Source organism: Cornus florida, unplaced genomic scaffold (genome assembly GCF_030987335.1).
Source record: "Cornus florida cultivar Cherokee Brave unplaced genomic scaffold, ASM3098733v1 CherokeeBrave_3.0.0_Hap2_Chr11, whole genome shotgun sequence".
In the NCBI taxonomy this organism is placed as follows: Eukaryota; Viridiplantae; Streptophyta; class Magnoliopsida; order Cornales; family Cornaceae; genus Cornus; species Cornus florida.
Window position 1 is genome coordinate 21,084,018 of NW_026775581.1, and position 144,179 is coordinate 21,228,196.

General features: G+C 36.3%; 6 protein-coding genes across 11 annotated transcripts; 3 read left to right on the forward strand and 3 right to left on the reverse strand.

Moving 5' to 3' along the window:
* Window positions 1-10,668: 10,668 nt before the first annotated feature.
* On the reverse strand, window positions 10,669-11,046 carry LOC132280869 (uncharacterized). Its single transcript, XM_059782626.1, has one exon. It carries the CDS (start codon window positions 11,044-11,046, stop codon window positions 10,669-10,671), a length of 378 nt encoding a protein of 125 aa, XP_059638609.1.
* An 8,279-nt stretch (window positions 11,047-19,325) lies between these two features.
* On the forward strand, window positions 19,326-54,084 carry LOC132285984 (alpha-N-acetylglucosaminidase-like). The gene is made up of 19 exons (XM_059788229.1): window positions 19,326-19,793; window positions 20,981-21,057; window positions 28,291-28,502; window positions 29,063-29,184; window positions 30,127-30,212; window positions 34,661-34,755; window positions 35,334-35,415; window positions 36,676-36,782; window positions 36,957-36,987; window positions 37,474-37,591; window positions 37,873-37,920; window positions 38,783-38,891; window positions 39,631-39,734; window positions 40,436-40,534; window positions 52,098-52,208; window positions 52,637-52,881; window positions 53,049-53,286; window positions 53,384-53,462; window positions 53,696-54,084. The coding sequence occupies exons 1-19, from the start codon at window positions 19,554-19,556 to the stop codon at window positions 53,947-53,949; spliced, it is 2,457 nt and encodes an 818-aa protein (XP_059644212.1). The 5' UTR covers window positions 19,326-19,553; the 3' UTR covers window positions 53,950-54,084.
* A 20,593-nt stretch (window positions 54,085-74,677) lies between these two features.
* Window positions 74,678-82,785, forward strand: LOC132282485 (uncharacterized). Its single transcript, XM_059784187.1, has 15 exons — window positions 74,678-75,261; window positions 75,751-75,848; window positions 76,118-76,218; window positions 76,316-76,394; window positions 76,792-76,852; window positions 77,034-77,080; window positions 77,200-77,292; window positions 77,407-77,497; window positions 78,487-78,535; window positions 80,484-80,600; window positions 80,682-80,829; window positions 81,606-81,698; window positions 81,780-81,848; window positions 82,415-82,457; window positions 82,542-82,785. The coding sequence occupies exons 1-15, from the start codon at window positions 75,204-75,206 to the stop codon at window positions 82,640-82,642; spliced, it is 1,248 nt and encodes a 415-aa protein (XP_059640170.1). The 5' UTR covers window positions 74,678-75,203; the 3' UTR covers window positions 82,643-82,785.
* Window positions 82,786-84,768: 1,983 nt separating this feature from the next.
* On the reverse strand, window positions 84,769-88,877 carry LOC132286513 (E2F transcription factor-like E2FE). 2 transcript variants are annotated; one of them, XM_059788866.1, is made up of 11 exons: window positions 88,434-88,877; window positions 88,272-88,339; window positions 88,083-88,135; window positions 87,913-87,990; window positions 87,753-87,806; window positions 87,538-87,652; window positions 87,287-87,354; window positions 87,124-87,196; window positions 86,959-87,020; window positions 86,423-86,834; window positions 84,769-85,171 (listed from the first exon to the last, which is right to left on the reverse strand). In XM_059788866.1, the coding sequence occupies exons 1-11, from the start codon at window positions 88,523-88,525 to the stop codon at window positions 85,080-85,082; spliced, it is 1,167 nt and encodes a 388-aa protein (XP_059644849.1). In that variant the 5' UTR covers window positions 88,526-88,877; the 3' UTR covers window positions 84,769-85,079. The 2 variants fall into 2 exon arrangements, with proteins under 2 accessions (XP_059644849.1, XP_059644848.1); XM_059788865.1 differs by having other exon boundaries at window positions 86,959-87,032.
* A 1,187-nt stretch (window positions 88,878-90,064) lies between these two features.
* Window positions 90,065-102,159, reverse strand: LOC132283664 (pentatricopeptide repeat-containing protein At1g74900, mitochondrial). 4 transcript variants are annotated; one of them, XM_059785663.1, is made up of 4 exons: window positions 99,832-102,159; window positions 97,780-97,996; window positions 90,702-90,861; window positions 90,065-90,519 (listed from the first exon to the last, which is right to left on the reverse strand). In XM_059785663.1, exon 1 carries the CDS (start codon window positions 101,947-101,949, stop codon window positions 100,474-100,476), a length of 1,476 nt encoding a protein of 491 aa, XP_059641646.1. In that variant the 5' UTR covers window positions 101,950-102,159; the 3' UTR covers window positions 90,065-90,519; window positions 90,702-90,861; window positions 97,780-97,996; window positions 99,832-100,473. The 4 variants fall into 4 exon arrangements, with proteins under 4 accessions (XP_059641646.1, XP_059641645.1, XP_059641644.1 ...); XM_059785662.1 differs by having other exon boundaries at window positions 97,765-97,996; XM_059785661.1 differs by lacking the exon at window positions 97,780-97,996.
* Window positions 102,160-122,432: 20,273 nt separating this feature from the next.
* Window positions 122,433-130,946, forward strand: LOC132283987 (anaphase-promoting complex subunit 8). Of its 2 annotated transcripts, none has more exons than XM_059786051.1 (4): window positions 122,433-122,661; window positions 123,094-123,403; window positions 129,092-130,342; window positions 130,446-130,946. In XM_059786051.1, exons 1-4 carry the CDS (start codon window positions 122,576-122,578, stop codon window positions 130,533-130,535), a joined length of 1,737 nt encoding a protein of 578 aa, XP_059642034.1. In that variant the 5' UTR covers window positions 122,433-122,575; the 3' UTR covers window positions 130,536-130,946. The 2 variants fall into 2 exon arrangements, with proteins under 2 accessions (XP_059642034.1, XP_059642035.1); XM_059786052.1 differs by having other exon boundaries at window positions 123,099-123,403.
* Window positions 130,947-144,179: the final 13,233 nt, after the last annotated feature.

Below are 144,179 nucleotides of genomic sequence, written 5' to 3' on the forward strand. Positions count from 1 at the left end.
GTGAGGGTTTCCAGAAATGGTACCCACAAACATTAAGCTCATTCTTTCAAAAGAGGCACCAATATTGCAAACAAGCATTGGGAGAAAACTACCTCAAGTATGCAATTTTTCAACCGTTTCTAAGCAATCTCCCAAAATTTCAATATCAAGCAAGCAAGTATGGTCCTCCACATATCAAGAAAATGATCATGAAAATCGAAACAAGTCTAGAATCCATGTGATAGGTCCGGCATCAAGTGTGTTGCTATCTTAGCCAACTAGAGAAGTAATCACATCCTTACCCTCAAACTAGCACACAAATCTAGTACCGATCATCAAGATAAGAGAGTGGACCTTTTATTAAAGCTTTATTGTTCTAGGTGCGCTTATTCTTTTCACTCATTTTCTTCTTCTTTTTTTTTTATTTTTTTTTATTGAGCATCAAAGATGGAAATATTGTGCAATGTGTTGATCTCCTAAGCTTTCTAGAAGATTCATATAGCGAGCTTTAGGTCAATGACTCCCAAACCAGATGTCTTTAGGGCATTAGGTGTTAAGACACCCCTACGGACTTACAAACTTAAATCAACTAGGCTACAAATCAAAACAACAACCATCTAATCATTTTCTACTTCTCACCTTTTGGAAGAAGTCCTCACTTTTATTGCTTTTTGCAACTTCTTCTTTTTTTTTTTTTCAATTATTAACCTAGAGTTTGGGCCCTCCACCTTTCGGCGCGAGAAGTTCACTGCTTAATGAGGCAAGAATCCCGGCTACTCAATGAAAAGGGATTGTTATCCACCTTTATCAAGAATGAAAGCTTTCAATGCACTACTAGCCCAATTGGGATATAACCAATTCAATAATCAACAAAGCATGTACCCCACAATTGAATGCTAGCGTGCGCCGGTGCTAGTGTAGAATCCTAGAATGAATCTTAAAACAATCACAGAATGAAGATGATGTGGACCACAAGTGCAAGCATGATATTAATTTTTTTTTTTTTTTTTTTTTTTTGAAAAATTTACTCCTAAATGGCATTCAAAAGGCATACAAGGAGTATTGGACTCTCAAGTCAAGCAATTTTTAAATTTTAAGCAATATAGTCCTCAAAAGATCAAAATCATAGCTAGAAATGGACCAAGTATAGAAATATCCCTCAAATACACAAGACATGCTCAAAATTTGAATTTTAAAGCAACATTGAAACATACACCAATACCCCCAAACTTAAACTGCACATTGTCCTCAATGTGTGAAGAGAACAAAGGAAAGAGTATACCAGTGCTTTAAACATGAATGATCGGGATAGAAGTATCCAAAGTGGGTGGCATGGCCCCCCCAAACTTGGAATAAACTGTGGTCCTAAAAAGTTTGCACCCGGATAAACTCATTAGATAACAAGATAGGATAATCAGTGCACAGTGGACATGCAAGTGTAAAATGGGATAAATAGAGAATAAAGAGAGAGGTGTAAGAGTGGTCCTGAAAAATTGGGCAGCACTCTCTCACTGAAGTCACTGTGGTGTACCTGATGGAGTTAAACATACAAATATGAGATACTAAGAGACATCCATAATCAAAAAGCAATATATAGAGAATATAAAGTGCAGGTACATCAATAAAATAATAAAGCCGACAGACCGGCAGCAAAGTATAATACAGTAACAGTGACAGTATAATACAGATCCAGAATAAAAGAAATGAAAGCATAGAACAACTGGAAGTGGAGTCTCAGGAGGCCTGATCATGAAGATCTGCAGTGGCTGGAGATGTAGGTGCGGGTGCGGGTGCAGGTGCGGGGAGTCGGCTGGAGAGATCGGCAAAGCAAGCCATGACATCCGCCCTGAAAGAGGTGAACTCAGCTCAGTGGGCAATGATGTCGGCTCGCATAGCTGCTACGTCCTCCTCCAGTGTCTGCAAGCGTGCCCCGAATCCGGGAGTGGGAACTGGAGACTCAGGCAGAGATGCCTCTGAAGAAGACTCCCGAACTCGCTCCTGAGCAGCGGCTCGATCACTGGTATCATCGGCATCAGCATCATCTGCAGCATCGGCATACTCCTCCGCAGGTCGCTCCAGGTCAATGTCCATGCGATCAGTAGCCAGACCGACTGGTGCGTCGTCCACTGCGATATCTGCTGCTGCTGGAGGTGCCGGCTGTGCCTGGGCTGCCTCCTCCTCCTCTAGTTCAGTTGCTGCCTCTACAGCTGGCTCCTGAAGACTCCGAATAAGAACATTGTAGCTCTTCTTCCAGTCGCTCCTCCCATAGAAGCTGGACCGTGCAAGGAGCTCCTCATCTGGGGGCACTCTGTAGCGCTGGTCAAGAAGGATCTGCGTGATGAGGTGTCCGAAGGGCAAGACCTTGGACCACTTAGGGTCCTCCCTGGAAATGAAAGAATCATACAGCAACCTCATCACGCTCCAGATGAGGACTGGGATAGATACCCAGCAGCCCGTGTAAAAAGCGTAAAGAGCTGTCAAGTAGTCATGACGCCTCTGGATCTTGTGGCCCGCCATGTAAATGTTCTGGAAGAGAACTGTGTCGATGAACCAGAGGTCGTCGGCAAGAAAGTCCTGGTGGCGAATGTCTGATCACTGGCATGATGGCCTGTCAAGGAGACAGCCATGTTAGAAAATGAAGGCCTATGCAGCCTCGGGTATGTCTCTGCAAGCTCAGGTGGACACCAGTGTGGGCACCGGCAAGCACGAGCCAGAGTGTCAACTGTGATGACAATCTCGTGGCCGTCCACTGTAGTGATCATCTCCGCGGTAGATCGTGGCGAGGGCCGGAGATGCAGAAAGAATAACGGCACCAGTCGCGGGTATACAAGGCCGATGACTGGGGCAAGGATGGCTGAGAGGCCCCGCTGCATGATATCCTGATAGCCAGACCGGGTCAGGATAGACTGGGAGAAGTACTCAGTATCGAAGTACGACTCCTGAGCCACGGTCATGGCTGCATATCTCAACAGCAACTGGTCACGGCGCTGAGCCGGTAGAGGTGGCTGCGGTGATGGCATGGCGGCTGTAGGAGAAGGTGATAGTGTGAAGGCTGGAGGAGCCTGGGATGTAGATGGCACGTGGTCAGCTCCCTCCTCAACCTCGTGGGATGGGGACTGAGGGGGAGTAGCCTGTGCGGGCTCCTCCTGAGCATGAGATGGCTCTGCAACCATCTCTATCCTGGGCCGTATATGTCTGCGGGGTCGCTGTGGCCCAGAAGATCGCCTGGCTACTGTCTTGAACCGCGGAGGCATGATCTGTAAAAAGACAAGAAAATTTCAATATGTAAGTCAGTGCCAGATATATAAGAATTTAAATGCATAATAGAAACATGTATGTCAAATAAGATAGACAAAATATGGATGACATGAATCTATGATAATGATGAAATGTGAGTCATGCTAAGCAATGTAGGTATGAAATGCATCCAATGTGGAATATCACAGGCATTGTGCATATAAAGATAGCATGAAGATGACACAAGATGAATGGAGTGTGTATGTGTGATCTTTGAAAGCTTGATAGATCGAACTTTAAGTTCGATCGATCACCGAAAATTTTCGATCGAAGCATGAAAGTGCACAAGATTGGATCGATCGAAGGTAGTGAAATGAAGTTCACTACTTCGATCGATCGAAGCACAAGTTCGATCGATCGAACTGTGCGAATGCCGAATTTGAAAAGTTGCAGATCTGTGAGATCTAGAGTACGGGGCCCACACAAACGTGTTTGTGGGCCCATCTACACACCATTCATACAATCAACAACACCCAAACACTCCCCAACTTCAAATCAAATCAAAAACCCCCAATTTTGGTTTGGCCGAATGCATGTGTGTATGTATAGCATGTAATCATGAAATTGAAGCTTCAACAATGAATGATTCATACATATTGAACAGGATTTAACATAAACAATCAATAACATGCATCAATTTAAGCTTGGAATCAAGAAAATTGCATTCGGTTTACCTCTAAACCGAGAGAGATGAGATGAGAGAGAAGGGGCAAAGCCGCGATGAAAATGGAGCTTATCCTTGGCGGAATTGGCTCGCCAGAGATAGGGAAGATGATTGGGATGGAGGTTGACCGGATTGAGCTTGAGATTGAGAGAAAGGGAGACTTAGGGTTAGGGTTTGTTTCGAGGTTGGATCGATCCAAGTGTATCGATCCAACTCGGTTTTATTTTAAAAACACGATATGCGGAGTTCGATCGATCGAACATTAAGTTCGATCGATCGAACCTAGGTCTCCACTCTAAATTTTTTTTTTTTTTTTTTTTTGAATTTTGAATTTTGAAAAATCAAAGGAAATTAAATTAATGAGATGCAAATTTCGATCGATCGAAGAAAGATTTCGATCGATCGAAGAGGATAAAGAATGTACAAGTTTAAGGGCTCAAGAGTTGACACGTGTTGGAATCTTGGATCGATCGAACTTGGAATTCGATCGATCGAACATGAAAAATTTTGAAAAGTCCCGAGAGCATACATTTTTGAAAAATGGATAAGGCCTGAAAATTTTTCTAAGTGTTGGGACTCATGATCGATCGAACCACATGTTGGATCGATCGAAAGGTAGTTCGATCGATCGAAATGGTTTACGATCGATCGAACTTTCAAAAATTTGGAGATCCCGAGAGCATGCATTTTGGAATTTGGATGCAGGTCCAAAATTTTTCTAAGTGTTAGGTGCAAAATGAGAACTGGATCGATCGAGTCCATAGTTGGATCGATCGAACCAATGTTCGATCGATCGAACCAAAACTTGGATCGATCGAAATTATGCCTAAATGCTTAAAATGACTTGAATGCTCATGTAATCCCTTACTCAGTTCCTTCCAATGTATATGAACCACAAAAATAGTATCTAGACTTCGCAAGAATCAAAATGCAAAATAGAAATGAGGGAGGAATAGGGTTTTGACATCCTACGAATTTCGGTGCTAGTCTTTAACATCTCTAGCAAGACCTAGGGTTCTTTTAACCCTAATCAAAGATCTTGCAATGCATCCCCTCCTTTTTGGGATGAGAGATGTTTTGAGTCACTCCCAACAAATGGTTCTTAGAAGAACTTGTTGGGGTAAACTCAAAAGAAGTCTTGAGTTCCTTGTCAAAACTTTCCTTAGGCTTCCACGCCCTTTCACAACAAGAGTTCGAAATCACTTTTCTTGCATGCAATGCTGAAAATGAAGATGAAGGCTTTGAAACATTGTTCATACACAAAAGCTCATTCCTTTCACAAGCAAGATCATGATATTCCTCTACCACATTAACCTCTTCCTCATATTTGTCAAATGGATTGGGTGTGGGGTTAAAGATGTTCAACTTTACTCTCATGTGCCCAAAAGAAATCTTCATTATCCCCGTCCTACAATTTATGTTGGCATTTGAGGTTGCTAAGAAAGGACGGCCAAGGATAACCGGAATTTGGTTCTTTGGATTGGGCACCGGTTCCGTGTCAATGACGAAAAAGTCAACCGGGAAGAAGAACTTATCACTCTTAATCAACACATCCTCAATTATCCCCCTAGGCTTTTTAATGGATCGGTCGGCAAGTTGTAAAACCACCGACGTCGGTTTCAATTCACTTAGGCCCAATTTGACATAAACTGAATAGGGAAGAAGGTTAACACTAGCCCCTAAGTCAAGAAGTGCCCAGTTGATGACATGTTCACCAATGATACAAGATGTTGTAGGTGCACCGGGGTCCTTAAACTTTGGCAAAGTGTTATATTGTAGAATGGAACTCACTTGTTCGGTTAAGACCACTTTCTTTGATGTTTGGCTCTTGTTCTTCCGCTTTTGGGTGCATAAGTCCTTCAAGAATTTGGCATAAGCCGGAATTTGCTTAATTGCATCCAAAAGTGGAAGATTGACTTTGACTTGCCTAAACATATCCATTATCTCATTGTTCTTTGTCTTTTGCCTTTCTTTTGAAATGGACCCTTTCAAGGCGTCCGGAAATGGAGTTTTTTCAAAAACTCTTTCAGCATTTTCTTTCAAAAAATTCTCAGCATTGGACTTGTTCAATTCATTGGATTTCAAATCACTTTTCAAAGAAGAATTATGAATAACATTTTTCAAAGAACTTTTCTCAAACACATTTTTCAACACTGTTTTCAATGAATCTCTTTGGAAATCATCTTTCAACTCACAGTTTGAGGGCTTCTCATTCTCAAGATCATGCACATGCAATGAAGGAGGAATAGTGTGTGGAACGGGACGGGTGACAACTTGAGGTTGTACCGATTCACTCTCTTCATTAGGCATTCTAACTTGATTGTCTACTACCCTACCACTTCTCAAGGTTGTTACCGCATTGACATGCTCAACATTATGCCCTTCCAATGCGGATTTGGTTTCTACAACACATTGTTGTTTGATTGGGGCATTCATGTGCATCTTTCCCTTCTCTCTAGCATTAAGTGTTTCAGCTATTTGCCCTACTTGGGTTTCTAGCTTGGCAATTGATTGAGAATGAGAATGCAACAATTAAGTATTTGCTTCTAGAGTGCCCAAAGCATTTAAAACCTTTTCCACAAAAGCGGAACCTCTAGAATTTCCTTGAGAATATGATTGGTTAGGAAAATGAGAATTAACAAATTAATTTCCTTGTGAGTTATATGGTCTTGAACCTTGGGATCCTTGGTTTTGAAGTGGAGGTGGAATGTATTTCCCTTGAAAACCGCCTTGGGAAGAGTTCGAGCCCTCCCCTTGGTTTTTCCAAGAAAAATTAGGATGATTCCTCCAACCGGGATTGTAATGGTTACCATAAGGATTGTTCCCTTGGTTCACAAATGTTGCATTAACTTGCTCAATGGGTTCATTTTAAATTTCTCCATGAGGACAATTAGAAGTAGAATGAAGAACACTAGAACAAGTCATACATGATTCATTTTGAGCTCTAGGAGAATGGTTAGGAAAGGAAGACACTTGATTCGCCAAGTTTTGATTGATCAATTGATCAAACTTTTGAGATAAAGACTTCATCTTGGCGGTTATATCATTTGAGTGGTCAACTTGATGCAAGCCAACACTCTTCCTACCTTGAGAATTTCTACCATTCCTAGATGACAATGTTTTATGCAAAGAGTTTTCACTCATGCTCTCATAAAGGCGCCACACGTCTTCCTTTTGCCGGTCTATATAAGAACCTCCCATTGAAGCATCAACCATGCCTTTATAATTGTCTAATAAGCTTTCAAAGAAGAATTGGACCAATTGCCATTTAGGCATGTCATGGTGAGGACACTTCCTAAGCAATTCATTGAAGCGTTCCCATGCCTCGTGGAAAGTTTCTCCCTCCCCATGTGTGAATTCTCTAATGGCGGTTCTCATAGCATTGGTCTTAGAAACCGGATAGTACTTTTTCAGAAATTCTTATTGCATTTCTGCCCAAGAAGTTATAGAAAAAGGCCTAAGGTTGTTAAACCAATACTTCGCCTTATCTTTAAGGGTGAATGGAAAAAGTTTCAGCCTTAAAACTTCTTTCGGCATGTCCGTGTATCGAACGGTAGAACAAACTTCAAGAAACTCATCCAAATGCTTGTAAGGTTCTTCACTAGGAAGTCCATGAAAGTTAGGTAGCATTTGGATAGTTTGTGCTTTAATCTCATAATGGTGTGCTCTAAATAGTGGCAATTGAATGCATGTGGGTGCATTATACTCATTAGGCACATAGTGATCTCTCAATGCGAGTGGTGGATTAGCAACTTGAGGTGCAACATGGACACCTTGGTTATATTGAGCTTGATTAATGATGGGGGGTTGTGGTGCATACATTGGCCTTGGAATTCCCATTGGAATTGGCCTTGTTGTTGAGGAGGTTGATGAATGTATGGCCTAGGCATGCCTAATGGAACTTACATATTATCATTCTGCACATTAGGATGAAGGATGCCTTGTTGGTCTATGTGACCAAGGTCTTCAACATGATCATCATTGAGAGCGTCCATTGGTAGATTGGTTCTATGTGAACTTCCTCTTCCCCTTGGATTCCTAATAGTGGATTCTAAATGCAAATCAAGAAGGACAAGAGTAGGTCTCAATGAACGACGACCATGCATGCACAATGCAACACGAATAAGCAACTTTCTCAACAATGCAATTAAACTTCACAACCACAATTTTTAAATGCAATGTATGTCAAATAAATGCCTCCACGTGGGCCCCCGATTTATCTAATGATGCTATGCAATGCCTCCACGTGGGCCCCCGATTTAACTAAAGAGATTGAGTAAGAAGGTCTCACAATAGTCCTTTAGCACTTCAACTCCAAAATTAAAAGCTTAGCTTAGCAATTTTACTTAACAATTTTTCATTTTAAGCATTTTTCCTTTGCTTTGCTTTGCTCCTTAGCTTGGAATTACTTTGCTAGCTCCTTGCTCAATACACCTAGTCAATGGAGAACAAACTTAATAAGTAATAAAAAAAAAATAGGAAATAAAAAGAAAGTAAAGACACGATCAAAAGAGTACTAATCCTAATTGAATTTCACAATTCGACGTTGCCAATTTAAAATCCCCGGCAACGGCGCCAAAAACTGACCGGTCCTTTACAAGGGTCACGATACCAAGTCAAGCTTGAAGAGTTGTGAATTTAGGAGGTGGCCAAGTTTTACATTTATAGAAAGCCACTACTACCTTTCTCTATATAAAATATAGATAGGGCGAGTAGGGATCGTCCCAAGGGATTAGATGGTGTATTGAATTGTAAAACTATGGTAATTAGGGTTAGTAGGTCGAGTGATCACACAATTGATTAGTTGGTTGATTAAGCTAAATTGAATTCAACTAAATAAAATAATATGAAGTAAACAAGAGAGAGAGAGGTCTTGGGGTGTAGAGATCACCGCTAAGCAATACTTTTCTATACTACTAACAAGTGATCAATTGAGGGTAATGGATGTGTTGCAATATGATAAGGGTGTGTGTGCATTAGGTTGATTCAATTGGCAAGGATGACAAATCAAGCAAATATTGTCTAAACATCATGTGAAGAGCACAATATATCTAAACAATAGAGCATATATTGTCTAGACAACATGGGGATAGCACAATAGATCAAAACAAGTCATTAATCCTTCATTAAGCTCACAATCCACATACAACACAATATTAGAGGAATATGTCATTTGGACTCACAAGCATGGAACATCAAACATCAAGAGTAGATTGTCCTCCCATCTAACATTACACTACCACTACACTAAATCTACACTACTAGCATGAAAATAAAGCTATCTAGACTAGGAGAGAGGCACAAACCATTAAGAATAGGCATAAACCATCAAATGAACCAAAATAGCATTCATTAAGCATATCATCTTGATAATATCTAGATCTATAGCATCAATACACATAGACATGCATCAAAAACACTAAATCTAGGGATAAGCACATGAATATCCTACTCTAGCATACATAGACATATGGATAGAATAGAATAGTCAATTGGAAGCATTAAACCATACAAACCATGAAATAATCAAGATTTATATATACATGAATATCAAGATGTATCATACAACACTAATCCCTCAATAATACACAAGATTAGAGTATAGAAAGCATGCTTGGGGCTAACTCTAGCCCCAAGAGGATGTCTAGCCACTCATGGTAGTGATGATCCAACCCTCAAGGGCTAACTCCATGGCTGCTCCTTGTTGGTGAAGATCTCCTCCAATGGTGCTCTAGCTTCCCTCCTTCCTCCTCTTCAAGAAGAGCCTCTAAGATCAATTTTCAATGTGTAACAAGAGACTCCCTCAAAAAGTGTATCATATTCCTTATATAGGTAGGTCAAATACACCCCATGATGAGCTGTGGTCGTGCAAGGCATATTCTCCAATCATTTGATGAAGGACGGAATAAATGAGCTGGACTTTAACTTTTTCTCGCTGGAGGAAGTTTGATCGATCGAACCTTAACTTGGATCGATCGAAAATGGGTTCGATCGATTGAAGTGGTCTGACTCCTCCGGATAATGACAAGGCTGGGATATTTTCAAGATATTTATGGGGAAAAAGACAAAAGTGGTTGGTAGGCGTACAGCTGTGGATAAGATAAATCATTTGAATAGGACAAAATAGGGTTCGATCGATCGAAGGTGATGTTCGATCGATCGAACTTGGAATTTCAGCAAAGGCCAAGGTTGGATCTATCGAGAAGTACTGTGATCGATCATAGATGTTCGATCAATCGAACTCTAAGTTGGATCGATCGAACTTTTCAGCTGCACAACTTGATTCCTTTTTGCTCCTTTCTTTCTCCGCTTTGCTCCCTCCTTTGGTTTATCTCAGGATTGCTTCAATTAAGCTCTTATTTGGCTGAGTTAGCTAAATTTTGGGATTAGTGTCTGAAAATATAAATAACATGTAATAAGTCTAAAACGGCAAAGTAAGATAGATAAAGGTACTAGAATGCTTAAGCTTAACGGGTTTAAATGCGCACTTTTCAGTGCTCATCAACTTTATGTGGCTATATGGTATGGAGGGACTTGGTTGATAGTGGGTGGTCTAGTGGAAGGATGCACATGCGCACCTGTAGCATACGTGTCTCCATAGATGGTGGTCATCTAGTCAAAATGCTTACATCCCTTCCTTCGAAACTTTTTTGCACCCCTATTCACCTACAAATTATTATCCTATTATTAATATGAAGTAAAACCTACATTTGTATATACCAGATAGATTAACTTTCACTACTAACCTTTATCAACCTATCCCATCTTTCAGGTTCAAGTATAACCATGCATGTCTTAGCATTGTATCCAACACCTATTTTTGATAACAATTTTGCCAAGTCTTTGTAGTCTGCCCTCAACTGGTTGAATTTATTCCTAAGTTGGTTCTTTGTAAAGTTCTTCCCTGTTTGAAGCCTCATGCCTTCTACTAAATTCTTCCAACCAATAGTGTTAAAAGTTCCAGAAGTATGATTACCTAGCCTCACTTTTTCCTCTATAAGGATAATGAAATTTTCAATATGAGAGTCATCCCATACTACTTTTCCATCATCGGTAATGTCTGTAAGGTCGTCTAATGGAACCATATTCTCATCATTCACATCCATCTAATTGATCATCTTAATTTAAAGTTAGATTTTAGTATAACTTTTGGTACGAATATACTCTTCACTAATGTGACGTTCCGAATTTTCACAAACCCGGATGTGTCAATGTGACCCGAAAGTTGACCCGATAACGGATCCGGAATGCAGAAGTGAAAACAATGGAAACAAAGTTCCTAGAGGTAAACGGCATCCCAAGAACGCTATAGTGACTTTCCACTAAGTCGCGGAGTTTAAAAGAAAACAAAATACGGAAGCAAAATTTAAAAAAAAAAAAAAAAAAAAAGGGATAATTTTAGCCCTAGGGGCAAAATGGTAATTTATAAAATGTTATTGGTGCTACCGAGCACACCATTGGATAGAAAATGAAAAATTAATGAAATTAGCTCAAGAATCACGTGATTCGGAGTTCGGACGAAAGAGAACGGTCAAAAAAAAAAATGGGCGTCGCCGCAGCCAAGGGGCACCAGGGCCAAGCCCCCTGCGAGCGCGCTCCCATGCGCTTGCAGCACGTGTGGACTTGGCCCTGGTGCTCCTTGGCTGCGGCGACGCCCATTTTTGTTTTTGACCGTTCTCTTCCGTTCGGACTCCGAATTACGTGATTCTTGAGTCTAAATTCATTAATTTTTCATTTTCTATCCAATGGTGTGCTCGGTAGCACCCATAACTTTCTAGAAATTACCATTTTCCCCTATGGCTAAAATTATCCCTTTTTTAAAATTTCGCTTCTGCATTTTGTTTTCTTTTAAACTCTGTGACTTCATGGAAAGTCACTATAATGTTCTTGGGATGCCATTTACCCCTAAGAACCTTGTTTTCTTTGTTTTCGCTTCCGCATTCCGAATCCGTTATCGGGTCAACTTTCGGGTCACATTGACACATCCAGGTTTGTGAAAATTCGGAACGTCACAGGTGGTATCAGAGCATCTCATGTTCTGATCGTCACAGGTGGTATCAGAGCATCTCATGTTCTGATCGTCATAACTAATATACGACACTGTGTGTGGGTGCATTTTTAACAATCTCAAATATATAACTACTCATGTGTGTGTGTAAAAAAAATTATTCACTACCCATTAGTACTAGTAATGTGTAAAGTATCATGGCAGCATAGTTAAACAAATGACTTCACATTTTTGTAGAATGAACTTTTATACAGAAGCTAAAACTATACAAAAGTAACATGTATGCAGAAGCTAAAACTAATGAAAGTAATATGTATACAGAAGTTAAAACTAATAAAAGTAATATGTATACAGAAGTTAAAACTATACAAAATTAACATGTATACAGAAGCTGGAACTAATGAAAGTAACATGCATACAGAAGCTAAAAGTATACAAAATTAACATGTATACAGAAGCTAAAACTAATGAAAGTAACATGCATATAGAAGCTAAAAGTATACAAAATTAACGTGTATACAGAAGCTGAAACTAATGAAAGTAACATGCATATAGAAGCTAAAAGTATACAAAATTAATGTGTATACAGAAGTTGAAACTAATGAAAGTAACATGCATGTAGAAGCTAAAAGTATACAAAATTAACATGTATACAGAAGCTGAAAATAATGAAAGTAACATGTATGTAGAAGCTAAAACTATACAAATTAACATGCATACAGAAGCTAAAACTAAAGAAAGTAACATGTATACAGAAGCTAAATCTGTAAAAAAAAAAATTAAAACTGCATACAGAAGCTAAAACTAAATCAAATTCCTCTGTTAATTTGCCTTATACTGTGAATGGCCTTTGAAAACTAATAAATATGAAATTACATCAATCATGTTCCAGTATGATTTTCCAAGATTTTGGGCTTAAGATTGCCACTCATGATTTGGAATATTTAGAGCAACAATCTGTCACATGCAATATGTCACAGCAATCTGTCATGTCTCAACAATGTATGATCTGCAAAAAAATTACGCCCTATAACATATTATACAAAATTAACATATATTCCTCAATTCCATCGATTTTGAACATAATATTGCAAGCAATCTGTCATACACACAAGTACAGTACGCAAAAAAATTATTTCAGTAAACAAAATCATTCATAGTATACTAATTTGCCCTTGGTTGATTTCCATTTTCTATATATATATATATCAATATAAAATACTGTAGATTGTATATATAAATAAAAAGTCATAAAATTGTGTTTCAACTAATATTAGTATGAGTCACAGACAGTTAAAACTATTTATATATCAGTATAATCTTGCTTCCATTTCTGACTAATTCTTGATAACCTATATATCACTTCTAACTACCCCATTTAAATATATATATATATATATATATATATATATATATATATATATATATCAGTATAATCTTGCTTCCACTTCAACTAAAACTGTGTTTCAACTAATATTAGTATGAGTCATAGGCAGTTGGATCACAGAAATTGAAAGTTTAAGCTTCCAAAAGATTTCTTGTCTTAGTATGGGTTTTACTAGTTTAGTTAATATAAAATTATTGTCGTAAGATAAAAAATAAATGGATTAGGGTATTTACGCTTTTCGTTAAATAAAAATCAAAAATAACATAGACCGAGTTGATTTTTTTTAGAATTTAATGGATTTCATTATGATCAATACTAAAATTTTGTAGAATACGATTGTGAAGAAAAATAGTTGTATTTATTAAACAAAAAGGCTTTCAGTTTAAATAATCAGTCATAGTATACTAAAATGAAAGTTGAAGAAAGCAGAGGGTAACAGTGATTTAGGGTTTCAAAAACTTCGAACTTGCAATCAAACTCCAAATTAGAACTCCATGTATGGATTTTCAACCGCAAAACAAACAAACAAACAAACAAACAAAAACTCAAATAATAACTCAAACAGACCAAGAATTTGCAAATATTCAAAGAAAGTAGTCAAACCTGTCGAGATCGTTGAAGATAACAGCAAAGGAATGCAGATCGTTGAAGGTTTCGGCCGAAAACAGTAGTGGAACCTTGGATTTAGTGTTCCACCATAGCAGTCACTAAAAATTGCCAGAGAAGAGAGAACAAACGTGAACCTTAGAAAATGCTAACATTTTCCTTTTATATGTCCTTCAGTTGTTGCCTCCGTTACAGTAAAATGATGGGCCATGTTTGCTCCGCTATAGTAACTGTTATAGGCTAAACAGTGTAAAAACAAGCAAAAACACCTAAATGGTGTTTCAGATTTTGGGCCACTTTTGCAAAATGGTTTGCAACTGTTTAAAATATAACAAGCCAGCCAAACATGTTTTGGGTTGGAATTAGGCTACTGTAGCAAGCCTAAAACATAAACACCAAAAACAAAACACAAACCAAACAGGGACTTAAACATTCTCATCCTCTTTGTATAGACATTATTCAAGACATTGAGCATTTGTAGTAGAGTAATCTACGTTTCAAGCTTTTGTGGACTTCTAGATCTTACAATATTGTTGCTCGAGTAAGTGGACTCTTGAACAAGGGGATGGGGATTTGCAGTGGTGAGTTTGGCCTTTAGGGTTGTTGAATGTAATTCATAGAGATATATCATATTCTTTATTAGGGGTTAAAAAAAAATTAATACAAAAACATTGAAAATGTATTATACACTTTACACACAATAAAGACCCTTATTAATGTTAATTCTCCAATTCAATTCGTTCAACATCATTTAGCTCCAACCAATAATAATAATAGAACAAGCTTGGACACGCTTGCGTCAAATTCAAGTTACCGAACCCATATAGTATTGTTGTTGTGACGGCCCAAGTTTTTCAACCCGGTGCGTCATTGATGAACCGAAAGTTTACCCGATAACGGATCCGAAATGCGGAAGCAAAAGATAAATCCAAAGTCTATAGAGATGTAAACCATCCCCAAGACACCAATGTGACCTTCCATGAAGTCATGGAGCTCAAGCAAATAACCGGAAGCGACAACCAACATGAAAAGGGTTAAATGGTACCCTATGGCACCAATGACAACCAAAGGGACAAAATGTAGTTCAAACTAAACCAAGAACACCAGGAAATGGCTTACACAAGATTAATAAAATCTAGTAGGAAGGAATAAAGCAATAAAAGCCTGAAGAAACAATTAACCAAACAAAACCTACAAAGCAGCTCCATTTTGGTCGACCGAAATAGAGCTTCGGTCTGCCGAAATGAGCCAGGAAAAAGAAGGAAAAGAGCCTCCATTTCGGTCGACCGAAATGACAAATTGGTCGACCGGTTTGTGGCTCGAAATTGAAAAAGGCTACTAGAATTGGACTATTACTGTTCAATTGAAATTCAAAGGCCATCGGTCAACCGAAGCAAGCTACCGGTCGACCGAAACAGGTTGAAAATGCAAAAATGAACCTATTATGCACCAAAAATGAAAAGAAGTCCTTAAGGCTCAATCGGATCCCCCATTGCATAATCAAATTGAATTGTATGCAAGTGTGTGATGATGTGAACATACACGCAAGTGTAAAATAACATTTTTAAACACGCTGAAATGGCCTATGGCCTTATTACAATTCATTTACAACATTTGACATGTCAAACCTCCAAGTTAGAAAAATTACATTTCATAGGCAAAACTTAAACATGCAAACACTTGCATGTGAACAAGAATGCTTCTAAAGAAACTTCCATTCTGCAATTCACCCAAAGCAAGTGCAAATCTCCAATCTTGTATCCTGTACCTGAAATATGCCCCAGTAACTTTGGGGTGAGCAACATAAAGCTACTCGTAGGAAATGAGCATGCATCGACCTAACGTTTTACATGTTTGCATGATTTAAACATCATGGTTCATTCCACCTAGCGTCTATGTCAAAGGTGAGACTCAGGGAGCATCCTAAGCTACCTAAAACACATCATTCATGCAATTCAAACAACATAGGAGCATGTTATACAAAGCGGCAAAATATAGACTCTCAAAGTCATCAACTTGAAATCTAAGATGTAAGAACAACCAAAGTGGGTCATGCCACCTAACGTCTATGTTCCAAATGAACATATAGGATTATTCCTAAGTCACATTTGAACAGTAAAGCATGAATCACAATATCTATGCCATTTAACCAACATAGAAGCATGCTATACAAAGAAACAAGATATAGATTCTCAAAGTTATTAACTTAAAATCTAAAAGTGTGAAATCAACTAAAGATAGCAATTCAGTATAATTAGAATTTCTAATACCACACATCAAGACATAGATTCTCTAGGTTATCAACTAAAAACTAAAAGTGCGAAATCAAATAGTAAAATACTTGGACATCTAAGCTCAGAATTCTGCTGAGACCTCAACGGCTATTACGGGCACTAACCCGCTAGTAATACCACCCCTAGTGTGCACTATCTCGACGAGAAAAACTCATACCTCCCGCACTAGAGCCAAACTCTAGCCATGTTATAGTAACCATGTCCCAAGTGACTCCAAAATAAATAAGTTAACAACTTATATACAAAAAAATATATATACAGCACGAAACCACATTCCATGCACAAGTAGGTCGAAACCACACAATACATGCTCTAAATCTACAATTACTATAGGATGACAATGTCGAATCTTCAGAGCGCGATTCGTTACGCGCTATAATAACATCACATGTCGAATCTTCAGTGTGCGATTTGTTACACGCTATAACAATATAATTCAATATTGAAACATAATCGCATAAATCCATTACAAGTCTAAAATCATGCTTCAAACATAATATCAATGTTAAACACATGATTTAATCAATAATGCAATAGAAACAGAAATTAATTATATAACCTAATTAATTTCTCTAAGTTTCACATCTCAATCAAATGAACCCTAATTAACACATATTAAACAACATAACTTATTCATTACATGAATCAAATCAAAAGCTTACTTAGGTCATTGGATCAATAGGATAGAATTTAATTAAAACATGATAATTAAATCCCTAAATTCTAAAACAACATCAAATGGTCCCAAATTAATATGTGCTAGTATACAAGCCCTAGTTATCAGAGATATTAAGTTAAAAACTTAATCAGGCCAATGGAACCATTAAATGGATTTTAATTAATCATTTTAATTAAAATCTCTAGATTTTTATACTTATCCAAATGCTCTCAAATTAGAGTATATTAAGGAACATGCCAAGACTTAATTTAAAAAAATATTACAAGTTTATTTCATGTAAGGTATGACCATGGGAATTAATCTTTCACAAAAGAAAAATATTAAATAAAAAATGCAATTCTTATTCAATTAATTTCAATTTAATATATGTTAACAAACATATTAAATCCAAATTTTCTAGCATGCCACAATTTAATTCTAAGTTATACATCATCATGAGAATTAAATTCTAACCATAGAAATTAATTAAATTAAATTTTAGGACTTAAACAAAAGCATGCATACAAGTTGTATAATCATGGAAAACACTCCATACAACACATATAAAATCCTAAAACATCCCCTACCCCAATTTGAGATGAAAATCTTAAAAGCCCACCGAAATAAAAGTGCTCCGAATCCGACGATACCGAAAGGTTTTGTCGGGGACAACACGATGAACAAGAATCCGAAGGAAGCCCCATGAAAATCACAACTTGACTTCAAACCCGAACTCAAGAAATGGTTAGAAATGGATTCTAATAAGAGGGAAAGATATAGCTCGTCGAGGGGAACAATAAACGTGAAGGCCGAAGACTTTTCACTTAGGAAATCAAGTGGAGGAGAAAAAGAAAAGGTGGCAGCCCAAGGAGCTCCCATGGCTGCCGGCCAAGAGGGGGAGGAAGATGATCAAAATCTAACTTTTCTTCTTTAAGTCCCCTATTTATAGAAAATCTCAAAAAGTGCCCCGAAAGGGCCCCGCCGGGTCTAGAAAAGTGGATTTTGAGCAGACGCACTCAAACGGTGAAACTCTGTGAACGAAAAAGATTCAAAATGAGAAAACATGAATAACGGAAGAAACGGCGTCAAAAACTGAGTCCCGAGCAAAGAGATATGCCCCGAACAAGTTCAATGGCAACTTGGTTTAGAAACTCTGAAACTGGAGAAAAACGACCAGAACGGAATTCTAAGAGTACATGATTCAACGAAATGTGAAAATGAATCCCATACGAGAATCCAGGCTCCAGACGAGGTATTTTTGCAATAACTTTCGTTAATTGCACAATGGCCCCTCTAAAAAGTGAAAACTGCACTAATGCCCCAGAATGAAAATATCTTCCGAAAATATTTTCTTAAAAATCCCTGAAATAAAATATCTTCAAAAGATATTAATAAAAAACACCCCAGGAAAAGAAAAAAATTCTGAAAAACTATGCATCGATGCCCATATGGTTACCAGGAGCAACCAGAGTACTTTCTTACAAAAGTAAAGATACATATTTCGTGAAAACCACTTAGAATGAAGATTTGTGAAGTCAAAAACTAACTCCGAACACAAGAAGTGAGGTTTATGCCAACAAAGTGACAAACGGGGAAAGGACGAAATAGGGAACAGGACGAAAGGTGAATAGTGTCGAAAAACGAAAAAAATGTGGAAATGACTCGGTCCTCAAAGGAAATTGTCAATTCAAAGAAAAGAGTCTCGAAAATCATTCCAGAGCACTCGAGACGACACTAAGCAACGAGAAACTGAACTCAGAAAGAAAAAGACCAACGGAAAAAAAAAATATACGTAAAAATCTGAGAAAAAGAAAGGAAGGAAAAAGATCGGGTCATTATAGTTGTTGTAATGGTAAAAAAAACATGCTATGCTCTTGGTGATGCATTATATAAAGTATTTTTTATTTTTTATTTTTTATTTTTATGCTTATAAATTCATTTGGTAACAATATTGTTTAAAATACTTTTATTACTAATTTTGCTATATTACGTACGTAGTAATAAACATGTTCATTATTCAACTATTAATTATTATGAAAATTCATTGGTTTCAATAATTATATAAATATCAAGTTGTTTTAAATTTCTTCTTTATTATTATATTTTTCTCTTATATAATATTTATAATTTTGTATTTAACACTAAAATATAAATATATTTAATAATCATTAATTTATAATTGATGTAAAAAATATTAATAATAGAAAACGCATGAAATCAATTGGAGAATATGGTTTCTTTTAAGTTTTTGAATTCAATTCTTATATTTTATTATTAGGGGTCCTAAAAGGAAATTACTCCGGTCTTTATGGGACATTTTCGATATAAAAGAAACCACAGGGCAGCCAATGCTAATATCCGAAAATATCAAAAACTTGTCCGGTCTTTTAGGTGGTGGTTAAAATTTGTCGTCGTCTTCTTCCAAAATTTTAAAGACGGAAACAAGGTTTTTTAAAAAACCCCTCCGCTTTCTTTACACTCTCTGCCGGCCATCGCAATTTGTCTCCTCTTACTCATTCTACCTAACTCTTTCTCTCTCCTCTCTTTCTCTCTCTATACATGCGCATATATAATAGTATTATATCTACAATGCCTATCTCCAATTTAAGCCTCTTCAAGACGACCAGTGTTGTTGCTCCCAACTCATCGAATCTTCAACCATGGATTCTCCATTTCCCGCCAAATTTTCTACATTCTTCTTCTTCATCATTGTCCTCGGTCTCTGTATGTTCTCGGCGGCTCAATCGTCGACCACCGGAGTCGGCTACATTTCGCGCCTCCTCGAAATTCAGGATCGGGAGAGAGCTCCTCCTACAGTCCAATTAGCCGCTGCTCGGGCCGTCCTTAATCGGCTCATGCCTTCGCATTCGTTCAGCTTCGAGTTTCAAATCGTCTCCAAGGTTTGCCATATCATTAAATTCGTTTTCCTTTTTTAATTAGTGCGTTTTTCTTATTTATTTATTTGAATGTTATTGACATGTGTGAGGACTGTGAATTGAACTCTTCTGTCGGCACTTGAGTGATCTAAGGTTTTGTATGAGGCCATGGGCCTGTTTGGTTCAGTTTTTAGAAGTGTATTGAGTACTGAATATTAGAAAACTTTTTTGGTTGTCAGTTTTTTGAAAATTGTTTTTCTGAAAACGATTTTTTGTTTTCTGGGTTCTTGAGAAATATTTTCTTTAACTAAACAGGCCCCATGTCTCCAACTTATCTACTTTGTAGAAACAGAAACCAGTACTCTTTGATTAGTGGCTCTAAAAAATGCGGAGATTTGAATCAGCATTGGCACATTGCTACGATTTTGTAAGTGTTAAATATATTGAATCAATTATAACTTGTCAGATCTGAATTGAACTCATTGATTTGGTTTTTCTGACAGTTTGTGTTCTAATTTAGTTATCAAGGGTGGAATTCTACAAGCAGTGATTTTTTCGAGTCAATTGATGTGTAAATTACTCTTTAATAAACTTCTTTCCAAATCACCCCTTACAAAGTGAAATTTAACTACTAATATCTGAAATAAATCACAATAATTGATTTTGTAGCTCCTAAAGATTGAAATTTAAAAGTGATGAAACTTTATATAGCTGTGTTGTCTTCATTACTGTTTATTGTGCCTATAAGTTTGAATGGGATTCTAAGGTATATAATGTTTTTTGGATTTCTGTAGTTGATCTCTTTAGAAATAAAAGTTAGCAGTAGAGATGGTGTGGATGTGAATTGAATCCTTCAGTTCGGTAGTTTGTTGAGTTTATGGAAATTTCATCTACTCATTTAGTTAATCAAGTTTGTTAAAAAATTAAGGTCACTGAAGCGGAGACAGTACTTTGTTTTAACTCACATTGTCTTCATGTCAATATGATTTTGTTTTGATCTCATATAAAAGGGGCCAACCCAGTGCACGAGGCTCCCGCCATTGCTGGGTTTGCGGAAGGATAGATGTACGCAACCTTTACTCTGCATGGAGAAGTTGTTATAATCCCGTGACCTCTAGGTCACAAATCACAATGGAGCAACCTTACCATTGGCAAAGGCCCACTCTCGTTCTTTGTATACAAAATGACCCTTTAAACTTCTTTCTTTGCAGGAGCATTGTGGTGGAGAATATTGCTTTATTTTAAGCAACCATCATTCTTCCAATGAGAGTGGTGCTACAGAAATATTGTATGTTGATACTCTTCCTTTATTACACATTGATCATCTCTAAAGTATTTGTTGTTAATTAGTGATAAATTAAATTAATAAATTTTGAGTTTGTATACAATGATTTTTTATGAAGATATCAACATTCCTTATTCCCTGAGGCTAGTGTTTGACGTGGCAGATTATTGTCACTGACCACTTTGTGCGTTAAATTTGACTGTTTGGTGTGAATGCAGATGTCATGACAGGATCATTAACACAAAATTACATTTCTCACTCCACTAAGAGATATGACATGTATTTCGATATTTGATTACACTTGGTGCTTACTGTTACTATTATACTGCAGTTCTTGTGTCTTTCATGAAACCCGTGGTTTATGCATATCACTGAATTGGACTTGTGATAATTGAAGTATAAATTCTGTCTAGAACATAAATATGAATGGGCAAAACAAATAATTTAAGGATTAGGTCATTCAATAAATAAAAAATGTCATATATGGTCTATAACAAAATTATGTTATATACTGTATGTGTTCTGATGTGAAGTTTTTCATCCAAATCATGAGAGAGAGAGAGGAGAAGCCGTTTCATAAGCAGACTTTTAATTGTTTTCTAGTATTGAAATTAGATTAGATGAATAAGTATATTTGCAAATGCAATAATTAAAATTTTTTTTTTGCCCCCAAAAGAATGGCTGAAACGTTCTATTTCTCGGTGTTGATAACCATCTACTCTAAAAGCTTAAGCTGTTAGAGATGGTGATCATGGTGTAACTTTAATATTTAAATTCTCTAACACGCCCCCTCACATGTGGCCTTCTTTTTGGTCCAACATGTTTAAGTTTGAACTCAAGACCTGCATGCTTTGATACCATGTTGACAAATGACTACCATCTAATCTAAAAGCTTAAGTTGTTAGAGATGGTGAAACTTTAATATTTAAATTCTCTAACACTCAACAAATTGAATCAGACTAGTGGTCAAAAATTGAAAACCACTTGTTTCCATGAAAGAAATGAAGTTTTCTATGTTTGAAGTATACTAAAAAATGTTCAAAACATATTGAAATATGCAAAAATTTTATTTTGCGTGGACAATAATCCCAAAAGACTAATAAAAAGTAATATTATTTATTATTATTATTTTTTTCATGAGAAGTGGGAAATTGGAGGACTAAAAGGATTAAAAAATAATAATAATAATTAAAAAAAAAGATTGAAAGAAGACATCTCCAACCCTTGACAATAAGGAGAATGAGTAGAATAAGGGGAAAAGATGAGGTTGGCAAAGATTTTATTGTGATACTTAGTTGTAGTTGTTAACTGTGATAGCCTAGTCTTCTAATTGTTCACTTAGGTTATAACTCGTAACCTTCTTTTGGAAAAGATTAGGTTGTGATTAATTTTTTTTTTTTTTCTTTCTTAAGCTTGTGATTTTAATTTCTACTTCATGTACATTATATAGTACATGCTTATTATCGTATTTATTGAAGGTTTAATGGAGGAATCAGTAGAGGAAAATCTTTCAGTAATTGATGTTGTTTCCTATTATTGAAGATTTGGTGTTACTGGATGAATCAGTGGAGAAAATTCCTCCTTACTTCCTATTTTCTAATTCTTTACATTCTCATAATTTCTTCTCCTATATAAAGGAGCCTCCATCATTGTATTGTATATGAATTGAGAGAGTATTGTAAAAGTGATGTAGCCCTTTGGGCTTTTTGTGCCGTGGATGTAGGCCCTATTGGCTGAACCACGTAATATCTTTGTGTTCTACTTGTTTTATTTATCTCTTTGCTTCCGTTTTATGGTTTACAACATGGTATCAGAGCCTAATTTCTCTTCCTAGGTTCTGACCCCTATTTTGGGGTATTCCCTTAGCATCTGAAATGTCGCTAAGGGTTTCTTGGTGCTATTTGTGACTTGCTTGGACTGCCGTTGTGTTCAGTAGTACTATTCTTCGCCTTTTCCGTGTCTCCAGCAGTTTGTATTGATTTGTTTGGGCTGCCGGTTTGTTCAGTAGAATTGTCTTCGCCTTTGCCGTGTCTCCGGCAAATTTTGTTTGACTTGTTTGGGCTGCTAGTGTGTTCGGTAGCATTGTCTTCGCCTTTGCCGTGTAACGACTCAAACCAGGGGTCCGGATCGCTAACCGGGTCCTTAACCAAACTCGAGGACACATTAGGGATAAAAATGTTATTTTACAATATGAGAGGGTAATCCATCTTTAACTAATCAAATGAGGTTTAAAATAATCATTCTAGTCATTTCATGATACTCGGTGAAGTTCTACGGCCATCGGTTATAAATTCCCAAAAGTACCCTTACCCGGTTCAAGGGAAATTCCGACACTATCCCACTAAAATGACCATAACTCTCAACATGAATGGAATTTGAGGATGCGGTTGGTCCCATTGGAAAGCTAACTCAAAATCCTTGAAAATAGACTCAAGAACCCTATTTGGGTTTGGAACGAAGAAGTTATGGCCGAACGAAGTCAGGTGATCAAAGCTGATAAGCTGACAAGCAAAATGTGCACACTGGGGGACTTGAACCGGTTCAATGTGCCCATTCTCAAACCAAAGATCCCCCCTTGAACCGGTTCAATGGGGCTGAACCGGTTTAAGATGCCCAGAACCTCAAAATTGTCCCAAACAGCCTAAAATTGTGATCTTGTGCACTTTGGCATTACTTTGGTCTCTTGGTGGCCTTACTCAAAGCCCAAACCTGTCCTAAATCTTCCATATAATGATGAAACTAACACTACTAAGTGGTACTAAAATCGAATAAGGCCATACACGAGTCCGTTACACCATTAAAATTAAGCAAATCAGTCATACATCAAAAATATGGCCTTAAGGCCTTACATGGATATTAAAATCATAATGAGACCACCAAATACAAAAGAATGGTCTCAAGACCATTTCCAACCATGTGATATATATAAAATGACCCATAATACTATTTACAACAAAAAGGGGTAAAATAAACATTAAGCACTAAAGAGTCCAAGTCCGTCAACCCGTCTACACTGGTGGTGGATTATCGTCCGCCACTTCTTTGCCGTGCCCTGAAAAATGTTAATAATAAAAGGGTGAGCAAATTGCTCAGTAGGAGGTGCCTAAGACACACCTCTTGTGACCCCGTGAATCCAAACAAGGAATAGGAAAAAGAACAGGGATCATGCTATATTCGGGAAAAAATATAACCACAACTTCAACTACAACAATCCAAGTCATAAACGAGTCATGCCATGCTATGGAATGCAATGTCATGTAATGTCGCTCCCCATTTACAAAACCTTTTCCGTCATCATTTCCAAACCGTTAATGCAACCCATCCCATGCCAGCTCTATGGCGGCACGAGAGAAGGATTGACTAACTGTCCCTGACCACAAGGCAAACTCCAAGGCGTCATTTGAGGCCAGTTAACTCAACCACGCTAGGGGGTTTCCCTAGTTCCCTCTAGGTCACATTAACGCCACGGGCCCATAGGCAATCTCTTAGGCAACCGGGTTTCACAAACCTTTCGTCAAAAACCTTTTTCCCAAAATCATTTTCTTTCATTTTTAAATCATTTTTCTCATTTCTTCCCAATGCTTATGCATGGATGTATCATGCCTTTTCGTACCATGTCAATATTCATCATCATGCTTCCATATCACAATATCTAGCATTTTCCACACCATAGGCAAGTACTATCATCAATTAAGCATGTTTTTTCATATAATTTTAACTAACACATAATCACATGCTTTACAAAACTTCTATGGCATAATTCATACTTTCAAGTCGTGAAATTTAGCACCAAAGGTACAAAGAGCACAAATTAATCATCAATTAGGCATGTTTCATCATCATATATACCAAGCAACACATAGTCACAACTTTGGCACAACATATATACAATATAGCATGAAATTTCTACAAATCAAGCATGCTAGCCACAACTTAAGAAGATTAATTCACAAAAAGCCCAAGAAAATGTGAATTAGAAACCCCTACCTCAATGGAGCAAGCTAAACAAGCCCTAAGCTTCCCAAAATTTCGAAATCCTTCAAAACCCTAGCAATATAGGCCTCAATTTGAAGCTCATACCAAGCTCTCCAACCTCCCTTCTTCCTCTTCTTCAAAATCCCACTTTAAACTCTCCAAATCAAAGCCTTTTCTTTAGGAGACATAAATGTGCTTGTGCATGAATATAGAGAGAGATAGAGAAAGTGATAGAGAGAAAGAAAAGGTGCCTGAAATGAGAAGGAGAAATGGATAAAGTGGTGGTCTTGCATCTTCCATGGCCAAGGTTGTGCCAAGTGTCAACTTTTGGTTGATTTCTAATTCAAGCCAAGTTACTATAATGCCCCTCCTTTTTCAATGAAATGCCATTCTTACCCCACAAATAGCTACCTCTAATATATAGATATAGATGTATACATATATGCGAGAAAAGTCCATTATGCCCCTTTCTTAAAAATGACAAAACCGGGAGAAATTCCCGAGTCCGGAAATCGTCCCTGCTTTTGAAAAATTCTATAAATAATACCGTCACTTCTAATTGACTTAAAATGATTAAAAATATACTTCTAAATCCCTCGGCTCAAAAAAATGACCAAAACGCCCCTCGGGACTGCGTGGCACGCAAAACAAGGAAAGACGTAAATACCCTCGAGAAAATAAAAAAATTCTAGAAATTGGAAAATGGTAAAAATTGGAAACATTGCATGCCGTGTCTTCGATAATTTTTGTTTGACTTGTTTAAGCTGCCGGTGTGTTCGGAATCATTGTCTTCGCCTTTACCGTGTGTTCGGCAATTTTTGTTTGACTTGTTTGTGCTGTCGGTGTGTTCTGTAGCATTGTTATTTGCCTTCCCTCATCTCTCTTCATCATTCACACGTGTTGTCACTTGTCATCTCAATGGCAAGTTAGGCATTCATGCTCCAACTTGAGGGGGAGTATTGAAGATTTAATGGAGGAATCAATGGAGGATAATCTTTTAGTAATTGATGTTGTTTCCTCTTATTGAAGATTTGGTGTTACTAGATGAATTAGTGGAGAAAAAATCCTCCTTGTTTCCTATTTTCTAATTCTTTACATTCTCATAATTTATTCTCCTATATAAAGGAGCCTCCACCATTGTATTGTATATGAATTGAGAGAGTATTATAAAAGTGATTTAGTCTTTTGGGCTCTTTGTGCCATGGATGTAGGCCCTAGTGGCTGAACCACTTAATATCTTTGTATTCAACTTGTTTTATTTATCTCTTTGCTTCCGTTTTATGGTTTACAACAAATTTTTTTACCCTTGATTATGGTATTTCAATATTATGTGAGATAAAAAAGAAAAAACTCCAAAACTTTGTATATTTATTTTATCTTAGTAAAGAATTGTATGACATTAGTTGATGATTAGTTCACATTTACTTTACTTAGTTTCACCACCTCGTAGATGAATGTGCATGCCTGAAATATCTTCAATTAGTCAATTATAGCTTATTATCACTCTTTAATATGGTTTACTTTATGATTGCATGGGTTTCTATTTTTTTTTTTTTTTTTTTTTTTTTGACTTTTCCCATTTCATTTAATAAATGTTTATATTTCCAAGCTAATTGAAAGACACTCTAAAATGAAATTTTGATCCTTGCGTACATGACAGATAATGCATAATATTTTCCCTCCTTTTTCTTTCTTTCCTACCCATTTTTTTATAAGTAAAGATGTATTGAAAAACGTTCAAAAGGGGAACGCATCCGTCAAAAAATAAAAAAGGCCAAATCGGGCCTCTAAACTCTCAACGAGTCCAAAAATTCAATTATCTCATCCATGTATTTACGATATCTCCCAAGAATCCAACAAAAAAGAGAGTAATGTTGAACTTAAGCGCGCCAATAGGAGTCCCCTTTTCTTCAAAAGATTGCCTATTTCTTTCAAGCCATAAACACCACCAAACGCATAAATGTGTGGCCCTCCAGAAATCACGAGCTTGGGCCCCCACTACACACCCTCATGGGCCTCACCAAGCCTCTACCATGCCTCTAGATGACCTGGGCATAACCCACTGAACCCCGAACAAAGACAACATCAGAACCCAGCAGTCCCAAGCAACTGGGCAATACAAAAGAAGATGATCAATTGTTTCCTCATTTCTCAAACACATACAACAACAATTGACCACAATCTGTCTCCTCCTTTCAAGATTATCCTGAGTCAAAATCTTCCCCAAAACAGATGTCCAAGCAAAGAAGGCCACTTTGAGAGGAGCTTTAGAACGCCAAATAGCCTTCCATGGAAATGCAGCCCCTGGGTCATCCGTAAGTCACCTGAAGAAAGACCGAATCTCAAAGCGACCCTGGGGGGATGGAACCCAAACCACAGAATCAGGAACACCATCCACAATCTCCTGATGGTACAACATCTCTAGAAAACCAATGGCCTCCTCAATCTCCAAGTCCTGAAAGTTCCTCGAAAAACGCACATCCCAGAACGTTCTTCCACTATCAAAGTGATGGCAGTCAAACACCAAGGCGTGTCTGTCCGTTGCAATCCTGAAAAGGCTGGGAAAAGAGAAGGCAAGAGGACAATCACCACACCATATGTCTTCCCAAACACGAATTCTGCTTCCATCCCAAATTTTGAACCTTATATGTTTAGAAAATTCAACCCATCCCTTCTGAATGAATTTCCATATCCCAATTCCGTCTGGGCTACCCACCTCAATAGAACACCATCCACCAATATCCTCCCCAAATCGACTCACACTTTTCCTCCCCCATATCTATGTCTACTCACATCGATCCTCTTCACAGATAAGGGAAACTAGTTATTAGGAAAATAATGCATCTTTTGATATTTTTTGACAATCTCAAATTTAAGTAAAACTTTTGCCACTCCAGGATTGACAGAGGGCATTTTTGTTATTGAGTATATCCAGGTTAAATGGACAAACTTTTTTTGACTCATATAAACTTCAGTATTGACTTCAAAAGTTTTCATGTGTTTTACTTGAAGATGTAGAAAACTCATCGGTTTTGGCTTATTGGGCATTGGGTTTTATCAGCAAGGTGGAGGTGGACTGAGATGAATGCCCCCTGTAAACCATTTAACAATCTTATAAAAACTTTCCAGGCCATGATATTTGTTGTCATTTGATACAATATACTACCAAAGGCATATAAATTACCATTGCCATTATCATGAGCGTATAATCCCTTTGCTATTTTTTTTTAACGAACACAATTGTGTTTAATTTCTAATTAGAATAAGTGGGGTTACTGGAGTGGAGCTCTTGGCTGGTCTACACTGGTACTTGAAGTATTGGTGTGGTGCTCATATATCATGGGATAAGACTGGTGGTGTACAACTAGTTTCAGTTCCTAAGGCAGGTTCTCTCCCTCGTGTTCAAGATGCTGGAATTTTTATTCAAAGACCTGTTCCTTGGAACTATTACCAGAATGCTGTTACATCTAGCTGTAAGCTTTAATTTCAGTTTATTTTTCTTTTCAATCTTTTAGGGTCTGTTTGGCAACTGGAAACGTTTTGCGTCAAAATTTTCATACGAAACAGAAACAATGTTTTTGTTGTGGAGTGTGTTCGATAGTGATTGGAAACATGTTTGGTAACATAGAATTTGTTGCAAGATTTTTGAAAGCAAAAACATGAAAACATGTTTGGTAAAAAAAGTGTTGCAAGTTTGAAAAATAAAATGGTTAGTTTAAAAAGGTTGGGTACTGTTCATCGCTACAGTGCGGAAACAACCGAAAACATCAATTTTATGTTTCTGGTTTTGGCCTCTTTTTCAAAAACACACATGCTACTATTCAAATCGCAACAAACGTTACCAAACACGTGTCTGTGTTTTGCTTCGCTACAGTACATCCACAACAAAAAACACGAATCAAAAGTGGTTGACAAACAGAGCCTTAGAAACTTGGAGCTGCTAAAACCCAATTCAGTTGCTTTTGGCTTTGGAATCTTGTAGATATATTTTGACGAAGTTTGTCTTTCTCCTTCTTTTATATGCTATTCATAGACACTTTTGCTTGGTGGGACTGGGAAAGATGGGAGAAGGAGATTGATTGGATGGCTATCCAAGGTATTAATTTGCCTCTAGCATTCACTGGGCAAGAGGCTATTTGGCAAAAAGTTTTCCAGGTATTTACCTTTTGGTATCCTGTTTCTGTCCCATTTAGCTTGATTGTCTTAGAGATACTCTCAACAAACTTCTATATTGATCATCTTCCGTTTCTTGCCAAAAATATATGGTTAAGAAAACATTAATATATTATCTTGATTTCATGAAATAAAATATTTTCAGCAGACTGGCAAACTGGTATGGGGTTTACCCTTTTTCCTACTTAATTATAAAGGGATTGAATAACTAGGCAGTTATTATAATATTGAAATGATGGAGATGTTACTAACTCTAGTTTATAAAAAGGAGGGAAATTCTATCTACAATTATATACATGGAAGATGAGTGCCGAAAGCATACATTCTTCTTTCTTGGAATCTGAACTATAAGGCGGTGTACATATCGTAAGTTTTTGACTTATCTAAGATCACCAAATAAAAAATGAGGAAATGAAAAATCTAAACTTAAAAACTAAAAATTCTTACCCCAAATACCAGGTTCAGCAATGAAAAGTTTCTGTTTGCTCAATCTAGGGCCATAACAGTTATAAAGCAAAACAATGAGTACACTAACAAGGTTTTTCCGTTGGTTTTATTTAAGGAGACAATATTAGCCGTTATTTTATGTTAATATTATTTTAGAAAGATACCAAAGGGCCTCTAGCCGAATTCTATAACCTCGTATTCCCAAAGAGGGAGTGGTTCGCACCCCGGCGTGGACATAGTGTGTGTGAATACTTACCTGGTCAAATAATAAATAAATAAATTATTATTTCAGATGATTATTCTTAAATTCGATTTTGGCTTCTGATCATTTTTTTTTATTTTTCCTGTCAATTCATTATGTTCAGATGATTGTAGTAGCAACTAAAGATTCATATGTTATGCTAAAGTTTGTTTAATTTAAATAATTTGGTGTCTATAAATTTGTGTTCGTTTAGTGAATTATTCATCCTTTCGCAGAATTTCAACATCAGCAGTTCAGATTTGAACGATTTCTTTGGAGGCCCAGCATTTCTTGCATGGTCACGAATGGGAAATTTACATGGGTGAGCTTCTAATCCTTCTATTAATATTTAGTATAAACTTTCAGCCTCTGACTTGAGCAACTTTGCTTTCCACCTTTTTACCCACCTTTGTAGTTTAAATGCAACAAATTGATGTGCCGATTTTCGAAGTCATGTTATATTCTGGCAAACTTATTCTTTCAAGCTTACTAAGAACAGCTGGTGGGCTCGTCGTCAACACTCCAAATTTGTGCAAAATAGTGTGGCCAAGTTTTAAATTTGTAAAAAGCCACTACTAACTCTAACTACTTAATATAGCTAGGGTGAGTAGGGATCGTCCCAAGGGATTGTGGGCGTATTTGCAATGGAAACAATATATAGGGTTAGTAGGTCAAATGATCAAAAGATTGTTTGGTTGATTAAACTACTGGCAAAAACTAAGCAAGTTCAATGTAAAACAAATAATAACAAATGAATGATAAAGGGAACAAGAGAGAGAGGTCTTGGAACTTAGAGGTCACCACTAAACATCAGCTTTCTAGACACTTAATGTATAATTAATGAGGGGAAACATGTGTTGCAACAATAGTGTGTGTGATTGATTGTTTCAACAAGCATGGATGACCAATTAAGTATATATTGTTTAAGCAACCTAGTGAATAGCACAATATATCAAACTAAGCCATTATTCCTTCCTTTAAGCTCACAATCTAAACACATCACATGGTTAGAAAAATATATTACTTGCATTCATAAGCATGGAACATCAAACAACAAGTATGGATTGTCCTCCCATCTAAGAAACTAAGGCAACTACACTACAACTAAGCTAGGAACACGAAAATTAAACTAATTAAACTAAGGGAGAGGCACAATCCATCAAGAAATGAGCATGAACCATCAAATATACCACAAGAGTATTCTATTAAGCACTATGCCTTGACAATCTCTAGATCCATAGCATCAACACACATAGACATGCATTAACAACACAAAAAGTAGAGATAAACACATGAACATCTATTCTAGCATACATAGATATATGGATAGAATGAAATGATCAATAGGAAGTATTAAACCACACAAATCATTATATAAACAAGATTCATATATAAATCAAGTGTCAAGACAAGAATCACAATACAAATCCCCTCAAAATACAAAGCATCAAGGTCTAGAAGGCATGCTTAGGGCTAACTTTAGCCCCAAGAAGATGTTTAGCCACTCATTGATGTAGTCATCCAACCCTTAAGGGCCATCTCCATGGTAGAAATGCTCTTCTCCTTGGTTGAAACCCTAGATAAATGGAAGAACTCCCAAAATGGTGTGTCTCTAGTCTCTAGCCTCTCCTCCTCTCCTTTCTTAGTCTCTAAGTATCTATCTCCAAAAAAATGTTTTGATGATATGAAGATATATGTAAAAATGGCTCAAAATCCTTTTATAGGTAGCTCAAGTGTCACACCCAATGGTCTAGACTCGTGTACTAGGGTCCCTTCAATGATTGCACCATGAGCCATCTTTTAATGAGCTGGACTTTGTTTTAATTCGGACTTGAGAAGGTTCGATCAATCGAGTTCAGATGAGATCGATCGAACTGTGGCTAGATCCATCGTATTTAGGCCAGATCGATCAATCCTTGGCGACGCCTTTTTGGAATAAGACAAATCTGAGATATTTTTGGGATATTTTGGGAAAAGGACAAAAGTGGTAGGTGGGGATAAGATCAAAGGATTTCGATCGATCTGAGGAAAGTTGGATCGATCGAAGATGGTGGAATCTTTTGGATAAGGACAAAGGCTTGGATCCATCTTGAAATGGCTAGATCGATCACCTCCAGATCGATCGAAGAATTGTTAAGATCGATCGAAGATACTGCTTTTCCACCACTTTGCTTCCACTATGCTCCTTTCTTCCATTCAGCTCAAGATTGCTTCTTTTATGCTCTAATTGGGCTGAATTGACTTATTTTGGGGATAAACACCTGAAAAGGGCAATAACATGAAATTAGTCTAAAAGGGGAAAGTAAGATAGATAAAGGTCCTAGAATACTCGAGCTTAAGGAGTTTAAATGCGCACTTTTCAGCGCTCATCACAAGCAATATACTTATATACCATATCTAAATGGTTGGCATACTATTGTTTCAATGCATGCTTCATCACAATGGACCTCTCAGTCGTGTTCCTATCTTGGCACATTCAAGCTTTTTGACAATGTACTTGTAATCTATTAGGGAAAACTAGAAAATACCTGTAAAGAACTGGTTAATAAAGGAGAAATTGTGTTCCACTAAGCAAAACCCTGCTTATGCAAGAGAGAGAATTCTATCATGAAGTTTGTTCATGCATCATATTGTGCAAAGGTACCACGAAATGTAAAAGTAAACGTGACAGTAACTAGCTCAAGTTCCTGAACTTACGACAGCAACTTGTAGGTGACAATTAATTTAATTAATGTGGCATTCTTGGCAAAGATTGGATTCTTTTATAACTCTGTTTATGTGTAAGGTTCTTGGATCGAGGTAAGGGACGTAGGAACATGAAACTTGATGGCTGGATTCGGGTGAGAGTGGGTGGTCTGGTAGGAGTAGAGAGTTTCTGGTTTTGGCAGTGGCTCACCCAATGACATTTATCATTTTGTTTGGAGCTTGAACTGGTTTAGGCATGGCCATCATTATGGAGTACTTGACCTTTATATTGCACCCCAACATGTGTTGGAAAACTGGCTACGATTATGTAGCCAATCATGACACAAATCATTGCACGCTAAAACTTATTTATTAGTTAGTTCCTTTGTTTAATACAAGTATGTTGCACAGAAATAGTATGTTGAAAAGAGGATGTTAGGTATGTGTTGGCATATTCCTACTCGAGTCTTTCAAGCACATTTGTATAATAAATGGCAGACAAGAGTTGCGAAGAACAAGGCATGAAATCTATCCTTATTCACACATCTAGGGCGCAGGTAAAATGACCTTAGAAAGACCTAATTTGACCTAGTTTGTTCTTGGTTGGGCTCATAAAATTGTTTTTGACAAAAATGGTTTTTCAAAATTGAAGTCTTAGACATGTTTCGAAATTTGACTTTCAATTCGAAAACAGTAGCCATTAGTCAAATGGAAAGCATTCCAGTCGTTCGAGTTTTTAACTGAAAAATATATTCTAATCCAATTAGCCTCGATTGAAGGGTTGATCAATCGAGAGGTGTCCAGTGAAGCTTGAATTTGATCATAACCAACGGACATAACTTTTTGGTAACTCTCTCAATAAATTTTTACAAGGATTTAACTTCCTAAAACGTATGAGACTCCTATATTGGCTATAAATGTAAGGTTATAGTCAGTATTGGTATGAGTTGAATGTCTCTAATCATCCAAAGAGATTTTCCTTGTGAGAGGTGGATTCCCAAAACTACGCAATCTAGGGTTTCAAAAAATCCATCGTCTGTGATTAAGTGTTCGTCATGGACGAGTTCAACAAACCGTGCCAATTAAACCATTCAACTGTAAGAGTAAAGAGGGAGAGCAATCATAGCAGAAGCAGATTCGTGGGAGCAATGTCAGTAGACGAGCGGATGAAAGATCTTGAGACTTTCGGGAGAAAGTTTGGCCTCATCTGTGTCTTGGTAACTAGGGATTATAGGTTGAGGTAACTGCTAACCTGGTTGTAATGTCTTTTTCACATAGCGAATTGTGTTTGATTGGACTAGCTCTTGTGGTTTTTTCCCTTTTGGGTTTTCCGTGTAAAAATTCTTGCATCTCCACTTTACTCCACTTCACTTTCTGTTTGTTACTTGATTGTGAGTATGATTAATGAAAATTGAAAATTAACCAGAATTTATATATCAATAACAGAACTTTGAAAAGTTAGTTAAAAGCAAAATAATATCCATAACATCTATTCATCTTCTTCCCAACCTCCTCCCCCCTCCCCCTCCCCTGCCCGTTAGGTCAAAGCACCGTTACTCTGATGTACCAAAGCCATAGGTTCTGGTCCTACGACTATCAGAGGACCAAACCAGCTGTTGCCTTGAAACTTTGAAGTAACAGGATTCATGTTCAGATTAAAATATTACGCTAGCTGTCAAGTTACCTAATGCAACACTCCTCCTTTTCCAGGCTCAGGACCAGCTGAAACCATGAATTTTTATTGTAATATCAACAAAATTCATTTCTGGACAAGCAACAGGATAGGATCTGCATGCAGCTTTGTCCAAGTTGGTCATAATTTCCAATACTAAGTTTAACTTGCCATCTCTTTCCCTGTACTGAGTTACATTTGATGGTCCATTGTGATTTATGCAACCAACGAGAGCTTTCGTCTTATCAGCAATTATGATGTAGTCTGTGAAGATACATGCCATCTTTAGAGCAACTATGTTGTCATTTTTTTGTAAAATCATTGCAGGGTCCTTTTTATTTATTTATTTATTTATTCTTTATTTATTTTTTTCTTTTGGTCCATTACATTTAAACATAAGTTTTGAATTACAGATGGGGTGGACCACTTCCGCAAAGTTGGTTAGATCAACAACTGATCCTGCAGAAGAAAATTCTTGGCAGAATGTATGAACTTGGAATGACACCAGGTACTATTTATTGTTTAAAATCCACTCTATTTAATTTTTAAACTACTACTTTAGCTGCAATTGTAACTGCAGTACATAAGGAGAAACTAGAACGGAAAAAGGTTGGCATAATAAACAGGAATTATTTCTACACCTTCATCTCAGCATGTTGTATTATATAGAACTTGAGAACCTTGGAAGTTCCAGTTGAAGTGGGAACATGCTACAGCATTATGGTTAGTAAAGGCCATTATCCAGTGAATTCTTGGAGGGTTGGAATGGATACAATCCAATCCATCTGATATTATTAAAACAATGTTGCTTCTTTGATACCCGAGCACCAGCTTTTGCACTTTGCAGCCTAAGCGTCATCTTAAACTATGCTTTTCTTCGTCATCATATTTGATCAGATATGACATTGTTTTAGTTATTCATTTTTTGTGCCCATGTAAGATGAAGTAGAATCTCTGTCTTCAATAGGAGAAGCAAAACTTTTTATGAAGTACAAAAATTGTACCAGAAAATTATAATTTTTACTTTAAATTTGTCCTTCCTTACGTGGATAAATTATTCTTAATGCTTTTCTATGTGTGTTTCAGTCCTTCCAGCCTTTTCTGGAAATGTTCCAGCAGCACTGAAATGTATGTTTCCATCTGCCAGAATAACACGCCTAGGAAATTGGTAAGTACTACTATTTACTAACTAGGCATTTTAAAGTTACGGAATTATTTATTATAATCCAATAATTCTTTGCTTCCTGAAATGATTTACTTTGAAGAATTTTTTTACGAGTTTCCAACTTTATTGCCATGGGGTGGTTATTTTGTTTTGGAGGGCCTAAACCAAATTAAAATAACCAAAATAACTGGCATTTAAAGTCCCATGCATTATTTATGTTTTGTAAATAATAAAATTTTAGCAAGTTTTACATTACTTTTGTAAATAGAAAAAGAAAATTAAAAATCTAGATGGAATGGCCTTATATATCCAATAATTTAATTACAAAAATCACACTGCACTTTCAAAGTGCGCTTGGTTTTCAAACACGGCATGATGATTTTACATTTCACCACAAATTCAAGAGAAAAGTGTGATTACATGATTTACAACCATCCCAATTTATTTTCAATTATTTAGCAAATTGGTTTTAATTTTCTGTATAAAAATAAAAAATAAAAATAGTGCACCAGTGCTTGAGCATCTTTAAGATAGTCAACTTATAGTTGATGTTTGGTGTAGATGAATTTTCACATTTTTATATGTACATCCAAAAATATATAGACAGTAAGATGATTTTAAACTAAAGTTTTTTTTTTTTTTTTTTTCCTTTCTTTCTTTCTTTCTTTCTTTCTTTCTTTCTTTCTTTCTGTTTCACTGGTTCTAATTGATCATTGTATGCGATCTTTCTGGGAACAACATCATGGAGATGGACCAAGTTGATGTTGGGTCAGGGTCTTTTATTTGAAGGGCACTAGCAAATTGGAAAACATGGTTCTTCTGAAATTTCACACACACACACACACACGTGCATTAGAAAAATAAGGGCAAATGTTTCCTCCATTTTCATCTTCTTTTTTTTTTTTTGTTCCATCCATCCTAGCACTAGCCAACTTTTATTATATCAACAAAGCCATTTTCCAAGTATAAAACAAGGTCTAGTTTTGCCATGATGCCCTATTTAAGGCCATAGTTTTGCCATTATGCCCATTTTAAGGCCATAATGTAAAATCATATGCCAACATCTTTTTTCTGCTTCTCTAATCCCGCAGATTTTAAAATTTATTATATAATGGTGACTTTAGAATAATGGTGCTCAGCCATTGTTTTCCTTAACGATGTGAGTCGTAATAATCATAAATTCAATACCAATTGGATAATATAATGATTTCTTTCATTTTTTTATTAGTAAAAAAGTGCTAACTTTCTCCATCCTGCTTTTAGGTTTACTGTTGGGGATGATCCTAGATGGTGCTGCACTTATCTTCTTGATGCAACTGATCCATTGTTCACTGAAATCGGGAAGGCATTCATTGAGCAACAACTTAAAGGTGTGCACATTAAATTTCTTGCTCTCCTTTTCCTCCTCCCTTTTCATCCAAGTTGTGTTTGTGTATAAATTTTTAGTTGGGTACTTGGGTGGTTATGATGTATTTATGTCTTTATGCTCAAGTATTTGAAAGTGTCTGTTGTTTGTAATAATTGGATTTTACCTCCTTGGTCAGAATACGGCAGGAGTGGCCACATATACAACTGGTAAGATTTTTTCCAATTTCGTACTCTCACAATTATTTTTTAGTTCCTTGATTTTTTAAAAAGGTCATATTTAGGTTATTGACATTTTGTTCATAAAATCACTGTTTAAGCAAGGAAAAATTAATTATTAATAATCTGATTTCATACATGTAACTATTGTGGAGTGTGTTATACTATTGATTGTTCTTTCAAGTTCATCTTTCATTCTTCATCTATTTTTCATTGCTCACCCATATTTGTCATGTCAGTTTATAAATGGTTATATAACTTTGATCCCCTCTTCCCATTCTCTTTATCTGGGGCTCCCCCTCATGTGCTAGCATGGGAATGTATCAGTTTGAGCACTATCATCTTTTCTTCATGTCATCTAAGTGTTTTTTTCTTTAATAACTTCTTGTTTAAATAATAAAATGAAACTACACACACACACACACATACATGTATATATTTTTCAACATTATGTAACCACTAGATGAATCCATGCAGCGATACTTTTGATGAGAACACTCCGCCTGCAGACGACCCAGGATATATCTCTTCATTAGGTTCTGCAATTTTTAAGGGGATGCAAAGTGGCGATAGTGATGCTGTTTGGCTTATGCAGGTGCAATTATAGCAAGCCAAATTTCTGGCAATTTATTTTCATTTATGTTTCAATTATTGCATACAATGTGGCTTAAAAAGAGAAAACAGAAAAAGAAAAAAAAGAACAGAAGTTTCTGTACCTAGGTTTATGTATATTTGCAAGTGAAATTGGAACTTAGATCTGCTTTTTGGCACTGCTTCACTGTGCAATTGACATTTTTGTCTCATTTCTCCACTAATGTTTTGTTTTCAGTCACTGTAGCCTTTTGTTGTGTTAACTGTCCTACTTCCATTTTGTAGGGATGGCTTTTTTCATATGATCCATTTTGGAGGCCTCCACAAATGAAGGTCATATCTATAATTCATTGGTTTTCTTTTGTGGATTACTAGTTGGACTGTTGGACCTTATGCACGTGTGCATGTAACTGATAGATGGGAAAAAGTGATCTAATAAAGTACAATTCTGAAAGTTCATTATGACCCTCCCCTGCATTCATATTTGTAAAGGTACATGGGACAGGGTTCTTTTTAAAAAGACATGATACTCAAAATGTTCCCCCGGTTCAAACTTAAAACTTTATTTTCACAGGTTAACAAAATTATGTTTGCACCCACCTTTTGGAACTTAAGATATTATCTTATTTTTAACTTTTTATTTGTTTCAATTAACACACAGTTTATGGATGGTTGGTTTGAAACTTTTTTTGTTTTTCCTAGTTGATACCTTCCCCCTTCCCTTCAAAGAATTGTTTGCACCCAAGAGAAGTCAAACCGTAGACCTGATGCTTAATGAGGCACCAGGGCCAAGTGATTTACCCCACTTGAGCCAACCCCTTGGGGTTGGTTGGTTTGATTAATGTTGAAGTAATGCAGTAACTAACATGTGAACTGTAGCTTCCCAACTTTCTGCACCCATAATCAAAATCCAAATTTCGTCAATGGCATTCCATGCCTTTTTTCTTCTATTATATTTTGAAACATGAGTAATTTTCTGTGTGCATGCACAAGCCTCTTTTATTTATTTATTTAATTTTTTTGTCACTGTATATTTATACATGCACTAGTGTGTTATACATCAATATACATTTTGGTCATTGATTCACCAAAAATGTTTTTCAATCTTGAATCTTTGACATGGTTCTGTTCCAGTAACTTCACTGTTATGCATTTGTTGTGCTTCTGGTTTGCAATGACTCGTGCTATTTTTCAGGCACTTCTACATTCTGTTCCAGTGGGAAGACTTGTTGTCCTTGATCTGTTTGCCGAAGTGAAACCCTTATGGAGTACTTCAGAGCAGTTCTATGGTGTTCCTTACATCTGGAAAGTGATAGTCCTTTTTTGTTCTTTTTCATGATACGTTGGTCACTTGTCACACAACACCTGCTCCACAAAAGATTTAATAGTTTTATTGTTACTAATAAATGTGCCTTGATTACTGATTAAAATTTGAGTACAACAGCAATATGTGCATTTTCACCATAAAACTGGTTATAAATTTTCTATTTCTTGAGTGTGATAATTTATGTTGCATCTATGTGAAAAGCTGGCAATTACGATACGTTGATACATTTTTTAATATCAGAATGAGGTTTATTTATCTTAAGCACGTATCAAGTTATTAAAAACTAAAAAAATGCATTTAGTTGAATATAGTGAATAAGAATGAATCTGGAGAGAATTGGGTCTAGGTTAAGCACCTAAATTCTTGCACATTTAGGTTTAGCAGTTTCACACTGGGTGGCAGGATTATCATGACCACTCTATTGTTCTTCCAGATTGACATATGCACTTCTTAATGTATATCCCTTGTTCTAACTCAGTCAATTCTGTGTCTAAGAGAGTAAGACCATGTATTCCATGTCAATGTATAGCATTTGTCCACGTTCACAAATCATAGCTAGTTATGGAATTGCTCGTGTACATGGAATATTGCAGGAAGCCATAAATCTAAAGAAATTATGTTCATTAACTCCTTGGAAATTTGTTTCTTTTATTTTTCTGGTACATTGCCTTTTTACATTTATTTTATAGCATATTCTGGTGATGTACTTCTTTACAGGTGTATGCTGCACAATTTCGCTGGGAATGTTGAGATGTATGGGATTTTAGATGCGATAGCATCTGGACCTGTTGAAGCTCGTACAAGTAAAAACTCAACTATGGTAAATTTACCGATTCAACTCTTGCTGAGCTTCATGACATATTCAATTGTTTGTTAAAGTAATTCAAGGTTTTTGCAGCCATGATATATAAAATGTGAAGTATCTGATAAACAAACATTATTGTGGCTTTAATTCTTACTGCAAGTTATTGTCTAGTTTTAGCTTCCTGGATTCTGTCGCTGGTTGAAAATGCTTCAATGATCATCATCTTTTACTTATTAAATTTTAAAGTCTTAGTTCCTTGCTGATTGATTAAGCATTTTGTAACTTCTGAATATTCTTCCTGCAGTTGTCTATCTTGTGATACCACACTGCAACATTTAGACCCATTTTCTGTGACCTGTAATATATTTTTCTTCGTAGGTGATGAGTGAACATATGGATAACGTAATATACTCAATACTGTATTTGATCTACAAAAATACATGTACTCTGTTTAGAGGATGTAATTTGTAACCATTGGTCTTGTATTGGTCTCCTTTGTGATCCTTTTCTTGATTGATACACTCGAACAATACAATAAGTTTTTTCCTCTCTCTCTCTCACGCGCGTGCGCGCGCACACACCAGAACACACACATCTGTTCAACTTGTAGAATTGAAGTCGTTAGTTATGTCATAACACTTCTATTGTTTTTTACCAATATCCTTACAATCTTATTAGATTCGTGTCTCTTACTTTTCACTGTTTTCTTGTCTAAGGTTGGTGTTGGAATGTCAATGGAGGGTATTGAACAGAATCCGATTGTTTATGATCTTATGTCAGAAATGGCATTTCAACATAACAACATTGATGTGAAGGTAACAATAACATTTTCTTCTTTCTCCAAATCTTTACATATATATATTTCCAATTTTAAGCTTTTGGAGAATTAATTTATCACTTGCACCCCAAGCAGAATTATGTTGATGGATCTTACATCCTGGCTCTGTTATGGCGGGGTGTGGATCCCTTGTCAGCTTTCTGCCTGTACATCCTTGAGCAGGCAAAATCGTACATCCTGGCTCTGTTATGGCAACAGTTCCTATGGTTTGACCACCTCAAAATGTTGCCAAAAAATATATAGATTGTTGAGTTCTCCTTTCTGATGGTGAATTGGTATTTATATTTCTTTCAGAAAAGTCTGAGATTGTTACCCTGGGCTTTAATGTGTCAGAATATGAGCAATGAAAGACCTTTTCGTGTTTTTTTGTTTTGGGCCGGGGGGGGTGGTGGCGTGGCGGAAGAGTAAACTGGTCTTACGAATATTGCAACTAAGTAACTTTTTGGATTTACCTTTAAATCCCTGTTTAAAATTCACTCATTCAGTTAGTCAGTTATGATGATTATGATTTGAATCATACTTTATATATGCTAATTTTCAATTTGCATTTATCTTGTCCACAATGAGGGTGGGCCTTGACACAACGGTAAGATTGCTCTATTTGACCTGGAAGTCACAGGTTTGAAACGAGAAACAGCATCTTTGCATGCAGAGGTAAGACTCATGCACTGGCTAGCCCATAAATCATGTCCACAATCATGCATTAATGGTAACTATAGACAAGTAGAGCAGTGGCACACAAATTTTTATGTGAAAATCCAACCGTAAAAAACTACGGGACCTAGTCCAGATAAACACAATTCACTGTATGAAAAAAGGAGTTATATTTGACAGTTCCCACACCCTAGAGCCCTTAATTACCTCTTGACACAAACTAACGCCAAACTCTCCACACAAGTCTTAAGGTTGTTCGTCCGCTCATCAACAGACTTCACTCCTCACAAATCCACTTCTCTAGTAATTGTTCCCTTTCTGCTACGAAATTTGATTGGTTGATTTAAATCGGTTTGTCGAATTCCTCCTTGATGAACATTCAATCACATATAATGCTGTCTATGACCCTATGGAAACCCTAGACTAAGTAATTGGGAATTCTACGCTCTCAAGGATTTTCTCTCTAAATAATTAGAAACTTCAAAATTCATACCTAGACTAACCATACCCATATTTATAACCACTATAGGTAGCCCAGATGTTTTTTTAAGTTGAATCCTTGTAAAATCTATTTTGAAAGAGTCTCCAAAAATACAGGTCTGAAGGGTTTGATCAATCAACCCTTCATTCGACACCCTCAGAAGTTGCTTTGACCTATCGGCCATTGAATCGATGCTCTCAGTAATTCAACCCTTCAATTTCAGAAAGTTCATCGAGCGATCAGCCTATCAATGGAAAAAAACAAAAATAAAATTCCTATCGATGGATGGCCTTGATCTATCGACTGATGTACTACTGTTCAGTTCAAAATGCAGTTTTGAAGAATGATTAAATCCTATAACTTTGAAATGCCATTTTTCAAAAACACATTTAGAATAAAATTGTAAGCCCCACCGCGATCAATCTAGGTCATATAAGGTTTTCTATGGTCAATTTACCTGCACCCTAGATATTTGATTGAGGATGTGGATTTATTGTCAGGTTCTTTGCGAAACTGTTTCTGCCTCGTCTTCAACAGCTATACTCGAATGACTCAAGGCATTTTGACACATTACAACCAAAGTTTTTGGTAGGAGATCTCCAACACATGACTCAAATATGTAACACTACATTATTTTTGAGTGGAAATGGAAAATAGAAACAACAGAAAACCAGTATAGCAAGCAAAAATAATCAAACCTCTAAACCTGGGATCCAAGGGATTTTTCTGCGCAAGATAGCTTCCAGGACAAGCTGGGAGAATTGAACTATCCAAGAACCCAGACAAATTGTTCCAAGAAGTAAAGCCCATTCAGCCATATTGTGAGCTTCTCGCTTTGAAGCCCACTGAACTTAATCCATTTGTGTATGATCTTATGTCTGAAATGACATTTCAATGCAACAACATTGATATTAAGGTAAGTGTAACTTCTTTTCTTTTTTTTCTAAATGAAGGAAAGTATTATAAATATAAACAATATAGTACAATAGAGAAATGAGGGCATACCTTAAACCACCCCAAAGACCCCTACAAGAGGGACAAAAGAAAGCCAAGGACAAACCCTTGGAAAGCATAAACAAAATCCGAAAACAGAAATGATATCTTGAAGGCATACCCTCAAGATATCCATAACCTCCCACAGAATACATTTCACCAAATCTTTTGGAGCTCTTTGTCTCTCATTATGAACTCTTATCTATTCTCTCCATCCATATGAAATACAAAGAAGCAGTGAAACACATCCGAAACAGTTTGTGCTTGAAAGTCCTAGTTGCATACTGCTGATAGAAGACCTGGGCAAAGTCCAGAATTGAATCACACCTATGAATGTCCCACTGGCAATTATCCGACATACCAGACCACACCTGCCAAGTATAGTCACAGCTGCAAAACAGATGGTCACCAGTCTACACTCTGCCTACACGAAAAACAGACTGAAGCAAGATAAATTCCTCTTTTCTGAAGATAGGAACTGGTCAGAATAGCATTTTGAAGGACCAGAACAGCATGTATAGACCACCTAGGCCTTCCACCATTCCAACATAACTCAGACCAGAATATCTCTGGTTTCTTCTCTCTGCAAGCCTCCCAAAACTGTTTGAAAGAAACCTGTGAAGACCGCCACATTAATTGATCTGCACCCCAATGAATCTTGTACCCCTGAAAATAGGTCAACACATCTTGAGTATCATCATCAAACTTAGAATCATACCAATGCTGATCCACAATAAACTCACTCAAAGACACCACTTTTTTTCTATGTATACATCTCAGCCTTCTTTGAGGAAATATCTCTGTAAGAAGTTTGCCCTCACACCATGGATCCAAGAACAAATGGACATTCTAACCATTTCCAATTCTGTACCTGCAATTCAGTTTCACAATATCTCTGACAGCAGCAATACTCTTCCAAATTGAGGAATAAGAATCCCTAGGTACCACATGCCAGTAGGATGCCTTATTTAGATAGCAATTCTTAAACCAAGCTACCCATAATCTGTCCTTGGACATAAGAAAGTCCCAGGCCAGAGAGCATTTTGAAGCTGTATCCACATCAACAATTCTCCTCAAACCAAAACCACCTTCAGCTCTAGGAGCAGCCAATTTCTTCTAGTTCAAACCATGGAGCTTATGATTGTTATCATCATGACCCCAAATGTAATGACCCGGTCATTTTCCTTCCTTTTCTTTTTCCTGAAATTTTACGGATGAATTTTTTCCGTTTAGCTTTCTTTTCCGAGTTCTGTTTCTTGTCATTTAGTGTCATCTCGAGTGCTTGGAATTGGTTTTTGAGACTCTTTCGTTCGGATTGACAACTTCCTTTGAGGACCGAGTCATTTCCGCATTTTTCGTTTTTCGACACTTCACTTTTCGTCCTTTTCCCTCTTTCGTCTTTTTCCCTATTTCGTCTTTTCCCCGTTTGTCACTTTGTTGGCATAGCCTCACTTTTCATGCTCGAAGTTGGTTTTTGACTTCACGTGCCTTCATTTTAAGTAGTTTCCAGGAAATACGTATCTTTACTTTTGCGGTAAAGTACTTCGGTTGCTCCTGGTGTCCATAGGGGCATGGATGCACAGTTCTTCAAAATCTTTTTATTTTCTTGGGGTGTTTTTCGTAAATATCTTTTGAAGATATTTTATTTCAGGGGTTTTTAAGAAAATATTTTTGGAAGATATTTTCATTCTGGGTCATTAGTGCAGTTTTTACTTTTTGGAAGGGCCATTGTGCAATTAATGAAAGTTATTGCAAAATACCTCGTCTGGAGCCTAGATCCTCGTACGGGATTCATTTTCACATTTCGTCGAGTCGTGTACTCTTAGAATTTCCTTCTGGTCGTTTTTCTTCAATTTCAGGGTTTCTGGTCCCGGTTGCCGCCGAACTTGTTCGGGGCATAACTTTCTGTTCGGGACTCGGTTTTCGACGCCGTTTTTTCCGTTGTTCATATTTTCTCATTTTGAACCTTTTTCGTTCACGGATTTTTTCCGTTTGAGCGCGTTTGCTCAAATTTCACTTTTCCGGACCTGGCGGGGCTCTTTCGGGACGCTTTTAGGGTTTTCCTATAAATAGAAAGTCTTAAAGTGAAAAATCACTTTTCTCTTCATCTTCCTCCCTCTTTAGCCGGCAGCCATGGGAGCTCCTTGGGCTGCCACCCTTTCTTCTCCTCCTCCACTTGATTTCCTTGGTAGAAAGTCTTCGGCCTTAACATTTATCGTAGGCCTCGACGTGCTCTACCTTTTCCCCTTATTAGAACCCATTTTTGGCCAAATTTTGAGTTCGGATTTGAAGTCAAGTTGTGATTTTCATGGGGCTTTCTTGGGATTCTTGTTCATCGTGTTGTCCCCGACAAAACCCCGAAGTCTCATCGAATTCGGAGCACTTTTCTTTCGGTGGGCTTTTGAGATTTTCATCTCAAATTGAGGTAGGGGGTGTCTTAGGTTTATATTAATGTTGTATTGATGATTTTAGAAGTTTATACAACTTGTATGCATGCTTTGGTTTAAGTTCTAGAATTTAATTTAATAAATTTCTATAGTTAAAATTTAATTCTCATGATGATGTATAACTTAGAATTAAATTGTGGCATGCTAGAAAATTAAGCTTTGATATGGTTGTTCACATATATTAAATTGGGATAATTTGAATGAGAATTGCAACTTTTAATTAATATTTATCTTTGGTGAAAGTTTAATTTACATAGATGTAACTTGCATGAAATAAGCTTGTGATGTGAGATTTCAGTAGGCCTTGACATGTTCCCCTAACATATGTGAATTTGAAAGCATTTGGACAAGTTTAAAAATTTAGAGATTTTAATTAAAAGAATTAATTAAAATCTATTTAATGGCTCCATTGGCCTAATTAAGTTTTTAACTTTATATTTGTAATGACTAGGACTTGTATGCTAGTATATATTAAATTGGGACCGTTTGACGTTGTTTTAGAATTTAGGGAATTGATTATTAAGATTTAATTAAATTCCATTTTTATGATTCCAATGGCCTCATTTAGTTTTTGAATTGAGATATGTGATGATCAAGTTATATTGTATAACATGTATTAATTTTGGACCATTTGGTTGAGACTTGAAACCTAGAGAAATTAATTAGTTTATTTAATTAATTTCCGTTTCTATTGCAATAAGGATTTAATCATGTATCTGACATTAGTTGTATGTTTAAACCATGATTTTGGACTTGTATTAGATTCATGAATGTATGTTTTCAATAATGAATTATATTGTCATAGCGTGTAACGAATCGCACACTAAAGATTCGACATGTTATGCTATAGTAGTTGTGGACTTAGAGCATGTATTGTATGTATTTCCAAATTCGGTTGTGCATGGTAGATAGTTGATTATCTAGTATATACATGTTGATATATACGTTGTTGCATAACTTGTTGATTTTGGAAACTTAGGGACGTCGTTGTCTGACTACGGCTAGGACATGGTTCTAGTACGGGAGTTGTCCCTCTACAGTCAAGTGCGCACATAGGGAGGTTATCCGTGGGCTAGTAACCCTAAAGTAACCAAGGTGTCGGCCTGATCCGACTGATGTCCGAGTATCCACCTTATTTGATTTCGCTTTTCATTTCAAGTTGATAACTAGATGATGTTGTACCCTGTTGGTTCTTAATTGATTTCCCGTTTTAAGTTTCAAGATGTTGACTTTGAGAAATCATGCTTTGATGCGTTGTATTAGAAATCCCAATGTTGGTTAAATTGCATCGATATTGTGATTTGTGTTTTGATATTCAAATGTAACTTAGGAATGATCCAATAAATTGATTAGAACGTAGACGTTAGGTGGCATGACCCATTTTAGTTGTTTTCGTGTTTCAGATTTCAAGCTGAAGACTTTGAGAGTCTATATTTTGATATTTTGTATAATATGTGATCATGCTAGAAACGACCTAAGGTAGCTTAGGATGATTCCTTAGATTCATTAAAACATAGACGCTAGGTGGCATGACCCACTTTAGTTGTTTTCATATCTTAAGTTGCAAGTTGATACTTATGAGAACCTATATCTTGTTGCTTTGTATAACATGCTTCCACATTGTTTAAATTGCATGGATGATGTGATTTATGCTAGAAATGATCTAAGGTAGCTTAGGATGCTCCCTGAGTCTCATCTTGACTTAGATGTTAGGTGGCATGAGCCCCTTTTCTCCCACGAGTAGCTTTATGTTACTCACCCACGTTGTGGGGACATTTTTCAGGTACAGGGACCTTGATTTGGGATGCACACTAAGCCATGGAAGTTTCATAGACTGGAAGTATCTTTTTCATGCAAATGTTAGCATGAATTGCCATTTTCATAGCTTTGTATGTCTAAACTAGTATTCTTTGATTCCATATATATAAAGTGCGCATATGTACACTCTTTTCATTGTATTTAACATGTATAAGATGAGGCCGGAGGCCAATGACATGTATTATGTATTCTATGCACTTTTACCTTCAACGTTTACTATGAAAATGTTGGAAAATCACTGGTCATTGTTTCATAACTTTTGCATCGGGCGTGGGAATTCCATTCTTTTTCTTTCGTAGAGTCTCTATGATCATGCATGAGGTATGGCCAAGGGCCAAACACCATTTTGTTCTACGTTTCACATTTTGGTTTCATTTATTTGCATTTTTAGCCATTTTTGGCCTTTGAGAGGTCATATTTTGCATTTAGGACATTTTGAGGCCGCGGACCATTGGGACGCACCTTAACTGTCTTTTTACGCATGCGTGCATGTCCACATTTCACAAAACTCTTAAGTTTCAACTTTTAACCTATTTTTGGGCGATTTTAAGAATTTTCATGAAAATTCATGCCTTGGGGCATCATTTTAGGTTCCTCCTTGTTTCGGCATGTTTTGGATGCTTGAATGAGGCTAGGAAGCATTTTGAAACTTGTTCGGTTCAGGTAGAAAGCATATAGATCCTTAGAAATGGACCAAGCACCTCACACACACATTGCAGCAGCTTTTTCTGCTGCAGTAGATGTGTCGGCCGGCTGATAAGGATCCATCAGCCTGCTGACAAGCCTCGAGGGTCCATTCCAGTAGCCTTTTAGTGAAAAATGGCGTTTCGGCCGGCTGATCCTTGGGGTTCGGTCGGCTGATGATTGAGCTTCAGCCGGCTGACCCTTGCCGTCGGTCGACCGATCCTCCCTGGAACCATCTTCCTCATCTTTTCCTTGGACAGCTTTGTTGTTCCAACTTTGGGGAATCATATCTCATTCATTTTAAATCCAAAATGGGTCATTCTTGAATCTAAGTTCAAGAGCTAGAAGTTAGCTTTCCAATGGTACCAATCACTCATCAAAACTCTACCTATAGTGAGAGTTATTCCAGTTCTAGTAAGATAGTGTCGTGGTATCTCTTAAACGGGAAAGGCCACTTTGTTTTAAATTCATAACTTTTCCGTCCGGACTCCGAATCAGGTGATTCTTGAGTCAAACTTTGTTCATTTTTCATTGTCTTTCCAATGGCGTGCTCGATAGCGCCCACTTTCATTTTGGAAATGACCATTTTGCCCTTTGGTTCATTCTTGTCCGTTTGTGAACTGTTGCTTCCACACTTGTTTTCTTTGAGTTCCATGACCTCAATGGGGGTCACATTGGTGTCTTAGGGACATGTGGTGTCTCTTGAGACCATTGTTTCATCTTTTGCTTCCGCATTCTGGATCCAGTTCGAGTCATCACAGGACATACTGGGTTGAAAAATCCAGGGTCGCCACACCAAATAAAATTCCTCATTCTCCTCTCAATGATGTTAACCACTGAGGCAGGGATAGTATAGACAGATGACCAATATTGGACCAGAGAAAATGACCACAGCCCTTACTATTTCCACCCTCCCAACCATTGAAATATAAATACCACTCTACCTAGTTGTAGTAGCCACAACTTTGTCAATAAGGCCCAAAAAATCATCTCTCTTCAAATTTTTATCAGAAATAGGTAAGCCCAAATAAGTAAATGGAAGTTTACCCATATTACAACCCAGAATTCTCATAATAGAAGCTTTCCTCTTCACAGGCCTGGTTAAGAAAATTTCGGATTTTTCCTTGCTCACAGAGAGACCAGAAACGGCCTCAAAATGTTTCATGATCTTCTTGAGAGTGAAAACAGTTGCCAGGTTAGCCCTCACCATAACTAATAAATCATCAGCAAAAAACTTGTGGGATAAAGAAATACCAGCTCTTGTAGCAGCTTCAGAGATTACCATATTACCTTTGTTCGCCTCAGCTTCAAAAACCCCTGAGAGATACTAAGTAACAAGGGTGAAAAGAAGAGGAGACAGAGGACATCCCTGCCTAATCCCTTTCTCAGGTTGAAAGAAGCCATAGGGGCTGCCATTAATCATAATAGAAAACCAGACTGATATGATACATTCTGTCACCCACCTAATCCAGACACTGCCAAAGCCAAACAATTTCATCAGATGTACCAAAAAAGACCAATGAACAGAATCATAAGCCTTTCTCAAATCCACTTTCCAAGCCAAGGTAGGTTTGGCATTTTTGGCACCAAAGCCTCTCATCAATTCATGAGCAATAATAATATTGTCCTTAATTTGCCTCTCTTTAATAAAGGCATTCTGTTCTTTCCCTACAATATTCCACAAGACCATATTCAATCTATTGGCTAAGATTTTAGTGATAACTTTGTAAATTACATTACACAAACATATAGGCCTGAAATCAGTTACCTTGACAACCTCTTTCTTCTTAGGAATTAGGGTTATAAAAGAGCTATTGATACCTTTTCCCATCACTGGATAATGGAAAAAATCATTCCCCACTGTATTCCAGTATTGTTGAAAAAATCTCACTGTGAAACCATCTGGCCAAGGTGCTTTGTCAGCCCCCATGCCAAAATGTTACATTTCTTCTTGGTCAAATGTTACATACTTAAACCATCTAATCTAATAAGAATTTGGGAAGTTCAATGTCCAGTGTATGTCCCACCTAGTCGAGGTGCCACGTCCCTCACAGTTAAAAATGCAGGATGTGGATTTGTTTTGCAGGGCTACTAAATTACTAATCCCCTTTCAGCTGTCTTTCTACCTGAACTGCCTTGAGCAGGCGAGCAGCTCCTGCGGTTTCGATGACCCCAAGGAGTTGGCAAAAAATATATAGATTGCTGAGTTTTGCTTTATTTTAGGAATATTGTTTTAGGATTTGGTTATTTGAGACGGAAAGGGAAAATAAACTAAATAAGTTGGAACAGAAGAAACAGCAATAATTCAGGCGAAAACCATCAAACCTTTGAACCTGGATTGCCAAGGATTTCCTCTGTGCTCCATCACTGGAAATTTCTGGAAGAGCTGAATTGAAGAGCATTGCCTGAATGCCAACTATGTTTATACCTTGAGTATTTTTGCAATTAAGTTGAAATTATATTGGAAATGTCATCTTGTTCTTCTTTGCTTATTAAAACTGTGTTAACTCACTCTTATAAGAACAGATAAACACAATTCACTATATGAAAAAAGAAGTTATATTTGACAGTTCCCACACCCTAGAGCCCTTAATTACCTCTTGACAGAAACTAATGCCAAACTCTCCACACAAGTCTTAAGGTTGTTCATCCACTCATCAACAGACTTCACTCCTCACAAATCCGCTTCTCTAGTAATTGTTCACCCTTCTGCTACGAAATTTGATCGGTTGATTTATATTGGTTTGTCAAATTCCTCCTTGATGAACATTAAATCACATATAATGGTGTCTATGACTCTATGGAAACCCTAGATTGAGTAATTGGCATTTCTACTCTCTCAAGGATTTTCTCTCTAAATAATTAGAAACTTCAAAATTCATACCTAGACTAACCATAACCCATATTTATAACCAATATAGGTAACCCAGATGTTTTATTAAGTTGAATCCTTATAAAATCTATTTTGAAAGAGTCTCCGTTCTCCAAAAATACAGGTCTGAAGGGTTTGATCAATAAACCCTTCATTCGACACCCTCAGAAGTTGCTTTGACCGATCGGCCATTCAATCGATGCTCTCAGTAATTCAACCCTTCAATTTGAGACAGTTCATCGAGCGATCAACTCATCAATGGATTTTTTTTTTTTTTAACCTCTCGATGGATGACCTTTGGAACCTGCCCAGTTAATTGACCTATTGATTGATGTACTCTACTGTTCAGTTCAAAATGCAGTTTTGAAGAATGTTTAAATCCTGTAACTTTGAAATGCCATTTTTCAAAAACACATTTAGAATAAAATTGTAAGCCCCACCATGATCAATCTAGGTCATATAAGGTTTTCTACGGTCAATTTACCTGCGCCATAGATATTTGATTGAGGATGTGGATTTATTGTCATGTTCTTTGTGAAACTGTGTCTGCCTTGTCTTCAACAGCTATACTCGAATGACTCAAGACATTTTGACACATTACAACCAAAGTTATTGGTAGGAGATCTCCAACACATGACTCATATACTTAACACCACTTCATTTTTTTTGAGTGGAAATGGAAAATAGAAAACCTGTATAGCAAGCAAAAACAATCAAACCTCTAAACCTGGAATCCAAGGGATTTTTCTGTACATGATAGCTTCCAGGACAAGCTGGGAGAACTGACTATCCAAGAACCTAGACAAGTTGTTCCAAGAAGTAAAGCCCATTCAGCCATATTGTGAGCTTCTCGCTTTGAAGCCCACTGAACTTAATCCATTTGTGTATGATCTTATGTCTGAAATGACATTTCAATGCAACAACATTGATATTAAGGTAAGTGGAATTTTATTACCTTTTGGCCAAAATATTACATTTCTTCTTGGTCAAATGTTACATACTTAAGCCATCTAATCTCATAAGCATTCGGGAAGTTCAATGTCCAGTGTATGTCCCACCTAGTCGAGTCGCACACGTCCCTCACAGTTAAAAATGCAGGGTGTGGATTTGTTTTGCAGGGCTACTAAATTACTAATCCCTCCTCAGCTGTCTTTCTACCTGAACCGCCTTGAGCAGGCGAGCAGCTCATGTGGTTTCGATGACCCCAAGGAGTTGGCAAGAAATATATAGATTGCCGAGTTTTTCTTTATTTTAGGAATATTGTTTTAGGATTTGGTTATTTGAGACAGAAAGGGAAAACAAACTAAATAAGTTGGAACAGAAGAAACAGCAATAATTCAAGCGAAAACAATCAAACCCATGAACCTGGATTGCCAAGGATTTCCTGTGTGTTCCATCACTGGAAATTTCTGGAAGAGCTGAATTGAAGTGCATTGCCTGAATGCCAACTATGTTTATACCTTGAGTATTTTTGCAATTAAGTTGAAATTATATTGGAAATGTCATCTTGTTCTTCTGTGCTTGTTAAAACTGTGTTAACTCACTCTTATAAGACCAGTGTATTCAATGAACCATCTCATTCCTCTTTCAGACATGGCTTGATCAATATTCAGGAAGACGCTACGGGAGATCTGTTAGAACAGTGCAAGATGCCTGGAGTATATTATATCACACGGTTTACAATTGCACAGATGGTTCCTATGTAAGTGAACCAACTAGTTAATTTCTGTATTTTTTACTGTATTAATAATATGTCAATGATTATTATAATGTATACTACAGTTAAATAGAGCAATTTTCTATTATTTCATTGACTGATATAAAATTGTTGATCTGTGAAACACTAAATCCACTATTTTCTTCTATAGACCTTTGAAATTTTCCTAAAAACTCTCATGCTGGTTGGATGAGGTATAAGATGATATAGTACCCAATAGTTGGTCAATAACTGAATTTGTAGTGGTTATGGAAGAATATGTAGAATTATTAAGACTTGTGTTTCCAAGCAACATTAGGTTTCTATTAACCAAGAAAAGTTACAAAGGAAGAACAAGTAGATGTAATCAGCCCTGCGATATGCCAAGTGCATCTGTTTCATTTGAATATGTACCTGTGATTATATTGGAACAGGATAAAAACAGGGACGTAATTGTGGCATTCCCAGATGTTGATCCATCTTTTGTTTGGATTCCGCAAGTTTCCATAAATGCAAGATATCACCACCATAGAAATCCTGTATCAAGGAGGGTTTTCCTAAAAGAAACTACTGACTCCTTCGATCAACCTCATCTCTGGTATTCAACTTCAGAAGTGATACGTGCCCTGGAGCTTTTCATTGCAAGTGGAGATGAACTATCAGGAAGTAGCACTTACAGGTTAGCCATGAAGGTCTCAGATCACATGATGTATATTTTAGCAGCTTTTTTATTTCTCATATTCTATGTAATTCTAAACCAATGCCAGTTTTTTCTACTGTCTCCTTTTCTTCATAAAGTATGATGTTACTAATGTATCCATTTGCCTTTTCCTATTGTTTCCTCAGGTATGACCTTGTTGACCTGACAAGACAAGCTCTAGCAAAATTCGCAAACCAATTGTTTTTAGATGTTGTAGAAGCCTACAAGTTAGGTGATATCCGTGGAGTTGCTCGCCACAGCCATAGGTTTCTAGACCTTGTGGAAGACATGGACACACTTTTAGCTTGCCATGATGGATTTCTTCTAGGACCTTGGTTAGAAAGTGCAAAGCAACTTGCTCAAGATGAAGAACAGAAAAAACAGGTGTGTCATCCTTTAGAGTAATTAGGTAATGTCTGATTAACTTATATGTAACTTGGCATATTGTTTGAATTGATGTGTATGTGATCCACATTTACAGTTTGAGTGGAATGCAAGAACTCAAATAACCATGTGGTTTGACAACACGGAGGAGGAGGCGAGTCTGCTTCGTGACTATGGTACGAGAACTGCTTTAGTCTCTTAAATATTACACTCATTACAAGTTCTACATGAATTCCTCTGCCCTTCAACTTTCAATGCTTTGTAGGATTAGGCCGTTTGTACTTTCTTTGTTATATTGATCCTTGAATTTTTAACCAAATATGATACTGTTACAAGAATTTTGCAGTATATTCATGTAGTTTTTTCTCCTCCCCCCCCCCCCCCCCCCCCCCCCCCCCCAACCCAACAGGAAACAAGTACTGGAGTGGGCTTTTACGAGATTACTATGGCCCCCGAGCAGCTATATACTTCAAATTTCTAATGGAAAGTCTAGAGAAGGGTGATGGTTTTCGATTGAAAGATTGGAGGAGGGAGTGGATTAAGCTTACAAATGACTGGCAAAATAGTAGGAATGTCTTCCCAGTGGAGAGCAATGGAGATGCTCTTTACACGTCCCAGTGGCTTTACAACAAATACTTGCGATCTGATACATACGATCACTAAATGAAGCTTCCGTTGTGCAGATGAAGTCTCAGACTCCCAGGTATGCAATCATATGAATTTCTCAGCAGAATGAGAAATCTGTAAAGCTGGTTTTCAAAGCTAAAACAAGTTTCGTATTACGAATTGTGTTCTCTCCCTGCCTCACTTTGTGTTCTTAGCTTTCATTTCTTCCTACTTTTATCTCACGAAACCCAAAAATTGCTTGTACATAAGCGAGTTTCGTGGAAATTTCCGGAGACAGACACGTCCAAGTGTGGGATTTTATTCAACTACTCTGAATAGAGGTTGATTATGAAGATGTTATTCATCCAACAAGCTAAAATTTATTAATGAATAGAGTTTGATTTAGCTATCTTAAGAAATTGCTACTCGCTAGAGGCCATAACCCACAGATTAACAATGATAGATGATGTACGAGTGATATCACTTGACTTCCTGTAAAAAACTATCCATTAGTTTGATAGAGCTATTTATGAAGAATTAATAATTGAAAATTTTTAGAGGAAAATGGTGAAACAGAATTTATGTAACTAACTCTAAATGATTGAAAATAGTAGAGTTAATTATTGAAATTGCTTTGACATGTGATTTTTACTTTTTAAAACTTTTATTTTTTATTTGAAATGAAGGAAATTTGCCCTCTCCCTTCTTTTATTTGGTAGAGTGGAAGGGAAGAAAATGATTGTTGAAATGGAGGACTTTAATCATTATTTTATTATTATTATCCTCACTGTATATAATGCATATATGAGATATATAAAGTTTAGGATAAATTACATTAACTTTCCCTCAAGTTTGGGCAAATTACACATTGATAAATTGTTAACATTTATTATTTTCACCTCCCCTAAATCGATTCGCCAGCAATTGGAATGGGACTTTGAGTGTGAAAAGTCAGTGATTGCATGATTTTCATACAAGAGAAAGGTAAATTTGTCATTTTATAAAAATTTGGTCTTGCCAGAAGGAAAACGTTAAGGTGTTGTTGAGAACGTACTAAATTTCAGAAAAGGTCAAGTAATAAACCGAGTAATTTATCCAAATTGAATAGGTGATGATGGTAGGAATATGATTTCTTGTCTCCTACCATGCATTGTGTAAAGAATGATGTTGAGAAGGAAATTTCGTCTCCCCAACTCATGTCCTTGTTTGATGAAGGGTTGTCCTTTCTTGACCAGATCCCATACTTGAATGTGAAGTAGCAGTATGGCCCCTATGTATGACAGCTATATCACCACCATACATTGTCTTAAAAAGGCTGGGTCTTTCATCACAAGTACCAACTCTTTCCATCATTGATTCACATGCCCTCAGAGGGAGACACGGAGAGAGAGAGATGGCCAAAGTTTAAATCATCAGTGTTGTAGTTAGTACAATAACTACTGAACTACCCCCCACCTATCTGCTGGAAAATTTTAGTCTGTTCAATTTTAAAAATTATGAAAAAATTACTTCACGTGGACAACTAATTTTTCATTATTAATCATAGTTAACAGAAAAAATCGTTCAAGATTTTCCAATCTTAAGCTTTTAATTTGGTTATCAATTAGCAAGACAGCATAGTGAAAAACTAGAAATTGGTCATTCTTAATTTATATAAATATATATTATTTTATTTATTTTTGTTTACAAAATGTTGATCAGATTCCATTTCCAAATTTGAGACAGATACTGAATATTGATATTTTGGCCCTCATTTTTTTTTTTTTTTTATAACGGGTGTCCGGGGCTTTGCCCCGACTAATTCACGGACCTGTGTAAGGCGTCCTCCCTCCTTATATGAATCGGATAAAACTCGGACTACGTATATGGGCGTGGTCCCTAAAGAATTATTTACACTTAGGAATAATCGATCTCGAGACTTGATATTTCATTAAATAAAACTCAGACTATGTTCGTGGGCGTGACTCTTAAGGAATTATTTGCACAAAAGATGAATCAATCCTGAACTTGATATTTCATGAGGCATCAGACTCAAATCTTTTCCAAGGTTCTAACTTGTCAATCCTTTGGGTTTCGGTCTTTTTGGGTTGAAAATTTTCAACTTGAGCAAATTCAATTTGCTTGGAGTTCCTAATCTGCAATAGAATTTGCCTTGGAGAAAGTGAATAAAATCTCTTTTAGAGTTATGAATATTATTTGAAAATATAATAAATTAATTATAAATTTACCCCAAAATATTATGTTAGTGTAGCAATAGATCTACTTAGGAATTTATGGCTCTCTCTTATTTCTGTATGGCTTGTGCTTTAAGAAATTAACAGCTAAGGTAAGGTAAGGTTTTATTTTATTTATTCTCACATGGTTTTAGACTGATCTAAAGAAGCGCCATAATCTTTGAGAAACTTTTGGAATTTCCTCTCCTTTTTCTCTTTTTAGTTTCTAAGCAAGTTCATAAATGATATAATTATCAAAAATAAAGTTCATAAATGATATATATATATATATATATAAGATGGCCCGTTCAGAGATTGGACATGTATATAAATGGGCATTGTCCCTCAATCAACTGCATGCACGTTGTTGGTTGGAGAAAAGAACCACTAGTGTTACTTCTTCGCGTTTTTTAAAAAAAGATCGACAGTTTAAGTTTTTTAAAAGTTAAGTGACTTGCGTGTTATTTGTCAGATTAAATAAATGAATAAAAATTGAGAAGATGAGGAAACAATGGAAAATGAAAATTAAAATAAAGATAAAAGATGATCGAGGATAAGGGAAGACTGGTTTTCATAAAGGGTTTGATTAAGTTTTAAAAAAGTTAAGTGACTTGCGTGTTATTTGTCAGATTAAATAAATGATAAAAATGTATAAAAATTGAGAAGATGAGGAAGCAATGGAAAATGAAAAACAAAAAAATAATAATAATAAAGAAAAAAGATGATCGAGGATAAGGGAAGACTAGTTTTCATAAAGGTTTGATTATGTAGAGAAAGACTCTCATCTCATATTCTCTGGAGGTTGAGAGTTCAAATCTTCTTGGAGTATTTTTATGGAATTTTTTTTAGTAATTGTCTGGTGCATGTGAGATGAAGGGAACTATATGTGTTCAGTAGTAATTGTCCGATGCATGTGAGATGAAGTGGATTACATGTGTTCAGAAGTAAATTATTGAGTGTTCTAAGAGATCTGACACGACTGTTGTTGAGAATATATATATATATATATATATATATATATATATATATATATTATGGAGAGAAAATTGGAAACATTGAAGGGAAGCAATCAGAAGGATTAAATTAACTCTTAATTTTTGTTATAATATAATGTATCTGTACCTTGTATCAAGATAATGAACTTCTTTTCAAATCACCTCATCTTTAGGTGATACATGGACCATTATATGACTTAACAATCTTCGTACATTTTCTACGAACTAGTTTGTAAACCATGATAGAAATGTTTGAAATGCAAAAATAAAAAATAAAAATAAAAATAAAATCAGCAACCAAGAAAATGAAATATAAAAAGTCACAGGTTTGCAAATGATTATCTTATCCTAGTCATGGATTGGTCTCAGCATAAGTTGGGTAGCAGTTACAAAACCACTATGTTGATTCACAATGATGAGAGAACGCTTTCAAATTTATGACTAATTAGGTTCATGTTGTTGTCCCAACCACTAGACAATGATTTTCTAAGTACTTTTACCACTTTACATTTTTTCGAAGCATTTTTCCTACCTTATTCATTATTTAATTTTAATCAAAAAGAGATATTTGTTTGACATTTTTGGAGTAATTGTCTAATTTTCTTGATTGTAATCGAGATATCTCATAAAGTAACTATTTTGATAGCATGGGAAAGTGGAATTCATCCGTTGCTTTTTTCTTTCCATTTACTCGGATCTCTTCCGTTTCATCGATTTTGTCTGGATACATTTGGGACAACATGATTGGATGTGAAGCCCATGCCCGGAGGGAGTTAAGGGCCGGGGGACTCCCACTGGTGGACCCAAAAAAAAAAACTCCGGTATTATGGTACCCGGTATTATTCTATATATTTTTCTCAAAAATAACAATCTCTTTCTGAATATATCCAACTATATATATATATACATACTCTCCTATAAACGCTGATCGATATGCGTTGTGTGGCCCCTAAAAAAAAATCTGGCTTTGTCCTGCATGAAGGTCCACAAAAAAAAAGAATAATGTTAATAAGAAATCTCTCATGTGCAGAGTTACGAGCACTCTTAAGCTTTTTAACTTACATATATTAAATAATGATTTAATTTTTTACATATTTTTAAAAATAATTTCATTCAATGATAAAATAAGGAAAGCTCGTGGCACTCCTAATAAGAGATATGAGCATTACTCAAATATATATATATTATATATCCAAGCATTTTTTTGCTAGGTATTTAGAATATTCCAAGTGTGATTCGTTTAACATTGTCTCGCGAGTCTCAAGTATAAAAAAAAGTGTAAGCATATCCCATGGTATAAATGATATATGAGCCAAAGAAATAAACCGACCGCACGCATATCAAACCACAATTCAACCAGTTGGTTATATTTGCATTTATGTGGACTCCATGTGAGCTATCATTTTTTTTTTCTTTTTCTCGGGTCCACTTCATTTACAGCTAATTCTTAATTCCTTTAAGATAAGTTTAACTTAAATGACAAACATATCTCTAATTCTTGATTTTTCTACTTATGAGTTTAAAAAAAAAAAAAAAATTACTCGTATGTTATTTCATTTTAAGAGTGGAATGTATTTGGTTAAATGAGAGTACTGCTCTTTTGTGTAATGTCTCTTTTTATGATCTCATGAACTCAATTAAGTGCGATCCGTCATAATTTTAATGATAAAAAGGGCATTTAACTCAACTCATTGAAACCTTATTCTAATTATGATATTGAAATATAACCGAAAAAATTTAAGACCTTATCCAAATAATTAATGGAGAGGTAGAGAGTTTTAGTAATACTAAGGAGCAAAGGATCAGCTCCCCAAGTCTACAATATTAATTGGCTCATTTTTATGGACAAGAATCCTCTTCAGCGCAGGAGAGGTCCAGCACAGAATTCAATGGTTGAGATTAAACTGATAAATGCGACAAGTAGTGATGATGCAATCTCAACCACTGGATTATGTGTTGGATCTCTCTTACAGTAGAGAAGATCCTTGTCCCATTTTTATATCCCATCGAGTGGATAAAAGTCATCTTTAGTTATGTTATTAGGAGGAAATGTCCTGAATGGTGTATTTTATTTTACGCAAAAGTGTAAAAAATCCTGAACTATTAAGAAAGTGAAAAATAACTTTTTAGACTATTTAGGGTTGCAAATCAAACTCTCAACTATGCATAAGGTTGCAAATAAGTCTCTCTTGATCACCTAACCACATTTTTCTACGCCCAGGTCAAAATTACCAAAATACCCCCGCTTATTAATTTATATAAAAGTTATAAAATATAAAAAATGTACAATACTCAAAATACCCTTTAGGGGTCATCTTGCAACTAACCAATAGCTCGGGATTTTTTTTTTTTTTTTTTTTTTGCAATTTTTCCTAATAATAATAAACAATAGCAATAATAATAATATTATTATCATTAATATTAATAATAACTAATAATAATATTACTAGTAGTAGTAGTAATAATAATAATAATAATAATAATAGTAGTAGTAGCATTAATAATAATAATAATTTAAAAAATAACAAAAATGAATTACTTGATTAGTTGCTCGATGGATTCATATGCCTACAAATAGTTTTCGCAAGCTCATAAATTATTAAAAAATATTTCATATAATAATAATAAATAAATAAATAGTAGTAGTAATAGTAATTATTAAATAACAAAAATAAATTGCTTAGTTGCAAGATATGTGAATCACTTTTAGAACCTTGCGAATTAATAATAATAATAATAAGAATAATAAGAATAAAAATAAAAAATATCTAATAATAATAGTAATAGTACTAGTACTAGTAGCGATAGTAGTAATAATAATAATAATTTAAAGTAATTACAAAAATAAATTGCTTGATTAGTTGCTTGATGGATCCATATACCTATAAACAATTTTTGCAAGCTCATAAATTATCAAAAGATAAATAATAATAATAACTATTAAAATTAAAATTATTATTATTTAAAATAATAACAAAAATAAATTGCTTAATTAGTTGCTTGATGGATTTATATACCTACAAACAGTTTATAGAAGCTCAAAAATTATTTAAAAATTGTTCTAATAATAATAATAATAAGATCTAATAATAGTAGTAGTGGTGGTGGTGGTGGTGGTAGTAATAATAATAATAGTTAATAACAAAAATAAATTGCAAAAGTGAAAGGAAAAAAAAAAAAAAACCATATTATTATTATTAGGCAAAAGTGAAAAAAAAAAAAAAAACCCTGAACTATCAAGATAGTGAAAAATAACTCCTTGGACTATCTGCAAATGGGGGTATAATCATTCAAAAGGGAAATTTGGGCATTACATGAAAAAACACAGGCGCGTGAATCAATAAACGCCGATAAATGCGGTACAGTGATCGGGAGGGGCTTATTTGCAACATCTTGTATAGTAAAGGGTTTGATTTGCAATCTGAGATAGTTAGGGAGTTATTTTTCACTTTCTTGATAGTTTAGGTTTTTTTGTTTTTTTCACTTTTTCCTTTTTTATATTAAAACATTTTAATGACAAAAGGAATCGCCAAACAATGACTAAAAAAATAATAGGAAAGACAAATAAAAAATGAACCAAAAAAATAATAATAATCAAAGTATTTGACTCTTTTTTAAAGGGAAAAACTACCAAGGGCCTTGTTGCCTAGTGATATTCTTATACCTTCGAAAATAGATGGCAAGGGTTGGAGTCTCCAAATGGACAAAGTGGATGTGTGAGGTTTTTGCTTGTATTTTTATTGCCATTGACCAAAAAAAAAAAAATCACTACCCTCCGTCCCATATTAGATGTCCAAGTTTAGAAATTAGAGTTTTTAAGGAGACATACAATTAATACATTGTCCCCTTTTAAAATTACCAACTTGTCCTTTTTAGTTTAGATATATATAATTATCAAGTTTGAAATTTTTTGAAAATATAAAGGATAATGATGGAAAGATAAGACTTATTTACTTTGACTTTTCAAAGTGAACAACTAATTTGGGACATCTAAAAATGAGATAGTAGACTATTAATATGGGACATAGGTAGTATATATTATTTTGACGGCATAGTGCTCCAAGTTAAAACTTAAAACTACAATTTGATGTCATCTAAAATGTGTTAGTGATTTTGAGGTTAAATTAATAAAAATTGTATTCATAAACAAATTGTATTCTTATAAAATATTCTTAATAATTCATTCTAAAATAATGATGGACTTTTCACTAGTTGTTATTTTCTTCACTGTTCTAGTTATCAAAAGTATAAATAATATGTTTGTTGACCTAAAGGTTTTGACCTAAGGATAATATAGTAATTTTGATAATTACAATTGAGGACTCTCTAGTCTATATAAACTTTCTTTCTCTTTTAATTAATTAGGGTTTTAAAGATAAAAATATTTTTGTTATTGAGAGTTCTTTTGACAAAAAATCATCCTTGATTTTTCTTTATAATTTCATATACTTAAGATCTTACACTATTACATGAGAGTGATCTTAGGGTGGTGTTCTCTATCATATCAGAGTTCAAGTATACTGAAGATTTAGAAATTCCGTTCAGAAAAACAAAGTTTCTATTTTCCCTTCACCAATTCAAAATTTGGAAGAAGGAGGAATCAATCACACTACAAAAGGGTCAAAGCATTTGTGGAGTTTTCATGATTTACCAAAACTCTTCTACAAGGATTGAGGAGTAAGCCTAAATTCTGCAGCAATCAGACAGAGAGTCGCGAGAGTTATCTTGGAATGTTCATCAACTAGTTCTTGGTAGAACGGAGTGAGTGTGAGCTTGAGTCAGAGTTCATTGTACTTTGCTTCTAAGATTAGTGGATTGTTTCACCCAAGACTCTGAAAGTCTCTTTGGTTATTATCCCGGTTGGTCGGATTTCTTCCAACAAGGGTTTCCATGCACAAGAACCCATGTGTATCTTTTAAACTTTATTTACTTTACTTGTACTTTATTTTTATTTTGTAGGTTATTTTTTTTTTTTTTTGATATAATTAAAATAATTTAAAATTTAGATAAAGGAGCAAGTAAAACCTATTCACCCTCTATACATTATTTTTACATTAAACTTCCACATTTATTCCATATTGTGCAACTCACACATGAAAGTGACTTGAAGTTGTAAAAGGTCAAAGCTAGAAACATTCAAAGTTGACTCGGACCTCAATGATCAAGAATATAATTCAATGATTAAGGATGCAACTCAATAAGCAAGGAAGAAATCTCAAAGATTAATGCCAAAACATGAAGAATGGGGTAGATAGGTTAGTGAATATTTAGATTCAATGTCAAAGTATTTTTGAATCTCTTTTTGAAACTCACTTTTGTGAGATCATGTATATGTATTCAAACTTCATATTTGATCCTTAAACGACCAAGAAGTAGGTTTTGAACATCATTGATATACATATAAAGGACCTAAATCATTTCCAAGGCTTAAGACACATCCAAAAGTGTTTAAATTTAATGTCTAAAGTGAACTAGCCGACTAGTTAAACCTAAGGAGCCTGCTGATTCATCCAGAGAGTTGAGAATTGATTTGCGTAGCTTTTCAGCTAACGTATATACTGTATCATCTAACTGGTTTGAGAACTAGGCGTCTGGTGCTTTAAATCGGCCAACTGATTCATGGTAGATTTGAATTCAAACGACTATATCTGCATTTAATGCACCCCCAACTACCTCCAACAACTTTTTTAAGTAAAAAATCTCTGTATATATGGCTAGGGCATTATGTATGATATGTACAAATTGTGAGGAACATTTATGAGATATTAAGAGATATTATTTGGACATTCATGTGATGCCCCAAATCACATAATTCGGTACATCAACTAAGTAACACCAAACCCGACCCGAAGACCCAGGCAATAAAATGCAGAAGCTAAGGTTAAAATAGACATAATATGAATCTAGGGATAAAATGGTCAAAAGAACTCAATTTGTGTTTCAGCTGAAAATGCTACCATGTCAAAAATTGCTACGTTCAAAAGAACACTTTTTATGCCACTAAAAGCACTTCTAACTTGTTCAACTTTGATGCCAAGGACCATGTTTTTCCATATCATAATATTTGATTTTGGGACGAATATAAGAGAAATATACAATATTCAGGGGTAACATTACTGAATACCTTGACCAATCAAAACATCTCATTGGATGAGAGTGTTCAGTAACCGTTGTCCCCGCTGCCTAATAACTTCTCAAAAAATTTATGCCCATCATAATTTTTTTTTTTTTTTTTTTTTTGTAATACGCATCACAAGAAATTATTCTGCTTAATAGTATTTTACTGCGTAGACCATTTGGATTGAAAGGAGACTTATTCAATTAAGGTTTCACCCGTTCCCATTTTTATATAATTTTAAAATGTTTTTCCATGTGATTTGTGCACTTGAATTCTAATGACACCATTGAATTGCAAAAAACCCAGGACATCGATGTAGAGGTCTCTTCATAACAATCTATAAAAATTTAGGCAAAAATAGAAATATATATATCCCTGAGGTTTCACCAAATTAGCACAATACTCCCCTATGGTATAAAAATGAACGAGTTAGTCATTGTAGTTTCAAAAGTAAGCAATTTGTCCCCCTTGCATTTCACTTTCGACCACTTTTCGTTCATATTGGATGCACATGATTGATACTTTTTTTTATTAATCCCTAAAGTATCCACCAATACGATGTTATACCCCATCTTCCTGTAAAAAAAAGTTTTTGTATTCCTTTGATTTTTTTTTTTCCCTCTTTCATTCTATTTTCTTTTTCTTAACTAAATTTGCTAACCAAACATAATTCATTTAGACCTACGTATTCAAATATTCCATTCCTAGTTGTATTTTCTTCACTTTGCGTTAGACATAACATCTATTATTATAAACCAAACTCAAGATAAAATATATAGAGAGAAAGAGAGTTGGTGAAGATATAATATGATTTATTTTATCCCAGAATATTTGAGTTATGTTCACACTAATTTCAACATGCAGTTGCCCTCCTTTAACGTTTGTGTATTTTATTTTTATTTTTTTTTCAAAACTATTCCCTAAGCCATGATGTTAACTCGTTATTTAACATATTATACTTGTTAAATTTTATTTTAACTTTGAATCTATACACGTCTCATTGCACATTTGAGTTATTTATTTATTTATTATTATTATTATTATTATTATTATCCAATAGAAAATTATGAAGATAAATGAAAGTAAAAGGCAAAGTCAATTACTTTGCAAGCTAGCAAAAAGAAGTAAAATAAAACTAAAATGAAATAATTAACTAAAAATAAGTATAAAAAAAAAAAAATGAACACGTGACGACTCAATATTTTATGACATTTCATTTTAATGGAGAGAGGAGCTATCACTAGGTTAAAACTTAGGATAAATTTTTGTAACGACCCGAACCCGTGGGTTCGGACTGTTAACTAGGTCCTTGCCCTGACCCGAGGTCAGTTAGGTCATACATTCATTTCTAATGTCCAAAACCGTCATAAGGCTCACTCCGGGTTTCAAAATACCATATATCACAATCTTACAATGATGGTCAAACATTACAGGTCAAAGGGGATGATCAGCCGGCTGATGGGCCCTCATCGGCCGACTGTGAAAGCAGGGTCAGTCAGCTGACCTACAGGGTCGGTCGGCTGAAATGATGGGAAAAATGAATGCTCTTGGGACTTGCACTGTATGCTTGTCGGTTGGCTGGTGGAGGAGGTTCGGTCGGCCGAACCTGGGGTTTCGGTTGGCTGATGGTGAGGGTCAGCCAGCCGAAACAAGGCCTCACACCCCTGAACCCTCTGGAATGGACTCTAATTGTGTTAATTGTGAGCCAAATCTCTACTGGACCTGTTTTGCCATCAATTTCTGAATTCATAGCAATAGAACATGATATAATACAGTTAAAAGATATCTATAATTGGTCGAAATACAACTTCATTACCCTTTCATCATGAAATAATTATATAGTCTCATTTTACTTCAAAATACCACCAAGTGTTATAATTACAGTAGATGACTACGGTTCACAAAATGAATACACTTTACTAAGGTTTGAGACTTTACAAAAAAATGGCAAATATACAAAAGATGACAGAAAAATGGATTTCTAGTCCTCCTTAGCCTTGTGATGGGTCTACATCAACTATTTCATTCCCGAGCCCTAAAAAATGTTAAATGTAATGAGGTGAGCAAGTTGCTCAGTAGGTGGTGCCTAAAACACACCTCTTGTGACCCCGTGAATCCAAACAATGAATAGAACAATATGGAACGGGATCATACTGAGCCGGGGAACTTACAGCATCAATTTTCAAGTTCAAAACAAGCAAATGTCGTGTCATGGATGCAATGTCATGTATGTCACTCCCCATTTTCAAAATCATCCATCACTTTTCAAACTGTTAATATAACCCGTCCGTTAGTGACTCCACAACGATATGAGAGAAGGATTGGTTACTGTCCCTGACCCTTGGTACCTTCGCGGCGTCATTTGGGGCCCAGATAGGTCAACCACGCTAGGGCAATCTCCATAGCTCTCTCTATGTTATATTAACACATTGGCCTTTTGGTGACTCCGCGGCGACCGGGTTTTCTCAAAACTATTTAATAAAATTTCTTCCCAAAACCCCGTTCTTTTTCCAATTCAAATAACTTTGCCCATTTCTTTCATGCCCAATGTCATGAGTGCATCTTACATACTTTTCCAATAATGTGAAAATAAAGGAAATTTACACTACACAATTTAACATGCTTCTTCATAGCAATTTCTAGGAAATTAATAAGCACCATAGGTATGGAAATTAACATTTAGGCATGCTTATCACATAATTCCATCAATACACATGATCAAAAACTTCAAATACAACAATTACATCATTTTAAGGGCAATCAACTCAAATTAAGCATGCTTGACATCAAATTTTGAAAGAAAATTTACACGGAAACAAGAAATTGGGAATTAGGAACCCCTACCTCAAGACGAGCAAAAATCCCCAATTTGAGCACTAGATCATGAATTCCCTAAAGTGCTTCAAACAAGAAATTGCTCCGATCAAATCCTAGATCTCGGCGAGCTCTTTAATTTGCCGCAAACAGCACTTAAAAATACCAAGTATTGAGGAAGAAATCAAGTTTTATAGCTTTGATAAAAAAAAAAAAAAAAAAAAAAAAAAAAAAAAAAAAGGGTGGGGAAGAGAGACCAGCGGGAGAGAGAGAGTGAGGAAGAGAGATGTGAGATCAAAGGGATCTCTCTTGGCCATAAATTGTATGGGTGGTAGGGTCCCACCACCAAAATTTTTTTATTTTTTATTTTTTTTCTCTTTTTTTTTTAATTTCCTTCCACTACAATAATATAGATATACACATATAAAAATTCATAATCACATAAAATATATCAAATAAAAATAAATGCGATGCAAATGAACTCAACCAACGCCCCCGTACGCGACATTTCCGGTAGTAGGTCCCACACGGGATCGTCCGGCCTGAAAAACAGAAAAAGTACGAAAATGGTTACACTTGCATTTCAAAGAGTCCTGGACTCAATGAAATACTCCAAACAACTCTCGGACACAACCGGCACACTCCGCATTGCCTGATACGCAAAATGGTAAAAGACGAAAATGCCCTTACAACAACAAAAATTCCAGAAAAAAATGAAAAATGGAATATTACAATTTACCCTCCTTAAAAAGATTTCGTCCTCGAAACCTACCCTCCTTATGAAGAAGGCCAGAACCATACACTTTCCAAGAATACCTCACATAACCCCGAGACCATGAAGTCACCGACATTATTGCCTCTGACTCTAGACGTCACCAGACAATCACCCACCACTGCCACTAAAACCCAATACGGGTACTCTTCTCTCACCTCATCATAACATAAGACCAACTAGGCTCTACGCCTGACTCAAAACGAACATCAATCTACTCCACACAGCCATAAAAGGCTCCAAAGCCCGAAAGGAAAACGGTTACAAGACCCCGGAACGTAACAACATCCAACCTCATTCATCCTTCAAAGGACACACACACTATCCATCACACTCTACACATCTCTGTCAACCAATACTCGTCATCTAACACATAGCTACACCGTCACATATCGGTACAAAGCGACCACTAACCGCAACATACGACAATCATCGTACCAGACAACTTTAAAAAGACAAAACGATAGATCCCCCAACGATGACATAATTATAAGTCACCAAAATAATAAAACATATTTCTTGTATCCTGGACACAAATCCTCAAAACAAGATCTTCAATAATCGATGATCGTACCACAAACCTTTCATCGGACACTTGATCCTACCTAACACACCTCGTTATCCGTGACAACCACCTGAATCCACACTGTCACACCAACACAATCCACAATTTCAAGCTCTCATTATTTCTGACAAACTAAAACAATTGTGTCGTGCTAAAGACGGACTGACTCAGGAGAAATGATTGGCCAGGCCATTCTCATCATCAATCCAATCTCAACACAAACGTCGTTCCTATCCTCAGGTCTAAACATTAAACACAACCCCACATAGTTCTCAAAACAACCACGAGATCCACTCTCTAATCAATCTGTCACTCTTTATAACCTCAACAACTATACAGTCACATACCAGCTCTAAAAACCCTAATCATGCCTCAATCATAATAAGCTAAAGTAACACAGCGCCAATACCACAATCATCACTCAACCTAAAAGCTTTTCAGTCACTTCATATTACCTACAATAGGTAATCAACATCATAACATCATTCAATTCGATTCTTATTTCTTCAAAACACACAATACGACCGTCTCATGTCTGAAACCTTAAAACCAAAGTCAATCGTCCCTATTATTCCTCAATAGAATCACTCTCTAACCGCTTAACACTCAAATAATACCAACACTTGCCCTCAAAACACTGCTTAAATCAGACATCAATAAAAATATCCGTTTACATAACTCGCATCATATCACCTAACCATCCTCAAGCTTATGATTCATGACACACCCCTAGCCATCTCCAATAGCACCTTACATCGGAAACAAAATCCCTATTCGGCAACCCGTGCCTCACATTCCACCAGTCAAAACCATTCTCAGAACAAGCACTACAAAACCCAAGACTCCACCTTCCCCCATGGGAGTGAGTCTACCTATACAATCAAACCTTACCGGTGAACTCTAACAACATAACAAACCACACACAGGTGCGTCCACCCACGGACGCGCACAACTCCTTAACGGAGAACAAGACTCACAATAAACGACGTCCTTGCCAGGGCTAGAACAACTAAAAAGATAACAAACTCCATTCTCACAAAGGACTGACTACTTTCACCGGAATACACCTTATACCCTGTCACACACCACACCACTCACCAATCGTCCAACGGACATCCAATCTCACTTGAGATAAAATGAACTCCTTATACACAAAGAGGAAAACTAATTGGAAACACATATGGGGCTACAACTTCAATACTAGGTGACCTCGCCACAAACGGACTATCAAACACTACCACACAGAAACCTCGCATACGATACACCGCGACACCCATGCTAACCAAAACCAATCAGGCAAAAGCACCAACACTCACAGCACACAAACATAAGAATTAATCACAGTACGTTGGACACCGCGTCCCATTCTACCTAGAATGAGTCACTTCCAAATGGCAACCTCTACATCATAAAATGATATTTTACCACCTAATACATCTCTACCTCCCCAAGTAACACTGCCTCGATCATCGTGCACACAAGACCTGTGACCTCAAGCACAATGATCCACTAATTCATCAAAAGAAAAAGATGCCTCTATGCAACACCGCTCTCACTGGTTCTAAAGACTAAACTATCCACCATCACCTTGACTAATGCATAACCCCCATTACCTTTCTGATAACATACAATAAACAACTCATAATCCCCAAACCAAATTCGGATCATGCCTCAAATTGTTCCGCTCATCAGCACTAATTATCACACCATAACACCTTTACTGCCACTCATTCCAACCACAGTTCTATCCTGTCATCCCACCGGACCATCAAGCCACTACTAAAAGATTTTTCCTCGAACATCCTTAAGATAATATCATCGCAACAAAAGAACAAGCATAACTCTCGATACTCCCCACAACAACCACTATTTACCACTAGAAAAGAACCTCCATACGGCAATGCCATGCCGACAAATTCTCGAAATAAAATGGGCACAATCTCATAATGCTCAAAACCACCAACAATGCACTCAATCATTAATACTTAACCAACTACTTAAATCACTCTTTCTAAGGCGATCTACGTGCCTAAATGAGAAAACCTCACACTCCAGGTTCAACATCACTACCTTTTTTCTTCACTATTCCTTAGAACACTCTTGGCCTCGACAAAAATCAAATGGGGCTACCAACTAACCTACAAAATCAACCTCGTCTCAATCACTCCAATCGTTAGTCTATCTCTTCGAATCCTCAAACAACAAGCACTAACTCCTGGTACGCCTGACGCAATCTGAAATACAACCCAAATCCACAGCTTTTAAATTCTAGAACACAATTCATTTGATAACACGGTACTCACCAGCTATCACTTCATCCATAAACAATCAAGCACTCCAAGGACCCCGTACTACTTGCCTTATCGCACAATCCTGCACTACACAGCTAAAACTGACCACTATACCTCACCTCGAGACCTTCTAGACAACCGTGCCAACCCAAAACGCCGCTCATCGACTGAGCCATGCAACCGATTCACCAAGGGTTGATTACCCGTAACACGCTCCTGTAACTATCCTAAATAAGAATCACTCCTCGACAAACCAGTCTCCAAAATAGATTCCTTTAAGACCATGAAATGATCTACATCCGACAACCGGTCCTAAATCACCATAGACCTGCAAGATCCAACAAGTTCCCATGACAGTCAAAACTAATACACTTCCTTAAGTCGTTCCAAAATGCTCGAGATACACCTTTACAATCCATAAACTACACTCGTGACTCAAACAACCCTCGTCACACCTACCACGACTGGTTCGAAAAGAACCTCCACACCAAACCGTGACCTGAGTCGTAAACATCGACCTCCTAAAGTCATATTGAAACCCTTACTCGTACACTTGACCTCCACGGTTACCAGAACCATACACAAATACATGAAACTCGCACACAACAAGGGCACCTTTTAATGAAATATGAATCCGTTCTAAAGTCGTGCTCTAAACATCGCACAAAATGCAACTAAAAAGATCAGGATGACTATATGCCAAATAGCTCAATCCACGAGCTAGAAGCCTACGCCATTAGTCCGACAAGAACCAGCACCCAAATAACCCTGGAGCAACCGAGCTCCTCGCCTACTCAAGTTAAAACTTACACAACCCTCAATGCCGTGACAATTACCCAACCGTACTAGCAACCATCCCAATGCTTAACTGTATAACCACATAAGAACAAGGCCATATACGTATACAAAATGAATAAAACCCATAATACTACATGAAACACGTTGGCATATACCATGCTCATTACTTGTCACATTAGCATTTAAATTAAAACTGCACACCCCGTGCTTACCACTTCCGTTACCATACTCCTCATACACAATCAACATATTTTTCTTTTCTTTCACATTTCATTTACACGGTTAGAACATCTAACTATTCCTCGTACATAGCCATGTAACACAAATTTTAGCATTTAAATACGTGAACATTTAGCAATTAGGCATGCCCTCAAAACTATAAACAGATAAGCATGTGATTACGTAAGTAAATAAACAGGTAAGCAAGTAAACAAGTTGGTATGTTTCTCAAGCATTTAAGCACTTTAACACATAGGCACCTAAACGATGCAAGTCAACCCTCTACCCCTTCTAGGTAAGCCACTACCCATCGTCCGAAAGGTATTCGAACCTAAAGCTTTGATACCAATTTTGTAACGACCCGAACCCGTGGGTCCGGACCGTTAATTGGGTCCTTGCCCTGACACGAGGTCAGCTAGGTCATACATTCATTTCTAATGTCCAAAACCGTCATAAGGCTCACTTCAGGTTTCAAAATACCCTACATCACAATCTTACAGTAATGGTCAAACATTACAGGTCAAAAGGGATGATCAGCCGGCTGATGGGCCTTCATCGGCTGACTGTTAAAGCAGGGTCGGTCGGCTGAAACAATGGGAAAAATGAATACTCTTGGGACTTACATTGTAAGCTTGTCGGTCGACTGGTGGAGGGGGTTCGGTCAGCCGAACCTGGGGTTTCGGTCTGCTGATGGTGAGGGTCAGCCGGCCGAAACAAGACCTCACACCCCTGAACCCTCGGGAATGGACTCCAACTATGTTAATTGTGAGCCAAATCTCTACTGGACCTATTTTGCCATTAATTTCCAAATTCACGGCAATAGAACATGATATAATACAGTTGAAAGATATTTATAATTGGTCGAAATACAACTTCATTACCCTTTCATCAAGAAATAATTTTATAGTCTCATTTTACTTCAAAATACCACCAAGTGTTATATTTACAATATATGACTACAGTTCACAAAATGAATACACTTTACTATGGTTTGAGACTTGACAAAAAAATGGCAAATATATAAAAGATGACAGAAAAATGGATTTCTAGTCCTCCTTAGCCTTGTGATGGATCTGCATGCCATGGATGCAATGCCATGTATGTCACTCCCCATTTTCAAAATCATCCATCACTTTTCAAATTGTTAATATAACCCATCCGTTGGTGACCCCGCAGCGACAAGAGAGAATGATTGACTACTGTCCCTGACCCTTAGTACCTCTGCAGCGTCATTTGGGGCCCAGATAGCTCAACCACGCTGGGCAATCTCCCTAATTCCCTCTAGATTATATTAACACACCGGCCCTTTGGTGACTTCGCGACGAAAGAGTTTTCTCAAAACCATTTAATCAAATTTCTTCCCAAAACCCCTTTCTTTTTCCAATTCAAATAACTTTGCCCATTTCTTTCATGCCCAATGTCATGAGTGCATGTTACATGCTTTTCCAATAATGTGAAAATAAAGGAAATTTACACTGCACAATTTAACATGCTTCTTTATAGCAATTTCTAGGAAATTAATAAACACCATAGGCATGGAAATTAACATTTAAGCATGCTTATTACATAATTCCATCAATACACATGATCACAAACTTCAAATACAACAATTACATCATTTTAAGGGTAATCAACTCAAATTAAGCATGCTTGACATCAAATTTTGAAAGAAAATTTACACGGAAACAAGAAATTGGGAATTAGGAACCCCTACCTCAAGACAAGCAAAAATCCCCAATTTGAGCCCTAGCTCACGAATTTCCTAAAGTGCTTCAAATAAGAAATTGCTCCGATCAAATCGTAGATCTCGATGAGCTTTTTAATTTGCCGCAAACGGCACTCAAAAATACCAAGTATTGAGGGAGAAATCAAATTTTATAACTTTGATAGAAAAGTGGGGAAAAAAGACCAGCGAGAGAGAGAGATGTGAGATCAAAGGGATCTCTCTTGGCCATAAATTGTGTGGGTGGTGGGTCCCACCACCAATTTTTTTTTTTTCTCTTTTCTTTTAATTTCCTTCCACCACAATAATATAGATATACACATATAAAAATTCGTAACCACATAAAATATATCAAAAATAAATAAATGCGATGCAAATGAACTCAACCAACGCCCCCGTACGCGATATTTCCGGTAGCGCTTGCAAAAATGGTTACCCTTGCATTTCAAAGAGTCCTGGACTCAATGAAATGCTCCAAACAACTCTCGGACACAACCGACACACTCCACAGTGCCCGGTACACAAAACGGTAAAAAACGAAAATGCCTTTGTAACAACAAAAATTCCGGAAAAAAATGGAAAATGATGGAAAATGGAAATATTAAAATTATACTGACCTAAACTGTTCAACGTTTATTACTTTGATCTTTCCCTAAATGAGTTCGCCAATGGCCGAAAGATAACTTTGAGTGTGAAAAGCTGGTAATGCCCTCATTTCATGCAAGAGGGAGATATTTTCAAATAAGGAAGGGTAAAATTATTATTTAAAAAAATGATCAACAGGTCTACCAAAAAGAAAATGCTAAGGGCATCGTTGAGCACACACGTCAAATCTTAAAGCAAGTTAAAATAATAAACGTTGAACGATTTATCAATATGTAATTTAGGCTGCGTTTAGTAACGAGAAACGTTTCTTGTTTTCTTTTATCAACCTTTAAAAAAGCAAAACGAAAACAAAAATCGCGTTCAATAAAATGTTTTTGTTTTTCAATAACTGAAAACGTTTTCAATTTTTGTGAAGAAAAGAGGAAACATCAAAATGATGTTTCTTATGTTTTTGGCATTGTCGTGCAGAAACATTTTCACTAATGTTACTGCACAGGCAATATTCATTTCAAATAAAATTCTTATTATTTGTGTTATATACTAAATTGCATATTAAATGTTAATAAAAATATATTTTTTAATATAGAATATATAAAATATTGTATATTATTTTTTATTTGATAAAAATATATTTTAATATATAGTATATTAAATAATAATGTAAATTATTTTTTGTGACAAAATAATTTTTGATATAGAATATAATGTTATTAAATTATTAAGCAGTAGATATTTTATATTATTATATATCATATCTATATTATATTATATGTAAATATTAAATTATATTTAATTTACAATATTATAACATAATATATATTTTATTACGTATAAGATATATTATTTAATATTTTTTATTGATAATAAATTATCATATGCTAAATATATTATATATCACATAAAAAATGTATACATCATGCATATACATGTATTTATATACATAATTGGTGGGAATATTTTTGTCTTAGTATATCTAATTTTGTACTTATAGTGTATTGGGTATTTTTAAGATTTATAATTTTAAATTAGATTTTCTAGATTTATGGCTTTTTGATATTAATGGAAGCAAGTGTCTGAGTGGTTGGATTGCTCCCTGTGTCTGAGAGTTCGTATTCAAGTCATCTACCCTCCTCTATAATCACTAATTCTTAAAATTCTTGCCATGAAAAAAATAAAAAAAATTAAAGAATATTATGTACATTTTGTAACAAATATATTGTATTACTAAACATAGTTATTGTTTTATGTTTTCAAATTTGTGGCAACAACAAGTATTAATAAACATCATTTATGCTTTCTATTTTCACTAAAGAAAGCAAAATCATGTTTCTGCTTTCTTAAGATTACAAAAATAGAAAACGAAAACGTTACCAAACGCACTATTACCCAAATCTTAGGATAGATCAGTGTAATTTATCTTAAAAATAAAAAAATTTTGTGGCAAGGAAAAAATAAAGAAAAACCGTAGAAATGTTAAAATCAAAATTTTATACAAAAATTCATTTGGTAAATTAGTCACTACAATCAAAAGTTATAGATGACATGTCACTTCTTTCACTAGTTAGTATGATTTTATTTTATATAATTCCTTTATTCCATGATGTTAACATTAACAATATGATATAGTATCTCATTCAAACACATACAAGAGACTTGAAGAAAAAAAGAGAGAAAGAAAAAGGGACACATGAGAGAGAGAGAGGAAACTTCGCACCCTTTTGGCCCCTTGCGTACTTATCGTTAAGCGGGTGGTGGCGTTGTTGAGTCGTCTCCACCAGGTATTATTAGATCTGTCTCACTCTCTCTCTAAATCTCTTTCTTAGTACCAATACCGAGTGGATCTCCTCACTTTCTCTATAATTATAAATTCAAATTCTTTATACTTTTTGTACTGTGCTTCAGTGCTGTCTCTTGAGCTCACCTTCTCTTCTCTACATTATCACTGTTAACATTTTTGCCTTTAAAATAATTGAACCTCTTTTCGGGGAATGAACCAATCAATCACGTGAATTATACGTATATACACTATTTTTTAATATATTCTATCTATATATATATATAGAAAGAGAGTTTGGGATCTCTGCCGACTATGAATTTATATGGTGGTTACGAATAAGAGCTGACTTATATTGTATTGAAGCTGTTCACTTAAGGTCTTGTTTATAGATTAGAGATCTAGGGTTTGTATTTGTGAGGGATGGGGAGCTCAGAGGAAAGAGTGGTTGCTGTGATCATGGTGGGTGGGCCGACCAAAGGTATGGAATTCTTCTGCTCTTAAAGCATTGTTTTTTTTGGATTGAATATAATGAGACCCTTTCTCGTCCTTATTGAATTTTATTGATAGATTCTGAAAAATGCTTGGCTGTTGATGTTTTGGATTAGATAATGACACCCTTTTGGTTCATAGTTTTTGAGTAGTGGTTTGATTAGTGTTGTGAACTTTTTGACTTGTTAGAATTGAATTGACATTTTTTTGAGTAGTGGTAGTTTGGTTAGTATGTTGAACTTTTTGACCTTTTAGAATTGAATGATATGACCTTTTCCTTTTATCCTTTCAATTTTGTTGACATCTTCCTTTAATAGTTTGATATTAATCAGGCAATTTCAAATTTGTTACATATAATGAGATTCATCTTGCAATATATACATAAATTGGCAGAAGTGTTGGTTTTGTGCAGACCAATGAGACCCTCTTGTTCATTTTCTTTGAATTGTTGTAATAAATATTTTAATTTGATATGCAGGTACTCGATTCCGGCCATTGTCATTGAATATTCCAAAGCCACTTTTTCCACTTGCTGGACAGCCTATGGTTCATCATCCAATCTCTGCTTGCAAAAGAGTACGTATATTCTTGAATGATTTTTTTCATTAAAGTAAATTTATATTTTTGATTTCATGTAAGGAACATCAAAATTGATAGGTTATTTTCTTATTTATGTTTTATTTATATGCAGAGTTTTGAGATTACTATTTCTGTTATAATTCTAAATTATGCTTTTACAGCATGTGGTATTTAATCTACATGAGCAAACTAAAAGATCCATTTTTGGCTGCATGTAGTTTGTGGTATATGGATATCATAGCCATTTTTATTACTCTCTGGTGTAGATTCCAAACTTAGCACAGATCTATCTTGTTGGTTTCTACGAGGAGCGAGAATTCGCGTTATATGTCTCTTCAATCTCTAATGAGCTTAAAGTACCTGTCAGGTAACCTCTTGGTAAAGTTAAAATTTGTTTACACTTCAAAAATGGCTGTTGAATTTTGGTTCTCAGTGTTCTATCTTGTTGATCATGATGTTATTAGATACTTGAAAGAGGACAAGCCACATGGGTCAGCTGGTGGACTTTATAACTTCAGAGATCTGATCATGGAAGACAACCCGGTATTTGCCCTCACTTATCATAGTTAAAGGCCATTACCTTCTTTTGGTTCCCCGCCTTTCCAGAGTGCTGGGAGGGGTGGCTTAAGTGTAGCCTAATTTGCAGTATCATTTTGCACAAAGTGGCAACTTTTGGGCTCAAATGTGCTTCTATTGCTTGGAAGCCAAAACTAAAAGCATTTCTTTGTGCAATGGCCCCTCTTTACCCCTATCATAATTGAAAATTTTATATTTATTTCATTTTTAAATGTTTAGTGTTGGTAGTTTTGTTACTTTTGCTTTGACATCAATGGAAAAAGGAAAGGGAAAAAAAAAAAAATCATTGCTTTTAAAGTTTTAATTATCTCTTATTCATTCTCAATCATGAGTTTTAATATTGTCTTTGTAATTTGCTTTGCAGTCACATATATTTTTGCTGAACTGTGATGTCTGCTGCAGTTTTCCACTTCCTGAGATGCTTGGTAATACTCTTTACTTGCTCACATTGTGCCTTCCAAATTTTCACTGGCAAAAACTGTTTTATATATTGATTCTTTGTTATGTAAGCTAGGCCATAATCTTAATTACCGCGGTTGTTAATTATTATGTTGCGCTTGATGATCAGAAATTTTAATTACTGCACATTGCCTTACACATCTGCAGATGCTCACAAAAGATATGGTGGGATGGGAACAATCCTGGTGATCAAGGTTGGTAAGCATATGGAGAGGCTGTCTGAATAGAGAATTTCTGCTTGTACATCATCCTTTTGTCTTCTGGAATTATTTGTCCTCTCACATGCTAGGTTCAATTCTAATTTCCCGTGCAGGTCTCCGCTGAGTCAGCAAACCAGTTTGGGGAACTGGTGGCTGATCCCATAACCAATGAGTTGTTGCATTACACAGAGAAACCTGAAACTTTTGTACGTACAGTGTCATACTACATTTTTTTGCTTTTTAATTCTAGATTATGAGTTAAAAAATCATATTTGTTTGCCATTCTGTTTTATTTTAGTCTACTGTTGTTAATTTTTCAGGTAAGCGACCGAATAAATTGTGGTGTTTACGTATTTACACCAGATATTTTCACTGCCATTCAAGGTGTTTCCTCACAACGGAAAGACAGAGGTCAGTGAGGCCTTTTTCATATGTTGCCAAAAGCTGTACGGCAACATTTTGGCAAGTTAGATTCTTTCTTTCTTTATTTCTTTCTTTCTTTCTTTTATTTTAAAAATAAAAAATAAAAAATTATTGGGCATGTTAAGTTACATTTCAAAATATGAAACTCCATCATTTTACAATTTGGGAATGATACTCAATTTAATAAAGCTTTTTTTTCCCGACAATTTAGGGTCATCTGCATAAATCATGTTTTCCCATTGTGCTCTATCTTAGGCCATAGCTCAGGCAAACCATATTTTGTCTTATAATTGTATCTTGCCCCAAGTCAAGCCATCCTCAAGGTGCTTTTGACAATTTGTTGTTCTGTAATTTTTATCTTTTGTATGAGAACTTACTAATTAGATATAAACTTTATCTTATCTACTACTTGGTTTTAGTATAAGTTACATTATCATCAGTTGTGAGATGCTTAACTCATCTTCACACAATGTCAAATCCTATTGCTTGGAGTCGTGAAAACTTTTCAATATATATATATATATATATGTAGCTCCATATTTATATTTTATGTATTTTGCAACTTTTTAACCTGATTATTTTCTCTTTCCATAATTCAGGGTATCCATATGAGAACTTGATTTGTCTTTTTTGTCTCGAAACAACAAATTTTATATTACAATATATAAGTCTCAAAAATATAAATTAATTTTAATTCATAGCATAGAATAATTATATTATAGATTTATTATCCAATTCATATCCTCTCTTTCTTAGAAAATATTTATAAATATTCCTCCTTTCTGTGTAACCATATGTGATAACATTTGGGGCCGAACAGCACCCAGTCCCTTCCCTAGTTTCATGTAGAATAGCATTGATGGTATTAAAGTTCCTACCAAACTATAGATTTGTGATGTCAATCTTTAGATGATAAGGAAACATAATTGCTGGAGAGACGTGTTCACTCATGATACTGATGTTAGAACTGTTTGCAGCTAATCTAAGACGTGCCTCCAGTTTTGAAGCCCTCCAATTTACAGCAAGGTATGACCTTTCTCTTCGCTTATAACGTCCACTTGTTTTAAAAAGAAAAATTGTCCAAAGTTATTTTATTCTTAATTTCGGAATGGTAACATTAAGGCTCCGTATGTTTCGACTTAAAATATTTCCAAGGAAAATATTTTCTTTTTTCATGTAAAATGTTTTATTTTATTTTTATTTTTCGGTATTTGGCAAAGGTCTAGGTCAAGGTTGAGGTCGAGTCCATCGGGTGGGGCGTGTAAAATAGCCTACCAAAAATTAATGAATAAGTTATTTTGTTAGGTTTTATTATTTTTTTCTTTGTAAATATTTTACAACAACCAAACACTAGAAAACACAGAAAATATTTTCCGAAAAATATTTTACACTCAAACAAATGGAGCCTGAGACAGTCTTGTTATATGATGTTTTAATTTGCCACTGTAGAGCATATGAGCAGCTTATTATGTCAGTAGTAAATCTCTTCCAAGAAATTGTGTTGATTTTAACATATTCTTCTAATGGAGTGAAAGATAAGTGGGTTACTGTGTAATTATCTTTTCATTTTGGTCAATTACATAATATGCTAATTGGGAATTGGAAGAAAGGTAATTATAAGCTGAAAAAAATAATTTTTTATCTAGAAGCCTCAAATATCTTATGGTGAAAATTGACACCATTTTGTTTGTTTTATCATTTTTCTAGTTGGTTACATAACTCTCGGCATGCTATTGAGAAAAATCAGTGTATGGTGAATTAGTGGGGAGACTGTAATGGGGATTACTTCTTTTTTTTTTTCTCTGTTTTCTCTCACCCGACAGCAGTAAGAATAACCCCTTCCCTTTTAAACACCAGCCCAAAACTTCTCACTTAATATCTATTAGGCTATGAGGCCTTTGGTATTGCTAACCAATGTCTACTCTAAAAGCTTGAGATGTTAGATAGGGTGTAACTTTAATATTTAAATCCTCTAACACATTTTTCTGGGCCAACACGTGTTTCAATTTTAATTATTAGGTGAGGGTGAGATCTGAACTCAGGACCTTGCCTACTCTGATTCCATGTTAACCACTATCTACTCTTTTTTTTGATAAATATTTTATTTTATAAATTTTTTTTTTTTTTTGATAAATAACCACTATCTACTCTATAAGCTTAAGTTGTTAGAGAGGGTGTAACTTTAATATTTAAATCCTCTAACAGGTAAAAAAAAGAAAAAGAAAAACTGCACTTTGATCTTTCACCCAATATGCCTAGCTGAGTCTATGGGGAAAGCAGATGAAAATGTCAACTAAAAGTATATAACCTTGTTTCACTGTTAATGGCAAAGTAGTCAACACATTTACAGCTACTGTGTAGATATCTGATTTAAGAGAGAGAGAAAAAAAAAAAAAAAAATGGGTATGCTCTAGAAAATGTGATAATGATTTTGGATGGAACTTGCCTACCATCTCTGGCCCCTTTTAGACAGTCGAACGGTAACCTGTTCTGCCTAGTCTCAATTAGGACAAATTTGACGTAATTTGGTTTGGTTGGAAAAGCTGAATCCGACTGAGAAGTATATCCAGTCCAGGTTGACTCATATGTCATTATTTAAAATAATAAGTAAGTGCCTTCAAACATGAAGGAAACACCTGGCTTGTCCAATCAATTTGAGTTTGGAAGGGACGAATTACGTAAATACTTAACCTTTTACGTTTTTGCACAAAGTGACTGCCTTAAAACAAAAACATGTGGAGACAGGTTACTAGGCCTGGGGATTTTTGGGGGTTATATGTATTTGGTCCTGATTTAGACACCATAAAGGTATCATATGATAGAAAGTATTTAATGACAAGTACTAAATTACTTTTACTAGATACTAAAGTAATATTTTACTTGAGGATATGGTTATTATGCTACCTTTGCATTTGATTTAATAGTATGAAATGATTTCTTTCAGTTTCCTCCCTGATACAAGTTTATTTAACAGGAGTCTTCCTACAGATTTTGTAAGACTGGATCAAGATATCCTATCACCTCTTGCAGGAAAAAAGCAGTTATATACATATGAAACAATGGACTTCTGGGAACAAATCAAGACTCCTGGGTAAGCCTGCACTGTTTAAATGTCTCCTTTTTCCTCTTTAGCAGTGCAACTTGTGACTCTTTTCTAGTTATATTTTTTCAGCATGTCTTTGAAATGTTCTGCTCTGTTTCTTGCCCAATTTCGGTTCACCTCCCGACATTTTTTGGCAAGTGGAGATGGTATAAAGAGTGCCACCATTGTTGGTGATGTTTATATTCATCCATCAGCAAAAGTACATCCAACTGCCAAGGTAATTTTATTTCAAACTCTTTGACTCAAGTATTGAAGATTGACGCAATCTCCTCAATATGACATCGTCTTAATGTTCTGGAATTATATAAGAGTTAAGAATAATACCGTTGCATGCAAGTATTCTGTCTTATAATGATAAATATAATAATTTGTATATTGTGATGCATGTTCATGATACATGGGTCATTGTCATCATCATCATCATCCGTGCCTGTATCCTGTACAAACAGTTTCGGCCACATGGATTCTCTTTTTCCAATCTTTCCTAGTTCATGATACATGGATGCTGCTTGAAATACCATAACTTAGACATTAATATCATTCTTACCATGCTTAAACAGGTTGACACCTCGTGTAATGCATGAATGTATGCTAGTTTTGCATTACTTGAATGTAATTTAAAAATAATTTCAAATGGATTATATATGTTACCTGGAAATCTACACCTTGGAAGGAAACTAATGGGCTTAAGTAGGTTATTTCTTCCCACCTTTTCTTTTGATGGTCAGCTGGACTTGGAAACAGAAACAATTATTTGCTCTTGATTTACCATGAATAATCAGATGTAGGCCAATTTCTCGTTCCCACTTCCCTCTAATTTTTTGTCCATTCTTGAATTTGTTTGAAGCTTTATCACACAGGTACTTGCTAAAAAATTAAGATGAAGTGCCTCTTGCAGACAGTGGCTGGCAATTATCCTTAGTTGTGGTCTTGCTCTGGCTAACTATTTTCCTAATCTATAGAACTCATTCTTTTGTTTCAACTTTGGAACAGATTGGTCCGAATGTATCAGTTTCTGCAAATGCTCGTATAGGAGCAGGTGTGAGGCTCATTAGTTGTATCATCCTTGATGATGTTGAAATCAAGGTATTCAACCAAATTAAAAGATATGAACAGCATGAGTAACTTTTTGCCTAGGAATTGACATTTATAACTTAACTTTCTCAGGAGAATGCTGTTGTTATTCATGCAATCGTTGGATGGAAATCTTCTATAGGGAGATGGTCCCGAGTCCAGGCAAGTCCAGAAAGTTCTTGTAATGATATTCTTGTTGTTTGAGAGAAACTGCCTTTTAGCATCACAAAGGTTGTTCGTTAACCAATCAAGTTACTCCATGTTAGGATCCAAAAGAATCATCTTTCCTGTTTAGATCAGGATTGGACGAGTTTGGAGCACCCATTTTCTTTCCCAATGTTTTTTTTATTTATTTTTTACTATTATTCCTTTCATCTTCTTATCACTATAATGTAATCCAGGCAGACCATACGACATTAAGGTTGGTAAAGTAAACAATAGATATCATAGTTGAAAAATGCATGTCCTATATTAAGATTTTGGATTAAAAGGTCAAGACTTTCTGTCTTTTCCCTTTAAGGTTGCTAAAGTAAATCTCCATTTTCTCTTGCATGGATTTCTCGTCTTCCCTAGATTGTTCTAATTTTCATTCCCTTTTCTACTTCACAAGAAAGAATTTTCTAGTTCTGTAACTCTTGGTGCGGTGAAAGGAAAGAGCCTTCTGTCCTTTTTCTTGTCCTTTTCAATTTGTAGTTGTAGATTTCTCAAGTTTGATCAATTGATTTCAGGCTGCAGGAGATTACAATGCAAAACTTGGAATTACAATTCTTGGTACTTTCTCGACGTATTTTACTCATAATTTCAAATTCATTTGTGAAGTACATAGTCCCAAGTGATTTTTCTTCCCTGATCCAGGTGAAGCTGTGACCGTTGAAGATGAAGTAGTTGTGGTCAACAGCATTGTCCTTCCCAACAAGACTCTAAATGTTAGTGTTCAAGAAGAAATTATACTATAGTAAAGCAAGACAAAGAGGGATCCTATCACTTATATATAGATATATATATGTTATTGCGATTGCTACTTAATTTTTTATTACAATTTGTAAATGAACATCTTCTGAATTAGAATAATAGAAATTTGATTCCTCTATTTTGTTCATTTGGTTTTTGAGATGCATTTAGTTATGGTGGACTTGGACTTTGTAGCTATTACAACAATTACAATTTACAAATTTCTATTATGGAATGTTTGGTAGTGACATTTCTCATCCCATCCTTGGTTCTTTTATTATGCCAAATTGAGACAGAGCACCCCAATTTACATTATTTACATTTTGTAGATCAACAATTGATGTTACTTACTCTTCATATTATTAGCTGGCAGGTCTCTGTAAAAGTTTTTATCCGTTCTCTACGTTCCAGGCATTAGAGAAATGGGAGGGATTTTCATTCATTGTTACAGAATGAAGGTGATGTAGCGTGTAGGCTTGTTCATCCCTCACCTGTCCGGTCCGGAGGAGTTTACCGGTGGTGGATAGGCAAGCATTAACTGTAACCTTCACCACTGGCATTGTAGAAATTTACTCTTGACATTTAAGTTTAGGCTAGGACACATTATAAACAAAAGTCCAGCCCAAAAGGCTATTCAATTAGCCGGTGCACTATTGAAACACAATTCCGGTGGGTACCAAATACAAAGCTCAATGATTGAAACTTGGGGCTCTGTGGCAATCCGATCGGGTGGCTCCGGCGGGTGATGAATGCACGAGGGAGGTAAATTCCAGTCATGCATGACTTTTTGAGATGAAACATTTTCCTTTCATTGGGCGCGCGATTAGTCTCATGGTAATGGATTGCACAATCTTGTCGAGAAGAGAGTTCTGAGAGGATCGGGTTTTGCAGAACACTCGAGCATTTCTTTCCTCCCAAAGATGATAAACAGTCGATGCCAAGGGAGATTCTTGTTGACATTTTGGCTGCAGTATTGGCATTCCAGTAGAAGATTGTTTTTAGAATAATCGATGGAAGGAAAGAGTGTGATTTCCTGAGTCGTAATCTCCTCTAACTCCAAGAACTATTATTTATGAGGATTTTTGAGCTCCCAGATTGAGATAGATGAGGTAATTTTTCACCTCACTTCACCCAAAAATTATTTGCTTCTTGTCATCAAGAATCTCAAATGTGCCTCATAATGCTAGATGTAATGGACCGGTGCTTCGTGAGCTTGAGGTAATTTTTCATCGACTTAACCCAAAAATTCTTTGCTTCTTGTCATCAAAATCTCCCAAACGTGCCTCGTAATGTTAAATGTAACAGACCGAAGGTATTATTAAGTGGAACTAACACTCAACCCATATATGCTCATTTCACTTCCCATTCGAATCTGATGTGAGACAAGGCTCCTCTTGTAACATTCTCAATTTCTCCCCAACCCGAACTTACGACGCCCTCCAAGCCAAGCCGGACGCTTGGCGTGACACAAGATCAAGAACTGAGTCTGGGTCTGACTTTGATAACAACTGTAACAAATTGGGTGATTCGCGATCCGACCCAAAAACTTAAACTATTTTGTGGCACTAACACGCAATTTACATATATACCCATTTTACTTCTCATCCGAATCCGATGTGAGATAAGTCTTCCCCTGGTAACACCTAACCTGTTGGATATCACTATTTTTGGGATACCAAGACCCCTCTCAGGTAGGCTTACATATTGTTTCCCAAGCATAGCACCTGACTCCTTCATTTCAGTACCTGACCAAAGACACCTCCTGAAAATGCAGTTAAGCTCATTTTTTACACTTGGGAAGGATAAAGATGGATGACCAGAAGATGTGGGAGCTCACAAGTAAGAATCTGTCTTCCTGCATAAGATGAGTGCTTGCTAGTCCAATGACTTATTATCGTGTTCTCAAGAATTATGCACATTCTACACCAGCAACTATAGTTCCATTGCAGGCTTACTAAGAATCTAGGAACAACAAGATCCAAGGTTTTGGGTTAATAGACTAGTGAAAAGTATTTAACCTTTGCCACCAAGTGATACCTGATTTTCACTTGTCAAATGCATAGGTCTCCGAAAGTATTCTAATAAGCATATGAAGCTTGTCAATTAGCCTGAATTTGAAAGGCACAACCACTGGTCTAAACCATTATATTCAAATTAAGTCAAAGTAGAAAGAATGACAGTAGACATCCTCGTGAAGGTGTGTATCAAAACAGAAACAAATTAAGAAATGAATTGAGAATCAAGCATTACATTCATGTGAATGCATTCAACATCCACCCATATCTCTCTCCCGAGGATAACCACTCCAGCCGACGCATAGAGAATATGCATTCAACATCAGGCCATCTCTTCTTTGTCAATTTATAAAGAAGAATTGTATCTCAGTGCTATTGTTGTGTACTTTGATCAGTTGAAGAATCCTATTGGGGGAGTGGGGAAGTATTAGGAGATTAGTTGTACTGGGTTCTTGTCAGCAACTTCAGAGTACCATGATCTCCATGCTTCCATGTAATGAACAAATAGATCTTTCAATGCTGAAACACAATAAAAAACCAGTTAGTGTTTCTGATGCTTCTCGTAACACAAGACTGAAAGACGCAATTAAAAAAATGGGAGTCACTAAAAGTGGGCACTCAATGCCATGATCATTTGGACATATTATAAGATGTATTCCCAATTAAAACGAGTAATTTCAAAAAGTAATATAAATTAGACTATCTTAATCAATTGCTCTAGTTTTCAGTGGCTATAGGGCAATATTGGATATCAAAATCGCTAATATGAGTGCACTTTGGTGGAGTAGGGAAGTGCTAAAAGATTATTTGTATCGAGTTCTTGTCAGCAACTTCAGAATACCATGATTACAACGCTTCCATGTGAAACACTGAAGAATCATAAAGAAACCAGATGTAGTTTCTGAGGCAACTCATAGCTTGAAACTGAGAGAAGCAATGAAAAAAAATAGGTGTTACTTAAAGTGGACACTTAATGCCAATGCTCATTTGGACATATTATAAGATATATTCCCAATTAAAACTAGTAATTTCAAAAATTACTACGAATTAGAGGATCTAATTCATTGCTCCAGCTTTAAGAGGCTTATATTGGGAGATCAAAATTGTTATTATGAGTGTGGTGTGGCAGTATGAAACCTATTGTACAATTCAGACCATGGACAAACAAGGGATCAGGAAGATCACTGTAAACATACCCCTAAAAGCTTATAGTATAACTTTCTAAATCCATAAATAGAAATAACAGTCTTTTTCTCTGAAACCTCAAGTAAATGGATTTCAGATTAACTAAGGCTTGTAGGCCTTTGACACCTTCAGAGGTGAAAAGCTATTAAGAAAACTCTGTCCAAACTATGCGGTTAGTATGCATGCTTTGGACTTTTCAAACTTAGTGAACTGTAATCTAGTAGCTAAAGGGAGAAAAATCAACTGAGAAAAGCAAAAAAAAAAAAAAAAAACACTCTTCTCTAGCCAATGTGTATCAATATATTTTGCCAGCTCAGGAGAAAATGATTTAACAGAAGCCAAACCATTCGACAAAGAAAATAATAAAATAATATTAGAGGAGAAAATTAGCAATATTCCTGGTGAGAATCTAAATTTTTTGCACATAGTAAATTATAACAAATTCCAGAGCCAAATTTATGATCTTTTTTCCAGACTAGCAATGCCCCATTAGTTAACTGTAATCATCATCAGGTGGGTAAGAATATGATAAATGGCACAACATCAAAGGATAATTTAAATGCATAATGAAGCAGTAAGTGATACCTTGGTTGTGATACTGAGGACGATAGGTAGAGGCTAGACTTTCCCAATCACGAGCTTGTTTCACTCCATTCTCGGTAGCACCGGGTTTGGGCACACTGACAGGAGCAAAAGGACCGAACTGGTAATTCTTTAAGACCTGTGTTGAATCCTGCTCCACATTGTTCCAATCAGCCTCATTTTCCGAACCCTCACATTTGACTTGGGCATGCAACTGCATCTTTGAAGCCTGATTTAAATTCCCATCAAATGGTGAAACCATCCGGCTCCTCTTGAAGCTGGTATTTGTAATCTCAGTCCCAAATGTCCTTTTCTTAGACTCATTGAATACCAAATCACTTGCAGATACATTCTCAATTGTTTCTCTTGCACGTAACCACTTGAAGGCAGGCTTCCTTGTTTCTGCATGGTGAGTCTGTGCATCATTCATGACTCAAAAGTGAGGTACAAATTTATAGAACTATATTTAAGACATATGCTGGTTTGATGCCTAACAGTTGCTCCTATTCTTTCAGCAAATATTAGTGGCAATAACGTACCTTCTCAATGAGATTCATGGAAGACAAAACATTTGCAATATCATAAAGCCGTCTGACTTTAGCTGCAGAGTTATCTTATGAATTAGAGCGTTAGTGAAAGAATATATATATAATTTTCATCATTAAAAATTTCAGAATAGGAAAAACAAAGTGAAGAATGATTACTTCTCATCGTTGATGGATCATGAGCATCCCCAAGCAAAATTTTTGCAGCTTCATCAAGGGAGATTATCTCCACCTAAAGAGAGTGAATTAACTCAATCCAAAAAAAAAAAAAAAAATCGATTAAAGGGAAAAAAAAAAACACCAATCTAAGAATCCAACATACATTGGAGCAAAGGAAGAGCTTGATAAAATTTTGTGTAAGAAGTCCCAGAGATTTTTCTTTTCTGTTATCTGTCAAAAAAACATCACTAGAGAATTAAGTTCAGCATTCTATCAGAACTGCAACATAACATTACAGTGCAACTCTGACCAGTCCAATCAGTACAATGTTATATATAATCTAGAATTATTGCTTGAAATATTAAGTAGAGTAGTAAGTAGCAGCTGACTATTGTAGTTGTTTTATAAAATTACCAGCTCTGGATAACACATAAAATTTAGGATTCGAATTAGGGTTTGACTTGTCATTCTGAGTCGAAGTATTGAGAATGGAAAATTTCTCATCTTCACCATCATCATCAACTGAAACCTAATAATAATAAGAGAAAGTAAAAAAAATAGCTAAATAAGAAATAACTCAAAATGCAAAATTGTACCCACAAAAAGACACTCAATTTCCATTAACATACTTTTGTTTTGTTATTGCCCTCCAATGAACAAAGATTCTCCCTCAAACCCTCTTCCTGACAGAGCATAAAGGGCAAGTAAAAATCATAAAGCTAGATTCAAACTTCAAGTCAGCTCTGGCATATAATTGAACCAAAAGAGATGAATTAAAAAAAAAAAAACCTTGAGCTGTTGCAGAGCCTTGGGGATTCCTCCAAACCCAATCCAAGAATAGCGATTCTTTGCCTTCCTTCTAAGAACCTGAACGGATCAAACCCTAATAGGCTCAGGAAAAACACAATCTGTAGAATTCAAGATGCTGAAACAAAAGGGGGGAAAGCTAGAGATCTTACGCCAATACTTTCCAATACATTGACAATATCATAGATCCGCCGCCTCTCAACCCCTGCAATCTCACAAAACTACATAATCCATACACATTCATATACATATATACATACATGCATACATATATATATATATATATATATATATATATATATATATATATATATAATGCAAATTATAGATCAGATTAAAACCTAATCGTGATGCGGCCTCATCTAGTCCAATCGTTTCCACATCATCTCGATTGTACAAGCTCAGGAAACTGTATTAAATCATTTAACAAAAAGATGAAAAAACCAAATGAAAAGAGAATTTATAGAGAGGGGGGGGAGAATTTTTAGAGAGAGAAAAATTACTTGGTGCATAAGAGACCAAGAGATTTCTGTTTCCTGCAATAGGTATAATCCCTAGATGCAGACTCTTTCATAGCAGATAACGATAACGCCATTTTGGCACAGATCTAAGCATAAATCTAACCACACAGTTAGAGAGAGAGAGAGAGATTATGCTGGTTTTGTACAATATTATTTACGGCTGAAGAGAGAGATGCAAAAGAATCTTGTGGAGAGAAAGAATGGATGCAAGATTGGTGTTTGTAGAGAGAGAAAGTAACGGATGTAAGGGATTCCACAGTGGTGTGTCTAGAGAGAGAGTCGAGAGGAGAGAGGAGAGAAGGAAGAGAATGATGAAAGTGATGAAACAGGTAGTGCTGTTTTGTAGAGAGAGAGAGAGAGACCGTTGAGAGAGTGTGTTGAGATTGGCGGGTTTGGGAGTTTGGAGGGATGATCTGATCTTTCACTTTTTTTGAAACTTTGAAAGGCGGTGTCTCTAAGCGGGAATTCAAATTTATTATACCAACTTATTTCTGTAGTGGAGTATTTCTTATCTACAAAGACGCTCCTCTTTCCTTCGAATTACCGCATTTACCCTCGCTCATAATTACTACCATTTACGAATATTAAATTTAAATATATACAGAACTATTTATCATTTATGGAATGAATTAATAAATGAAGGTTAATGGGCTCAAACTTTTCAGTTGTGTAAGTGCTGGTTTGAATCTGATTCTCTTGAGGTTTGTAATAGTTAGTTAAAGTTTGATTGCTTTGATTTTTTTTCAATATATGTGTTTTGTTTTATAATTATTCTCAACTCTAACGTTTGTTGAGATTTCCTTTGTTTGATGTTTGTCTTGAGAAAAAGAAAAAAGAAAAAATTGCAAATTTAGATTTGGAAATTTGGAAACTGGAGATTAATTTTGCTTAACCATTGAATTATTTCTATTTTTATTCTAATTTTCTCATCAAATACTAGTCAAAACCATATTTATTAAAATTTGCCACAATTTCTGATTTTTCTTCAAAAAGGGAAACGTTACTAACTAAAAAAAAAGTATATTATTTTTTAACAACCTTTAAAAATCAACATTTGGCAAAATGGGATTTCCCCAATTTGGAATTGAAATTCTGCGTAGTAGTTCAAAATTTAAAACTAACTTTTCTTCTAATTTAATTTCAAAATATATATTAAATATAGATTCTTTGCAACCCAATTCAATATTTTACTATAAAGAAATTATTATTATTATTATTATTTTCTTTAGAGACCATTAAAATTTCAAATACACAATCTTACCAAGCACTGGATCAAAGATTGTAATCTAGTGGTGCCTCACCTTCTAAAGTTAGAGGTAGAGGTTCAAGTTCTATTAAAAACAAGTGTGTGGATTACCTTTCTTGCCAAGGCTAGAAAAGAAAAAAAAAAAAATCCCCGAAGCAAACGATGATTGTTCTCACAAGATTCAATCCATATTATGTAATATTATGCAATTCTAGTGTGTAATTTGCTAATTTGAATAGATAAGAGTGCCAGATAAAAACAGGTTAGGGTTATAAACACTCGATTCAACAAACTCTGCAAAGATGATCCATAATGGGACAAACTTTGTTTCCATCACAGTAACCTGAATCACCTGATACAGTATTCCTGAAACCAAATCATCTCCACTAATATAAAATGCAGCTTCAAATCCTTCCATTGATCTCAGCATTAAAAGAAGGGACCAAACTGAGATGAAACTTTCTTGGTTCTGTACCAGTCTGTTGGGAAACAGGGGCTTCTATGAACTAAAAGCGCTTTTAAGCCCCCAAAAGCTAAAAGCAGCGTTTGAAAAGCCCATCCAAATGAGGCCTATATCTGTTATACAAACTAACAAACTAAAGAAAGCACTTCCACTGATCTCTTTTTTCCAGTATTCTCTGTGTTTCTCTGCATCAGTTACATCGAGAGTGTAACTGAATCTGTTGCAGCGGTGGATGCTCCATTATGCGTGTCACATCTACGTTCACCACCCTTTACATCATCACCGCCACCGCTGCCTTCATCATCACCACCATCACCATCTTTGTTGTCATCTTCGTCCATGGAGGTCCCATTCCTCACCTGCAACAGCTAGTCTAATCACTGAGACAGGCCTTACTCGTCAAGAACGACAAAAGTATTACTTCAAAAAAACTACAATTTTCCTTTCTAAAAGAAAGAAGAGAAAAATATGAGCTATTTTTTTTATCAGAAAGTATCCACATGCAGATAATCGAAAACTTTGGTCAATGTGCTTGACTAACCTGCATCATTTTGTGTTGTTGGAGAAGGGTAATTAAAGTGTCATCTGTACTACTTCGCACTATAAAAACTGCTAATAACCCAACAAGGAATTCCTTCAAAGAAACATCGTTTTGGAGCAAGGATAACCGCCCTATCTTGCTGGCCTGGAAGCTACCGCAACTAAAAGAAAATGAAGGAAGAAGGCATTAGCATTAGAAAGACTACAGAGGCATTCCAGGCATAGGAACTAATAAAGAAACCCGCAAACAATCCCATTTGGAGCGAGGATAACCATGCATCAAAGTGCAGCTGAACAGCACACCAAATATATTTCATAAAATTTACAGTCAAGGATAACCATGCAATGTGATACCGATAATTCATCTATTTCAATGTTCTATTATTATTTTTAATTATCTCTATCTTTGATTCCAAATTATGAACAATGTTGCAGAATGAACAACATTACTAATGAAACAGGTAAAATCCAACTCTTATATAAACAGATCATGCACAAGACAAAATCCAAGCAATTTTCATAACAAAAAAGTTAATGTAATGGACATGGTTGATAAAGCTTTTAATGAAGGCAATATGTCTAGCAGGGTTACTAAATGGTTCCCTCACGAGCACATGCATTCAATGAATCCTTTTAGCAGCAAGTAAGGAAAGGCCATCATCCAATGTTGGTTACATTGTGCTGTGGTGTTAGGAGAGCAGACACTCTTCATGTAATTCATATTACATTCTCAAACAAGAAATTTCCACACTTCATAAATACTAATGGTGAAGTTATATACATGGACTTCATGGACACTCTTTATGTAGTTGAAACAGAAAACAGTTCTTCATACATTCCAAGTGCTCCAGAAAGAAGTCTAATTGTCTCTAATACGGTGGCATATGCCATAAGTTCATTATTCTTTGCAACCAATTGACAGATATGAGATGCAGTGGAAAACCACAGGTTGCAATTGTGACTTTACTAGAGCTTTAGGTAAAAAACCAACAGTATAAATAGAAACCAAAGTGATGGATCATGGGAAGACGGAAGGTTACTGGGTTTTTTATTTTTATTTTTAACTATTATTATTATTATTATTAGGAAATACCAATTAATTGAACAAGTCATGCACAACATCTGAAATTTTCTGATTATAAAGGTATTGCAGTAAACACAACAAATTGGAGAAAATCAATGACATGAAATTAAAGATAGCATACACACAGACATACAAACTAACTAACTAACTATATATATATAGCAACTTAAATGGTCTAGGACATTAGGGTGTATAATACTTTATAAACCCAATTGGGTTAATGGTGTTTGGTTTGGTTGCTTTGTTGCGTCTATGGTGGGTGTGGTGTTTGGATGGCAAATACCCACAAGACCCAAATGGGTGCATGGTGTTAGGTTTAGTTGCTCTATTACGACTATGGCGGGAGTAGTGTTTGGATTGCACATACCCACAAGACCCAATTTTCTTGGCTTCTGGGTCTTGTGGTTTGGGTTGGTTTGGTGAGTTTGACACCGAGTTTGGAGGTAACTGAGTTGACCCGGGCGAGGAAGGTGACGATGATGGAGATCACCAAGGAAGAAGGGTTGATTGAAGGCGATGGGTGTTGTCGGAGCAGGTCGATTGACGAAATAGACAATTGTTGTCGTAGAAGTCTTGGGTGTCCACCTTATGTGATAAGAGTCATTTACGGTGAAGAGAGAGAGAGTGAAATACAGGTGAAAGGATGAGGGTATTTTTGGAATAACAAAACGAACCCATGGTAAATGGTTGGCACATGCTCAATAAGGGGCAGTTTGGTCATAAATAGGATTTGCAAGAGCACGTGACCATCACATGCACATTTAACATTAAAAACTGACAACCAACACGCCAGTAGCCTAGCGGTACCGGACTCCTACTTCCTAAAGGGAGGTCAGGGGTTCAAGTCTCGGTGAAGGCATGTGTGTGTGAGTACCAACTAAAAAAAAACAACAAACCTGACAAAATTGGGATAATGTGATCACTTTTAATAGTGTTAGGGGTTTTCTGAAATAGGTTGGGGGTTTATGATCAAAATTTGAAAGTAGTGGAGGTTTTTTGAAATTAGCCCTAATATATATATGAATACATCAAGAATGAGATTCTAATTTAAAAACTGAAGGTAGCAATCTTCTCATTCATCAATCACTAGAAGTAAAATTTAATCGTTTCTAGTAACTTTCTATAGAGGGCTAAACATCTATTGATTATTTTAAAAAATATATTCCAGATTACCTATTATTGCCCAGGCAAGGACCCTAGAGGGGGGGTTGAATAAGGTCTTCTAACAAAATATGGTAAATTCTTGATTTGATTCACTCTTGAATTCCTAAACTTATGATCAACGAGATCTATGATGGTGTTTTAGTATGATACCTTTGAATTATGCTTTCCTATTAAATTAAGGTCCTTATTGTGAATTGCAATTATGAAAGACAAACATATCATCCTTGATTACCAGGATGATTACGTTGGAAATATGAGCTGAGTCAAAAGAAAGGATTGAGCTGGATGAAGAATTGCTTCTTTATACTTGAATGTGAGACACAAGTATATTATGTATCCTATTTAAGCACAAGATGAGTAGCTATGATAATTCACTTGAGAGATTGGTTGCATAATCTGTTCAAACTAAAATCCCATAAATCAGTTCACATAAATGACACAGGCTTTTATTTCTTCTCTTTGCCTATCTGTGTTACTGACTGTTATCGGCTTGATAGCAGCGGGGTCGCGTGGGATGTGCGTTTTAGGCTTTCTTTCCAGGATTGGGAGATGGACGAGGTATGTGTTTTTTGGATTTGTTGTATCAGCAGAAGGATGTTGGCAGAGGTAGTGATGACATTTTGTGGGTTCCATCCACCCATAGCAGATTTGGTGTTCGGTCCACGTTCCTTTGTTTGTCCAATTTCATTGATCATGATTTCCCATGGAAGACTATTTGGCGTTCTAAGGCTCCGCTTAGAGTCGCTTTCTTTGTTTGGACTGCCGTTTAGGGCAAGATTTTGACGTTAGACAATTTGAGGAAGAGAGGCAACACCATTGTTAATTGGTGTTGTCTATGCAAAACAGATGGTGAGTCTGTGGATCACATTCTTATGCACTGTCCTGTGACGTATGATTGTTGGAACCTCATCCTTGGCATTTTTGGCATTCATTGGGTAATGCCCCAATCCTCCATAGGATTGATTAACGCATGGAGAAGATGCCCAATGAAAAGCCATGCTCGTGACTATTGGAGGATAGTTCCACATTGTGTTTGGTGGTGTATATAGAGAGAGAGGAATAACAGAAGTTTTGAAGGAAAGGAAGCGTCTGTTGCGACTTTAAAAATGCATATTCTTCGTTCTGTTTTCTGTTATGTGTAAGGAAGCGATTGCTCCTCGACTGTTAACTTAGTTGACCTTTTGGACTCTACTGGTTCTTAGGTTCAATTTTCGTTTTTTGTATTAGGGACGCGTTCCCCTTTTGAATGCTTTTCTAATCGAATTTTATTTATCAAAAAAAATTTCTTCTCTTTGCCTATACAACAGTCAGACTACAACTTTAAAGCTTAAGCAGATAAGGAAGAGTAAAAACGAAAAGTTGGGTTAACCTACGCGTGGATGCATTCTGCCTTACTGGTCTATTTCGCAAAACAGCTATACTTAACATTTACGTTATTTGGACATACGAAAGCAGTATAATTAAAGAAGTACAGAATGGCATGATAAATAAATGAATTAGCTGAAGAAGTAAAGGTAATGGCTAGAGAAATGCAAGCCAACAAACACCAAGGTTTTTTAATGGTTCAGTACCACGCGTACATCCATGAGGATTCACTAGCTGCTTCTCTTTGGGTGAAAAGCAACCCCATTTGCCCCCATATAGGGTCATCTACTCTTTTAAGGGCTCAGAAGTAACCCATATACATTGCTCCACCATCAGCCCATTTGCCAAGTGAACAACCTGGACTTCTCTAAAAGTGTACATAAAAGATTGTAGTAACCAGATATAATGATTTGGCGCTTAATGGACTGATACAACAGTGTATCTCACAACCTAGAGTCGTGGAATAAGTAATTCATGGTAAAAGCACGACTCAAGGTGTATATTATGGACCTTATAAACATAAATGTATGAGTGTTTGATTATGGTTCATCTGACGAGCAATTTCAGCCATCAAAAGAAATTGATCTGAGTATTCTCAATGATCATCTCTGTGGATTGGGAATTATGCTTAGTAGGGCTGTAAATGAATCAAACGTTCGACAAAAAGCTCGAGCTCGGCTCGTTAAAAGCTCGGTTTCGTTTGTTTAATAAATGAACCAAACTCAAAAAAAATTTATGTGTTCGATTATTAAATGAACCAATCTCAAACAACTCTCAGCTCAGCTCATTTGTCCATGAACATGTTCGTGAACAAGCTTGTCAAACAACTTGTTTTGAGCTCGAATATATATATACAATTTATATTATATAAATTTTGGTATTTTAACAATATGCTTAGTAACTATTCGTATTTAAAATCATTTTAACTTGTATAATAGTCTAAGCTCAGCCCAACCCAACCCAACATATATTACTTCTAAAAATGAAGTGGCCCAAAACCCAAGTCCATCTCTATTATCCAGCCCACTGTAAATCTCTCTATTTTTATTTAGTTTTTTAACCCAAGTGCAAAGCTATCTATATCATATCGCCTCTCTCATTCCCAAACAACCCTAGACGCAGTTACCTTCTCTCTCATTCAAACACAACCATAGCCGCAACCACCAAAATCTATACGCAACGGATGCAAAATTTAGGAAGGCAAATGGGTTTTGCTACTAGTCTACCTCCACCTAAGGTTATGGCTGGAGTAACAACCTCAGGCTACTAGTTTTGCAACTCAGTGGAAACAGAAGCAATACAGATCCTTTGCCAAATGGTTCAGTGAGTCCCTCTCTCTTTCTCTCTCTGTGAACTGAACGGTAGGGTGAAACAGATCAGATAATAACGATGATTTTTTTTTCACTCCCACCGGTGACGCGCACATAAACGAGCTTCAGTCGAGCCGTTTGAGCTCGTTCAAACAGTTGAGAGCCGAGCTCGATCTAGGCTACTCGAAGCTCAATCAAGCTCGAGCCGAGCTCAAGCACCTCTGTGGAGTAGCCGAGCCGAGCCCAAACACTCCAAAGCTCGACTCGGCTCGGCTCGGCTCGGCTCGGCTCAATTACAGCCCTAATGCTTAGTGTAGTGAATCTCAATCATCAACTCTTTCACTCACATATTGGTGTACTGGTTTTTGTACCCAATTTCTCACTCACTCTTAGGGCTGTAAATGAACCAAACGTTCGACAAACTGCTCGAGTTCGGCTCGTTAAGAACTCGATTCATGTTCATTTGCTTAGTAAATGAACCAAGCTCAAACAAGATTTCCAAGCTCGTTTAATAAACAAACCAATCTCAAACAACATCCGGCTCGGCTCATATGTTCGTGAACATGTTCTTGTTTGGGCTCGTGAAGATTATAGAGATAATTTTATAATTTTATTTTATGAAGGCTTAGTCCACAGGCCCATTAAATTATTTAGTCCTTTTTGTTTTAGATGTAAAACTCAACCCAACCCAACCCAACCTAATTTTATCATTTATTCATTTTAAAACAAAAACCAAGCCCATCTGTACAATCCAACCCAAGCCCATGTCTTATTAAAGTCTAACCCTAATCATCTTCCCTTTTTGTAAAATTATCAGTAGCCCAAGCAGCAGCGGCAACACACTCAGCAATCTGCCAGCGAACACCAGACTCCATGGACACTTCAAGGACTTGATCTTCTGTCTCTCTCTTACTGTATTTTATCATCGAATCTTACTTCCCTCTCTTTCTCTTTTTATATTTTATCATCTCATCAACCCCTTTCTTTTATTATGTTATCTCTCTCTTTTCTCTCATATCCCATGGGGTATTTGTGAATTTGAGTATCATCGTGGTGAAAACTGAAGATCGGTGCTTAGGTTTCGACGATGCCGATCATCCATCGTGGTGAATACTGAAGATCGATGCTGTTTCGACGATGCATTACAGTGTAAACGAGCTTGATTCGAGCCGTACTTGAGCTCATCAAACAGCTTCGAGCCGAGCTCGATCATGGCTGAGCCACGCTCGGCCGAACTCAAGCCGAGCTCGAACATGACTAGGATTTGCCGAGCCAAGCCTAAACACTTCAAAACTTGACTCGGTTCGGCTCGATTACAGCCCTACTCACTCTCACTCCATTAGAGTACTGATCTATGTATTATGTTCCATTCAATCTCAATCTCACACGAGCACTGGTTTATGCGCCCGACTTCACTCACATTCAGTTTCTAAACTCAAATTCACTCACTCTTTCTCACTTGAGTACTGATTTTTGTACTCGGTTTCACTCAAATTCACATACTGAGATCATGGAGGTCAGTACGCTACTACTCTCAAATTGAATTGTTGGAGGGGTATTTATAGCTCTTTGGAGTGTATAACACTGTGTTTGGAGAGGAAGTTAGTTTGAAACGGGAGACATTCGTGTAAGACGTCTTTGCTAGGTGTCTTGGTAGTGCATATGTCGTTCAGCTTTTGATTTCTTTTCAAATCAACTAAGACTTTCAACACAATTCAAATAAAAGAGCTGTTTGAGTAGTCATCACAAGTTATCTCGTGTCAGCGCATTCAGCGGCATTAAATGTTGAGGCGATCTTAGTCAGACTTGGACTATAAAGTCATGACGTAAGGGCTCGTCTGTAAAGCGAAGGTAAGACGACATATAGAGATACACTATCTCATGAAGGCGTCTATAAACAAGGGAAATACTGGGAAAGGTTTATGTTTTGGAATGTACAAGATTGCCTCGATGTAAAACCATAAAATGGAGAGGACAAGACTTATTTCAATAACTTATTTGGTCATAATTAAAGTTCTTGGTTTGTATACCTAGAGACCTATATACTGAGGCTTAAAGGTCTTAGACACTTTGTGGTTAAGGGATTGAGCTTTTAAAATCAAGTTACTAAATCATAACTTCATATTTAAACTAGCACTCACCCAATCCTAACATACCCAAGTCTTGATCATCAGATGAGCTTTCAGGTTGATCTTGACAACACTTGAGTTTGTCAGCAGCTCTGTCAATTTGAACTTTATGTTTCAAGGAGAGCCTTTGAGCTTCTGTTTCATGGATTAACTCACCTGCCTGAGTCTTGAACTCTGAAATTCAATGAGGTTGAGTTCCTTGACTACTACAATCCTTTCTATGTACCTGAGTGTATATGTTAATCTGAAATGCAGCACACTCAATTAGATAGTTAAATTGCACATTAATATATTATAATCATCAAAACTACCAAGTTAAGCTTGGTTAGAGAGCATTTAGGCCAACACCTGTCATTCATCAAAATTGGAAACTAAACTACTGGACTGAACCTTCACTTATTTAGATACACAATGCCAATTTCCTAATTTCTCATTATATTCTCATTCCATCATTGGTCAACATGATTCTATTACCACTGGGCCATTAGCCCAGCTAGTGTAACCTCTCCTTTTTTCTTTTCTTTTTTTGATAAGTAGGGTATAACCTCTCCTCCCTTGAAGGGGAAATGAGGAATTCAAGTCCCACAGTGGGCATTTGTGGGTGTGCATATTTACCTAACCAAAAAAAAAGAAGATCCTATTGGTCCGTTCATGTTCTAGATGCCAGCTGAGCAGATCCAGAAGACAATGCTTAGATGAGATTCCCAAAAAGCAAATACCATACCTCTTTTATCAATAGGAAAATGACACTCTGGCTTTCATCTCAATATCAATCTCCAAAGGCACTGAATCAGGACTTGGAGTGTCTGAAGTTATCAGGCACTATATATATATATATACACACAGATATATATATATTTCCTAGTTGGTACTCACACACACGTCTCTTTTGAGACTTGTACCCTTGACCTCTCTTTGGGAAATAAGAGGCAGATACCGCTAGGCCACTGTCCCGTTGGTGGCACTATATATCTTGAAGGACTTCAGTATATAATAGAGCATATCAGCTGTTCAAATAGTTATTCTTGTGGTATAATATCCAAAAATGCATATAAATTTGCCATCTGGTTTAATTTGATTTGAAAAAAGATCAACTGCACCTGGCCTCCTTGTGTCTTCTTGGGTAACATTCTATGTTTTTCAACCCTGATAATGCAAGGGTTCGAGGTATTATAAAATACCTCATTTTTAGTTATTTTTATTTATCAAAAAATAAAAAAAATAAAAAAAAAAAAACGATCAACTGCTCTGTTTTCCCTGCTGCTTTTGGTAATGTGGAAGAACCATACCATCAAAACATTTCCAGAAAACATACTTCTAACGTGTTGGAGAAAAAGGAACAGCATATAATCAATACCATCATCATGGGACACCCCTCATCCAACAATATTTATATGTATTCTGTTTCAAGTTTCGCTCTAAATAGCATGGCGGTTATGTTTCTTAAGTGCAATAAACTTGGCAAGAGACAGATGACATCCACCAAGGCTAAAATGATTTTGAAAGGCTTCATCTAGGAATAGCTTCATTATCAAAAAGTTCAAATCTCTTCAAGTTTGAGAAGAAGAATATGATGACCATGATGAAGTGATTATGACAATGACAGCGATGATTAATCATCGTGATGGAGTCCAGAATGAACCAGATCTTATGTATCTCAACTATACTAATTCCCGGACTTTCTCCATTATCACTTTGCTTATTCATGTCTGTGTTAGTGTTTTATATTTTTATTTTTTGTCGACATTGGCAGTCCATGCAGAAAAACAAAGCCTTAATTTTGTAATTGATAGAAAGGATTTTTTTTTTTTTGATAAGTAAAAGTCGATTAGAAGAGAGTTCAAAAGGGGAATAGAAAGGATATTTTAACAAAAGAGAAAAGATGTGGGGATTTTCAAACCAATTTCATTTTTCCTGTAGGTTTCAGACCTTTTCATTTATCCTTGTGTTTGATTGGACCAATAATCATACAAAAAAACCAACAGGTACCAAACAAAGTGGTAATTGTAACAGCCACAAAGATAAGAAGGCAGTAATAAGCAAAAGAAGAGAACTTGGGAGCGGATTAAAACCACTAACCTGTTGTTCTGTGTCCTATTGTCCTTGGCTCCAATCCGCAATGGTGCTCCAATCTAGTCATGAACCAAAGCACATAGGATCTCATTCAGTGGGTATGAAATTCTGCATCTTGGGTCAAATATGTTCAAAACATTATCCTCTAATTCTCAACCTTCCTTTGCCAAAGCTAGAGGGTCGTTGCTTGGTCCAGTAGACGTTTGGGCAGTCAATCATGAAGAACATGAGTCTGATCTGAAGGTAGCTACTTTGTACAAATAATGGCAAAAAACAGATTACCTAGTCAAACATCCAGCAGCTACATACATTGGACCAGCATTGGGTAGTGTGGACTTGGCCGCAAGTCCATAACTACAATCCATTCTGTTGCGCACTTCTAACAGTAGTTTCCAAAACACGAGTCAGTGCCCTCTTGAATACCTTATCCAATGGGCAAAGAGATTGTCCATCTTCCAAACTCTTTTAACAGCTTTAACACTTGGACATAGTCACAACCACACCAAAGGAAAGCCTATTGTGACCAGTATCAAGCAGGACAGCTCCACTAAGAGCATGTGCCCTCTTGAACAGTAAAGGACTTTGCCATCACAAAAAGAATGTGAATCCAATCCATAGTTTATGAGACAAACAAAATATTAGTGGGATTCACAATCTGAACTGACGAGGAAGACGGCCACATTGGCTCTGCAATCTCAGAATCTCTTTAGCAAAGTCCTGATTACCAGTCAGCAATAGCCCATTCAAGACACGGTTAAAAGTAAACTTTCGAGGAAGAAACCCTCTATCAACCATCTCTATCAACAACTTCCCAGCCACCAACAAATCATCTGATTTCTTCCTAACAAACATCGCACTTATCAAAATATTATAGGTATCCAAATTGGGCAGACAAAGTTCATTACCCATCTTCTCAAACACTTCCAAACCCTTCTCAATTTCTCCATCTTCACAGTAATAACGTATCACAAAGTTATATATCTGAACATTTGGCTCACACTCATCATCCTTCATTCTACCCATAAATTCCATTGCCCTATCCATTTCTCCTGCATGACATAATCCTCTAATGACCACACTATACGTCGTCGTATTGGGCTCATACCCCTTCCTTACCATCTCCTCAAAAACCAAAACAGCATTTTCCACACTATCTTTCTTGCAAAGAACCTGAATCAAAGCATTATATGTCGCAACCGATGGAAGTACTCCTGCCCCAATCATCTCATCGAAAACCTTCCAAGCTTTTTTCACCTCACCAGCAACACCAAATCCATGAACCACAGTAGTATACGTGACAACATCAATGTCACATTCTCTCTTCTTCATCTGCAAGAAGAACTCCCAAGCTTCTTTAATTTGACCAGCCCTAAAGAACCCTTTAAGCAATATATTATACGTCGTTAGAGTCGGATCCAAACCTCTCTCCACCATCTCCTTCAAAATCTGCAAGGCCTTGGGCGTTTGCTTAACCAAACAAAACCCATTTGCAATTATATTATAACTAATTGTATCAGCTCTAAACCTACCTCTAAAAACCTTCAAAAGCGAGTAAGCCTTTTCAACCCGTTTGGATTTGCAAAGCACATCAAGAAATGTATTGAAAGAATGCAAATTCTGAGGACAACCATGTTCATGCATTGACAAGAATATCTTAACAGCTCTATCAGGTTTGCCAGCAGCAACGTACCTTTCAGTCAAAATTGCGAAGGTTTTGGGGCTGGGACCAAGACTGCGAGTCCTCATTAGGGCCACGAGGGTCCAGAGGGTCTTGTAATCGCGCATGCGGGCGGCGATGTCGATGGCGTGGTCGAACGCGTCGGCGGAGTGGGTGTAGGTGCGGTGGCGATCGACGTGATTGAAGAATTGGAGGGCTTTGGGACCGTCGTTCCAGAGGCGTTTGAGGACTCTGTTGACGAGGTCGGGCGACCATTGAACTGGGTTTTCTTCGAGGGCTAGGGCAAGTGCTTGTGGGTCAGTTCTGAGGACGAGGTGGGCGATTGCCGCGTCGTCTTGGGGTGGCGGTGGGGGCGTTGGTGGTGGTGGAGCGGTGGTTAGGTTGTGAGAAGGGTGTTTCAGAGGGGTGTGGTGGCGGATTTTGGGGATTCTATACAGGGTTAGCATTTTGAAATAGGCTGAGTGTGGGCTATGTACCGTTTGTTATGGAGATTTTATCAGGGGGGTTTGTTTTGTCCACATTGAAATTTGAAGCAAGATGTTTCAGTTGGAATTTTGATTCTCAACAAGTTCAGAAATAAGTGGCAAGTGATTATTCAGACCATAAATTGTTTCAGTTGGAATTTGGTTCCTCACCAAGAAAGCTTCACTGCAAGATTTGAGTAAGTGGTAAAACTTCATTTCAATCTGTTAAATTTGGTGCTGTCTCATTTTCAAAAACATTTTGGTAGTAACAAATACTATCAAAACATATTTTATTTTGCTTGACTACACTATTTAAAAAGAACCTTTTCTAAGTTAAAATTTAACATTATCTTAAATTAAATTATTCACACATTGGTATATGGCATTTTAAATAAATCTATGATTAATATTAGACCATATAGACAAATTTAATAAAAAGTAGACAAGACAAAAGACGTCTACCTTAACGTGATGTCTACGTTAACGTGGTTACTAGAATCCAGAACTCTCAATCATCTCTCATAAATAACAAGTCCAACAATAATTTTAACCAAAATCAACATAAATGTTACGAAATCATATCTCATTCATTTGGTTATATATCATATAAGCAAATCGGTTTCATGAAATTAATCAGACAGAGAAAAATTATGGGAAATCAGAAGATTAAAACAACCTAAGAAAGAGAGTGTGGCCATCTTCTATTGTTTGCCGGCGACGAGCGGACTGTCAGACGAAAGAATGAAGAGAATATGCTAAGACTACAAGATTTCATTTGACTCAACCTCCAGCATTATTGTCTTCCCCATTAGGGTTTTCATGAAGATTTGTATTTTCTTCGGCGGGTTCTGTGAATTTCACTGTTTGAATGGCTTAAGGTTACTTTCTATCCTCCAAGACCATATTAATCACGTCTCAGAATACCAGAATTTAAAGCCGATTGGTAACAAAGAATGAAGAAAGCTGAAACACTGTGTAAATAATGAAGAAAGTTGATACACTGCCTACTAACGACGTTTCTTTATTGTGGCCCTAAATCGACAAAGTATTGTAAGTTTTATTAAATTAGTTGATGTGGTGTAATAAAAACCATAAATTTATTTAGAATGTCATGAATCGGTGATTCAATTTAGAATAATATAGAGAGTTTTAAACTTAGAATAATAAAACAAAAAACATGAAATAAACAAGCCCTAAACTTTCAATTTAGTTTCACAAAATGTTGGATAGAGATTTGGATCGAGCTTATACAATATAATTCAGTAAAAATATATTTTTAGTAATTATATTTTTACTAAATAAATGAATAATAATATATTTATGGATAAAATAAATAAAAGTCCATGTCATATATAGCATGTGAGATGAGAAAGTATAAAATTAAAACAAAAAAACAAGTAGTAAGTAGTGTGGAGAAGTGATACCCTTCTCATGATTTACATGTTTTTAATATTCTAAAAAAAATACATACACTAAATATCAGCATTGAAGTATTGTTAACAAAATAAAAAATAGAAAAATAGTTTGTAGAACACTAGTTACTGCATGTCACAGTTCCACTGTTCAGGCCTTTTTCATTTTTTTTTTGGGGTGGGGATTATAGTTTTTGTGCACGATGACCTCCTAAAATTCAATTCAATTTGTTTGCTTCAGACTTTATTTTCTGAAAAATGTAGCAACCATTCCCTCCATTAACTTTTGGTTACAAAAATTTTGGTAACTTTGACATTTGACAAGAAGTAAATGTATATTATCATTTTTGCCCTTTTAACATTTGGAAAATACTTCTTGGTGGTTTGATATATATATATATATATATATATATATATATATATTGCAACCTCAAAAGAATACAAGATAATCTTATAAAGAATAATTTTGGTAATTACAATCACTTTCTTTTCACTTTCATGCTTATTCACTTTTGGCTCGTTTGGCAACCACAATTGTATACTTTTGCTTTGACCCAAAACAGAAGCAATGTTTCCGCTTTAGAGTGTATTTAATACTATTTCGAAACTTGTTTGATAACGTAAATTTGTTACAAGATTTTTGGAAGCAAAATGTGAAAGCATGTTTGGTAAAAAATGTTACAAGTTTGAAAAATTGAATGGTTAGTAAAAATGTTAATTTAGAAGGTTTTTTTTTTTAACAGTATTTTGCTACCATGCGGAAGCAAACAATAGCATCATTTTAATGCTTCCGATTTTGACTTTAATTTTGGAAGCACTTTAGTACTATTCAAATGACAACAAATGTTACCAGACATGCTTCGTGCTTTCGCTTTGCTATAGTACACTAGCAAAAACAAAAAAACACGAAGCAAAAGTATTAGCCAAACAGGCCCTTCACTTTCTTTCACTGTCACTTTTCAACAAAAATTTCGGTCTAACCAAACCGACTCTTATAAGAAAATCACAATGCCATGTGTTTGGATGAGGGAAGTAAATAAAGAGAAATACATTTTTCTACTTTTCTTTGGCTGAGGATTAATAAATGAATGGGTTAATTTCACATACACCTCCTGACCTTTGACCATATCTCACTTACACCCCCTCTAGGTTTCAAAATTCCACCTACCTCCCTTCATTGTGACGTCTGGTTACTTTACTAACGAAATTATGTAATTTTACAATTTTGTCCATCAATTATATATTATTAATATTTATAAAAATTTAGAGTTGAATCAAAAAATAAAAGACAAAAACACCCTTCTTGTACTCACAGATAGAATATATAAACATTACACACAGACCCCAACAAAGACCAACGAGGAACATGGCAAGCAAGGGTGCGCTCTAAACGACAGAAGAGCTGTGGTGAATCTGCCCCGCATGTTTCAATTCAGTCTCCGGTGAACACTGTTGAAACCTTAAACCTAGTGAAGAATTTCAATGTACAATCCGATGAGCTTCCCTGTAACGACCCAAATCCACAGGATCCAGATCATTAAACGGGTCCTTACCTGACCCAAAATCATCCAAGGGTAATACGGTCATTTCAAGTTAAATGTGACGACCCTGTGGGCGGGTGTGCCGTGGGCGGGTGCGAGAGACACTGACAAGTTACCACACTGGTGAGCTACGGGTGCACAGTCCCACATCGCCTGGGTAAAGGAAAGGTGAAGTGCTTATATGTAAGTGTGTCATCTCCAATTGGTATGAGGCCTTTTGGGGTAAAGCCCAAGAGCAAAATCGTGCGGGCTCAAGCCCAAAGCGGACAATATCATACCATGTAGTGGAGTGGGTCGTTACAAATGGTATTAGAGCCTGACCTAGCCGGAAGTGTGCCGACGGGGACGTCGGGCCTCCAAGGGGGGTGAATTGTGATGACCCTGTGGGCGAGTGTGCCGTGGGCGGGTGCGAGAGATACTGACAGGCTACCACACTGGCGAGCTACGGGTGCACAGTCCCACATCGCTTGGGTAGAGGAAAGGTGAAGTACTTATATGTAAGTGTGTCATCTCCAATTGGTATGAGGCCTAATAATTTTTAAACCAATAAATTTAATCTTAATTTGATACTCAAGGTAAAATCCTTATGAGTTCTAAGAGGAAAGTTAGAGAAGCACTCGCCTGAAAGTTTCAAAACGAAACCGACGCTTCAAATTTTGATTATCTCTTCCAATCCCAACTTCCTCCTCCTCAGATTCGCCCTCCTCTTTGTCGGCCTTCTCCTTTTCTCTCTCTATCTGTCTCTCTTATTTTTCTAAAGTGTAAACTTTTAACCCTAAAACCTTATGTGTATATTTATACACATTAAAATCCAAATCATATTTCTATTCCAACTAGGACTCTCAAATAAAATAATAAACTTTAAATAATATATATCTATAAACATATATATATATATATATATATATATATACCTTCCATAATTAACCCATTAGTTAATTAAATCATATATACCTATATATCAATAAATATATATCTATATATACATCTTTCCATAACAATTATTAATTAATTATATTTATATATAATTATATATATATATATATATATATACTTATAATTAATACAAAAATAATCATTTAAATAATTAAATAATCATGAGTTTTTATTAATTAACCCAATAAGGCTTCATACAAGCCCAAAACCACATCTTTTGGTCCAACTTTTCTTAAGCCCAAATCCAATTAATTTAAATAAATCAAATAATTAAATAAACACTTAAATTAAAAAACTAATTACACTAAGCATATAAATAAAACAATAAATTACAACCAAGTCATACCATACCAATAAAATCAACACGCCAACAATTCAATCAATAATTAAGCACACACACAACAATCATCATATCAATAATTCATGAAATATAAATAAAATAAAACAATTAATCTAAGCACTCAATAAAATAAATCAATTAAAAATTAAAATAAACGCAATTAATTCAAATTGAATCAAATAAATTATTTAAAAATAAAATAAAAGTAATTAATCCCAATTAATAAATCCTTTAAAATATCGGGGTATTACATTAAATTTATATTTTTAAAGTCCAACAAGGACAAATGGTCATTTGTCACAGTTCTAATGGTTTAAGACTCAAGGGGCATATTAGTCATTTACTTATGTAGCATAATAATTAATGTAAAAATCCGGGGGCTAAACAGTCATTTTCGTAATTAAAATATAATTAATGTATTTTATTTGGGTCATAAAGTAAATACTCACAACTTTAGATAGGTGGTAAGGAATAATTAGGGAAACTAAATAAAAAATGTACGGAACATGTAATGACCCGGTCATTTTTATTCATTTCCTTTTCTCGGATTTTCAAAGATATTTTTTTTCCGTTGATCTTTTCCTTTCTGAGTTCGATTTCTCGTCACTTAGTGTCATCTTCAGTACTCGGGAATGGTTTCTGAGACTCTTTTCCGTGAATTGACGACTTCCTTTGAGGACCGAATCATTTTCACATTTTCACTTTTGTGACACTATTCACTTTTGTCTTTTTCTCGGTTGTCACTTTGTTAGCATAACCTCACTTTTCGTGTTCAGATTTGATTCCGGTTTTGCATGCATCCACAATATTTAAATTCCATACTATGTGTATTTTCACTTTTATAGAAAAGCATACTAAGTGCTTACTTTTCTTGTAAAGGGTATAGATGCATAACCTTTTTGTAATTTTCCTAACTTTTGGGGTTTTTGTGTAATTACTGTAAAGTAATTATTTTTTGCCTTAAGGACCATTTTGCAATTTAATTTGGGAGATATTTTCAAAAAGGACTTTTTTGTAATTTCCGAAAAGTGCGACAAGTGTCACACTCTCATTGGTCCACTTGTTGACATGTGTGTGGAAACACTTTGAGGCCTTGGATGATGACATGTGGAGGGTGGAGATTTAACCACTTGTCGGTCTAGGATTGGTGCACTTGTTGGCTTGGATGGTTGACAAGTGTAGGATTGAGATTTAGTCTAGGATGGAGCCTTGGGATTTGTGACAAGTGTAGGCTCACAATTTGATCTTGCATTAGTGTGTGTGTGAGAGGTAATGTAAGAGCACATAGTGAGTGGAGGATCTCTATCCCCTCCACTCACATTTCATCTTCATCATTTTTCATTTCCTTCCTCTCTTGTAAAGAAAACCCTAGCCTCCATGGATGGAGCCTAAAGCCTTAAGCTTTGACCTTGATTTTTGAGAGCCTTTTATTGATTTTCAAGCTTGAACTTGGGAATACATTTTGTTCCCCTCATCTTCCTCTTCATAACCCTAGAAGGGTTTGCCATTTTGTGTTGATTTTGCCTTGGATTCTAGAAAGACACTTCTCTAGTGAGGTAGGGAATGTTATAGGGTTATATGTTTGTTGTCTTGCATGTTTTTTTATGCTTATACAACTTGTATGCATGTAGTGTGTACATGAGTACACTCCTTACAATGTACTTGACATGTATGAGATGAGGCCGGAGGCCAATGACATGTATTTGTATTCTATGTAGTTTTGACTTCATGAAATATTATGAAAATATTAAAAAAATGTTAAGTTTTGTCTCACTATGTTTGCATTGGGTGTGGGAATTCCATTTTGATTCTTCCGTAGGATCTCATTAATCATGCATGAAGTGTGGCCAAAGGCCAAATGGTAATTTCCAATCATTTGCTAATTTTGGTTTTCAAAATACCCATTTCAAATTCATTTTCGCCTTTTTGGCCGTTGGAAGGTCGGATTTTGACTCGACCATTTCTGGGAGCCACGGACCATTCCCGCACGCTCAAAATCACTTATTACGTTTGCGTGCATATTCGTTTCAGCCTAAAAGTGCATTTGGGTTCAAATGTATGTTTGGTGCAAACTTACATTTTTTGCCGTTTTGAGCCTAAACTGAGCATAAGGACATTTTGGGGTTTTTACTTGAAAAATAAAGTTTTCTTTTGGTATTTTTAGCTAGAAAACATGATTTTGAGGGTAGTTTCTTCTTTGTGTTTTTCTCAAAAAGGCCCAGAAAGTCCTCAAAATTGCATTTCAAGTCAGCATTTCAAGAGCAGCCTACAGAAGTTCGAGCGCTTTAAAGGGGGAGTTCGAGCGCTCAAACTTCGGGCAGAACTCTTAGGGAAATTTTCGAGCGCTCGAAGTCCTTGTTCGAGCGCTCGAGGTACTGTTCATGGGTGTATGTGTGTCTTGGTTCAGCACTGCACCTCCGATTTCAAATTATCATATCTTCTTCGTTTTAACTCCGAATTGGTCCGTTCTTGAGTCTAAATTGACCGCGTTGAAGTAAGCTTTTCAATGGTACCAATTTCAGATTCAGATTATTCTTGTAGCTCAAGATATTCAAGTTTTAGTAAGGTAGTGTTTGTTTTTTGTTCGAACCGGGATAGGGTTTCCCTTCCTTCGACTTCAGAACTTGATATCTTTGTTGTCCGTACTCCGAATCAGGTGATTCTTGAGTCTAAATTCATTAATTTTTCATTGTCTTTCCAATGGTGTGCACGGTGGCACCAATTTCAGTGTGGAATGACCATTTTACTCCTAGGATCATTCTTATCCGTTTTTTAAACGTTGCTTCCGCATTTTCTTCCTTTGGGTTTCGTAACCTCATTGAGGGTCACATTAGTGTCCTAGAGGAGTGTTGTATCTCTAGAGACCATTGTTCTATCTTTTGCTTCCGCATTTTGGATCCGTATTGAGTCATCACAGGACACACTGGGTTGAAAATTCCAGGGTCGTCACAGAACAGGAACCGGTCATCGTGTATACATCACACGTCAACTGGTTAGGGTCGTGTACAGTGGAAAAGCCCACTGCCAGGATACCGGTCGACGTATGGAAGGCTGCACGTCGACTGGTTAAAGACTTGTACAGTGGAAATGCTCACTGCCAAAATATCGGTCGACGTATGGCATTTCACGTCGACTGGTTTTGGGTTATCCACACTTAATTGCTCACTGTCCAAAAGAAAACCGAAATACACCAACTTTGATAACCAACCACCTACACCACTACACTCACGTACATATTTAAATATATTTTAACACCTAATATAATAACACCACCACATTGTTAACACAATTTACAACAAGATACTTAAAATACATTAAAGGATTTAGTGTGATTAAAACTTAATTACATTTCCCCAATGGTCATACACCAAAAATGAATCTAAATACATCACATGTTGTAATACATTTTGAGTCAACATTATACAAAATTAAGCCCAAATACAAAAAATAGCAATAAGAAACATTTTCCTACTCCAAGCTAAGGCCGGGGTGGATTGTCGTCCGCTACTGCTTTTCTGCATCCTGAAAAATGTTAAATAATAAGGGGTGGGCATAAAGCTCAGTAGGACGTGCCTAAGACACACCTCTTGTGACCTCGTGAATCCAAATATTAAATAGAACAATAGAGAACGGGATCATGCTATGTCGGGAGAAATACAACATCAACTTTAAGTTCAAAACAAACAATGTCGTGCCATGAAATGTAATGTCATGCCATGTCGCTCCCCATTTTTCTCAAAATCATCCATCACTTTTCAAACTGTTAATATAACCCGTCCCTTAGTGACTCCGTGGCGACACGAGAGAAGGATTGGCTACTGTCCCTAATCCTTGGTACCCCAGCGATGTCATTTAGGGCCCAGCTAGCTCAACCACGCTAGGGTGTTTCCCCTAATTCTCTCTAAGTTACATTAACACATCGGCCCTTTGGTGACTCCGCGGCGACCGGGTTTTCTCAAAACCATTCTTAATCAAAACTTTTCCCGAAATCCCCTTTTTCATTTCAAAACATTTCTTCCTCATTTTTTTTGCCCAATGTTATGCATGAATGCATCATGCTTTTCAACAATATCATAAAGGGGAATCACATACCATACAAGTTATATGTTCACATTATAGCAAGCTTTGTAGGAAATTTCTAATAAAAACCAACATGTCTCAATATTGAAAATTTAGCAAAAACAAACACAATAGGCATATAAATTCACCACTTAAACATGCTTTCTCATACATCATCAATTAATTCACATAATTGCATGCTTTAAATACACAATTAAGTCATTTAAAGGAAAATTCAACACAATTGAGCATGTTATATAACAAAACACATAGAAAAATTCACAAAGGAGTAAGATGTTGTGGATTAAGAACCCCTACCTCAAGAAGATGAAAAATCCCCAATTTAAACCCTAGATTTCGAAAATCCTAGGATGCACCAAAGCTGAAATTACTTTCGTCAATTCGAAGATCTCGCTGCGCTCTCCGTTTTGTCGCAAACGGCATCCAAAAATTCCAAAGATTGAAAGAGGAATCAAGTTCTAAAATTTTGATTGAAAAAGAAAAAGAAAAGGCAAAGTAAAGGGGGTGAGAGAGAGAACCAACCGGGGATAGAGAAAAGGAAGCAAGAAATGAGGCCTAAATGCTTCTTAGTTCAATCTTTAACATGATGTGTGGGCCCCACCAAAATTAAATTTATTTTCCCTTTTATTTTTAGTTTCATTACACAGCACATATACACCTATACACATTAATTCACAATCACTTAAAACACATTAAATAAAATAAATATGATGCAAATGGACCCAACAAAGATCCCGGAATGCAACAATTCTGGTAGCGGGTCCCACACGGAACCGTCCGGCCCGTGAAATGAAAAAAAATGCAAAAATTGAAACCTTGGCATTTCAAAGATTCCTGGATCAATGAAATGTCCCAACCAACTCTCGGACACAATCGGTACACCCCACGGTGTCTTGCAAGCAAAATGAGAAAAGACAAAAATGCCCTTGCATGAACGAAAAATTTCAGAAGTTGAAAAATGATGAAAATTGGACACGTTACTATCTACCCTCCTTAAAGAGATTTCGTCTTCGAAATCTACCCTCCTTATGGAGAAGGCCCACAACCACACGCTTCCCGAGAATACCTCACAAACCTCGAGACCATGAACTCACCCACATTATTGCCTTTGACACTATACGTCACCAGTCAATCACACGCCACTGCCACCAAAACCTAATGTGGTTACCTATCTTTCTCTTCATGAAAACACAAGACTAACAAGACCTTACGCTTGACTCATTCTACACAGTCACAAAAGGCTCCAAAGCCCGAGAAAATAACAGTCACCAGACCACCGAAAAGACAATATCTAACCTCAACAAATCCTTTAAAAGACCTACTAAACTCTAAACAAGGAATTCTGTCCATCTCTCAATCAATCTCAACTCTAATCTACACATCCTTGACAGACCAAACACTTGCTATCCAACACACAGCCATATCACTACATAATCATACAACGACCACCAACCGGCAATTATCATACTGATCAATCTTAAGATAACTAAATAATGAATCTCCCAACAACCATACAATCATGAGTCACCAAACCAATAAAGCGTAATATCCTGTGCCCAGGACTCAAATTCTCAAAATAAGATTTTTAATAATCAGGTGAATTGAACACTTGGTCCCACCTAACACACCTCGTCACCCGAGATAACCTCCTGAATCCACACCATCACACTGACACAACACCCAATACCATACTCTCACTATTTATGACAACTTGAGACAACCGTTGACCTTTGACCCGATATCGTGCTAAAGAGGGATTGATTTAAGAGAAATGGTTGGCCAGGCCATCCTCATCCTCGATCCAATCTCAGTACAGACGTCGTTCTTGTCCTCAAGTCCACACCTTAAATACAATCTCACACAGTCCACAAAACAACAATGAGATCCATTCACTATCAATCCATCACTCTACATAACTTCAACAACTATACAGTCATATACCTATTCTCATAATCTCAATCATACCTCAACCATATAACCATAACAAACAAAACGACAAGGCACCAAATGTCTCAATCATCGATCAACATCAAAGCTTTATAATCTTTTCATAATACCCATACCAGGTAAACAACTCCATAACATCATTTGATTCAATTCTTACCTTTTCAAAATGCATAATGCGACTATCTCATGTTTAACACCTCAAAACCAAAGTCAATCATCCCATCATTCCTCAATGGAGTCCCACATTCACCAATCATGTAATTCTAAGGCAACGTCAACACTTATCCTCAAGACACTGTTCCTATAAAAACATCCGAGTACATGACCCACATCACATCACCTAATCATCCTCAGCTGCCGTTCACGACACATCCCCTAGCCATCACCGCTAGTATAAGACACCGGAAGCAAAATCCTCATTCGACAACTCATGCCTCACATACCACCGATCAAGACCACTCTCATAACAGACACTACTAAAACCAAAGACTACACCTCCCACCGTGGCAGTGAGTCGATCCATTCACCCAAACCTACCGCTGAACTCTAACAGCGTCACAAACCACACACAGGTCCGTCCACCCACGGACACGCACAACTCCAAAAGGGAGAACAAGACTTATGACAATGACGTCCTTGTTAGGACTAGAACAACGGAAAGGGTAACGAACCCTACTCTCATAAGAGTCTGACGATTCGTACTTAAATGCACCCGACAACCTGTCACACGCTACTCATCGTTCATCCAACCATGGACACCCAATCTCACTTGGGATGAATTGAACTCTTTATACACAAGGAAAAGAACCAACTTGGAAACACATACGGGACCACGAACACCAATCTAAGCGACCTTGCCACTAACAGACCGTCTTACACAATCAACACTGGAACCTCGCACAGAAAATGCTAAAATGCCAATGCAAAACGAACCAAATCCATCATACAATACATGCACACCGAGTGCTAAGAATGTCGTGCACAAGTAAAATAAAAGAAAATAATATAGTAAAGAATGAAATAAAACAAATACTCCCACGTAAGGACATCAACACACACAACGTAGCAATTAGGGCTGATCACGGATCGGTTCGGTTCAGTTTTGGGTATAATTCAAACCAATCCGGTCCTCATGGATTGACTAAATCTGAAACCGAACCGATCCGTGGGGACTCTCAATCCGAACCAAACCGATCCGTGAAGTAACGGATTGGTTTGGTTCGGTTCCACGGATTGGGATTTCTCAAACAAAACAACCATGTCAACAAAGAACAAAACACAAAAAACATAGAAATTGTTTATACACACCAATTCAAACATGCAACAGATGTAAATCAGATCTAAGTATTTAACTACAAAAGCCAAATGACATAGATATATATACAAACGTTTTCAAAGACTTACCACGACTGAATTTCCCAATTTATTCTTTTATATATAGATATAGATATATATAACAAAGATGGGTTTTCTTTAGCTCTCTGATTGACCTACTATGAACGGCAATTTCACTCAGATCTGATCCACTGTTATCATAATTTGAATACAAGAAAATAAAGAAGGCATCAATGGATAACTTTGGAACATTAACCAGAGACTACAGGTTCAGACCCAAGGCAAATCGGCCCCTATGGCTTCATCCAAAGCTAACACAGCCGTCGGATCGGACGATGGAGATCGCCGAGCTCGGGTATCGTCGTCGTTCAGCATCAACGATCACAATCGAGATGGTTTGCTATTCATTGATGTCTTTGATCATTGGCCCTCCCAAATACAATACTAAGCTGAAATTTTGAAGAGAGAGAAAGTAGAGAGAGATTGGGCCTAGGAAGGGATGAGTGATGGAGAGAGAAAGTAGAGAGAGATTGTGTACCTTATGATGAGTGATGGAGATTTGCAAGATTTCAAATCTTATGGTTTCTTCTGGAGATGAGGAACTGAGGAAGAGAGAGTCGAGAAACAGACTGAGAGACGGCACAATCAAATGTTATATTAGAAAACTAGGGTAAGATACTGGGCTGAATTTTAAAAACAAATAATGAATAAAAAATAAATAAATAGAAATAATATATTACAGTATACATATAATTATATATATATATATATATATAATATAATATAATTCACGGATCGGATCGGATCGGTTAATGGATCGGTTCAGTTTTTTCAGGATTCAATTCGTTAACCGAACCGTTCATTACAGATTGCTGATTTTTAAAACCATCGCCGAACCATTAGATCAAAAAACCAAACCGAACCGCACGGATCGGATTGGTTCGGATCGGTTTGACGGATTAGCGGATTATTTGAACACCCCTAGTAGCAATGGAAGGGAGTAACTAATACTACCTAGGATAACGCATCACACTTAATTTAAAAAGAAGATTTCATTCAAATAACAACCTTCATCGTGTGAGAATGATGACCTACTGCAAACCCATGCTACCACAACTCCCCAAGGTAACCTCAGCACCTACACAGTGTACAAATAGCATGATAATTGTCACCATAACCTACTAATTCATCATAAAGGGGGTGCACCTATGTGGCAGCACCGTCCTAACCAAGTCTAAGAGAAACTGATAAGCCACAAATGTCACCATAATGCTAAACCACATCATAAACCTACCACTGACAACAACCAATCACTACTTCCTACCTGAATACTGGGGTCACCCCTAAACCGACTTACTTTTTAATACAAGAACCTCAAGCTCCAACACCTCCATGATCGTCCTTCCCAAAATAACTGCACAAACTCCAATCCCCGGGAAACAACGAGCCACCACTAACCAACCGCTCATTCAAAAATGATACCAACCCGATATGAAACACACATCACTCATGATACCCAACACCATAGTTAACAGCCCGCTACAAGAAAATAAGAATCTTACGTGACAACGCTACAGGAGTAATCCCTAAGAGGGACAACAGACACCATGCCAAATGGTCAACCACACAAACTGTACTCCACAATGACTACAAAATAATGGTCTCTCATTGGTATCTAACTGGACACTCGAGTCATACCTACAACTGACCTATCCGACCAAATAAAAGGGTACACAACTCCTACGCCCCTAATAACATTATTTCTCAACCAATTGCCATAACTACCATCTGACACAATGACATGTCCACATCGATTTCATTTGAGTTGTGTGCCCGAAGCTCGCCCAGTGTGGTAGCCTTCTGGTGCCACTTGCACAAGCTCACGCACACCTGCCCACAGGTCCACAAAATAAAGAAATCGAATAGAACATGCAACAAAGCCCAATAGGTCACTCCTCACACTGGCTCAACACAATCTGTAACTAACACTCTACGGTCACCAAACAACATCACACTAAGTTTTTGCCTTCCTTGCAGGGGATCAAAACAAAATGTATAACCTACCCATTTCGTCGCCAACTCCAGGTCAACTTCTACTCTTATTCCCAAAACGGAAATCTAAGAGACAAACTCGCAACCTGAAACATCAATGAACTTCTAAATGAGAATCCAAATACAAACCTTGATCAACCCGCACAACACCTGAACCTCTCAAGTCATACACTGCATATACTACCTCACGTTCTGTGACATCAAATCAATTCTGCTCACATGAAAGGAACCCATGACTCATACACCATACCCCACTAGCCTATCATCCCAAGAGTCCACTCACTATACCGAGGAAACATAACATAAACTCTCTCCCATGCAATAAAATGAGGACTTCCGTCCCGGAAGATACCTAAGAGCAAACCCTTCCACCGTTACCAGTCTCTAGGGGAAAAGACTTCTAATGGAATAACGTGTCCAGATCAAACCGGACTCAAAAGATAGTGCTATTCACGTCACCCATGCTCATAACGCTGATACCTTTCCCAGTCATAGGTGATAACTCGCAGAACTAATACAACATAAAAACACGCCTACAAAACAATTACATACTGAAAACATAATACCTACTCATGGATCATTTAAGTCAGTGCTACACACATATAACATATAAACACGTGATCTCGTAAGCAAATAAAACAGGTAAGTAAGTAAACAAGTAAGCATGCGTCACAAACATTTAAACATTTTAACACGTAGCACATAATAATGCAATTCAGCTTCCCCATGCAATCCCAAGTAGGCCTCTACCCGTCGCCCTAATGGTATTCGAACCATTACTTTGATACAATTTCTATAATAACCCAAACCCACTGGATCCGGATCATTAAACGGGTCTTTGCCTGACCCAAAATAATCCAAGGGTAATACGGTCCTTTCACGTTAAATTTATATTTTTAAAGTCCAACAAGAACAAAATGGTCATTTGTCACAGTTCTAATGGTTTAAGACTCAAAGGGCATATTAGTCATTTACTTATGTAGCATAAAAATTAATGTAAAAATCCAAGGGCCAACAGTCATTTTCATAATTAAAATATAATTAATGTATTTTATTTGGGTCATAAAGTAAATACTCACAACTTTAGATAGGTGGTAAGGAATAATTAGGGAAACTAAATAAAAAAAGTATGGAACAGGAATCGGTCAACGTGTATACATTACACATCAACTGGTTTGGACCGATCGACGTGTAGGAAGCTACACGTCGACTGGTTCAGGTCATTCGGTCGATGTTTGGCATTTCATGTCGACTGGTTTTGGGTTATCCACACTCACTTGCTCACTGTCCAAAAGAAAACCGAGATACACCAACTTTGATAACCAACCACCTACACCACTAAACTCACGTACATATTTAAATACATTTCAACACCTAATACAATAACACCACCACATTGTTAACACAATTTACAACACGTTGCTTAAAATACATTAAAGGATTTAGTGTGATTAAAACTTAATTACATTTCCCCAATGGCCATACACCAAAAATGAATCTAAATACATCACATGTTGCAAAATAATACATTTTGAGTCAACATTATACAAAATTAAGCCCAAATACAAAAGATAGCAATAAGAAACATTTTCCTACTCCAAGCTAAGGCCGGGGTGGATTGTCGTCTGCTACTTCTTTTTCGTATCCTGAAAAATGTTAAATAATAAGAGGTGAGCATAAAGCTCAGTAGGAGGTGCCTAAGACACACCTCTTGTGACCTCGTGAATCCAAATATTGATTAGAACAATAGAGAATGGGATCATGCTATGTCGGGAGAAATACAACATCAACTTTAAGTTCAAAACAAACAATGCCATGGCATGAAATGTAATGTTATGCCATGTTGCTCCCCATTTTTCTCAAAATCATCCATCACTTTTCAAACTGTTAATATAACCTATCCCTTGGTGACTCCGCGGCGACACGAGAGAAGGATTGGCTAATGTCCTTGACCCTTGGTACCTCCGCGGCGTCATTTGGGGCCCAGCTAGCTCAACCACGCTAGGGTGTTTCCCCTAATTCTTTCTAGGTTACATTAACACACCGGCCCTTTGGTGACTCTGCGGTGACCGGGTTTTCTCAAAATCATTCTTAATCAAAACTTTTCCTGAAATTCCCTTTTTTCATTTCAAAACATTTCTTTCCCATTTTCTTTGCCCAATGTTATGCATGAATGCATCATACTTTTCAACAATATCATAAAGGGGAATCACATACCATACAAGTCATATGTTCGCAATATAGCAAGCTTTGTAGGAAATTTCTAATAAAAACCAACATGTCTCAATATTGAAAATTTAGCAAAAACAAACACAATAGGCATATAAATTCACCACTTAAACATTCTTTCTCATACAACATCAATTAATTCACATAATTGCATACTTTAAATACACAATTAAGTCATTTAAAGGAAAATTCAACACAATTGAGCATGTTATATAACAAAACACATAGAAAAATTCACAAAGGAGTAAGAAGTTGTGGATTAAGAACCCCTACCTCAAGAAGATGAAAAATCCCCAATTTAAACCCTAGATTTCGAAAATCCTAGGATGCACCAAAACTGAAATTGCTTACGTCAATTCGAAGATCTCACTGCGCTACGGCACCTAAAAATTCCAAAGATTGAAGGAGGAATCAAGTTCTAAAATTTTGATTGAAAAAGAAAAAGAAAAAGCAAAGTAAAGGGGGTGAGAGAGAGAACCAGCGGGGAGAGAGAATGGGAAGCAAGAAATGAGGCCTAAATGCCTCTTGGTTGAATCTTTAACATGATGTGTGGGCCCCACCAAAATTAAATTTATTTTTCCTTTTATTTTTAGTTTCATTACACACCACATATATACTTATACACATTAATTCACAATCATTTAAAACACATTAAATAAAATAAATATGATGCAAATGGACCCAACAAAGATCCTGGGATGCAAAAATTCTGGTAGCAGGTCCCACACGGAACCGTCCGGCCCGAAAAATGAAAAAAAATGCAAAAATGGCAACCTTGATATTTCAAAGATTTCTAGATTCAATGAAATGTCCCAACCGACTCTTGGACACAACCCACGGTGTTCGGCACACCCCACGGTGTTTGGAATGCAAAACGAAAAAAGTCAAAAATGCCCTTGCATGAACGACAAATTTCAGAAATTGGAAAATGACGAAAATTGGACACGTTACATTCCTTTTGTATCACATCTTCTCTACTCCTGGTAAGTTCCTTCATCGCCGGCTTGCTATATATGAAATCCATTTAAAGAACATAAGTCAACGTGGTTATTGATGATCAATGGGAGTCACTGAAACTCCATGGAAACAACCGAGCTTCATCTTTGTAGGGGTTCTTTTTTAATCAGGTAGTAAACACTAATACAATGGTGATATCAGAAATACAAATACGAAGGACAACAGAGGAGATGCTCAGTGTAGGAGGAGGAGAAAAAAACCAACTATCAAGATTAAGATGGTGGTAGGGCAAGTATACAGTATCTTATGACAGCTTCCTCTTCTTGGTTGGTTATTTCTTTATAGGACAGTGCTATTTATAGGCTCGGATTCCATTGGTTATTATCCAATGGTCCCCTCCGTGCATGGTTTCTCGCATGCATTGCTCCTAGTCAGGATTACGCGGGTAATCTTGGGGATTTAGGAGCCTGAAAGGTCTAATCCTTTCATCGAGCCTTGCACTTTGTTGCCATGTCATTTCTCCCTTAATCAAGGGCATTAAATATAGCTTGGTCGCTGGTTGGTCAAGCCTGATATAACATTAAATGTGATTTTAAGGTTTACTGTCATAATGTGTATAATCCAATCATCTTGTTAATTGGGCTTTGCTAAAAGCGAAGGCACTTCTTGACTTCTCATCCACCAATCCAAGATCCTCCTAAGTTTCCCAATCTTTATAGCCACGAAGACCCTACCTTCGCTTTATGCTACGTGCGAATTTTGACAGCGAGCCTTTCAGGGCTCTGATCCTTCACAGTGGTGTTACCTGGCATGATACCAAGGCTTGGAGTGCTCGAGGGTTGGCTCCTCGGGGCTTACATAGGCCTGGAGCTATGCCAGGGCTTAGGGTGCTCGAGAGTTGGTTGCTCGAGGCTTGATGAGCCTGGAATGATGCCAGGGCTTAGAGCACTCAAGGGTCGACTCTTGAGGCTTGATGGGCCTGGAGTGATGCCAGGGCTTAATATGCTCGAGAGTTGGTCTCTCAAGGCTTGATGAGTCTGGAACGATGCCAGGGCTTAATATGCTCGAGAGTTGGTCTCTCAAGGCTTGATGAGTCTGGAACGATGCCAGGGCTTAATATGCTCGAGAGTTGGTCTCTCAAGGCTTGATGAGTCTGGAACGATGCCAGGGCTTAATATGCTCTAGAGTTGGTCTCTCAAGGCTTGATGAGTCTGGAACGATGCCAGGGCTTAATATGCTCGAGAGTTGGTCTCTCAAGGCTTGATGAGTCTGGAACGATGCAGGGCTTAATATGCTCGAGAGTAGGCCTCTCAAGGCTTGATGAGTCTAGAACAATGCCAGTACTTAATATGCTCGAGAGTTGGTCTCTCAAAGCTTGAGCGATACCAGGGCTTAATATGCTCGAGAGTTGGTCTCTCAAGGCTTGATGGGCCTGGAGCGATACCAAGGCTTAATATGCTCGAGAGTTGGTCTCTCAATGCTTGATGGGCCTAGAGCGATACCAGGGCTTAATATGCTTGAGAGTTAGTCTTTCAAGGCTTAATGAGCCTGGAACGATGCCAGGGCTTAAGATGTTCGAGAGTTGGTCTCTCAAGGCTTGATGGGCCTGGGGTGATACCAGGGCTGAATATGCTTAAGAGTTGGTTTTTTAAGGCTTGATGAGCCTAGAACGATGCTAGGGCTTAAGATGCTCGAGGATTGGTTTCTCGAGGCTTTTGACCTTTTAAATCACCACAGGGGATTTGTTGGGGTCGCGTTGACTTGTCAACACGCCATGTCAGCTTCTAATAATGACTCCCACAATCTTCACAACCCAACAGTTTGGTGATCTTAAATCAACGCCTTTTAATCTGGCGATCTTCATCATAGTTCGGTTAGTTTTGGTTCAGCTCAGCGAGCATTACTTCTGTTCAGAACGGTTTGTTTCAGTTTCGGTGTGCTTAGTACGATGACTAACTGTTCCGACGATGACCAAAGAGCCATCATTCCGGTGAAGTAGGTTCAGATACTGTTTCAGCCAGCTCTAGTTAAACCCAGCAGTTCTGGCAAGCCTCATATAGACCAAATAGTCCAGTGTGTTTTTAGTTGGGTTCATTTCAGTCCAGTGAGAACTTAGAAAATTTCAGAGACCATCCTTGCTTATCGCCTGTGGGTTCTTCACGCCGCTCCCTCAGACCCTCACGCTGTTCTCTTTGTCTCTCGTCCTGGACACAAGGGCACGAGGAGCATCCGAGCAAGGATTAACCGGCAGTGACTCAAACCCGAACCACTGCGAACACGGTAGGCAGAAAGATTCCATGAGAAATAGGAACTGAAGCCATGGTTGAACCCTTTGATTGAACCAAAATCTTGATATATATAGTTAATTTGAAGGTTGATAGAGGGGCACTATCCGGGCCGACCCGTCTCAACTACCGCCGGAACCATTCCTGTATCATCATCTCCTCCGTCGGTTTCGGCCTCCCAATTGATGGGTTCTTGTAGGTTAGACTTGTGCCACACACAACCTATGGATGGAAAAAACACATACTGAAGGATTAAACCAGATACTTACATTATCAATAATCATGAAAAAAACTCCATAATGCTGTGCAATCCATCTTGTTTGAAATGGCAATTGTTCCCAAATGAGGAGGAACAGAAAACTGTCTTTTTGGGATTTGAATCTTTGAACTTCCACAAATTGATCCATTTTCGAGTAAGAATAGTAGATATATTTGCTAAATATGATGAACTTCTATACAATATTATTCATTAGGGAGTTGCGGGCAATGAACCCAAAAAAGAAGTTACAAAAAATTAAATAAATACGTAAAAAAAAAAAAAAAAAAACCATTAGAGTTAGAGTGGCCAAGATAAACCCAAAACAAATTTGAATGGTAATGGGTACGGACACATGCCCGTTCACGGCGTTGTTGTTGCAGCCGGTGATGGAGGAGGATAAACAATAGAATGGTGGTGGGTATTCGGGCAGTGATGGTGATGATCTTGGTTGGTAGAGAAAGTGAAAATAGAAGGGCATTGTTGTACTTTTGAGTTAATAAATTAAGGATAGTTTTGTAATTAGGCATTGGTCAATTAGGTTAAAGATATTAGAATGACAAAATTGACTTTTTACTTATTTTCTCATCCTGACATCCGCACTAATGATTTGTTGCTTAGCGGCAAAGGGTAACTTGGTACTTAAATCAAAAGGTCAAGGTTGTAGGTGGAATATTGAAACCTAGAGGAAGTGTAAGTGGGATATGGTCAAAGGTCAAGGGGGTGCAGGTGAAATTTGTTGTTGTTGTTGTCGGTTTTTTTTTTTCATGAGTAACTACAGTAACATCTTAAAAACTATATATATCAATTTCTTGCTTTGAGTTTGCTGGGACGTGGAAAACTTATTCTTGCTTCGAGTTTGCTTAGATTTGGTTACCTGAATTTTGCGAGGGATTGAAGGAGGCTAACCGTGTGTTTCATTTTTTTGAAAATATTTTTTCTTTTCTAAAAATTGAAAATAAAAAAATTTGTACAATTTTTTTATTCATAAATATATAAAAATTTGTTTGGTTGATTGTTTTCAAAAATTATTTTCTAAAAATTAAAGCTAGTAAAAATTAAAGTTGGGCCCTTTGTACTACTCAAATTATGTTGCTTCTTTTGAAAAAAAGAGAACCGAGCGCGGAGACTTACACGCCCGGAGATTTCAATTTGGAGGCTTAGAATAACCGAAAACGCCACCATCAGTCCGACCAATAATCTATCTAGAGAGAGAAAGAGAGGAGAGAGAGAGTTCGATGGGCACGAAAGAGAGTTGCAGGAATGAGCTGCGAACTGCAATCCGTCAGCTCAGCGATCGTTGCCTCTACCCTGCCTCCAAATGGTACCCAAAAAAACCAAAACCCTAAAACCCCATATAGTCCCCCCTCTCTCTTCCATTTCAAAATACAGTCTTGAATATATATATATATATATATATATATATATGTACGTGTTTCTGTGTATGTGTTCAAAAACGATTACTTGCATCTAAATTTCAGATTACAATTTTGAATCTCGATTGACCCACTCGCGATTTCTTTGATTTAATTAGTATAATTATCTCCCGTTTCAAAATACAATCTTGAATGTTATCATATATGTATATAGATAGTTATATAGACTCACTCACTGTGTATATATGTGTTTCAAAAACGATTTCTTGGCATTTTTGCATTTTAATTTCAAATAAAAAACTTGGATTTTCAAATTGACCCACTTGTAGTTTCGTTGGTTTTTGTAAGTTATATGTGATTTGGTTTGGTTTCACTGATAGGGCAGCAGAACAGTTGGTGGGAATCGAGCAAGACCCGGCGAAGTTCACACCGTCTCACACCCGATTCCAGAGAGGAAGTTCCAGCATTCGCCGGCGGTTCCGCACCAACGAGATCACTTCCACGCCGGCGGCCGGCGTGTCGTATGTGTCCACTCCGGTGCCGGAGGAAGACAATGAGGCTACAGACAGTGATTTTTACCTTCTAGCCAAGTCTTACTTCGATTGCCGGGAATACCGGAGGGCTGCTCATGTGCTCCGTGACCAGACTGGCAAGAAAGCCCTGTTCTTGCGCTGTTATGCTCTTTACTTGGTTTGTTGCAACTCTCTTCTATATCAGTAATTGTTTATTAGCCCTTTTCTGATATGATGGATTGTGATTTGTGACTTATAATTATGATAGGCATATATTTATGAATATTTTTTTTTGTTAATTAATGGGATTGGTTGATTGATTTACTTGGAATTAATGGATTTCCTAATTTTGCTCTCAGCCTAGTTATATTCCATGCATATCAAACTTGAAATTGAGTAGGAATTTTGGGGGAAGGAGGGTGGTGGAGGTGCAACACCATAGAGGTTTTGGTGGTGGTTTTCGGGGTTTTTAATTTATTGATAGTTTGATCACTGCCAAATACCTTCTGAGTAAAGATTGAGCTTATGCTGTAATTATATTCATACAAAATCATTTGAATGAATATGAAATGTCTGGTACATTTTGGACCATAATAATATAAATACACACTTTTTATTTTTATTATTATTATTTTTTTTTAAGGGACTATTGTTCTTTTCTTAAAGTAAGGAAATCTTCTTTTATAATTGGGCACAGAGATCAAGAAATGCAAATCTAAATACCCATCTATGAAAGCCTTCCCTTCAATAGGTTTTTGTTTTTGCACATTTTTGTGCTTATGGAGTATGGAGAGAATTGTTTAAAGCCATTGGAGTTTGGAGGAAGCCTGTTGGAGTGATACTTATTGTAACGGATTAAAGATATTGGGGAAAATTTTTAAAGTTTCATGGTGGTTTGCTTGCTTGATGAAACTTGATCCATGTTATGACTTTTTTACCCCCTTTTCCATGCCTTAGTGTTTTTTCTCATTTTTTTACATGATATCATTTAAAGTTGTGCTTATATTTTCTTTCATCAGCTTGTTAGTAGAACACATAATAATTCGCTAGGAGCACTTGATTGTGTTTTCAAAGTACTTGAGAGTTGAGACGTAAGTACACTCCTCGCCAATTTGATTGATTGTCTTGCAAAAATCTCTATAGGAATAAGTTCAGTAGCTTGATGCCATATCAGTGATCTTAAAAGTGTTATATCGGTAGTAAACTATCATTTATCCATGTTTTTTGGCGCATCACTGCTTCTTAACTTGTTATAAACCTAATAGGCCTCCAATGAGAAGAGTAGAAAACAAAGGTCAAGGTTTAGATACACTTTTGTAGGTATAAGTTGTCAAGGTTTTGTAATCTGTTCTGGCCACATGGACAGCATATTAATGCATTGTCAACATAGGTTAGTTTACATAACCTAACAATCTTCACCTACAACGCTTTCAAGTTCAATATGAAAAAATAAATTAGAAATGAACAGGAAAAAGAGTGTTGTAGTTCTGTTTATTGAGGATGCCCTTGGCTTAGATGTTTGCTGATGTAAGATGGTTAGTTCCCAATTTTTAACGGATGAACTCCACTCACCTACCTCTTAATATAGAAATGCTACACCTTCCCTCCCTTCCTCACTCTTATATAAGATTGAGAAGAGATATAGTTCATTTTCATTAAGTGGGCATACCAATTATATCTTTTATTTATTAAAAAAAAAAAAAAAGATTGAGAAGAGTAAAATTGTGGCGACCTATGTGGGCGGGTGCGAGGCACTGAAAGACTACCACACTGGGTGAGCTATAGGTGCACAATCCCACATTGCCTGGGTGTGGAAAGGGGAAGTGCTATACGTAGGGTCAACACCCTTCTATGATACAACGCGTTTTAAGGTCGTAATGACTGTGAACCCATCAGAACTTTGTAGTTAAGCGTGGAGTAGTACAAGGATGGGTGACCTCCTAGGAAGTATGGTCTAGGGAAGCAAAAAACGGACAATATTTTGTCTGGGTAGGGTGAGGGTTGTTACAAATGGGATCAGAGCCTGACCCAACAAAAAATGTGGCCAACGGGGACATTGGGGCCCGCCGGGGGGGGGGGGTAATTGTGGCGATTTATGTGGGCGGGTGTGCGAGGCACTGGCTGGCGAAGCTACAAGTGCAAAATCCCACATCGCCGAAGTGTGGAAAGGGGAAGTGCTATATGTAGGTTCAACACCCTTTTATAACACAACGCATTTTAAAGCCGTGATGGCCGTGAATTCATCAAAACTCCATAGTTAAGTGTGCTTAACTTGGAATAGTATCAGGATGGGTGACTTCCTTAAAATTCTCTGGTTCGGGGAAGCCAAAAGCGGACAATATTGTGTCTGGGTAGGGTTTGGGTTGTTATAAAAATAATACAAGAAGTTAAAATCTTTAACACAAAGTTGTAACTGTTGTAAAAAGTATACACCAATAAGCCAAAATCGTTATCATAAAGAATGTCCTGAAATCATGAAACAATTCTCTTGTTATTAATTTTCCTTTTTCTCCACCAGTGGTAAAATGGATGGAATTCATTATCCATCTTTCTCCTCTTGAAAGTAAAATCAAAGAAAACATTGAGTAATACTAATGTGTCCATTTCCCATAATTTATTATCTATATCTTAAATCAAAACTTTAAAATATTTCACTTCATTCTCAAGTTATATTTTCATCGATTACTTGATTCTTTTTTTAATTTGATCTTCCCTCACGTGCTCTTATTGATTCATTCAACTTTTTGCAACTATGGAGTGAAAAAGCATCTATTGCTGCCCTTTCGGCCCCTTTTTGTCTTTGGCCTTTGTGTTGTCTTTGGGATGTGGTCCCCTTTTGAACGTTTTCTAATACATTTTTACTTATCTTTAAAAAAAAAAAGAATCTATTGCTAAAATAAATATTTTGAAACCACTATTAAACAACTTGTTACAACAAACACAACGAACCAAGCAACAATTATGAAACACAACAAAAAAATAAACACACCATACGAAGAACACAAAGATTTATATGTGGTTCGGCAAAGCCAACGTCCACACGGTGGAGATCCGGCGAAAGTCTTCATTATTTGTAAAATCGTAGATTACAAGTTTCAGCCCCTCACTCTCTCTCTCTGTATGATTTCTTGATCATTACACTCCAAACCTTAAACACCCTTATATATTGGGCTACAAGAGAGTACTAATTAGGGTCCACGACTCATAAGCAAAAATGGGTCAAAAATTTTCCTCGGGCAAGCGCCCGAACCCCCAGAGCTCCAACGGGTCATAAACAGGCTGCAACACGACCTGGAACCAAATTCGGGCCACAACATCACACAACTAATCAAAATTGAAAACATAAATTTAAGACAACTCATTAATTGGTTTCTGTACAGTACAGTGAGAAGTCATGGTTACTAATAACTTGAGTACTGTAAGAATTGAGAAGTCATGATAATTAACTATACCATAATGAGAGTAACTAATGTTTCACTTCTCAGGTTACAGAGAATGAAAGAACCCCAATGAAGTTACAGGAAAAGAAGTATTTATCAACAGATCTATGAAGGTTGTTATTCAAGAACTTAAAATTATGTTGAAAATTTCATAGAATATTAAGTGAAAATAATGGCACAGGACTTGGTCTTATTCACTCTGCCTCCTAGTACCCTTGGTTAACAGACCACACTGGGGAATGACTTCATAAAGATCTACTATGGAATTCTTTGGATGGGATTTAAGGTTTTGATCCTACCGAATCACCCTTAAGAAAAATGATTTGATTAATATTAAAGGTGGAATAAGAGTAAGAGAAATGCCAAAAAGAATCTGAATTAAGATTTAAGGTAGTAAAAAAAGGAAATGATCTCCCTGTTTTGACCCAGGACATGACCTTTGGTAGTGCTGTTAGCGAAGGAATCATGTAGCTAAACCATAATAGTTCTGAGTTAATGCTTTCTTTTGCAAAGTGTGGTTAATTCTGGACTGATGTGGACACGACACAATGTAGAGACACTGCCACAGCAAATCTTTGAGTAGGACATGAGCATGGTAATGTTATTTATTGAAGACATATATTTATAGATGTAGCATTATTATACAAGATTAAAAATTATTTTATACTCCCTTTGTCCCATATTAGATGTCACACTTGGGGAGTATAACTTTTTAAGGGGACATCCCAAATATCTTAAAAATATCTGGTGCATGGCTTGTCTCTTCATCTCACCCCCACTTCTATGATGGTCTTCCTATATCACCCATATCCGGATAAGCATGTTGACCATTTCTATATAAACATGCATTCAATATATTTCTTAAACCTAGGCTTCTTTCCATATCAAAATAAAAGGATATTTTTTAGTTCACCTTTTAATTATCTCATGTTGGTGAGTGATTGAAAAGTGTTGGCTGCATGCTCGGAATTTAAATTTTTTAATCTAAATTATAAAAACATCTTATATGTGTCTGTTGGTGCTGCGGAGTGTTTGTTTCCAATATATATCCGACATGTACAAGCTCCTTTTTAGAAGTATTAGTTTCATGATTCGTTTATAAAGTATGCTCTTTATTGGTTTGAGGATGTTACCTTGTAATATATAATTAAAAAGCATTGTTTAGGCCTCTTGACCAGCTTGTTTCATCCACATAATGTCTGAATAATGCAAAGAAGGATCATCTATCAAAAAATTTAGTCATGATGTTTAATATAGGTTGATCTTAGAAGGCTAGTTTTCAAACTTTGCTGCGTAAGTGGACCATGGCAATGCAAATCTAGTGAAATTATAAGGAATTCATGAATGGATGAACAACCATATAACTTAACATGTATAGTTCTTGCATTGCGATGGTAATTGATAGCATGATAAAAGGTGAGCCCTTATGAGGGCTCATTCAGAAAATTAATAGATATATATTTGGATCAGGTGCTATATACCATTTTTATCTTTATGGTAATTTGGAGTAACTGGAACCTATGCTACATGGACTCAGGTACATGTATGGGGTATGAGTATGTATTCAAGTGTCATTCGTGTCCACAAACAGAAGGACATAGAGATAGTGCTCAGTATTCCTATAATTAATCTTTTTATTTCATTTTTCAGAGTATGATTTAGTGTCTTTATGTAACATAGTGTTCAATATAGGCATTTCACTTTTTTTGAAGCAATAAAATAATAAAATTGAATTGTTGGATGTGCATTTTAGGTGCATATTCCTATAATTAATCTTTTTATTTCATTTTTCAGAGTATGATTTAGTGTCTTTATGTAACAAAGTGTTCAATATAGGCATTTCACTTTTTTTGAAGCAATAATATAATAAAATTGAATTGTTGGATATGCTTTTTAGGTGCATATCCAACCAAACGAGTCGGACACATATCCCACACCCATGTCTAAGTATTTTGTGTCTGACACAATCACGCTAGTATTTTATCTACTTTTGAAGAGTCAATGTAACATAGACCGGAACTCAAATAGAATTACTACAAACACGTTCAGCATTAGTTTTCTTTAGCAGTATTGGTTTCTTATAGTTCTCTATATGTATGCAAATTAATTTAAAGCTTTCTAGATATTGGTAGGGTGAATTGCACTGTATAACTGTATGATGATGTAAAAGGGGATTATGGATATCAATTTGGAAATGTAAAAGGTTGTTCAGTAGTTTCCTACTGAAAATGATCTACTTCAATCCATTTACTCAGGTTGTACATGATGCTATTACTGCACAACGCAATTTCTTATAGAAATACTGTGTAATTGCTTATTGCATTTTTTCTACAATTGCTAATTCAAAAGATATCAATTCAACATCAAGATTATATGATTTTAGAATGACCTGGATTTATTTTCTTTTTCTATTTTCTTTTATGAAGGCTGGAGAAAAGAGAAAAGAGGAAGAGATGATAGAACTTGAGGGACCCTTGGGCAAGAGCGACGCTTTGAACAGTGAACTGGTTTCTCTCGAGAGAGAATTATCAGCTCTTCGCAAAAATGGTGTGATTGACCCTTTCGGGCTTTACTTGTATGGGCTTGTGCTCAAAGAAAAAGGCAGTGAGAACCTTGCTCGTACAGTGCTTGTGGAGTCGGTGAATAGCTACCCATGGAACTGGAGTGCTTGGTCAGAACTGCAGTCCTTGTGCACTACAATTGAGACCTTGAACAGTCTTAATCTTAATAGTCACTGGATGAAAGATTTCTTTCTTGCCAGTGCTTACCGAGAACTTAGAATGCACAATGAATCTTTAGCAAAATACGAATATCTACAAGGAACTTTCAGTTTCAGCAACTACATCCAGGCTCAAATTGCGAAAGCCCAGTACAGTCTAAGGGAATTTGAACAAGTTGAGGTTATATTTGAAGAACTTCTGAGGAATGACCCTTATCGAGTTGAAGACATGGATATGTATTCTAATGTGTTATATGCAAAGGAGTGTTCCTCTGCCCTAAGTTACCTTGCCCACAGGGTATTTTTGACTGATAAGTACAGACCCGAGTCTTGTTGCATTATTGGGAACTATTACAGTTTGAAGGGGCAGCATGAGAAGTCAGTTGTGTATTTTAGGAGGGCACTCAAACTGAATAAAAATTTTCTGTCGGCTTGGACTCTTATGGGTCATGAGTATGTTGAGATGAAGAACACCCCGGCTGCGATTGATGCCTATAGGCGAGCTGTGGATATAAATCCATGTGATTATAGAGCCTGGTATGGATTAGGACAGGCATATGAAATGATGGTTATGCCCTTTTATGCACTTCATTATTTCAAAAAATCGGTGTTCTTGCAGCCAAATGATTCTCGGTTATGGATCGCTATGGCTCAGTGTTATGAAACCGATCAGCTTCATATGCTTGAAGAGGCAATCAAGTGTTACAGAAGGGCAGCAAATTGTAATGATAGGGAAGCAATTGCTCTTCACCAGCTTGCAAAGTTGCATAATGAGCTTGGACGTTCTGAAGAGGCAGCATTTTACTACAAGAAGGACTTGGAGAGGATGGAAGTTGAAGAGAGGGAGGGGCCAAATATGGTTGAAGCACTACTTTTTCTTGCCACGCATTGCAAAGCCCAGAAGAGATTTGAAGAAGCCGAGGTGTATTGTACCCGACTTATGGATTATACTGGCCCGGTAATCTATATCACAGTTCTGTTGAATATGTGCACTCTGTGTGCAGACTTACAAATCTTGGTTAACCTTTATTAACTTTCCTTTTCTTCACACTTGATTGCAGGAGAAGGAAACAGCCAAGAGTCTTCTTCGAGGAATGAGAATACAACAATCTGGTTTCCCTTCAATGGATGTTGAGCATTTTCCTCCCTAGAATCTCCATCCTAAGTAATTCAAAGCCGGTGTGCCTTCCTCGGGAATTTGGTCTTCTATGGAAGTGAAGGACAGATGTGAAGCTTGGGATAGGTCTAATATAACTAAGAGCTTATAATTTTAGTGGTGTTTAATTTATTTAATATCATAGAGAGGTATCAGTATTCTTATTGTGGAAATTTTGGTCAACTGTGATGTCATAATTTTCTAGGATACATGTTTGTACTTTGTAGTGTGAAAAAGTTTCAACTTTTGGCAGATGCAAATACTGTAATTTTAGAGTCTGAAAACTCTGGCTATAATACAAGCCTGTAGAATGTAATTGAAACCATTTCAAGCCCTAGGAAAACATATTCAGCTGTCTTATCCATCTAAGAAATTTACAAGGGTATGCTTGTTTTTGTTGTGTTCACATTATGGGGTCTTAAATCTCTTGTTAAATTGTTTTTGTTGTATTCACATTATAGGTCCTTAAATCTCTTGTTAAATTGGAGAAAAATTTCTGCAATGGACACATCCAAACATTCGTTATCGTGCGTGAATTACACAGACGGTCCAAATGCGCCCGTTGCAGAATGGGTACAAGGAAGTTTTTTGATAAATTGATTGCACGTGCCCACCCACACATATATCTAGAGTTGTTTGGTACATGGACTCTTGAAATGGTGACATGGAGATGGGCAAATATATTGATAATAATTTCACTGCTTAATTTCCCTCTTTAACTTGCTGGATATTGTCCGTTTTGCACCCTTATGGAATTTAACTCTTTCAAAACACGTTTAAACATGTAAGAGGCATCGCCTCCCTACAGGTACCAGAAACTTTTTCCCAGATGTCACATGAACGGTAGATCTATGTGTGGTAATATTTGAGGCCATATCATAGTTTTGACTTGGAAGCAAGTTAATCCAGAAAAGTTGTAAAACTGGCGTTTCATTGTCATAGATTGTGATAAAAATATTTGTAATAGATTGTCAATCCCATTAACACTCCAATAAACAACTATACTTGCAGAGACATTTCGATCTTATTATCAAAGTTTGAGGATTTTCTTTATTTATTTATTTATTTATTTTTATGGCAAATAAAACACTACAACCCAACAAGAGTACATAGTTCATCCATCTCAAAGAGATGATCAGGAAAACATTCAACAAACACAGAACATAGTAGCCACCTACAGAACAGAACTATGGTAACACAGCATAATGACAACTTCCATGTTGTTGCACCATTAGACGCATTAGTCTCCTTTTGGGCTCGGCCGAATAGCTGGTGTACTAAAACCCATGGTAAACCAGAAAGATGATCATCTTTGATTTCCACAGCCCAGTATAAGTTGGGCTTTCCTTTGGATTAACCCATCGACATGAAGAATATTCGGTTATGGAAATAAAATTTTATGCACTAAAATATTATAAACGAATCATACTAAAATATTATATAAATATAATTGATAATTAAAGTAAGTTTTGCAGAAATTATATCAATGAGAATATGGTAGTTTTGTATGATATTACTTGCACACAAATATATATATATATATATTTGTAAATACACAATTTAAATATACTCGTTACATGTAAAAGAAATAAAACAAATAAAATATAAAAGTAAAGTTAAAGAAAGGCTTGCCTGATATAGAGAGGCACGTGATAAACACGTTGACCTAAAGTTGATAGCCCTCCCTTACGTGCAGGTGCGGACGGTGCTAATCAACTCCAAGATACAACTCGATCAGCTCTCAGCGACACCTCCTCTATGTGCACAACCACAAGAAGGAAAAAGGATCAAGTCTCCAATGTCAAGTTGCCCAAAATAGTGAAATATATGTGAAATATGTGAAAGATATTGATATGATAATATCTGGAAAAGTAATATGCAAATGTGGTAGAGTAGTTTGATATATGCCTTTGAGTGCATCCCATTGCCATATATATAGGCCTCCTCAAAGAAGCCAAAACGGCTAACTCTTTATCTGCTATAATAAAAATCAATAAATTATATACGTTGTAGTGTAACGTTCATGTAAATTAATTCCGTAAGTTACAATATAAAATTGAAATAATGAAATTAAATAATAGAGGAATATTGAAATATTTTAAACGACTTTTAAAATCTTTTAAAAATCTCAACAATCCTCCACAAGATTCTAAAACTTTTAAAATCATAAATGTGTATATAATATATAAAAATAATATGGGCAACATGATACTATGCAATGGGTGTAGGTGCTTTCTGAGCTTGAATCTTCACTTAGTGTAATTGTTTCCATTTGAAGAACCAGAATGAACTATGTCTTGAATTTGGCCATTTGAACCAAATTTCAACACATTACACATATAATATCAACAAGAGACTTTGGTCAAGCGGGGTAGCGCTATGAATGGCCATCCGTTGATATCTTGATTCTCATGAAAGTTACTAGAGAACAACCCAATTCTCATAGTCGCGGCCTCATGACGGGTCTCACTTAGGTGAATCCTCCAAGGGTATATGTGACCTATACCCTGCAAGAGTATGCTTGCCTTGGAATCATTCAGGGCAGAGCCCTTCCTTAATGTCACATCACAACACTGATGCCATAGGGATGAACAGGAAAGAATCTCCTCGAGAAACCTCCTAATAAAATAGTGTTATCAATGAGTCACACAGTGCAGATTGTTTCTACCCATTGAACCTTTCGTCATGTGATTAAATCGCCAATCAGAAGGTTGGGTTACCTCCGTAGGTAACTCCCTTGGGGCTTAAGCCCATCCCCCTTGACATATCTAGACAATCTTCCAAGAAAATTTATTTATTTTCACTCTTTTGTTCTTCTTCTCATATCTCAGTATATTTTCCTTAAGAAATCACATGCTTCCTATTCACATATATTTATCTCATTTGTATATATCCATGCACCTTGTTCTTTATAAGGTGTTAATTCACCAAATCAATATCACCTTATAATATATCAATCTTGCAGACATTCGCTTATCTATTAAAGGTAGGATATGTAATAGGAATTTGTTCCACACAATCTTGTGATTCAAGTAGTATCTAAGGCTAAAAAATAAAAGTAAATAATATGATTCATAGTATTCCACAAATAGAAATTTATTTGATTTCTAATTAATTGGTTATCCAATTTGCATCACTATATCTTTTCACCATATTTGAAAAAACCTTTATAGCACAAGGAGTAATCTTTTGTGGTTTGATTCTATCTAACATCATCAAATGATTTTTAATTAGATTATGTGAATATCTACTAAGTTTATCAACAAATAGGCAATACCAAACTTGATACTTGGTAAAAATAATTCTCTAAAACATCTTTTCAAAAAAAAAAATTGAGTGATACCTTGAGAAATTTATTTCTATTTTCATACCCAACATCAATGATGCCTCTTCTAGATCCTTTATTAAAAAAAAAAAAAAATCCAGAGGTAAAATTTCTAAGTTTATCTCCAAAAAATAATGTCATTCACAAAAATTTTTTTCTCCATTATTTCCTTTGTTACACATTTACCATCATCATTAATCTATAGTACTCTAATTAGATTAAAATATCTCTTGCCATTGATTCCAGAGCTTGTCAAAGATCATAAACAGATTTACTGATCTACACACCAAATTTCTTGTCATATCTTTTTCCTTTTAACTAGATCTAAGTAAGATTACTTTAGTTAAGCACCCCCACAGTTTTAGGATTTTTGGACTATAGTAAAATCCATTGATCTCTTAATTTATTTATTTATTATTTATTATTATATTTTTTTCAACTAACATGTCCAAGTCTTTCATGCAAAATATCACATAACTCAATATTGAAAAACAAGAGGAGAATTATTTAATAAAAACATTTAACATAAACAATCATTCACTGACTTAACCTTTCCCACAAAATATAGATATTTCAAATTACAAATCTATTTGTTTCCATTACAATAAACCATAGAAAATCCATTAACTAAATTTCTTCTCATATTGGGTAGGTGTCGCACATCCTCAAAGTTAGAATCTTCCGAGATTTTAATTCCATGTCTCCAATCCTATGAACTTGTGTGGCGTATCATTTCCTAGTATGTAATGACCCGGTCTTTTTCCTCCTTTTCCATTTTCGGCGATTTTCTTTTTTCATCTTTTTCCTATTTTTGTCTTTTCTCTATTTCGTCTTTTTTCCGTTTTTCATTTTTCCTTGCATAACCTCACTTGTTGTGCTCGGATTTGATTCCAGTTTTGCATGCATTCATGTTATTTGATTTCCATGACATTGGTATTTTTATTTGAGTACTTTTCTTGTAAAGGGCATGAATGCATACTTTAGTGTAATTATTCTTAACTTTTGGAATTTTAGTGTAATTATGTAAAATAATTATTTTTCATTTTAGGGACCTTTTTGTAATTTATTTTGGAAGATATTTTGAAAAAGGACCATTTTGTAATTTTTGAAAAATGTGACAAGTGTCACATTCTCATGGTGCCACTTGTTGGCAATTGGGTGGAGAGACTTGGTACTATAGTTTCTTGACAATTGGAAGGTGGAGAGTTATCCGTGTGTTGGCCTAGGATTGGTGCACATGTAACCATTGATTGTTGACAAGTGTGGGTCTAGGATTAAGTCTTGGAAGAGGCATTGGATTGGTGACAAGTGTAAGCTCAAGATTTAGTCTTGCATGTGTGTGTGTGAGAGGTAGTGTAAGAGCACATAGTGACTGGAGGGTCTCTAGACACTCCACTCACCATTTTCACCTTCTCTTTCATCTTTTACACTTGTTCTTCACAACCCTAGCAAAGACTCCATTAGAGAAAGCTTAGTAAAGAGCTTTGACTTCACTTTTGGCACTCTTCCACTCAGCCTAGACTTTTGACCTTAGGAGAGAAAAGATTCCTTTCACTCTCCTCTTCAAGAATCCTAACTTTGTTTTCCATTTTGTGCTTGGTAGCTTGGATTATAGAGATTCAATTCTCTATTGAGGTAGGGGTGGTAGTATGTTTATATTCTAAGTGTTTTATAATCTTTGAGGTTTAATATATATTGTGTACATACTTTTAATATGATAGTATTGCATATTATAGGAAACCCTCACTTCTTGACTTAGGATTTATTGATTTAAGCATGTATGATATGTGTAAACCATGTGTAGAAAGATTATATAATTTAGTAGATACTAAATTCTAGTAAATTCACATGTGGTAGTAATATAGGACTCTAGTAGATTTTTTAGTGTTATATGCAATTCTTTTTGACTTGAATTGCTATATTTTTGTGATAATAATTCTATATTCTTGTGAATTACAAATTGTGATTAATATATGAGCCTATTGCTAAATGTTGATAATTAGTATATAGAGCTTGTTATTGAGACATGACTTGAATTGATAAATTTGTGATATGGTATTGTGCATAATATCATGATGTGAATTTGTCATTTGGTATGCCATTCTAGATTTGGAACCCTAAGACATGGTTTGTATGGTTTCAAAATACTTGTGCATGGAAGGTGGTTTGTATGCCTTATTATATATATATAAGTTTTGAACTTGATATATATTTTGGAATCTCTTGGGACATTGTTACATGTGACATGGCTAAAGTTCGGCTTTAGTGCGGGAGGTATGAATTCTCCCTAATTGAGATAGTGCGCACTAGGGTGGTCTTCCCAGCGGGTTAATGCCCGGAATAACTGTATTGATCTTGGTTAAGTCCGAAACGTGATGTCCAAGTCTTCCATTACTTGTTTTCGCATTAAATTTCAAGTTGACAACCAATGCTTAATTGTAGCTTGAAATTCTTGTTATTGGCGAATTGATGTTGTTAAGTACATTGATAATTATTTGTGTTACTAAAGAAATATTTAAGTTAGCTTAAGATGATTCTTTAGTACACTTTGAACATAGACGTTAAGTGGAATGCTCCTTTGTATTCGTCTATATTGATCTTGCAATGATATTGAAACTTTAGGGTATACGCATATGATTCTCCTACGAGTAACTTGATTACTCACCCTAGTGGTTTGGGTTGTTTTTCAGGTAAAGAGACTATGTTCATGAATACTCATCATCCTTAGAAGCTTTTGAGCTTGTTGAAACATTTTTGTATATTAACATGCAAGTGTTTATCATGCTTAACTTTTGAAGTTATATTTTATATACCATGTGTGTATAGTACTTTTGAAGATTATGTAATTTCCTTGATATGTAAAGATGTTAAGTAATCACTTTTGACATTTTAAGCATGTATGTAATGAGGCCAAGGGCCAAGCATGTCTACTTTTGTACTTAGACACTTTTGGTAACAAAGTTTTGCTTCAAATGTCTTTTAATCAAATTTTGAGGTTTGAGAAGTCAAAATCTTGTAAATAAAGTGTATGAGGCCATGGCCCATTGTTTTATATTCATTTACTCACATCAATTTTGTTGACATGTTTACATTCTCAAAACTTATGAAAAAATCAATTTTACACATCCATTTTGAATTAAAGTATCATGGGATTCAAAGTTGAGGTAGTACTTTAACACCTTAGGCTCATAGCAAGTTCAGCAGCAGGTTTTCGAGGTGTTTCGGTTGACCGAAATTGTATTTTCACAGTAACATCACATTCTAGTAGCCAAAAACACTGTTCAAGGGTCATTTTGGTTGACCGAACCCTTATTTCGGTCTACCGAAGCAACACGAACCTTTTCTTCATGATTTCAGGTCTCAGCATCTTCATTTCGGTGATCCGAAACTCCATTTCGGTCGACCGAAATAGCTTGATCTCGAGCCTAGCTTCTGTTGAGTTTCAGCACTGTTCTTCCAACTTCAAAGGGTCATAACTTCTTTGTTTCTAATTCAAATGGGGTGATTCTTGAGCCTAAACTCAAGAATTTTGAGTCATATTTCCAATGGTACCAATCTCATTCTCAAATTCCAAACAAAGTGGGAGTTATGTATGTTTTAGTGAAGTAGTGTCAGTTTTTACTTCAACCGGGACGGGGCATTTTGTGGGATTCTTAGCCAAAGTCTATGGAACCTCTTGGAATGTTTCAAAATCATTAGATTAGGTTGTATTAACCTTTTTTGACTTGTTTAGAGTCAAGTTTCTCCTTTTAATAGTGAATTGACCTTTTTGCCCCTTGGATAGCAAATTTTGTCCTTTTTAACCTTTGTTTCCGTTTTTGTCCTCTTTAAGTTCCGTGACCTCATGGAGGGTCACATTTGTGTCTTAGGAGTGACTCCTATCTCTAGAGACCTTGCTTTACCTTTAGCTTCTGCATTTCGGATCCATTATCGGATCACTTTCGGTTCATCATTGATGCACCGGGTTGAAAAACTTGGGCCGTCACATAGTATTACACTTCCTCTACTTGAGTTTCGATAAAATAACAAATATATACATTAGTCTCACATTTTAGTCACCATTATAACTATTATGATCAGTAAGACTCACTCTTAAAGAATTCAGACTGTACCTCAAGAAAGGTTCACTAGAATCTTGACCCACCAATATAGTCACTTGTTCTCGTGGATGCCTTTGATTATTGGGTTGATACACCTCTGTCTTCTTGAAGTAACAATCCTTAGCCACATGATTAATCCTTCCACAAACATAGCAAGGTCTTTCTTTACCTTTATCTTTCGATTTAATATGGTTATGACGAGGAACATTAAGATCTTGATTTGGACGATGGAAGTTGTTCCTATTGTTCCTATTATTTCTCTTGAAAAATCTCCCTCTAGGTTGAAAATTTCACTTATGATTGGAAGTAATAGGACTCTCAACAACATTCACTCTAGTGGTGGTAGTATCTTCTTTCTTAGTACTAGATCTATAGTTTTCCTCAATTCTAAGAGAATTGATTACATGGGTCAAAGTAAGATCACCTTGCTTATGTCTAAGTGTTCTTGCAAAATCTGTCCAACTAGAGGTTAACTTATCTATAAGATGAGATACCTTAAAATCTTCACCTAACTTAGTGCTATTCCTCTCTACTTTCCTCAAGAGTTCTTGGAATTCATGAATTTGCTCACTAATGGATTTGTTATCTACCATTATATAGCCATTGAAGTTTGTCACCGAGAAATGCTCTATACCTGCATCAATTATCCCATACTTAACCTCCAAAGCATTCCACAGTTCTTTTGCATTTTTAGTATTATGGTAGACATCATAGAGGTGTTCAGATAAGGCACTCAGTATTCTATTATGACAATGATAATCAGATTGTTCTTTTGACATGCTAGGAGTAGTGGAAGTCGGCGAGGTTGAGGTTAAAGTTGGAGTGGGAGTAGCAATGGTGATAGTGGTAGTTCCTTGGGGTTCCTTTATGGCATATATTAACCCTAAAACTGTAAGCCAATATTTCATTTGCCTTTGCCACCTTATAAAGTGCTGGCCACTAAACTTTTCGTAGCTTCCTCTTTATTCATTTTCTTTTCTTTTAAAAGCTAAAGGCAAAGAAAGTTTCTAACAAACTGAAAAATCCAATAAAGGTTTGTCAACAACAATTCTACTTATATTTGAATTTACTAAAAGAACAGTTTCCAACCAACTCTAAACTTTCCTTAATTACAAATAATATATATAAAAGTCAAAAGCTGAATTAAACAGAATACTGCTTTTTAACAAAATATAAATCAGACGTCTAATTTAAAGCAAAAGGATGCACACTATAAAAGTATTAACTTTTCACACTTAAAACAGTTTCAATACTAAAACAGTTTCAATACAATAATTTAAATATCCAAAACTGATTTCAATAAATTGATTTCTTTGGTACCTGTTTTCTAGTAATAAACTGGTTTTTTTTTTTTTTTTGTTACCTTTTATATATATATATATATATATAACGAACAATTACAATAAACTTAAACAGAATAGTTTGTTTCCTTATAAATTGAAAGAAAATGTAATTTAAACGGAATAGTCTTCTTTCAATTTATAAGGAAACAAACTATTCTGTTTAAATTACGTTTTCTTTCAATTTATAAGGAAACAAACTATTCTGCTTAAGTTTATTGTAATTGTTCGTTATATATACTCAATGCTAAAAACAGTTCTAAAAACACCAATTTAAATTCATAAGTGCTGGAAAACTATTTTCTCAATAAATCGTTTTCTTTTGAAAATAGATACCTTTCCAAAAAATTGACTTTTTATAAAACAAATTATAAAATAAATAATGTTGAAACTGTTGTATATTTCAATAAATTGAATTCGTCAAACATAATCAATACAACTCTTTGCAATACTTTCTATTTATTTTTTAATATTATAAAACGTATTGTAATTTTAATTTCCAAAACAAAACACGTTTTGTTCACAATAAAAAAGATTTAGTTCTTTTACCTATTAGGAAATAAGTCAAGAAGCTATTTAGAGAAACTATCAACCCTGTTATGGAAATATAATTTTATGCATTACTCATAAGCTATATGCTGAGAGAGAGAGAGAGAATATATGAAAATGTATATATTATTGAGTGAGTAATACAATGATGTTTACATAGGAGAAGCTATAAGAGTAGGTGAGTGGAGAACAAGTAAACCCTATACATGGTAATGCTATATATAAGGTAATGAGGGGTAGGTGAAGGCGGCTACAGAATACAGAGAACTCTAGTATACAATGTAATCTAACTGTAAATGCGTGACAACTCATACAATACCGTACAACATTCCCCCTGAAGTTGGAGAGTAAATGTCAATAACTCCTAGCTTGCTACATATGAAATCAATAGAGTTTTTGGGAAGTGCCTTAGTGAAGATGTTTACAAGCTGTGTGCCAGAAGGAATAAAAGGTGTGACAATCTCATTTGAGTCAAATTTAGATCGAATGAAATGACAAATTACTTCACTGTGTTTAGTCCTCTCATAGTAGACTGGATTGCTAACAATATGAATAGTTGCCTGATCGTCACAATAGAGAGGAATTATGTACTGGACTTTGTAAAAGAGTCTTCAACCAAGTAAGTTCACAGGCAGTGTGCGCTATAACACAATACTCTGCTTCAGCACTGGAACGAGCCACAACTGACTGTTTCTTACTTCTCCAAGTTACTAGATTTCCTCTTATGAAGGTGCAGTAACCCGTGGTGGACCGTCGATCAGAAGGAGAACCAACCTAATCTACATCTATGTATCCCTTAATTCAAAGATGTCCAGAAGATCGATAAAGCATACCATGTCCTGGAGCACCCTTGAGATACTTCAAGATGCGTACAACTACCTCCATATAAGGACTGGTCATGAACTGGATTACAACACTAACTGCATAGGAGATGTCCGAGTGATTGTGAGGTAAATAAGTTTACCTACAATCTCCGATACATCTCTGGATCATCGAGTGGGTCACCAACCATCATTCACCTTAAGTTTTACATTAGTCTCCATGGGTATAACTACAATTTTCGAACTAAGAAATCTAGTATCTTGTAAGAGATCAAGAGTATACTTTCGCCGAGAGATACTAATGCCTTGCTTCGACCGAGCCACCTCAATTCCTAGAAAATACCAAAGTTTGCCCAAATCCTTAGTAAGGAAGCTAGAACTCAAGTGACGGATTAAAACTTTTATCCCATTTTTGTCACTGCAAGTGATAACGATATCATCTATATACACCACAAGAATCACAATACCATGTTCCATTTTCTTTAAAAAAAAGAGTGATCAGCCTATTTTCTGGTGTTACCCTGAGCTACCACTGTTTTATTAAACTTATCAAACCATGCACGAGGGGACTGTTTGAGGCCATAGATAGACTTCTTGAGATGACACACACACTCCCCCTTAGACTCCAACCCAGGTGGTTGAGCCATATAGATTGTCTCAGTAAGGTCATTGTGCAGAAAGACATTTTTAACATCAAGTTGATGAAGTGGCCAGTCTAGATTAGCTGCAAAAGAGATTATGACACGAATATAATTCAGTTTGGCCACAAGAGATGTGACGACCTTGGTTTTTAGGCCAGCGTGTCCTGTGATGAACCGTAAGGATGATCCGATAACGGATCCGAATGCGGAAGCGAAAACAGAAAATAAGACTCTAAGAAGTCAAAGTTACCTTCCATGAGGTCGTGGAACTCAACAAGAACTGATGCGGAAGCAAAATATAGAAAATATGACAAATAAGCCCCCAGGGGCAAAGTAGTCATTTCTGAAAACTATAGATTCGGGTGCCACCGAGCACACCACTAGAAGGACAACGAAAAACTAATCAAGATGGACTCAAGAATCGCATGATTCGGAGTTTGGACGAAGGAGAAACGGCATGACGAAGAAAAACGAGTACTTAAGGCAAAAGGGTAAATTGGTAATTATCCAGGAAGAACCGGGTGCAACCGAGCACACCGTTGGAAAGACAGCGAAAAATTAGTCAAGTTAAAAAAAAAATGCACTTGAATCGGAGTCCGAACGAGGGAGAAACGAGGGTTTGAAGTTGAGACGTCGCGGCGGCCCGACGAAGGCCATGGCGCACACGGCGCCCATGCACAAGCCCACCGGCGCCCATGCCGGCGCCCAATGGCATGCACCAGCTGACAGTAAGAAAAAAAAGGTGAGGTTCCAGAACTGAGGCTTGAAATGGAGGCCGAAACAAATTTTTCTGGAAAAACACAAAGAAGAAACCCCCCCTAAAATCGAGTTTGCTACCCGTTATCGTGGACGGAATCGAAAAAAACTCACTGTGAAATCCCCAAAATGCCCCTAGATTAGAACTGAACAAGAGGGTTAAAAGTTGCTACAGTGACTGTCTGCAACTGAGAGCAAAAACGGGCTAGAAGATGAATTTTTTTGAAAAAACACAAAGAAGAAACCCCCCTCAAAATTGAATTTTCTACATGAATTGTGAGATAATTAAAAAAAAAAGCAATGTAGAATGCCCAAAATGCCCCTCCATGAAATCTGGTCATGGAGGTCCAAAAAGCTGCTAAAAAAAAAACAGAAAAGCTGAACTTTGCGATCGATTTTCGGCACCAAGACGACATTTTCTGGAAAAACACAAAAAAGAAACCCCCCCTAAAATCACGTTTTCCAAGCGACCATGTTGAAAGAAGAAAATAAAACTGATGTAAAAGGCTTAAAATACCCCTAAATCAGATTATGCAAAAAAAGTGCGAAATGAATTCACAAGAGGCTCAAAACACAAACGATAAGTTTTACCCGGAAACGACCATGCATGCAAATGTAACTTACCTATGTAGACGCGCAATAATGGTCCATGGCTTAAAAATATAGCCGATGCAAAATCCGACCCCTCAACGGGCAAAAAGGCAAGATGGACTTGGAATGGAAAACATGGAATCCAAAAATGTAAAATGGAGTCAAATGACCATTTGGCCCTTGGCCACACTTCATACAAGATTAATAAGACCCTATAAAAGAATGAAAATGGAATTCCCACACCCGATGCAACCGTGGTGAAGCAATGACTTGCGATTTTTCAAGATTTTCATAACATTTCATGAAGTTAAAAAGTTGCATAGAATACAATATACATGTCATTGGCCTCCGGTCTTATCTCATACATATCAAATACATTGAAAGGAGTGTACTTAAGTACACATTACATATATGGAATCAAATATACATATTTTGACATATAAGTCTACAAAATGACATTTCAGGCTAACATTTGCATGAAATGGAAACTTAAAAGCTACTCGACATCCAAGGAATGCTAAGCTTCACGAACCAAGTCTTCGTACCTGAAATATGCCCCAGTATCGTAGGGGTGAGTAACATAAAGCTACTCGTAGGAGATGAGCATGCATCGACCTAGCATTTTACAACTTTATCACCTTAAGGTGAAGCATGTTAAAGGGGTTCATGCCGCCTAACGTCTATGTCCAAGTGAAACTCGGGGAGCATCCTAAGCTACCTTAGAGTCTAAGCAACAAGAATCATGATTTACATACGTGTATGAAACGAATCATGGTTGGGATAATCTAAAGAACACGACAAGAAGAATGCTTGAGCATAGATTAATATGAATTGCATTTTCAATACAATTGAACTAGGTCTAGAGTAATCCATATAACATGACAAAAGTGTGATACCCCTCGGATCCGAGACACGGGTTGATCAGGCCTAGGCCCAAACCTGAGGGAATATCAAACAATTAATGTATTTTAAAGCGAACATAGATGACAAAATGAAATAATAAAGATGGAATAAAACTGAAAGAAACATTAATTATAAAACCCTCCATGCATAACTGAAAAATAAAACTCCAATCCTCCAAAATTTCAAGGTTATAACTTGGGAATCCACTGGTGGACCCCTAACCAAAAGTTTAATTGAAACTGAAACTGAAAATAGATAATGCTAGAAACATCGAGAGAAATCCTACGTAATCTGATGAAGGTGCGACTGTCCTCGACAAGCACGATCAAGCTCTAAGGCTGGAACCGTCCTGTACCTGAAAAGAATAATGAAGGAGTGGGTCAGACCCACGAGCAAGTTCTAATCTAACTGCAATCCATACAGTGACCCGATACGTAGACACACCGTAGACACCTCACAATATCTATCTAGTCCATACGTATATATATATCCACATTAAGGGACATTCACTAGTCTATAATAGGGGTCTCAACCTGAATAGAAGGCAACATGAGAATACGCACCCAAAGGTGGGTATGAATACCTAGACCTAACAGGGTACACCTCAACCTAT

What these genes read in the sequence shown, in the direction of transcription:
- LOC132285984 (XM_059788229.1), top strand. Translation starts at nt 19,554, where the DNA reads ATGGATTCTCCATTTCCCGCCAAATTTTCTACATTCTTCTTCTTCATC. An exon ending in TTTGGCAAAAAGTTTTCCAG is followed by an intron (nt 29,185 to 30,126) that starts GTATTTACCTTT and finishes ATCCTTTCGCAG; the next exon opens with AATTTCAACATCAGCAGTTC. An exon ending in ATAACACGCCTAGGAAATTG is followed by an intron (nt 35,416 to 36,675) that starts GTAAGTACTACT and finishes TCCTGCTTTTAG; the next exon opens with GTTTACTGTTGGGGATGATC.
- LOC132280869 (XM_059782626.1), bottom strand. Translation starts at nt 11,046, where the DNA reads ATGGATGTGAATGATGAGAATATGGTTCCATTAGACGACCTTACAGAC.
- LOC132286513 (XM_059788865.1), bottom strand. Translation starts at nt 88,525, where the DNA reads ATGGCGTTATCGTTATCTGCTATGAAAGAGTCTGCATCTAGGGATTAT. An exon ending in TGAGGCCGCATCACGATTAG is followed by an intron (nt 88,136 to 88,271) that starts GTTTTAATCTGA and finishes GTGAGATTGCAG; the next exon opens with GGGTTGAGAGGCGGCGGATC. An exon ending in AGCTCTTCCTTTGCTCCAAT is followed by an intron (nt 87,197 to 87,286) that starts GTATGTTGGATT and finishes CACTCTCTTTAG; the next exon opens with GTGGAGATAATCTCCCTTGA.
- LOC132282485 (XM_059784187.1), top strand. Translation starts at nt 75,204, where the DNA reads ATGGGGAGCTCAGAGGAAAGAGTGGTTGCTGTGATCATGGTGGGTGGG. An exon ending in GAACAATCCTGGTGATCAAG is followed by an intron (nt 77,081 to 77,199) that starts GTTGGTAAGCAT and finishes TTTCCCGTGCAG; the next exon opens with GTCTCCGCTGAGTCAGCAAA. An exon ending in CTCACAACGGAAAGACAGAG is followed by an intron (nt 77,498 to 78,486) that starts GTCAGTGAGGCC and finishes AACTGTTTGCAG; the next exon opens with CTAATCTAAGACGTGCCTCC.
- LOC132283987 (XM_059786051.1), top strand. Translation starts at nt 122,576, where the DNA reads ATGGGCACGAAAGAGAGTTGCAGGAATGAGCTGCGAACTGCAATCCGT. An exon ending in CTCTACCCTGCCTCCAAATG is followed by an intron (nt 122,662 to 123,093) that starts GTACCCAAAAAA and finishes TTTCACTGATAG; the next exon opens with GGCAGCAGAACAGTTGGTGG. An exon ending in GCTGTTATGCTCTTTACTTG is followed by an intron (nt 123,404 to 129,091) that starts GTTTGTTGCAAC and finishes TCTTTTATGAAG; the next exon opens with GCTGGAGAAAAGAGAAAAGA.
- LOC132283664 (XM_059785661.1), bottom strand. Translation starts at nt 101,949, where the DNA reads ATGCTAACCCTGTATAGAATCCCCAAAATCCGCCACCACACCCCTCTG.